This window comes from Lutra lutra, chromosome 15, assembly GCF_902655055.1.
Source record: "Lutra lutra chromosome 15, mLutLut1.2, whole genome shotgun sequence".
Lineage (NCBI taxonomy): Eukaryota > Metazoa > Chordata > Mammalia > Carnivora > Mustelidae > Lutra > Lutra lutra.
The window spans coordinates 24,436,016-24,550,028 of record NC_062292.1 but is presented as its reverse complement, the minus strand read 5'-3'; the positions used below and the strand labels follow the sequence as shown (position 1 = coordinate 24,550,028).

General features: G+C 45.8%; 2 protein-coding genes across 6 annotated transcripts; both read right to left on the bottom strand.

Moving 5' to 3' along the window:
* Positions 1–8,497: 8,497 nt before the first annotated feature.
* Positions 8,498–65,232, bottom strand: SEC16B (SEC16 homolog B, endoplasmic reticulum export factor). The gene is given in 30 exon segments (XM_047704045.1): positions 8,498–9,539; positions 9,542–9,578; positions 10,229–10,327; positions 11,414–11,493; positions 11,619–11,721; positions 12,035–12,130; positions 12,308–12,460; positions 15,882–15,949; positions 16,752–17,039; positions 18,352–18,424; positions 19,402–19,515; positions 20,670–20,810; positions 22,432–22,537; positions 24,028–24,139; positions 25,328–25,445; positions 30,506–30,587; positions 32,411–32,508; positions 38,013–38,038; positions 38,041–38,239; positions 38,688–38,829; positions 40,344–40,405; positions 40,736–40,887; positions 41,405–41,549; positions 43,037–43,118; positions 43,893–43,983; positions 45,588–45,700; positions 47,425–47,515; positions 47,518–47,595; positions 47,598–47,779; positions 65,128–65,232. Coding segments are annotated over 29 exon segments (3,264 nt in total). The 5' UTR covers positions 47,722–47,779; positions 65,128–65,232; the 3' UTR covers positions 8,498–9,348.
* A 20,143-nt stretch (positions 65,233–85,375) lies between these two features.
* On the bottom strand, positions 85,376–113,220 carry LOC125086117 (quinone oxidoreductase-like protein 2). Of its 5 annotated transcripts, none has more exons than XM_047705232.1 (10): positions 113,092–113,216; positions 112,904–113,012; positions 110,543–110,639; positions 109,158–109,216; positions 108,552–108,617; positions 107,774–107,883; positions 106,429–106,516; positions 102,610–102,791; positions 99,684–99,912; positions 85,376–85,556 (listed from the first exon to the last, which is right to left on the bottom strand). In XM_047705232.1, exons 1-10 carry the CDS (start codon positions 113,139–113,141, stop codon positions 85,488–85,490), a joined length of 1,059 nt encoding a protein of 352 aa, XP_047561188.1. In that variant the 5' UTR covers positions 113,142–113,216; the 3' UTR covers positions 85,376–85,487. The 5 variants fall into 5 exon arrangements, with proteins under 5 accessions (XP_047561188.1, XP_047561189.1, XP_047561190.1 ...); XM_047705233.1 differs by having other exon boundaries at positions 106,435–106,516; positions 113,092–113,215; XM_047705234.1 differs by lacking the exon at positions 108,552–108,617 and having other exon boundaries at positions 107,774–107,880; positions 109,155–109,216.
* Positions 113,221–114,013: the final 793 nt, after the last annotated feature.

Genomic DNA, 114,013 nt, shown 5'->3' with positions numbered 1-114,013 from the left:
TGCCCTATCATGTCTCCCCAACCACAGCTTCGGGACCCTTCTGATTTACACGGCTGTTAACTGCCTCTTTCTTAGAAAGAGCTGCCGTATCGACAGGCATCGTTGTTTTAAAATTCCAATTTATCAATAAAATGGAAGATTGACTAGCTTTCATGCATTGCACAATTTCTAATAACGGAGTTTCTCTTCGCCCCGAGAGCATTTGATTAAGGAATTAGGTGCAAGTTATATATAAATCAGCGTGAGCCCCGAGTCAACTGAGGCCACGAGAAGTGCATTTTGCAGGCGGGAAGAGTGAAATTTTATCCCAACCCAGGATCGGACCCGGAGTTGGCAAAGAGGCTTATCCGAAATGTTATGGCCAGAGCAGATTTTCATTTCTCACCACACTGCTCCCCAAGGTCAGGGCACAAGCCCCAATTTACCTTACCTTGGGGATGGCTCTGCTCCGTATTTTTCCAGCTACACTTCCCGCTGGAGTAAGAGTCCCAGGTGAAGCTCAATTCCAATTACCTCCTTTCTCCCCCCCCCACGTCTCCCCTTTCACATGACAGATTGATGGGCTCCTCGGGTGCCTCCTGACTACACCCGGAACTCGGGATAGCAAAACTGAGCTCGCTGAATTGATTTCCACCGTGCCCCTATTTAGACCGGCCCTGTGCAGGTGATTTTCATCACTGACCTCCCCCAGCCTCCCCCTTCCCACAAAGGAATTACAGCCTGTTGGGGGACCTTGTCTCCTGGATAAATATTAAACTTTCAACTAGCAGCTGCTCTTCTCCTTCTGGGTTGGGGATTATGTATTTGTGTGATTTTTATATTGTGTTTGTTTTCTTGGCAAATGGCTCACTTCTCATTAGTGGGTAGCATGGTGGGGAGAGGAAAGATGTAACTCTAGGGGCATGTTCTGCTTGGTTAAAGGCAGATAATAAAAAGGTGGCTTTTTTTTTTAATGCACGGAGTGCAAAAGTATATAATTTAAGCGCGAAAAGCCTTGGATCCTACAATTATCCAAGCAATATCCAAGCTGTGCTTGGAGCAGAGTAACTTAGAAATGGGATTTTCTTTTTTTTTTTTTTTTTTAAGATTTTATTTACTTGACAGAGAGAAATCACAAGTAAGCAGAGAGGCAGGCAGAGAGAGAGGAGGAAGCAGGCTCTCTGCCGAGCAGAGAGCCCGATGCGGGGCTCGAACCCAGGACCTGGGATCATGACCTGAGCCGAAGGCAGTGGCTTAACCCACTGAGCCACCCAGGCGCCCCTGGGATTTTCTTTTTAGAAGAATTTAGATGAGTCTCTCGGCACCTACGTCTTTCACCTAGCTCTCCGGGACCCTGTCCGCACCCCCCACCCCCTGGAAGAGTACAAAAGCAGGCTCTGGGTCGGCGTGTCCCATGTCTAGAAACTGTGAATATTTCCTGGCAATGCCAAGATTAGGGGACCTTAGAATTGCAGATGCAAGAGGATTAAGTTAAAGCCCCTGGTATAAAATCTGACCTAATTAAGACACTACCGGGGCAAAGCATTCCAACAGCAATTACACAGGTTGTAAAGGGGGTGAAGTACTTTTTAAAACCAAGAAATGCTTCTGCCAAAATTATGCACCCCTGAGGGTCAAATGAGGAGTTGTAAATGCAGGACATCTCTCGACCTCAAGCGGGGGTGGGGAGTTGTGGGGGGGGGGGTGGGTACCTCCCTTCCATCAGCTGCCATAAAGGCTTCCTGCCTGGGGGTCTGCACAAGGCGCTGGGATCATCTCTTCCATGGACAACTTCTCAGAAGCTGCAATGCAAAAACCTCTCATTTGTGCCTCTGGCCTCCCTTACAAAGCCATTCATTCATTCAGAGATTTTACTTTCTTTACATTTACTATATACCAGGACCTAGCTCAGCTTCTAAAGATGCAGAGATGGATCAAATTCTAACAATAAGGGGCGCCTGGGTGGCTCAGTGGGTTAAAGCCTCTGCCTTCAGCTCGGGTCATGATCCCAGGGTCCTGGGTTCGAGCCCCACATCGGGCTCTCTGCTCAGCGGGGAGCCTGCTTCCTCCTCTCTCTGACTGTCTCTCTGCCTGCTTGTGATCTCTGTCTGTCAAGTAAATAAAATAAAAATCTTTAAAAAAAAAAAAAAAAAAATTCTAACAATAAGACGCCTCCACATAGCAACCCCTAGGCCAGAGGTCATTTGGGGGTATTTTCTTACAAGCAGTTTTGAGGTTCTCATGATAGGAAATTATTCATTCAGCTCTATTTTGAATTTTGAGCCCTTATTAGGCCTAGGCATTACGCAAGGTACTGGAAATCGAAAGATGAGTAAGTTACATTGACTTGTCCCTGAGAAGTCACACGCCTAATGGAGAAAATAGACATGTGCATAAACACACAAGATAATGAGTAATGTCCCACAGCTGCAGATGGGAAACGGGGGAACTGAGATTCACCCTGGCTGAGACTGGGAACATGGTTCAGGTGGTCCCGCTGAGCTTTGCAAAACAGGCACAACCATCTTAAACTAAGGGAGCAAGAGGTAAGGGCCTTGCCTCCGGGACCAGATGGCATGGAGTCAAATCCCAGCTCCTGCAAGTACTATGTGATCTTGAGGAAGTTACTAAACTTTCTGTGCCTCTATCTCCTCTTCCGGGAAGGGAGGTTAATAAACCCATCTCTCTGAGTTGTTTTAAAGATTAAAGAAGAGACACCAAGTGTGATGCTTGCCCAGCCCCATCACTGGCTGTGCAATGTTACACAAGTTATTGGAACTCTGTGCTTCCTGTCTACAAAATACCCACTTTATTGTATATTGAGAATTTAAAGAAAAACACATGTAAACTTACACTCTTGTATCAATGCATAGCAAAAAATCCTATTATTATTGATGTTTTTATTACTACAAACACACCCCCAATGCAATAATTTTTTTAAAAAAGCTTTACCTTTTAAATTATATTTTCATATTGAAAGGAAAAGCTCATTAGCCTGGAAATCTGAACTTTAAAGGGATTTAGGAAAATTGATCAACCTCTTTGGGCCATGGTCTTTTCGTGGATTAAATTTCCTGTTCCAGAACCTTCCCTATCACCTCCTTCCTGGGAGGTAGAATCAGGGTGCAACACATCAACAACACGTGGGACAACAACTATTGTGGGATATCCTCGGGGACAACCTCCCAACTCATCTGTGCGCTCTGGGAGCTAGTACTTGACTTTCATTTATCCCCACCCTATAGGAGGTCCTAAATAAATGTTGGTTGAATGGCCGAATCGGAGGTTTTGACCAAGGAGTTTGGGGATATTGAGAAATTCAATTAACTTACTTCAAGTAGCCAGGTTTGCTGGTGGAATGTGAGCCTAGAACTGAAAGTCTTCTTACTCTTGCTACAATGCCTTCCCCGAGACTACTACGAAGTCAACCTCTACAGCATGTTAAATTGAGAGTGGGTGTTTCCTTTGCAAATAATTCTTTATTTTCGGGGGCTTAACATCAACTACCTTTAAGTTACAAACTACTCTAGTGTATTTAAACACTGACTTAGAAAATGTCAGCCTATCTGCAACTTGTAGGCAATATGCCCGTTACACAAAGCATGTCTGGCTGGATCCTAACTCAAGATATTAACAGATGTGTGTTACAGGAATGGCTAACACCACGTGTGGGCTGGAGGGTTGTTGCCGTCTGCAGAGAAGAAGCTGAAAAATTACATTTAAAAGTCGTGACTGGGAGGCCCTGCTTAGTTCTTTAATTCATGGGTATTTATTTAAATAGCCAAAGAAATGGCAATGAACTCTGGAAGCCCAAAAAACTCAAATTATTTCTCCTCCAGGACAATGAGGTCTCCTTGTGATCCTAAATCACGATTGTGGAACACAAGAACAGTGAAAAATGAAGTCAAAAAAACAGTCAGTGATCATCTTTTACATTCCCAAATGGGCTCTTGGAACTCAGAGACAAATTTTAAAAGTCAAGATGTTTGATTTCTAAGAACCCAGTTTTCAAGAATATAAGAAATGACCTAAAATGTTCTAGCCAAATGTCTGGATTTATTGACATGGGATCTGTTACCTCTTTTTCTAGTCAGTGGGACTCTGTGGGTATCTACATAGTATCTTCATGAAGCTTCTAAATGAATTTGCTCCCAATCTCTTGGGAGCAAACAGGAGTCCTGAAGAGGAAATCCAAGGCAGGGGTGTAGCCTAGGTGAGGAGATACATTTTTACATATTAGCCACCAAGTTATATAAATAGGTGAAACCCCTCTGTTATTAAGGGGTATAAGGTACTAAGTTCTTTGAACATGTTTTTAAATATAAAAGTTCTCGCATTAGGTAGCAATTTCTGTCTATAGGTCTGTCTCCTTCCGTAGCGTATGAGTAGTTTAAGTGTCAAAACTATCTCTTTGGGGGGCACCTGGGTGACTCAGTTGGTTAAGCATGTGCCTTCAGCTCAGGTGATGATCCCAGGATTCTGGGATGGAGGCCCCGCCCCAAGTCAAGCTCCCCACTCATCGGGGAGTCTGCTTCTCCTTCTCCCTCTGCCCTTTTCCCAGCTTGTTCTCTCTCTAATAAATAAATAAAAGTCTTTTTTAAAAATCTTGTTGGGAAAGAAGTACAGTGCCTAAAGTATCATTCAATTAATATTTGATGAATAACAGAACAAATAAATGTATGTATGTCCAGGACCAATGTGGCTAAAAGCCCAGATTCTGAATATTTTTTTAAGATTTTTTATGTATTTATTTGACAGAGAGAGATCACGAGCAGGCAGAGAGGCAGGCAGAGAGAGAGAGAGAGACAGAGAGAGAGAGAGGAGGATGCAGGCTCCCCTCTGAGCAGGGAGCCCGATTCGGGACTCGATCCCAGGACCCTGCGATCATGACCTGAGCCGAAGGCAGAGGCTTTAACTCACTGAGCCACCCAGGCATTGTCAGATTCTGAACATTTGATTCAGACTCCCTGGATTCTGACCCCAGCTCCCACCTTACCAGCTGTGTGCCTTCGGACAAACTGCTCAGTCTCCCTGGAGTTTCCAGAGTCCCCATGTCTAATATGTTACAATAATACCAGCCAGCTCCCGGAATGCATTGCACAGTACCTGACACAAAGTAAACAGTATTATTACTATTATTGAATTCAGGATGTCCGACTGCTGAAACTACCAGCAAATGCCAAGCATTTAGGTCATTTCATCCCTGATTCTAGTCAAGAAAGCCCCATTTCGTGAACCTTCATTTCATAAGCTGAGACAGGATTTAATGGCCTTCCAGAATGTGAGAGAGCTCTGGGCACAGGTGGTGGTAAGCAGCTGTTCCCCATCTCTGCTGAGGGCCAGCTGAGAGACTTAAAGAGCTACATGAGTGATTTGGGTATAAAGTATTAGGAATCACTTCCTAATGTTCGAGGGTGTGAAAGTCTGGGCTGCCTCAAGGGCAGCCGTGGAATCCCCCTCTTGAGATTCTTTAAAAATTGGATCCTTAATTGGCTCAAAGGTGGATAGAGACCAGGAATGCACCTCACGGTCAAGTAACAAGCAGTTTGTACCGGTCAGTCCGGTGATGCTGCTGTTGACCTAGTTCCGGTGAAGAGCTATTACCTGGAGATTCATACAGAAAGCAAGAAAGTATGGAAAGCAGATTCCTCTACTTAGTGAGATTGTAATAAAGCATCTTAATATGCTGTTAATTATCATTCAAAATAACTTCACATCTCATTAAGAAACCATTTCTGGAGGACCCTGAGAGGATGGTGCGTGGCTCAGGCACTCACGTGGGAGCCGGCAGCGCTGGGGGCCACGTTCAGGGGCAACCTCAGGTGAGCGCCCGCCTCCTATGGTGTGCAGATCACTATGTTTGCAATTTCCAGCTCAGGGTGGCAAACAGAAGAGGGGAAAAGTCCCTTCCATTCCACTCTCTAGGAGGGGTGGGGAGAGAGTCTCAGAGAACTCCTGTGCGTGCACAGACCCAAAATTACACACCTATTGTTCTTTGCAAGCAGAAGACTGTTTTGCATATTTCCTCTTGGGAAGAAAATATTCTGATTTTAGTGAAGAGGTGGATGCAGCCTCTTGCTCTTGTCTTGGTTGCCCAGGGGAAGAGAGCAAAGAGAGAAAAAAAAAGTAAAAAGATTTCAGGGGAGGGGGGTGGTGAGGAGGAAGAAAAGCTTGCAGAGGCTTTGATCCCCAGCAACCTAAAGCTTGAGTTAAGGCTGAAAGGGGAGGGCGCCCAGGTGACTGGGGAAGCCAGACGGGTTTGCAGTTTTACAGCCGTATAAGGGGATTAGACAGAAGCCTGGAATGGTGATGTGATAAAGACACACAAATGGAATTTAATGGTTTGTTCTCTTCCAAATTACTGAACATTAAGTGTAAATGTTGTCAAATAAATATTAAATCATATGTATACTGCAGGATCTCGTTTGCACATCACCACTCAGTTTAAGGAAAATGTAGCTTCTTTGTTCCCTGTAAGTTACTCTTCCTCCAAGCTCACGCCCCATTGAAGAGGGGAGAAAAGGAGCTTGCCCACTGATAGCATCTCAGGCTCTTCTCTTTCAAGCAGGGTCTCTCAGTAAAGCCTTCCCTTAGAGAATTCAGCTCAGTCTCACTTCCCAAAATGGCTCCTGGCGATGGGAAAGGAGGCGTACCTCGGATGAGGGGCAGTTGGCTGATCTGGCCCTGCCCTGCTGGCTGCCATGGGGGCCTTGAGGGACTCTGTGCCATCATTCCCATCAGGCGTCCACATACACCAGAGGGAAGGGAGCCAGCTGCTCCACCTCGGGCCATGGACAGCCCCAAGGCCAAGCTACTTGGGTTCTCAAGCTACAGCAGACAAGTGGCCAGGCCCGAGCCAGCTTCCCCGACAGGCTGGCAGCCATCCCCCAGCTACGGATGAGGATAGGGCCCCAAGCCCCTTGCTCTTAGACTCCCCATCCCAGCGGTTCTGCTCCCCAAAGCTTTCGCATCCTAAAGAAGGAAACCAACGCTTCCCCCGCACGCAGGGCTACACTTGCTTTCACAACTGCTTCGAACCAGCTGAAGCTGCAAAAGGATCAGGACCTTGAGCAAACTCCCCACCATCGCCCTAACTAAAAAAAGCTGATAACCAACTGAGAACTCGGAGTGACCCGGGTCATCAGACCCTGCCGGACCCAGCTGAGGGCTCTTTCCCGCCCAATAAACAGGGACTTGGTTGAAGCCATCACGTGCAGATTAATGGGTGCACTCTGACCTTGCAGAGCACCAGCTGTCCATCGTGAATTAGCATAAATAGCACGATCTCCTCCTTCTCTAGGGTGTAAAGCACTAGACTTACCCCAGAAATGTTCACTGCCGTGTAGCCCTCTGCCTAGGAGGTAACTCAGCTCAGCGCTGGCTCTGGGGACACTTCAGCCACCAGATTCTCCAGGAATTATCCCAATGGGAAGAGGAAGTGAGTACACAGGCATCTGATGTCTTTGCCTTCCTCTCTGGTACTCACTCTCCTCCTCTCAAGAGCTTCTTGGGCCTTCCCTTCTGCCAGTGTTCCCAGGAGCACTAAGCCACGTGACCTAGCACTGGTGGCAGAGAGGATGCAGGAAGAGAAACTAGCTTAGTAATAAAGACACCGATCGAGTAGTAGGGTCTGTTGTTTTTTTTTAAGACTTATTTATTTGAGAGAGCATTTGCATGCACACACAAGCAGGGGAAGGAGCAAAGGAAGAGAATCTCAGGCAGACTCCCCACTGATCATGGAGCCTGATGTAGGGCTCAACCTTGAGCTCATGACCTGAGCCGAAATCCACAGTCGGGTGCTCAACCTGACTGAGCCACCCGGGGGGCCCCAAGTAGTAGTTCTAAATTACTGTTCCGTTACCTGTATCATGAATGAAAGATCCAGAGTTTGATTTGGTAGGCAGTGGGACGTCTGGATTGTACTTATTAGATTGTCTGCTAATAATGTTTAAAAATATTTCATTTCCTTATTTGAGAGAGTGAGAGCACAGAGGAAAAGTGAGAAGGAGAAGCAGACTCCCCACTGAGCAGAGAGCCTGATGTGGGTGAACCGTGGATGTGCTGAGATCAAGTTGAAACTGGTTCCTCTGAAACTCACAGCTGCCACAGTACCACCACTGGGTGTCAGCGTACCAAACCAAAGGAGCAGGGTCTTTTAGGGGAAGTAAGGCAACAGCATTTACCAAGGGCCCTCTCAGTCCAAAAAACATTTATGCACACATTTCCTAATTTAATCTGGGAGATGAATAAACTTTTTAGGGAACAAAAAATGCAATATTCAGTTAATGGAGTGACTGATTTGAATCAGGCGCTTTTGTCCATATTTTCTAAATTGAAAAAATAACATTAGAGTAGACTCGGAAGTTAAGAGCATCAGTCCCCAGATTCTTTGTTAACAAAGGGCTCTTTCCAGCTATAGGCTCCTTATCACACAATGAAACCATTATTAGAAACACTTCCGGGGAAGAGTGTGCTCTGTGTGTTCTCTCCCTCTGCAAAAATCAGCCAGAGACAAGCATTTGCTATAAAATTATCTGGTTTAATCACTATCAACATCAGAACTGTGGTCCATTAGAGTACGAAACCTGTATGTACAATTACACATAGAAAAACCGGTCTCTGTGAGGAGCAATTTTTCAGCAAATCTGACAAACAGCAAGAGTCGTCCCTATTTTGGGTTTGGAAAGAGAACTGGACATTTCCAAGATGTCCCCCCTCCTCCCTCGGGCTCCAGTGACCCTCCCAACATCCATTTGCAAAGGACTGAGGTGGGAAGGGCGGTATTAACAGTACCAGGCACTCATTCTCCCCTCTTATGGAAGGGGTGGATGTTAGGAGACATTTCCCATCAGTTACGACACTGATGTTCCATCCGTCTGCATCATTAGGTTCGGTAGTTACCATGACAATATGATGCCTACAGCAATCTAACTTGATAGCCAGATGCCAGAATGTGAAAAAATAGGACCAGCTAAGAAAGTGAGAGAAATATAATTAATCTGAGGCACATAAAAATGTGCACAAAACTAGGACCAAGAGGGAAACTGCTGAAATGTCACGGAGGAGGGACTTCTGCCGGGAAGCAGTAATCAAGTTTCAGTATATAAACTTTGCTAACTAGAGCCATGAATTGGTCTATAACTAAGACTGAGGAATGCGTCAATGTTAGTCAGGAATATCGCTCTGGGTATCTCCCCCAAATAATTTCCTGCCACAGAGCCCGGTGGGTTCGTCTTGATTCCAGCCAAGGGGTACCTGGGCTTGACTCTGAAGATCTGAAGCCACCATCTGAGTGCTCCCGCCCTGGCACTCTGCTACCTCCGGGCTGCTGTTCTACCCAGCTTCTCCATCCGACGTGGTACTTCGCCATCATTCCAAAGCTAATGTGAAGAGACTGGACTGAGCTGTGTTCTGGAACGGCCTGTCCCAGTGGAGGCAATAGGACAGGACAAGCCTCCTGGGGGCCCCAATAGGGTAGAGGGGCTGGAAACCGAGGAAGGAGACCAGCCTGGGACAGGTGGCCATTCTCAACATGGTTGGGTTGGATAGCGGCGCTGAGCTAGGCGATTCGGTCGGTTCAGACTAGTAGTCGTAGAGAGCTGGGAAAGAACAAAGGTCGTACAAGATTAAAGCCCCAAGCAGGTCTCCATGCAGGGCTGGCTGGTTGGACTAAGCTAGGGCATCCTGAGTCTAGAACACTCAAGCTCCATGTGGCTTCCTGCGGTGATCTTCTAATTATCTACTTTCACCCAACACCTGCACCTCTTAAATACGACAAAAGAAATTCAGTTTTATTAAGAGTGAAGGCCAAATGGGTACATTAGCGCAATCGGTCTGGCCTCAAGTCACTGAAGATCAGGAAATTTAGTTTCTCTCAAAAGTTTGCAGTGATTCCCCCCAGCCCCAGGATGGAGTGATGGTATTTCCACACATGAGTACCAACACCCATGTATCTCTCAAAGTCTCAAGATCTGTGAAAGGTCAAGAGTGGTATTAATAATAGTGACACTTGACCGAGCCCTTTCCGTGTGTGAGGCCCTTCACACACATGCTCCCATTTAACCCTCACACCTACCCTGCGAGGTGGCTACTAGTAACCCCACTTTACAGATGCAGAAACTGAGTCTTACAGAGGGTAAGTCATTGTGCAAGAACACACACACAGTAAGTGGCAGACTAGGATTATAAACTTGGATTGCCTTCATCCAAAATCTGTGCTCCTAAGCCCTCTCCCTCAGGACTCCCTTACCTGAGGGACCTGAGATGGGTTGTAGAGAGGAACACTCCCTCTCAAGGGGGTTGGAGGAAGCAGAACACCAGGGTTGAAGTAAAGCTCAGAGGGAACAGCCTGTGATGGAAAATAACAGAAAATCCTATCAGTCACTGCTTCTGCTTCCAGAACATCAAGGGTTTCCCTTGAGTGTCCGCTTTGGTCAAGAGCTGCAGATGAAAAGGCTTTCTTGATAGACCTCAGGGAATTCAAGCAAACAAACATGATTCAAGTGGGCACGGCCAACCCCTGGGTCTGGGGTGACAAATGCAGAGGCTCGGGGGCAGTTATACCTGGAGCACGTGAGAAGAAAAAGCCACAGTCAATTATCTTGATAGCATCATAAAAAGGAATATCATATTCTCTGAAAGCCTAAAATACTACAAGAGTGCACTAACCCAACCACAAGAAAATAAAAATGTTTTCCCAGCAATCGGCATGAAAGCCATCCATACCGCGTAGACGATTCATCAAGAAGATTTTACAGCCCTTGCCAAAGTCACTGATGAACTCCGGGCCAGGGCAAGAGGCCGTGCTCTAGACTTCACCTAAGGAAGTCGTTATGGGCTACATCTTGTCCCCTTGAAACTTCCTGAGTGGAAATTCTAACCCCCAGTACTTCAGAATGCGTTTGGAGGGAGTGTCTTTCAAAAAGTGATTAAGCGGGTGCCTGGCTGGCTCAATCACTTGAGCATGTGACTCTCGATCTCAGGGTTGTAAGTTCAAGCCCCATGTTGGGTGTAAAGATTACTAAAAAAGAAAATCTTAAAAATTAAAAAAATAGATAATTAATGTAAGACGGAGGTCATTAGGGCGGGCCCTAAGTCAGTAAGACTGGTGTCCTTATAAGAAGGCGAAGTGTGGCCACAGATGCACACAGAGGAAGACCACGTGAAAACCATGGCCATCTACGAGCCAAGGAAAGAGGCCTCAGGAGAAACCAACACTGCCAACACCCTGCCTCAGACTTGCAGCCTCCAGAGCTGTGAGGAAATCACTTTGTGTGAGCTGTGGTCTGTGACATTTTGTCATGGTGGCCCTAGCAGACTACACCAGAAGCTTTCTGCCCTCACGGGATGGCACCTCCAGCCCACACTGAATGTTCAGTCCTCGCACACACAGGCGTCTGGTGGGGCCCGAAGCTTCAACCTGTGGGCTGCTCACCTCAGGCCCAGACAGGCCTCCAGTCCCAGTACCCTCGGTGGCTCCCCCACTGGACACCGATCCTTGGACTTTGCCCTCACCTAGAAAGCAATGAGTCGGAGCTGTTTCCCCTGCTCAGGGCTGAGGAGGCCCCCACCCAGAATGTACCCTCAAGGCCTGAGGAGCAGAGAGCCCACAGACCCAGAGGACAGGAGGTTGGCGGTACCTGTGGCTCCAGATAAGGTGCCCGGCAGGGACTGGGGCTCTGGGAGAGAGGTCAATGTGAAGCCAGGGCCAGCCTCAGGCGGAGAAGATGCTCTGGAGGTCTCCTGCATCGTGGAGAAAGACAGACAGTGCTGAGGGTACTGGTTGTTAACAAATTCATGCCAACAATAGCGGCCTCCACCTGTGACCTGCTGCTTACCCCAAAACTCCACTTGCCACCCCAAAACTCTGTGCCACTCCTCTGCTCTAGAATCAAACAACTATTGGCACCCTAAAGTGAATATTCTTCATCCTAATTTTTAAGACCCAGTTGGCCTTTGCCCATTACCAGCTGCCAACTACAGGCCTTAGAGGTTCTGAGGAAACTTCCTCCAACGGACCCATGGGAGAGGAAGGGCCTTAGGCCCTCACACTTACCTCAGAGTCGGGGCTGTCAGATGAGTCTTCCCCAGAGATGGATGCGTTGTTGGTGGGCTTCGAGCGAAACCAGCTGAACCACCCAAACCCTGAGCTCTGGAAGGGAAAGGGGGAGACATAGGACCTACAGGTGTGCTTCTCCCACTGACTAGGAGACAGGCCCACCCCAGTGTGCTGGTGGGGAGTTGGAGGCCCAGCCAAAGCCTGGGTTCTCAAGCCTGCCCCCCACACCATTTGGGAAGGTGATGGTGTCCACGGAACAAAACCCTCCACCTTCGTGTTCTCTTTCGTGTCTCGTGGCTTTTCTTTCTGTGCCGGGCTTTGGGAAGGTTTATCATCTGCCTCATCTGAGGACTCCTCCTCGTCCTCCTTGACTGAAACAGTGGAACTCACAGAATTATTTCGTGATCTGGGAATCGCTGGCACCTGGAATTAAAGAACATAAGAACGAACATTTTTATGGCACTTGACAGGTCATGAGGGCAAATCGCCTGTTCTCCCTCAGCAGCCCCACTCTGTAAATCTGTTGGACAGCCTACAGGCCCACAGGTTACTGATGAGGAAATCGAGAGGGCTTAGTTAGGAGAAATGATTTGCAGGAGACCACAGGACAAGGCCAGAGCCCAATCCCCGCCCTCCTGTTATCTCCTAATCCTCTCTGGGCTTCTGGCCGCTGTGCTCACCCCTCCCAACATCAGAGTTCCAGAACTAGGCCGAGGCCTGGAACAGAGCATGTGGAAGTGCACCGGTGGAGAGGAAGAGGGACAGGAACATACCCCACGGGTACCCACACACCCAGAAGGACAGAGACCGACCCTCACTCACTAGCAGAGTTGCTCAAGACCCGCTGTGAACAAATGCAGCAGAGGAAAGCATGTGCCCATGGGCCTGTGGGCCTTTATATTTGTGTGCATGGCATAAAATTCGCCAATTTAACCATTTTTAAGTGGTCAATTCAGTAGCATCAGTAACTTCACAATGTTGTATAACCACTGCTAATAATCCATTTCCAGAACATTTCATTAACCTTAACAGAGACTCTGTGCCCTGTAGACACTAATGCCCCATTTTCCCCTCCCCCCAAGCCCCTAGTCACCTCTAATTTTTTTGTTCATGAATTTGCCTCTTCTAGGTACCTCATATAAGCAGAATCACACAATATTTGTCCTTTTGTGTTATATTCACATTTTATATTCCAAAAAGCATAATTGGTAGACTTTTGGAAAATAGTTCGGCAAATCTAGAAAAATCTTCAATTCTTATTCTGGGTACAGGATTTACTAGGTAGTAAACACTAAGCACTTACATACAGTGATTTGTTTCATGCTGTAAAGTGTCCTGTGAGGTGGGCTATTATCATCCCATTTTACATATGAGGAAACAAGACACAGAAGGATTAGGCAACTTGTCTAAGGCCACACAGCTAGTAGTTGGCAGAGCAAGGATTCAAGCCCCAGCAGTCTGACTTTCCTTCTGGGCATTTCTCCCGGTTGAGTAATTCAAGAAATAGACAAGGCTTGCACATCTGTCACTAGAATGTCCACCACTGTATTTTATATGTGAGGGGAAAGGAAAGGAACTCAGAGAGAGGAGGAACGAGAGAAAAGGAAGAGAGACACTCATGAAATATTTAGCAATGTGCGAAACCTAGTGCTCCTTGCCGTGACCCCCAGATCCCTGTGTGATCCGGGCCCTATTGCTCTGGCCTCGATTCTCAGCCCACTGCTCCCCAGTTTCTACCCACAGTAGGTCCCTTGTTCTTTCTTCATGGCACCAAGTCAGCCAAGTTTCAGGGCCTGTGTTCTCGCTATTCCCTCCGCCTTGAACGCTGGTTCCCCAGATACTTAACTAACTCTTGTCAGCCCCTCTATTCTGACTTCTGCTCAAGACCTCCCCAGAGGCCCCCCCACCCCAGCCACCCCATCTAGAGTAAAAATCCCTCATGCACACAGTTGTTAAGTCACCTCCACTAAACGGAAACACAGGAGGGTAAGTTCCCTGTGTACCCCCAGCACAGTCACAGGGGAGCTTGGGATCTGTGAATGAATGAATGAGGGAATGAATGAATGAATGATTGCACAGATGATGGTGCTTTCACACAATAGACTTTATCATACCAATATTGAAAATCATTAATGGGGGTACCTGAGTGGCTCAGTCGGTGAGGCATCTGACTCTGGCTTCTGCTCAGGTGGTGATCTCACGGTGGTGAGACGGAGCCCCATGCGCAGCTCCACACTGAGCAGAGTCTGCTTAAGGTTCTCTTTGCCCCTCCCCCACCCTGCGCGCTCACTCATGTTCTCTCTCTCAAATAAACAAATCTTTAAAAGTAAAATAAAGGGACGCCTGGGTGGCTCAGTTGGTTAAGCAGCTACCTTCGGCTCAGGTCATGATCCCAGCGTCCTGGGATCGAGTCCCACATCGGGCTCCTTGCTCATCAGGGAGCCTGCTTCTCCCTCTGCCTCTGCCTGCCATTCTGTCTGCCCGTGCTTGCTCTCTCTCCCTCTCTCTCTCTGACAAATAAATAAATAAAATCTTTTTAAAAAAATAAATAAAAGTAAAATAAAATAATTAATTTAAAAAATTTTTTTAAAAATGAAATAGGGGCACCTGGGTGACTCGGTTGGTTAAGTGTCTGCCTCGGCTCGGGTTGTGATCCCAGAGTCCTGGGATTGAGTCCCACATTGGGCTCCCTGCTCCGCAGGGACTCTGCTTCTCCTTCTTCCTCTACTCCTCCCCTCCAACACTGAAGCTCGCACTCTCTCTCTCTCAAATAATAAAATAAATTTTAAAAATAAATGACAATAAAATAATAAAAATAAAAATCACTTATGAATGACATAGAAAACCTCATTTTATAGTATTAAATAACAAATGGGAAATAAAGTTTTATTTATTACACATTTAGAAACACAGGAGTGATATTTGGTTGATAATTTATGATACTTTTTCAAATTTTCTATAACAATAATGGACTACTTTTTCAGTCAGAAAAAAATTAGGAACATTCATAAAAGTTTTTTAAGTCCGGCAGCTCCATCACTACGTGAGACATTTATATGACGTAACCACTATTTATGTGATCAAATTTATACAGTGAAACCCTCCAGCCAGGCAAAGCTGAAGAACATCTCAAATACCCATTGTTGGAAGAGGGGTGCGTTCTTGGGACAGCCAGCTAGCACGGCCAGGGGGCGGGGCCACCTCCAAGACCTTCCAGCCTGAGGAGAAAGGACCCAGCTGCCATCGATTCTTCTTAGAAAAAATGTGAGGTAAAAAAAATTACAGGGACGCCTGGGTGGCTCAGTGGGTTAAAGCCTCTGCCTTCGGCGCAGGTCATGATCCCAGGGTTCTGGGATCAAGCCCCACATTGGGCTCTCTGCTCAACAGAGAGCCTGCTTCCTCCTCTCTCTCTCTCTCTCTCTCTCTCTGCCTGCCTCTCTACTTGTGATCTCTGTCAAATAAATAAATAAAAATCTTTAAAAAAAAATTGCAAAAAAGAAATAAGCATCAAGGGTCCCCCAGGACAGGGCAGGACGTGGGGAGCCTTTGGTGCAGCAGGTGAGGAGAGGGTGTGAGAGATCTCTGAGGCCAAAACGAAACTCAGCCCCGCCACCCCTCCCCCCATGGACACGGGTTGGTGGACTGAACATAAACAAGAACCTGGCCCTCCTCCCTACCACTAGGATTAGGGATAGAAAGAAACAAGAAGACACACTACAGTGTGGAAAGGAGAGAGGGTGCCAGGCAGGGGAAGGAGTTTGCACGTGACCGAGAAATCTGGGCCCCTGGAAAACACCGAAGCAATAGCGTAGACCTCAGCATCTGCCGTGCTGTACCCTCTCACCTGAGGCTCAGAAACAACATTTTGACCATCGGGATGCTGGAAACTTCCTTGAGACACGGTGCTCTCTCCTACGGCACAAAACACAAACACATACTGTGATTTGAACTTGCGCTTTTCCCATCTGACCTGAAGAAGGAATGGGACACGGTCTGCTTTCCTACCAGCTGCAGGTCCAAGCCCATGGCGCCAAGTGAGCCACTGTAAGTGTGAAATCCACATACAAAACCCTCTCAGTTCCAGCCACCCCAAGGAATGCTGTCACCTGACCTCTACTCTGAACCAAGCTGTTCCTTAGGAATCCCGGGAACCACGGCCACGTGGAGCAGGATCACAGGGATCCTCCTGAGCCTCCTGTCCAGGACAGGACAGTATCTTAGCAGGTCAAAGATCTAATCCTGCTGTTTGGTGGCCAGCTCTCCCCGGGTGTCACTCGGCACTGCTCAGCACACTCCCCCTCTGTCTCCCATCACTGCCACCCTTGGAAGCAGGACGGAAGAGTGGGTCTGTGCTAGCGAACCCCGACAGTAAGCTCTTGGGTGCAGGACGACAGAGCTCGAGGCACAGATAGCATTTCCCTCCTTCCTCCACTCCGCAGCCTCTCTCCTGGAACCTATGCATCCAAGCAGAGGGCAGGAGGAACTGGGGTCGGCCTTGTTATGCTTGCCCCAGCGGAGAGGCAGACTGCAAAGGAAGGAAGCAGAGTGCCCCACCCCCACCCGAGGTATCCAAAGTATCAGCTCCAGGGCTGCCCCATAGTAGTGGGTCCTCGGCCAGATGTACACCCACCATTCAGGGCTTTATGGGCTCTGACCCCACCTCCTCCTCCCTCTCCCGCTTCCTCCCCTTCAAAACTCCTCACCCAGGTCTTACCAAGGGGTGGGTGGATCTGCTGGGTTTCCTCCCAGGCTCCTCCTCCAGGAGTCCCTGTCACTGCCAGGCTGCCACCAGTCCCAGGAACTGAGTAAAGAGGCACTGGGCCCCCCATCTGCCCTACACTTCCTCCTGCTGGGTGGGAGCTGAGCTGGTACGGAAAGGCTGGCTGCTGAGGGCTGGGCTGGCCTGGGCCCATCTGCTCCAGGGTTGGCCACAAGACTGGGCGAGCACCAAGGTCTCCTGAGTTGCTCTGATGTCCCGAGAGATCATGGTAGAAAGTGCTTTCTAAGGACACATGGCAAAGAGGAAGAGCTGAGACCTGAAATACGGCATCAGAATGAACCGATCACACCAGGACCATTCCTGCCCACATCCTCCTTGGAAAGAAGTCACAGAGACAGGCCACTGGAGGTGGCTGCCGTTAACGTGATGACAGGCACAACCCAGCAGTGGTTGTAACACCTCTCACTGCTTATGACTTAGAGTCGACAAAATGATTTCCCTCATCACCAAGTATGATCCCCGAGCCTTAAACGAGTGCATTAGTTCACTGGGAGGATAGAAATTACCACTTTATTTCACGCCGTACTTTTTTACTTTTGGATAAACTCTCCCCTTTAATGATTTCCTCATGGACTTGGGTGTCTGAAATGTACGCAGTTGCCAGTTAAAACCCAAATCAGACCACAGACATGATGGCTCTGCTTTTAAAGAATCAGAGCATCGACCCTGGGAATGAGTGTGGTGGTCTTCCTTCCGGCTCTGCCATTTTGCCGATGAGATGGGCGGCCGTGTGGACGTGTGCTGTGATGGGCCCAAGGTCACGGTGCTGGTGGGGCTGCTGACCCCCATGCTCAATTGGATGAAAAGAGACACGGCTGCTTCCTGGCAGAGGCGGCATTCAGAAACACCCAGCCTGACTCCCCCCAAGTCCTTGACCTTCACAGGTCCCGTGACACAACAGCAAAGCCCGGACACAGCAACCAAAGCCGGCGCGCCTTGCCTTCCCCCTGCTTATCCATAAAGGGTGTGCTAAAGGGTGGAAAACGGCTAGAATCAGAGATGAAGCCCTGTCCTGACCCCACTATGGAGGAAAGGGCACAGAACAAACTAGGGGAAATACTTTCCACCCAACCCAGCGCCCAGAGGCAGCCTGAGGGGAAAGGAGGGATGTGTTGATGGAAGGTACGTCACATGTGTGTAGCCTTTGAATGCTCAAAACCCAAAACTGATAGCTCAAAAAGATCTCCCTATGTCCCCAACGCCCACAGGAAGTATGGACAACCCATCATCTCTGGCTTCCTCTCTGGAGAGAAGCTACAAAAAGCCGGTGAAACCCTGAGATCACAACACAGAATAATGAGTATTAAAACCTGAATGGAGGGCAGAAACTCTCACAACACGGGAACTGAGCAGTGTAGGGATGCCCGTGGCCGCCTGGAGCGGTGGGGAGAAGGTGCCTGGACCGATGCGTCAGGCTTACACCGGCAAGGAAGTGCTCCAGGAAGGACAAGACAAGCGTTTCCCAAGTTGTGCCTCTCGTATGATCAGGCGCTGAGTGTCAGCCCTCGCACACTCGGGCCATTGGCGTGGGTACCTGCTGTTCCTCTGGCTCCTGCGGTATCTGAGTGAGCAGAATGGAGATCCCCACTGTCTGCTGCTACCTTGTGCTAGTGAAAGAAAGTAAAAATCTTCTTAAGCCACACAAACAAAAGAAAGAACAGGGAACAACGGTTTAAAAATTGAGTCGGGGACGCCTGGGTGGCTCAGTGGGTTAAGCCTCTGCCTTCAGCCTGGGTCATGACATCAGGGTCCTAGGATCGAGCCACATGTCCCCTGCTCAGCGGGGAGCCAGCTTCTGCCCCTTGCCCCATTCTCTCTCTCTCTCAAATAAGTATATTAATTCTTTAAAAATAAATAAAAATTCTAAAAAATAGAAATTAAGTCAAAAAGAAATTTCAGAAGGAGTGGCAAGGTAGGGGAACCTCGCCTGAATGCTGAGGGCTGGCAGGAGAGGCACAAGACATCCACTGTCTCCCCGAGGAAGGGACTAACCATCGGGGCCAGGGTGCCTTGTGCGCAACACATGGAGGGAGTCAGGGCCGCGTGTACCTTGAAAAATCTACCCTGTCCTGTCTTCCAAAACAGTGGAAGAAAGAGAAGGGAGGCAGCCCCGTTCCAATTATGTTACAATTACTACCAGCAGCTTTTGCGCTTGTCAGAACAAAAAGGAAAGGCCTGGAAATCTTTTGAGCAATTGCCCTACATTACATGAAAGTGACACAGGTCCACTATGATCCGTTGTTCCTAACAGAGAGATGAAAGCTTTAATGGTCATAAAATGTATCTTCTAGGACTGCAGAGAAGGGTGGCAAGGGGGATCGGCAAGAGGGCCCCAGGTCTCACAGGCAGACACAGGAAAACATTTCCGCCAGAGAGAGAGAGAGAGAGAGAGAGAGGGAGAGGCAGCAGCTGGGAGGCTGAGCACCTCCCCTGCTTGGGTCAACCTGGGCCTCGTGGGAGCTGGGGGACTTTGTGGCCCTCCACGGGGTCGGGGATTTGCCAAGGTCAGTGCCTGCCTACTCGGTGCTAGGGGAGCAAAGGGAGAATAGGTATCAACGCCTGGCCCGGCCCCAGCCCCACTCACCACCAGCTCCTCATGCCGCCTGCGAAGGGGCACCAGCCAGGCTGGCTCCGGGTCCCTGTCTCCACGGCGTCTCTCTACAACCAAGGGATCGGACAGCTTCAGTCTCTCTGCTAGCTGTGCCAGGTTTCCAGCCGGGTGAGGGGTGGACATAAGAGACAGGAAAGGAGAAATAGAAACACAATGGGGAACAAGGCAATAAGGGAATAGGAGAAAGACCGCCTTCACTCCCTAGCAAATTAGATTACAAAGAATAATTGAGAGGTAGCAAATTCAGCAGGTACCTTTCCGAAATTGCAGCATAATAAACAATTAACCCATCTTGGTGTTAGATCCTCCGTAAGACAAAAGAAGAAAGTGTTATCCAGCTCTGTACCCGTGCAAGGCTGTCTGATCTAGCGAGGCTTCCCGAACTTCAAACTTTGGTGCTCTGGGCAATCGCCTGGACTGTTGCCAAAATGCTAATTCTGATTCCAGAATTCTGGGTGGGGCCTGAGATTCTGCATGTCTAACCAGCTTCCCAATAATGCTCATGCTGCTGGTCAAAGGACTACTATGTCTTGCAAGATTCTGAAGCCCCCAAACTTCCCACCTTCCCCACTCCTGGTCCCTGAGCTTGCCATAACCGCCGGCCTGTTGGCAGACACCAGGGGCAGGGAGCTCTGCACTTCAGGTGGGTCTTTTGCTATAGGATCCAACACTCGGGCTTCACATAAAGCAAAGCAAAAATTGACAGTGGGTTGCCGTACTCTCCAGCTAATGGATTTTTCTTCCGTTAATTGGAACAACTATTGGCCTGATTGTTTACTTCCCCAGGAACTAAAAGTTGATTTGTTTTTGTTTTCTTTTTTTAACATATCCCACATGTGATAAAATATTCCATGCATTTAAAAACATTTTAATAAGGATCATTTCCCATTTTAATCACTAAAATATATTTTCCAAGTCCTGCGTTTATAATTAGAATGGTTCATCGCAACGTGCAGTTTCACTGTCCCAGAAAAGCAGTTGCAAGACTAAGTTTCTGGCAGAGCACATGCCTGGCTTCCCACCTCCTGATCCCAGCACCCTCCGCTCCCTGCCTGTTTCTTTGTGGGGTGTCAGGACTTGGCTTATCGCGCCTGGGCATGCATACGTGGTCAAAGATAGCCCTGGGCTCCAATTTTCCGGCACGTTCAAAGGAGATGGGATGCAGAATCAAGGTTCTTCACAACAGCTTTCTCTGAACACCGAAGATAAAACACCTACAGAGAACCCTTTGAGAACCTCACCTTGATGAGTTCCCCTAATAGCACAGGGTGATTGCTGTCTTCCTGGCTAAGGAGGGCCGTGCCGATGGCTTCGCAGTAATGCAAGGCCTGGGACGCAAGACCGAAATCTGCCAGCCGGGAAGCATAAAGGAGCTTATACACCTGTGAAGAGGAACGGAGCCAGTGACCACGAGTCCATCCAGGCAGGCACAGAAGGAGGAGAATGTAGATAAGACTTCCTGGAAGGCAGCTGACTGCCAGCTGCCACTAACTCTGGCATCCAAGTCTCAAGGAGGGCCTCCTGCCATTTAGGGCATTCTATTTGGGTGTGGGCACAATTTCAAATCCAGCCTGCCGGTCCTGCGTCGTGGAGAGAGGGACGGGAGTCACCACCAGTTCAGTGTCCACAGACTGAGTCACCATCGAAAAGCACCAGACGACTTACTTCTTATCAGGAAACCCTCCCACCTGGAAAGCCTGGCATAGGTGGGGCAGAGGACCAGGCACCAGCCGGGACACAGAAAGGAAAAAGACTCTGACACAGAGCGGGCCGGTATTCACAGAAGCATGAGGGGCAGAGCAGGATGGAGCGTTAGGGTTTGGGAATCAGACAGATCCAAGGTCAAATTCCAGTTCCACACTGGGCGTGCCACCTTGGGCTGGTTACTCCACCCCCCTGTGCCTCAGTTTCCTCACCATAATATGGAGATAATAATACTATTCACCCCTTGGCTGTTTTAAAGATTAGATAATCCACACAAAGGTCTTAGAACAAACGGTACCCAAGGGATGGGAGCCAAGAGCACGTAAGTCCTCTGAGCGTCAGTTTCCTCTCTTGGGAAAGGGGGGTCATCATGCCCACCTCAGGGGATGAGACATAACACTCTGAGACACAAAGGCGCTGTGCCCGCACCTAGAGCACACGCACTAACACCAGCTAGTCCCCTTACGCTCAGCCCACAGGTGACTGCAAGGGGATGACCCAAGAAGGGAGAGAGATGAAAGGACTGTTCTCCAAGGAGCTGGTCCGGCACGGCTTTGCCAGGGAAGGAGGGTCTGGTAAAACTCCGAAAGAAGATACTAACGGGGTCACTTCCCTTCTCATAATGAATTCACTCGTTTTCAAGGTTTGGATTTGTGCTTTGTGTTGTGGTGTGTGTGTGTGTGTCCAGGTGCACTCTGGGGACAGGCACTGAAGGAGTCTTGTTGAATGTGAGGTGACAACAGGACATCCAGCAGAGAAGTTAAGAGAAGAGAGGCGAACCCACAGCGCGCACGCCACCTGCACAGCCAAAGCCCCAAGAGGAAGAAGGGCAGGTGAAGACTGGGGTTACAGCTGGGAGGAACTTTCCAAGCTCGAAGACAGAGGGGTCCAAAAGAGATGGCAGGAGCAGGTCAGATGGAGGGAGCAGACTGGGCGGTCCCTGGGCTGGGCCCCCATACTCCCACCCCTGGCAGGATGGCCAAGGGGCAGAGGAGAAGGGAGAGCTGTTTGAGGAGAGCACAACAGAAGTTTCTGCCAAGCAGGTATGTGAGGGGTGGGTGCCCTGGGACACCAGCTGATTTCCAGAGGGGCCGCTGCCATGTGTTGCTTTCGTATCTTAAAATGCAGACCTTAAGGAGACCTAGGAAGACATCCTAACTCTTCCCACACTCAACCTAGGGAGGAAAAGTGCTGTCGATGACTTAGACGGGGCTACACTATGCCAAACAGAAAAGCTGGAGATCCCGCTGCTGGCTGTCATCGGCCACTAAGACGGCGGCTGACCGTGTGCTGGGTTACCTGGAAAGAAGGGATGAAGGATTTGGGGCGGCCCAGCATCTGACAGTACTCGAAGATTTCCGTCCTCTGGATAGCCTCGGTCGTTGCAAATTTCAAAAACTCTTGACTAAAACCAGAGAATAATAATAAAAGAAATTGAGGCGGGAGGGGAAGGGAGGCTTTCCAATCCTAGCAGACAACACCATTCGTGGTGGAGCTTCTGCCCTGGGCGGATCCCCAGGACGGCTCCAAGACAGGAAAGATGTTCTGGGCCTCTGGAATGAAGGTTTGGCCTCCTCTCGTCCCGCCTTCTTGAGGCTGGGGATGGAACAGAACAGAGCCCTGCACCAGAGGTGCTGGGGAGCAAAGACTGCAGAAAAGGAGGGGTCCTCCACCTTCTTTGCTGGAGGGTCCCCTAAGGCAAGCTGCTCTCCATCCCCCTTCGGGGACGCTAGGTGCTCCTCTTAAACATGCTGGGAGCGAGTCCTGTGCCCTGAAGGTCTAGAACGCACACCTGTGCGAGGCCACTCCTGGCGTGAACAGAAGAGAAGAGGGAGTGATGTGGGGCCCCAAGAAAGGAAGGCATGGATGAGAATGGGGAGGACAGCTGAGCCAAAAATCAAATGACAGTCCCTATACTGGGTGTTCTTTCGGCCAAGGAGGAAGCGGGCTGAGCAAAGGAGATCCAAGGGGCTTCCAGACCCTTCCACGTGCCCCTACAGCTTGCTGTGGTATCTGAACTCATGGCCTCCCGGCTGTCGTCAGAAACCCCCTCGTGCGACACAAACACAGGAGGGAGACGAATGAACCCCTATGCACTTCTTGCCGCATTTGCCACAGACGGGATGTGACAAGCCAGTCAGAGGCCATCAGAGACCACGGCCAAAGAGAGCCGGCCACAGGACTGTACGTTTGCGCAGAGGTAGGCCGCCTGGCACAACAGTGGCCAGTCCGGGCTTTGCTCCGAGTCCAGCGCGACTCCACACCAGCTGTGTTAACCTTGGCTAAGTTATTTAACCTCTCTGTGCCTTGGTTTCCCTCCTCTATCAAGTGAAGATTAAAAATATACCTTATTTATAGGGGCAGTCGGTAATGATTAAAGGAAACGGAGCAAATAAAATGACTGTGTAAAATAAATAAAATATAGAAAATTAAAAAATAAAATAAGTAACGGGGGACTTTGAGTAGCTTGTGCACCAAGTCAGTGTAGGGATGTAAGGAGTAAGCATAAACTTCTTCCAGCTTCCAGTTCTGCCCAGGGCTGACTCTGAGCCAGGCCCAGGGCTGCCGAGCACAGAGCCCCAAGCCGCCCTCTCCCTGATGGCACTAACGACTCAGGAGAGGTGACCTCTGCTCATGAAACCAGGGTGCCACCCAGTGGTCAGAGGGGCACAATACACCCCAAAGGAACACAAGCACCGTTTCCGGGAGCAGGACTGATGCAGCACCCACTGGGCACCTCCCTGCCCAGCCCCATGCAGAAAAGACCCCTAGAGGAAGGGAGCGGCAATAGGTGAAATTCACACAGGAAAATGGAAAAGGGGGCCATGAAACCCAGCAAGGGCTCAATCCCTGGAAAATGTCCTTCCTGCTTCCGGCCCCCAGAACACCACGTACCTGTGGCTGCTGCCAAGCAAGGCCAGATGGTCAGTCCTCACGGTGTAGTGGCCGAAGGGCACGTGAGCCATGAGGTAGCAGAAGTGAGCGGCCTCCACCAGCCCCTTCCCTGCTGTAGGAGGAGGAGAGCAAGCCCCAGTCACAGAGCCCACCTGCTGGGCAGGATGGGAGAGAGATGATGGCGGGGGGTGGCTTGGGGCTCAGAGGGGAGCGTCCTCACAGGAGCAAAGGGGACAACAGCTCACATCAGGAGTCACACCCCAAACTACGCATTCTTGGCTTTGACATCATTCTGTTTCAGCTCTCTTTGGCCAAAAGAGGTCTCTAGCGCTTGTTCCCCTCCTGAATTTGTGATTAGGAATTTGCTAAGCATTTTAGTCCTTCCTGAAGGTGAAAAGGGAGCAGAGGTGTACACCTGAGCAAAGATACGGGCCGTGGGGAGCTGCTGTTCTTCGCTTAGACTTCTTGGGGCACTAATGCTCCTCCTGCTAAAGGCAAACAATAGGAAACTTTTTTCCCAGGGCTCATAAAATTCACGATAATTACCAGCTTGTTCCCACTTCCAGAATGTTCTCCCATACATCCTTCCCATTACCTCAAAACTGAATTAATTCAAGTAGTAAAGTACCCAGCACAGTGGCTGGCACCCAGAAATGACTAAACCAAACCTTGCCCTTCTGACTTGAGTGTGAACAGCCAGCCAACTGCTCCTCCCGGCTCTTTTCAGTTTAACAGAGTGTTATGCCACGAAGTTTACAAAGACTATCATGATTCCTAGATGTTCTGCCCCTTGACCAAATTTGAGAACCACTGAGCTGGAACATCCATTCGCCCCTGAGTGTTTATAAGGCCAGGTTCACTGAAAGACAATACAAGTGCAGACGACACGATTACCCAAGGTAGTTCAGGCAAAGATAGAGTTTGCTCTCTGGCTGAGCCGGGTCACTGTACGACTAACCGAAACAGGAGGCAAGGGTCCCCAGAGTTAACTCTGTCTCCAGGGAAGTCTGACCAGGGATAGAAAGCCAACTGCTGGGAGTTGCTTTCTCCAGCAGCACAGCCCCGAATTTCGGGGTCTGGACTGCACTGGCTTGCAGCGGAAATTCTGGGAAATGGAGCCAAGAACGAGACTGCTTACCCTGGAGGTTCTGTTCCCCAGACACTGTTCTCCTCTCTCAAAGGAGAGCCTGAGGCTCAGATTGGGCCCTGCACAGCACCTAAGAGCCTGCAGACAGATGTTTACAGAGGGCCTGGAGATGCCCTAATGGAGAAGAGGGCAGGAGGGCTGGCTTCATCTTACCCAGGGTGTCCCCCATGGTGATAATGGCTCGCTGAAGCAGCTCCGGGTCCCCGCCCTGATTCGACAGAATCACAGCCAAGTGAGGTCTCCAGTCTCCCCACTGCTTGTCCGCACAGCACTGAAAGGCAGCAGACAAAGTGGGAGATTTACTGACTCACGTAGCGCTAGCCAGAGTGTAGGAGAAGAAAGTTGTCCATCTCCTAGTTTGGAGTTCGGGGAATGTGGCTTATACCGGGCTGTTAGCACTGTCCTTCATTGATTTTGAGATCTCCTTTTAAAAAGCAAGACTCCTAGAAGGATGGGTAGCAGACAGACACGTGCACATACATACATACATGGGAATATGGGAGGTAGGTAAATAAAATGACACTATTGATCACTTCCTGATTTTCAGATTTCTTCCTGGTACCCCCACCCCCGCCCAATCCCAACAAGAAGTGACAACATCCAGAAAATAAAACAAAACAAAGCAAACCCTGATGTTTCAGTGGGAGAAGGAAGACCAAACATCCTTGACTCATGAAGAAGCTACATTAGCCGGTTAGAAGTCCGGGGGACCCTAGGCCCTTAATACCTGACCACATGGCTTGTGTTTTCTGGTTTTACAAAGGCCTTTCACACACATCACCTCAGTTAACCTTCACAACAACCCTAGAAGTTGAATTCCTATTGCCCCTCGAAGGACGAAGACAGCAGGCCACGTGTCCCAGCCCACCACCCAGTCTCCACTCATCTTGCTCCTGGCTGAGGGCTGTGGCCACTCCTTCCGGGGACAATGCAGGAGCAGCAGATCTCCACAAGGGGGCAGTAGGGTGCACACAGAGTGGGGAAAGGGAAAATACCCCACACAAAGGGTCGGGTGTGGGCCTCCCTTTTCCAGAATGAAGAGGGATTTCAGAACAGGAAACATCAATAAAGAAACAACATGATGTCACAGAAAAAATTTGGTTCCTGGATTCAGATGGAGTCCTGCCTCCTTTTTTTTTTTTTTTTTTTAAGATTTATTTATTTTAGAGGAGCACAGTGGGGTGGGCAGAGGGAAAAGGAGAGAGGGAGAGAGAGAGAATTCCAAGCAGACTCCCTGCTGACCGCAGAGCCCCACACAGAGCTCCATCTCACGATCCTGAGATCAGGACCTGATCCAAATCAACCGTCAACAGCTCAACTGTCTGAGCCACACAGGCTGCTTCCTACTCACTTTGTGACCTTGAGCAAGTTTCTCAAAACCTTTTTTCCTCATCTCTTGAGTGGAGATCATCATTTCTACCTAACCGGGTAGTGTTGATAAGAAAATAAGATAGCCAGGTCAAGCACATAGCATAATGCTTTGCCCTTAGTTTGCTCATTATAAATGACACATAGGTACAAACACACACACACACACACACACACACACACACACACACACAGAAGCCCAGCAAAAGGAAAGAGGTGATTTTCAGACCAGTCCATCTCCCAGTCTGTTACACAGAGCAGGCGGAGCGGAAGATGGACCCTAGTAACAGCTCAGATTTGGAGGTTGGAAATGGGTGATTTTCAGACCAGTCCATCTCCCAGTCTGTTACACAGAGCAGGCGGAGTGGAAGATGGACCCTACTAACAGCTCAGATCTGGAGCTTAGAAAAATTCATAATTATTTGGTCTTTGTAATTATCCCAAGGAACAAAAGATGCTTTATCCAAGTGCATTTTATGGTTACTCTTTGTTTATGGGGGGGATGTGGTGTGAATGAGGGAGATGATGACAAATCACAGGAGTAGCAGCCCTCACTCGCTGCGCCCTGCCTGTGAACCATACCCAGTGCTGAGCATTTCTCCCGTGAGCAATCACATGCATTGGGCCCTATTATTATCCCCACATCAGCCAGGCTTTTCTTGCTGGAATGAAAGGAACAAGCAAAAGAAAAATCCTTGCTGAAAAAAACAAACACTTAGAAGTCATTCTTCTGTCTCTTCCCCAGGTGATTAAAAAAAAAAAAAAAAAAAAAAACACCTCCCTGTAAAGCCGATCTGTGGAGAGAAAGAGCACTGAAGAGAGAGCGAACACCTAACTAACTTCAATGGGTCAAGCATGGCCATTGATATGGGTTCCGATATTCTCTATCCTGTAATTTTCACAATAACTCTATTGGTGAGGCATCAAAATGCCCACAAAGAGGACAGCCTGACATTCTGAGATTAGGTAAGAAGGCCAAGTTCACAGAGCAGGAAGGAGCAGACTCTGGTGAAGCCTGTGATAGAAGCCCTCATCTGGGTTTTCTGGTTGCCATGTTTTTCCCACTCATTCCAAGTAACTAAAGACTAGCCTTTTACTGGATGCCACGATGCAAAGAAACGCTCAAACACTGAGATCAAATACCACATTGGCACATCACCCCTGGTTTCTCAGTTTTCTCACCTAAAAGCAGGGAGCATTTAGCTAACTCTCCCATCACAGGGAGACCCAATGGACCGTACACTGATGACATCATCTCCTGCTTCACAACATGATGCAATTTCAAGGCAGCACACAGCCGTTCTGCAGACCCGTGAGCACTCCGTGTTCCCGTAAGCCCGTGGGCTTAACAATGGGGCAGGAAAGTCATCGTTTCTCTTTCCTTTTCCAAGACTTGTCCCCAAGCAATAAGAAGAACAAAAAAGGGGTGCCTGGGTGGCTCAGTGGGTTAAAGCCTCTGCCTTCAGCTCAGGGCATGATCCCAGGGTCCTGGGATCGAGCCCCGCATTGGGCTCTCTGCTCAGCTGTGAGCCTGCTTCCTCCCTGTCTCTCTCTCTCTCTCTCTCTCCGCCTGCCTCTCTGCCTACTTGTGATCTCTGTCAAATAAATAAATAAAATCTTAAAAAAAAAATTAGAAGAAGAAGAACAAAAAAGCAAAGTGTGAAGTCCGTTTCCATGAAAGCCTAGGTGTCAGCAAAAACTCACGCCTTGGAACACAAGAAGCTGCCAAAAGTAGTGGAGAGTGAACAGAGAAGAGTTCAGGAGGAAGCAGAAAGAGAACTCCAGAAGGGCAGGATCCCACACCCATCTCCGCTGGCTGGGGAGAAGCCAAGGCTGCACAGATACCCACAGGACACTCCAGCTCATGCAGGAAAGGCCAGTCGGCCTGCAGTGTGGCGCTGGCCCCGCCCCAGCACACAGCTATCTAAACAGTTGGCCCAGGGAAGACGTGACTCCTGTCAAGGATCAAACACGGAATCTGTAAAATTCACTATAAAGATAAAAGGAGGGAAGTAACATGAAAAAATAGATGGAAGGTAGAAAGAACGCTCACTGGAAAAATGTGACAATGAAACAAAGAGGTATCAGCAAATATTTCATCCTGAACTTAAATAAAATTTAAGTAAAATCTAAGTAAAATAATGAAACAATTTCTTATGAAGCAAGGACCTAAAGCTAAGTTATAAGAACTCGAGAAAGAGACAGCAGACAAGAGGAGGAGGTAAATATGACCTTCAGAGCTCAGGGAAGAACTAGAAGAAAAATCAAAGAAATCAAGACAAAAATGGCAAGAGCACAAAAATGAAGAGACAGTGATGAGAGCACAGTAAGGGACACACAGGATGGAAATGAGAGGAGGGAGGGACAGAGGAGGAGGAGGAAGAGAAGAAGAAGGGGAGGGAGAGGAGGGGGAAGAGAAAGAAGAAGGAGGGAAGGAGGGAAGGAAGGAGGGAGGGAGGAAGGAGGGAAGGAAGAAAACAAAAAGTGTTTTAATTAAAGAGAAAATGATATACATATAATCTGCATGTGTATATGTATATATTTATATATATACAAAATTATGCATACATGGAATTCCTGAAAGAAAACCAAAATAACGGAACAAAACTAATATTGAAGAATATAATTCAAGAAAACTTTCCTGAACTGCAAAATATAAACGCAGATATTGAGAGCATGCTGTGGAGGCACTGGGTGGCTCAGTCATTAAGCCTCTGCCTTCAGCTCAGGTCATGATCCCAGGGTCCTGGGATCGAGCCTTGCACTGGCTCCCTGCTCAGCAGAAAGCCTGCTTCTCCTTCTCCCACTCCCCCTGCTTGTATTTCCTTTCTTGCGTCTCCTTCTCTGTGCCAAGTAAATAAATAAAAATCTTAAAAAAAAAAAAAAAAAAAGCATGCTGTGTACCAAGAAAAGAAAAAAAAACTAACCCAGACAGTCAACATCAAGATAGATCCCAGTAAAGTTACTGACTTCAAGGATAAAGAAGGATACTCTGGGGCAAAAAGATCAAGTCCCTCTTAATGGGGAAAACATCAAGCTGGCCTCGGACTTCTCCTGAGTTCTATCCAACTCTAGACAATGTGTGAGATGGGATATAGCCAGCCTTGCAGGCTCAGTGTGCAGCAGAGGAAAAGAAGGGCAGCCTTGCGATGGGGAGCCTGGGAACAGTGTGCTCTCTCCCTATTCATGCACACAATGCAGGCGGCTGTGCTGTGGGAAAGGGGCAAGGTCTTTGGATCAGACAGATCTGAGCCAATCCTGGCTCCACTTCTCCAAGCTCTGTGATCTCAGGTCATTTTACATCTTCGCACCTCAGTTTCCACATCTACAAAACGGGGACAATAATTCCTGCCTCTGGAGCGCCTGGGTGGCTCCATGGGTTAAGCCCCTGCCTTCAGCTCGGGTCATGGTCTCAGGGTCCTGGGATCAAGCTCCGCATTGGGCTCTCTGCTCAGCAGGGAGCCTGCTTCCTCCTCTCTCTCTGCCTGCCTCTCTGCCTACTTGTAATCTCTGTCTGTCAAATAAATAAATAAAATCTTAAAAAATAATAATAATTCCTACCTCTGTGTATTAAGTGAGATAATATGAAGCCAAGTGCTCAGCACAGGGCCAAGCTCACGGTAGGTGATTAACACACAATTATTATTTATGTTTAGTCTTTGAAGTCAGCACCTCTTGGGGCACCCAGGTGGCTCAGTGGGTTGAGAGTCTGAATCTCGATTTGGGTCAAGTCGTGATCTCAGGGTTGTGGGATTGAGCCCCAAGTCAGGCTCTGTGCTCAGCGGGGAATCTGCCTGAGATTTTTCTCTCTCCCTCCCAGCCCCTTCCTCCCTCTCCCTCTGTCTCTCCCCCCAAAATTAAAAATAAAAATCATTAAAGTCATCACCTCAGTTCCCGAGCTGTCCCCACCCCCTAAACCCCTACGATGCTGGGGTACTGAAGGAGTCCCATCACAAGGAGTACCGTGGCTGCTTGTGGGATCCTCCCGGACATGAACTGGAAGAGGGTCTGTAGTGGGTCATTGGCGGCCAGCGTGCTGGTGAAGCTGCAGAGAGAGGCGACCGTTAGGGACAACCAAGCCAAGGGAGCCTCTTACCAGCGGGGCAACAGCTCCCCTATTTTTCTATTTGATTTCAGCAGCTTCTTTTGGAACATGAATTTCTCTTGGCCGCTCAGCTGTGCTTCTGCCACTCCCACTTTTGGGGGGCTTGGCAGGATCTTACTTCTGCCCCATGCCCCACACAGAACACCCTGTTGGGGGGTACGTCCTGCACTTTGGCCCGACCCCCTAACTCTTGAGTAACCATTTCTCTAGGTTTTCTTTGTCATGGAAAGGATGTCCCCCACATTTCACGGGTCCCTGGGGAGCCCCAGCAGTCAACCCAAACCTGCTCTCTCCAACCGGTCGGCCCCCTCGACTCCCTCTCCCTGGAAGCGGCCCCCTCATGCCCCGCCCCCAGCACTGCGGGCTGACTTCTTTACTGCACAAGCACTAAATAGCCATTTCCAGTAACCAAAGAGGCGTAGAACAGGGACCAGAAACGATCCTGCTGATGACAAACCGTGGGATATGCTTAACAAGGATATAATAAGCTCTATAGCCGATCTGAGATTTAAGCATAATCAGTAAGAGATATTCTTCACAATTCACTGGGTCCCATCAAAAATCAATGGCCCAAGGCAAAAATCTGTAGCAGAGATGTATGCTCTAACGTGGGGTTCTGGGATGTTCATTTCCAAAACCCAAAGGAGAATCATCCCTCAGAACATGAGCTCGGAGCACTTATTATAATAAAACTCCAGGGCTCCTTACCCGCCCTGAGCACAACCAAGTGCACAGAGGCGTTCCTAGTCCCTGCCAGGACGGAGAGTTAGGGCGGAAAAGACAATCCACCGATGGAGAAGGGTAGTGTGACAGCCGTGAAGGCAGGTGCGATCTTCTCAGCCAACGGCCTAACAGCCAATTTATGGCCAATTTAAACTTGACTTAAGCTGTGAGGTTCACAGTTTCACAGCTTCTACCAACACAGGAAGAGGAACATTTTGAGGGAACATCCTTCTCCCTGTCGGATCCAAGCCTGCCCCTTAGGGGAGGGGGCCCCCAGCCCTCCCCACCCCCGCCACACGTCTGTCCCTGCCCTCCCACGGATCTGGCTGCAGCCCGAGGGGCTTACTCAGAAACCCTTCCTTCTCCAGCACCCTGACACCCAGCTCCTTCACTTACTCCCACTTACTCCAAACTCCTGGCCATATAGTCAGCCTCCCATCCTGTCTTGTCCTGGTTTGGGCATTCTTCTTTGTCTCAGTGTGCCGGCATGAGCACTGACTAAACACAGCCCTTGGATCTTGTCATGTCCCCCTGCCCTAGACGAAGACTACAGCATCCAATCCCCAGTCGTATAAAGCCCGTTCCCACTGCTCCCCCATATCCCAACCTTCCTCTCGCGCCCACATTCCCCACTGCAAGACTAAGCAGTAGACAGTTCCTAACTCTTGGGTCTAAGCACCTGTCAGTTAGCCATAATTGGCCCCCTATTCCCTCATTGATGGAACTTTCTAGAATAGCTCCTCCCAAATAGAACTACCAGATTGTAGAAACCTACGTAATTCTTGGAACACACCCTGAGAAATATTGCTAAAGTGTTTATTTGTCAAGCAGGTAGAAAGAATGTGTCCAGGTCTAGGTTATAAGAATCTAGAGAAGCAAGATCCTACATCCGGGTCAGAGAAGAGAAATTAGAAAGATGCTTAGTGGGGGGGGGGGGGGGCTTCCCAGGGCGTGCTGCTTTTCTCCCATCCACCCCACCCATTGGTGGGGGGAGGTTCTCTCCTCCGTTGGTCTCCTTGGCCAGTGTCCAGCTCACTCACCCGCTCAGGACCCAGCTGTAGGTCCTCGGGTCCATCTTGCTGGAGAGGAACAAAGCGTGGCCCCACAGGTGGTTCTTCATGGCCCACTCCAAGGCTTCCTGAAGACAAACACACATTGCTTTCAACGTGGCCCTTCTTACCTTCCTCTACCGACAACACGGGATGGCGTTTGGGTACCTGAGCCACATCGATTGGGTTCCCGGGAAGGCTCAGAGCCTCGTCTGCAAGTGCAACAAAGGAGCTCTAACTGGCATGTATTTCTAAGATGTCCCTTCCCGAGCCTTCACTTTCTCAGGCCCCTCAGACACAGTTTCCAGTTAGCCTTAAGACATCACGCAATGCTTTTAGGAACCTAAGCACCTCACCCCAAGGACTGAGCCTCAAAATACAGGGAGCAAGCTGATATTCGTGAGGGCACGTTAGAGGAACCATTTGTTTTTTGCAGCTGTGGTGGAGACTGCTGGTTCCCCACCAAAACCCATGCTCCCCCTTCCTGCACTGAATTTCCAGCCTCCCTTGCACCTAGAAGTGGCTGAGTTCCAGGCTGCGAATGGGGGAATAGAAGTGATGTGTGCCGCTTCCACGCCTGCTCCTAGAAGTCCCTTGACCAAGCCTCCCTGCGCTTTCCCCATCAGGCTGCCTGGAAGAAAGATGCTCAGGCTGAGTCCTTGAACTGCTCCGTGGAGGAGGGATGCCCCAGTGTTCTGTTCACCTCCCGGGACTCCCATATGACTACAAAGAAGCTGCTACTGTGTTTAAGCCAGTATGCATAGCGGTTAACCCACGCCACCTAACATTATAACTGATTGCTTGTTACCGACCAACTGTTTGTTAACTATCAACTCCATATGCTAAATGAATGACACCAATAACTTGGGGAGATCGGTTAGAAGCTGTAAATTTTAACACACACAAAGACATGCTCGCACACATCTTTTCATTCAATTTTCAGAATTATTTAGTAAGAGCTTAATTTCTATTTGAGGTTTTGACCTGGTATTAATCATTTCCTTAGTACTCAAAAATAACATGATTTTTGGACAGGAAGTCACTAATGAGGTAACTCGAACTCCAGGCGCAAATTTCTTTGATCATCCCAACATCTCCCACACTATCTCCTTTGAAGAGAGAGAACAAATTTAAACCACCACCATTAGGAAATTCAGCCTCACATCTACTACAGGGAAAAATGACATTGAGTTACTCTTTTCATATGTTAAACTATTTCACAACAGTATTTTTTAAAGGGAATTACTAATAATTGGTTGGGAATCACCACTTTGCTCAAAAATTTGTATCAAAATATAACTTAAGAGTAAGTGAAGAAATTGAGAAAGTACACTGAGGATATTAATCTCACACAGTGCCAGAGAGGAGACACCAGTCAAATATTCATAAAGATACAAAAGATATCTGGGACTCTAGCTCCTCATGAGCCATTCTGACCTCCCAAATAATCCTCCTATTCCCTGCTCACCTTTGGGTCCAGGTATGAGGTGGTGTGGTGGATGGTTAGAAGTCCAAGGTCAGACATCAGGCTGCCTAGATCTAAACACTGGCTCTATGACTCAGTAACTTTCCTCATTTGCAAGTACATAAAACAAGAATAGAACCTAACCTACAGGGTTTCTATGAAGATAAATGAGGCAATGCATGTAACATGTTAAATAAGTGTTGGTACATAGAAAACATTTTTAAAATATTCACTTTTGTTATTGTTACTGTTACGGTCATTACTTAATCTTTCTTAAGGAAAGAGATTATTACAGATTTATCTCTGTATCCCCCACTGGGTTCAATGCCTTAGAAGTAGTGACTGCTTAATAAATGTTTACTGAATAAATATATCCCTGGTGAAATTGCTGGTCCCAACTATATAATGAACAGGGGATGGCAGGTATATGATCCCACTGATTTTCACTGAGTATCATGCCTTGTGCTCACTTAACATCATTGGGGCACCTGGGTGGTTCAGTGGGTTAAGTGCCTGAGTTCAACTCAAGCCATGATCTCAAGGTCCTGGGATCAAGCCCCACATCTGACTCTTCCCTCAGTGGGGAGTCTGCTTGTCCCTCTTCCTCTCTCTCTGCCCCTTCTCCCACTTGTGCTCTCTCTCTCAAATAAATAAATAAAATCTTTTAAAAATAAATAAAATATAGCCTCATACACAAATAGAGATTAAAAATTCAAATGTAAAGGTAAAGTCACAAAAGTACTTGAACTTTATTTTCATAACTTAATTTTGAAGTAGGAAAGCCTTTCTAAATATCACCCCAAAAAAGTAATTTTGTACAGAAAGTCCTAAAAAAATAAAGAGCTCCTACAAATCAATAAATAGAAATAAAAAATCCATCAGAAAAATGCAGAAAATCCATGACAAAAAATTCACAGACTTAAAGATATTAGACTTCACTTATGATAAGAGAAATGAAAATAACTACACTGAATTATATACATTTTTCACCTCTCAGATTGGTACATATTAAAAGCTTAGAAACACACTGAGTTGGTGAGAGTGGGGAAACGGGCACTTACGTATTGCTGTTACTTGGTACAACCTCTAAAAAGGCAATTTGTCACTATTTCTCAAAATTTCAAGCCATATACCCTTTGACTCAACACTACCATTTTTGGGAACTATTCTAGAAATCATATATATATCCTCCCACGTGGCAAAATGACTTTCGTTGTTACTGCAGCATTATTTGTAACAGCAAAAGACTGTTAAATCATCTACATGTCAATCTATCCGGGTTTAGTTAAATTAATTATAATTGATCTTTAGAAATATGTACAGCCATAAAAAATAATGAAGATGGTATTTGCATGTGAAAAGGAGCAGGAGTCAGGAAAATGTGGCATGGAGGCCAAATTCAGCCCACGGTCTATTTTGGTATAGCCCACAAACTAGGGATAACTTTCACATTTTTAAATGATTGGGGGAAAAAAATAAAAAAACTAATAATACTTCATTACACATGAAATTATATATAATTCCAATTCTTTTTTTTTTAAGATTTTATTTATTTATTTGAGAGTGAGACAGTGAGAGAGAGCATGAGCTCAAGAAGGTCAGAGAGAGAAGCAGACTCCCCGTGGAGCTGGGAGGCCGATGCGGGACTCGATCCCGGAACTCCAGGATCATGAGCTGAGCCGAAGGCAGTCGTCCAACCAACTGAGCCACCCAGGCATCCCTATAATTCCAATTTCTATGTCCATACATAAGACACGGCCACACTCATTCATTTACATATTGTCTGTGGCTGCTTTTACTTGACAATAGCAGAATTGAGCAGGTGCAACTAACCTGGAAAACCTCATACATTTATTGTCTGGGGCGCCTAGCTGGCTCAGTTCAAAGATGATCTGACTCTTGAACTCAGGATCGTGAGTTCGAGCACCACATTGGGTGTAGAGATTATTTAAATCAATAAAATTTTATACACACACACACACTCTGTCCTTTCACAGAATACTATTGCCAATCCCAATATAGAGTGTTTACCAAGATATTTTGTTAAATGGAAAAAGGGTGAAGAAATGGTAGATAGAGGGTGCCTGGCTATAGAGCTTTCAATTCTTGAACTTGGGGTTGTGAATTTGAACCCCATGTTAGGTGTAGAGATTACCTTAAAATCTTAAAAAGAAGAAGAAGAAGAAGAAGAAGAAGAAGAAGAAATGGTATACAGTAAGATATTAAAAATGGAGAAAATAATTATATATGCAAAAAATACCTGTGGATATTTCAAGACAGCATTTCTGTGGCCAAGAAAATGGGGGGATTATTTTTCTCCACTATATCCCTGTTATCTTTTGAGTTTTTGAATCTATTGGTTCAAGTTGATTTCAATCATACATTCCAGTATTTACATTTCCTTTAACACTTTTGTAAAATGTGAGGGACAGGTGGCTCAGTCGGTTTGTCTGCCTTCAGCTCAGGTCATGATCCCAGGGTCCTGGGATTGAGACTCGCATCAGACTCCTTGTTCAGCGGAAGCCTGCTTCTCCCTCTCCCACTCCCACTGCTTGTGTTCCCTCTCTCACCGTGTCTCTCTTTCTTTCTCTGACAAATAAATCTTTTTAAAAAAATATTTCTGTAAATGTGAGTTCAATTTCAAAATTAAATGAGACAAAAAAATAGGAAAGTAAATTAAAAAATAGGTAAATATGTGAGGTGACAAATATTATTAATTAACTCATGGGAAGGATCCTTTCACAATGTATTTGTGATATTTGTATATCAAACCATCACATACACTTTAAATATCCTACAATTTTGTCAAATTCCTCAATTAAAAATTTTTGAATAAATAATACAAAGATTAAAATTGTATAATTTACATATCAAAACATTACTTCATCTGTTTGAATTAAAGTATTCATTATTGGGGGGCACCTGGCTGGCTCAGATGGTTAAACCTCTGCCTTTGGCTTGGGTCATGATCCCAGGGTCCTGGGATCGAGTCCCACATCAGGCTCCCTACTCTGCAGGGAGCCTGCTTCTCCCTCTCCCTCTGCTGTTCTCCCTGCTGGTGCTCTCTCTCTCTCTGTCAAATAAATAAATAAAATCTTTAAAATAAATAAATGAATGAAAGAATAAATAAATAAATAAATAAATAATAAATAAAGTATTCAATATGGTAGGTAGACAGTAGCTATAACTAGTGGGGACATCATTTGTAAACTTTCTGGAAACTAATTTAGGGTAGATGTGAGGAACCTTGTAGAAGTGCAGAAAATAAAGAAAGAAAGAAAGAAAGAAAGACAAGAAAGAAGAAAGAAAAGAAAGAAAGAAGTGTATTATAGTTAACCCATAGTTCCATTCTAGGAATTATCCTTTAAAAAGTAAGAAGATGAGCCAAAAATTTATATAACAAGATGTTCAAATTGTGTAATTTATAATGGGCGACATTAGGTAGCTTATATTCAAACAGTGAATTAGATAAATAGACATTATATATTCATATAGTGGAACATTGTCCATTTTTTAAATGGTACATTTTAAAATGTACCATGGGAGTATTATACCATAAAAATGCCATGGGAGTATTACACCATATATTCTTAAGTGAAAAAATAGAAATAATTGTATATGTAATTTAATTTTATTTTTCATATGCATGCATATGAAAAATGCTAGAAGTAAATATATCAAGATGTTAACAGATGTTATCTTTTTTTTTTTTTTAAGCGGAGAGCCTGCTTCTCTTTCTCCCTCTGCTGCTCCCCGTGCTTGTGTGCTTTCTCTCTCTCTCAAATAATAAATAAATCTTTTTAAAAAAAAAGATTTTATTTATTTATTTGAGAGACAGGGAGAGCAGGAGTGGGAGGAAGGACAGAGGGACAAGCAGACTGTCTAGTGAGTGTGGAGCCCAATGAGGGACTTGACTCGTGGCTCGATCCCAGGACCCCGGGATCATGACCTGAGCTGAAGTCAGATGCTTAACCAACTGAGCCCCCAGGTGTCCCAACAGATACTTTCTCTTAGTAATAAGTCTATACAATTTTTTTCTTCGTGCCTTCTGAAGGTCTCAAGCGCTATAAATGAGTATCTATCACTCATATAACTGGGGTGGGTGCAGCATGGAGGGGCCACACTTGCCTTCTTCCTTCCATAGTAGAGCAGTTAGTGAATTTCTCTACGATCTGTGCAGGTGTCTCCACGCTGGGGGGAATCTCCCCGGTGAGCAAGTTTGGGGTCCCTGAGCTCAGCACCGGCCAGTCCTCGTCGGTCAGGCCGATGAGGTTGGCCACCGGCGGCTGCCTCTTGTACTTCGGCTTCTTGCAGTCTTGCATCAGCAGCTCCGCGATGTCGGACCCCACCATGGACTGCAAGGGCAAGAGGGTCATCCTGAGGGGAGAATCCTATTGTCCTCGTGTTTGCAGCCCAGGCACCAGAGCCCCTGCCTTCTCCGTGAGGAGGTGTCCAGCAAACACGAGACTCTCCCTTCTTGGATGGTTGTATTTCAAACTTCAGCTTCACATCTCATACACTCTCGGGTATTTTCTGCCTGGCGGGAGCCACAGACGCTACCAGAACTATGCACACTCTCACAGGTATAACCCAAGAACTGTATGATGACCCCGGCCCGTGGAGGAGGGCAGGGAAAAGATTATCGTAAGCCAACGGGGTGGACATCTGAGCAATTTTCCTCCCTTAGCCCCATTCGTCGCTTCTTTAATTATGTTTCGCAATCATGCCAAAGCCAAATCTCTATCCCAGAGAGATTTCCACTGCAATCCAGCCCGCACCTGCCCACCCCCAGGGCGATCAGACTTTACCCCGTTTCTGCCGGCAAAGGAGAACCAACAATTGCCACAGTAGAGCCGAGTCTCTGCTCCTCTGTGTCTCGGATTTTAGGCTCTGAGCTGCTTTCTGCTGGCAAAATGTCATGATATCCACCTTGTGTACATCTTCCCTATGGAGAGATTCAGGAGAGCGAAGAGTGAGGGGCAGACTCTGTCTCCGCCCAGGACCTCGAGCTTCCTGCTGCCTTGCGAGGGATGCCAGCAGAGCGGGGGCGCTGAGAGAGAAGCCCCATAACCCAGGGCTGGGGGGCCGCTCCGCAGAGATTCTCTCCATTTCACCGATGAACAAACTGAGGCCCAGGGACCGCACGGGACATCAGGCAAGAGAACCCACTCTGGAATCAGACAACCTGCATTTAAATCCAGCCTGCCACTTCTCAGCTTATACAAGGTTCTTATCCTGTCTGAAAATCTGCCTTTTCCCTGAAACTAGGGATAATGAGAAAAAACTACTTCCAGGTAAAGGAATTAGCAAATTTTGTATCGTATACTAAGTAATCAATAAATGGGGAATATGTTTGGTCAAGGTCATTCATAAAATCAATCACATGGGGACCAGCCCCCTAGGCCCCACAACCAGCTCAGTGCTCTAACCCCACATCCGTATACCTGTGCTCAAGAAGTAGATTCAACGCTCACTTGTACTTGAAGGACCTGTCAAAATACTATGTGCTTGGGGCACCCAAAAAGGCTCAACGGGTTAAGCGTCAGCCTCGTCTTAGGTCATGATCTCCAGGTCCTGGGCTCAAGCCCTGTCTCGGGCTCCCTGCTCAGTGGGGAGTCTGCTTCTCCCCTCTGCCTCTCGCCGGAACCCCAGCCCAGCTTGTGCTCTCTCCCTCCCTCTCTCCTCTCTCTCTCTCAAGTGAATAAACAAACTCTTGAAAAAAAAAAATAGTATGGGCTTTCTTGGTAGCAGAAACTTCAGGTTAAGAATAAGTTTATATGGTAGTGATGACATAGACAGGACTTCCTTACACTTAAAGCTGACACAGCGGTGTTCCGTCATTTCCCAAACAGCAAACTAAAACTCAGAGAGGACTAACGGACGTGTCTGCCATGGGACCTCTAGTAGTAGGATCCAGGGACCCAGGAACGGGGTCCTCCGACTCCAGCCAGGACTCTCTTCACAGCAGAGCGTCCTAAATATTTACCAGAAACCGGACTAGGAATTCAGAAGCAGTTCTAGCTCAATCCTGCAGAGGGCAGACTTGCACGCTGTCCGGAAACTCAACCCGCCCCATGCTATTTCTCCCTCCAGAAAAAAGGCAAGAAATTTTTTCCCACTCTGAACCACTCTTCTATGATTTCCCAGACTGTGCTCCACTTTTCTACCAGTACCTATTAAGGACTCAGAATGGTAAAACCTCCTACCGTATAGCTCCTCCCAAACAGAACTGTTTTCAGATTTTTAATACTAGTTTTTCTCTCTGCCCTTCAACTATCAAATTGCTTGTCAAAATGCTCAGGCACATTCGTCTCTATCTTGTGGCACAGAGTATTCTACTCCATGGGGGATAGACATTTTCTTTCAAGGAAGCCAAGAACAAATCCCCTAAATGCTGAGCTGGGCAGGCAGATTTTGTAGGTTCAAAGCCCTCCCCTGGCAGCTCTTAAGATAATTTACCTGATCAGGGGTCCTGAGAAAGTCCTCAGCTCTTCTTGTTCCTCAGAGTAATTAAGAATAACCTGGAACGAAAAATCAGATTTGGCGTTCGAGACTATGTCCACCCAAAGCCCTTGTCATCAAGTCCAATATCAGAACCCATGGCTACGGTCCTATGATGTGGCTTAGTGCCTTGTGGAGGACACAGGAGAACAAAAGGGAGTTCTCCAGTTGCTAAAAGGGGGCCAATACCATCTCAGGAGAAACGTAAATCTAGCATCACTTCTCTGAGAGAAGATCTCTACCCTTTCTTTCCCAAGACACTCCCCCATTCACCAGTGCATGGCCCCGTTCCCCCAAAAGCTCCCCATTCCCAGAGATGCCCAGGCTCTGGGACACAGAATGTCACTCACCTCCATGCTGTGCAGTTCCACAAGGGCCGTTTGTCCATCTCTGGGAGAACTGGGACCCACACACACCAGCTGGCCTCCTGGCCCAAAACTCACAGGCACATGGGGGATGTAGAACTTCATGGGATCCTTGGGACCAGGTGCCGAGACAGCCTCTGCCCAACAGACACAGGCATACCCCGTAGCATTCCTGAGACTACTTGTCTTGACTGTAGGACACGCGGCTGTGTTTCTATCTAGATCCCACCTGGGCCAAGATAAGACTCTGGACAGGTGGCATCATTAGAAGGAGTATGTGCTCCAAGTCAGAATTAAGCCTCTCAGAACATGTCAGAATACAAGGTGGGGATTCATTGGTTTGGTCCACATGGGAAAGCATGGGGCCCAGGCACCCCATAATGGTAAAAGGCTGGTATCTCCAGTGCCTCCTCTCCCTGCCTGACCCTGCTAGGAACAGTGTTCCCTTCCAAGAATCCACTCTGATGCAACCTCCAGTACAAGAGAAAAGGTGAGAAATGGAGCCAGAATGGCCTGTCTGCCCAGGAGACTGCCATGCATAGATGAGGCAGGGAGCCACTCTCAGAAGGACGGAGGGAGGGTGACTTCCCCTGAGGTTGCCACCCACCCTCTTCTCCCCAGACTTCACCAGCTCCTTCGATGGTCAGTACCCACCGGCCTGATCTGGACTCCAAGGTGCCGGCGCTCTGGGCTCGTACAGCTCTGGGGCATCACCCATGTACTGGCTGAGCTCATAGGCGCTGGAGCTGAGCCCGGACTCATACTGCTGCAGAAGGTTGGACTCGTCAGCCAGGGGTGGCTGGAAGTTACAGATAATCAAAACACATGGGAAGAATGAGAAGCACTTTCAGAGAGATGGCCCTCCCGTGTGTTCCTCCAAAGCAACAAATCGAAACTTTCAAAGGAATACCTCAAATGTGGATGTTTCGCAAGGAAAAGAAGTGCTCATTTAATTGAAGGTGTTTGTGAAAAAAATGAATGATGGCCTAGTGGAAAGGGTGTAGACCTTGAGGCCAGGGGACCTGAATTCAAATCCCAGGTCAGGTTGGGGCTCCGGCTGGCTCAGTCAGTAGATCATGCAATTCTCAATCTTGAGGTTGTGAGTTTGATCCTCACAGTGGGTGTAGACATGGCTTAAAAGTAAAATAAATAGATCTTCAAACCCCAGCTTTGTCAACACCAGCTGTGAACTTGGAAGAATGACTTGGGCTGTCTGAGCTCAGCACCCTCATCTGTAATATAATCACATCTGCTGTGTACATAGAGTTCAAGTACTTCTTCATGCATTCATTCACCAACTGTTGAATGAGCACCTGCTATGCTCTAGGTTCTGTGCTTTCGCTGGGGATACAGGTATACAAGAAATTCATGGAATTTTACCCTGGGAGGATAAACAATAGATAGGAAAGCTCTTTGCTCACTGTAAAAGGCTGTGCGTAAGCCTTTTTGTGTGTGTGGCTGCTGTTCTTGTAGGCATATACTGCATGGTGTGTGCCCTGCCCTGTTAAGTGTTAGGTATACAGAAGAAAATGTTCTCGAAACGCAGACAGATCTCAGGGCTCTTGGGTGGCTCAGTCAGTTAAGCATCTGCCTTTGGTGCAGGTCACAATCCCAGAGCTTCTCCCTCTCCCTCTGCTCCTCCCCCTGCTAGTGCTTTCTCTTCTCTCCTCTATTTCAAATAAATACATAAATCTTAAAAAAAAAAAAAGATTGCATCATGAAAACAAAATTAATATGACTGTCAAAAATCAAGATCCTGTCTCTGCAGTATCTTTGCCACTTTCCCATAAATCTAAAATTATTCTAAAATTAAACGTTTATTTTAAAAATTAAGAACTCCATTTTGTGGCCCTGCTGGTATACCCAGTAAGATTTCAGAAGAGGGAGTTGGAAGAGTCCAGAGAGGTTTCAAGCTCAACTTTTCAGACCAGAATTAAAAGATTCTAGCAATGTCCCACTTTCTGGGTGAACCAAAATGCCTGTCCCCTGGGGTTACTGGTGACAGCCTCTCCTCATGCCCCACACCTTGGAGAGACTTGGGTGACACTTCCTGATCCAATCAATTTGACAAAATGCAAAGGGCCAGATCGGGGCCCCAGACCCATAAGATTGAAACAGGGAGGCAGGAGACGGTGGAGGTCTGAGGGGAGGCTCTGCAGAGAGGAGAGAGAGGGACCCCCTCAGAGGGCTGGCCGCTAGACATCTCCTCCAAGGGCCCGCCCTGCCACTGCCTCAGTGTCGGTTGTGACTATCACAGCCCACAGCCCCCACGTCACTTCAGACTACCTTATTCTTCTGGGTTCCAGGTAGCAGACTCTCCGGAACTAGGTCCCCAGGCCACTCCTGTCCAGTGTTAGAAGCAGCGCTTCTTTATAAGTGTTCTGACCCTTGGATCTGCAGCAAATGACAGCAGCAGGTAAGGGGGGTCCTGGGTTAGCAGCAAAACTGAGCTGCTCTCACGGACGCTGCTGGGCTGCGAAGCGTGGGCAGCGTCAGGCTGGCCTGAGTGCCACTGGGAAAAAAGTGTTGCTCCCTTTGCTCCCTGCCCCCCCATCTATTAATATGAGAAAAAAGGAGCTCCTGGGTTCCACAGTTGCAGCTACTAGAAGCCACCCCAACCCCCGCGGAGGAGGGTTGGTCCCTATAGCCAGACATCCAGGACTGACTTAAATCAGAGCTGCTAGGTTGGCGAGTTGGCGGGCGAGGTAAAGGGACCAGGCCTCCTGGCATCCAGGCAGGTGCTTGTGCAAAAGGTTCTTTTCTGCTCACCAGAGCCCAGGGGACATCCCATTCTTGGGGCACTGGAGTGCACAGAAGAGAAACGCCCCAGCCTCAGCCTGGATCCAATTCTGGAAACCTCCACAAGACCACCTCTGCTCTGAGGCCAACACAGAATTAGGCCCTCCTGTAGGGTGGACCTCAAGTAACCTTACCAGGGCTCAGATGACCCCAAGTTTGGACGCTGTCTGTAAAAGTCAAGGCTCCACTGAAAGCTGGCCTGGGCTGCGGCACGTCCCAGCGGCCGGACCAGAAGCAGACAGGGTTCTGGAGATGGAGACGGGCACCGGAGACCGTAAGACCCGCCTAACCCAGTCTGAGGTCAGCCGCACCGGGCTGAGCCGGCCTTTCGTTTCATACTTACAGACTATTCCGGCTGTCCTGATGCTGCTCAGTTAGGTACTTCTGATCTCGGTGGTCTTCCTGCCAGATATAAGGACTCTCTTGCCTTGGCACTGCACCCTCAGAGAAAACAAAATGAAGACAGGTCACTTCCTGCTCCTAAAAGTTCAGGGAGACTGCAGGCCGTGGAGCTCCGTTATTGGAGCACTGCCAGTATGAAAATGTATTCGCCAAATTGGATACAATTGGGAAGTGAGAGCTGACGATGGAGGGCAAAGGCACGCCCCTCAGTCCGCCCTGAACTGATGAGCTGGGCTCGATACAGCTGTCAGAGCACAGGGATCATGTGTATCCGCGTTCTGTGTGCAAACAGGTTTCCCTGGGCTGGCAGGTCAGAAACTGCCAAGAGCACATCCCTAGAACCTTACTATCAGTGACGGGAAGAAATTCCTATGGTGCACATCGGCCACCCTCAAGGTCGGTGACAATGGGACTCATCACAGCGCAGCCGCACACTGGACAACTTCATCGTTAAGAACTGATTTCCCGGGGCACCTGGATGGCTCAGTGGGTTAAGCCTCTCTGCCTTCGGCTCAGGTCATGATCTCAGGGTCCTGGGATCGAGCCCCACATTGGGCTCTCTGCTTGGCAGGGAGCCTGCTTCTCCCTCTCACTCTGCCTTCCTCCCTGCCTACTTGTGATCTCTCTCTATCAAATTAAAAAAAAAAAAAAAAACTGATTTCCCTAGTTAAAAATAGAGCTACTGTCTGACCAGCAATTGCACTGCTGGGTATTTACCCCAAGATACAGATGTAGTGAAACAAAGGGGCACCTTCACCCAGTGTCAAAGCAGCAATGTCCACCACAGCCAAACTGTGGAAGAAGCCAAGATGTCCTTCAACAGATGAATGGATAAAGAAGATGTGGTTCATGTATACAATAGAATATTACTTAGGCATCAGAAAGGATGGAAACCCACCATTTACATCGATGTGGCTGGGACTGGAGGCGATTATGTTAAGTGAAATAAGTCAATCAGAGAAAGACAATCATCATATGGTTTTGCTCATATGTGGAACATAAGAAATAGAGCAGAGGACCATAGGGGAAGGAAGGGAAAACTGAATGTGATGAAATCAGAGAGGGAGACAAACCATGAGAGGCTCTTGACTCTGGGGGAAAAACTGAGGCTTTCAGAAGGGGAGGTGTGTGGGGAGATGAGGTAACTGGGTGATGGGCATTAAGGAGGGCATGTGATGTCATGAAGCACTGGGTGTTGTATGCAGCTGATGAATTACTGAACACTACATCTGAATCTAATGATGTACTATATTGGTTAATTGAATTTAAATTAAAAGGACAAGATAATTGACTTCACTATTACTTGGTCAGAGGACTATAAACTTGGCTATAAGGAGGAGTAGAAGAAAAAAATGTGGATGAAGTGGAAACTGGCTATAATCCATTACATGATGGTAGGTTCAGTACTATCACCAGCACGTACAAAGAAAAATGACTCCTTCTGTCTCTTCTCCTCAAGACATCCAGCAGGAGTATCTTTGCTGTGGACCTGCTGTGGCCTCTGCAACCAAGAAAGAAGTAGGTGAGGACAGGAATTCCACCTCAGCTGAGCAGGATGGCCAAGGTAGGCTCTGAGCGGACCCCATCTACCAGATCAGCTGAGCCACCCGTGGGCTCCTTGAAGATTACTGCATACCTCTTTCTTCCAGCAGCTGCTGCGGGTGTCCATGATAGTAATAATTTCCATAAACATATTCTTTCCTTAGGGCTGGAGAATGATAGCTCCAATACGGATCCTCGATGCCTGGCCTAAAAACACCACAAAGAAGGCCAGCTGGTCAAGGGCAAGTGTGGTAAATAGAGAAACCAGTGGAGGACTTGACAACTTCACAGGACAAAACTGTGACCTCAGTCTAGAACTGCTTTAAAACCCAGTTAATTCTAGAATCCTATAAACAGAAGATCCAGAATCAGAGCAGGGAGTAGGGCCTTTGTTTCAGAACAAGGCTGGGATTTTTATAGCAAACCATAGCCCAACATCTCATTTTCCTTCCCCATGACTCCTCCTTCTCCTCAAATACACCCAACGATGTTACGATGTTATCTTAGAAAACCCTGCCCTGATTTTTTTTTAAGATTTTATTTGTTTGTTTGTTTGTTTTGAAAGAGAGAGAGAGTGAGCAAGCAGGGGGAGGAGCGGAGGGAGAGGGACCAGAGGACCTCTACACTGAGCGTGGAGCCCAATGCAGGGCTTGATCTCACAGCTCCAAGATCATGACCTGAGCCAAATCAGGAGTCAGATGTTCAACCAACTGAGCCACCCAGGCGTCCCTACCCTGTCATGATATTATCTTAGAATACCCCTTCCTCAGATGACTGTGTAGGTGTCCAATATGCCACTGTAATTCCCATGCATATTACGTACAGATGAAAATGAGATAAAGAAGTCATGTTGGACTGTCTTAAATCTGATCGCCTTTATTGCCTCTGCCCTTAACATCCCTTCCTTTGAGAATTCAATACAAGAAGATTGGGGAAAGGAATGTCGTGTTGTTAGTCTCTTTATCAAGTAATAATTCTTTAGTATTTCACAGGAGCAAATGCTTTACAGTAACTGTCACAATTTCAACCTTAAATCTGTAGGCAGGTGAATATCGCCCCCACTTGGAAAGCCGAAGTGAAACATAGATGGCTTCCAATATTCCACAAAATATTAAATCCTCTGCTATCAATTAGAATTCAGGAACAGGGCTGGGTGGCTCAGTGGAGTGAGCCTCTGCCTTCAGCTCAGGTCATGATCTCAGGGTCCTGGGATCGAGCCCCGCATCAGGATCTCTGCTCAGCAGGGAGCCTGCTTCCTCCTCTCTCTCTGCCTGCCTCTCTGCCTACTTGTGATCTCTATCTGTCAAATAAATAAATAAATCTTAAAAAAAAAGTCAGGAACAGGAATTCCAGATTCTCCTACAATTACCTCACTGATACCTCTTCGTTCTGAACTTGGAGGCTGCAGCCTTAGACCTGCTTTCTCTGAGGTTGATTTCATTTTCTAAATGTTCCCATGTATTATCCAACACTATTGTTCCAGGGGTCTATCACACCCTACGTTCTGTTGTAGGCACTGCGTCTCTTCTGGTTGGCTGGTGGGTCAACACTCACAACGCTAAGAACTTTTTATAGAATTTCTAGGACAGACTTTTCCGAAATCTACAGATATTACCTTTGCAATCCAGAGCAAGAGGGAGTCATCTGCTGCCTGAATCCGCTGTTCTTTCTACCCCCTGCCCTGGCCACAACCCCAGTCACACTGCCATCGCTCTTTAAGAAGCCCCATGAAGGGACAACAAGGAGGGAAATACGGTTTACAGTCACCGAACTCCAACTTGGGAGAGGAACGTGTTTAGGGAAGTCGTGTAATAGGGTAGAGAAGGAACTAGGAGAAAAATGAGCAGAATAAAAGGAAAAGGAAGAAGGAAAGGAACAATCTATTCAGAAGCACTTAGGAGTTGGGTGAATTCCAAGCTCCAGAACCATACCTTGAATACAACTGACCGGGATAACCACCTTCATAATAGTCAGCCCCAGACACAGGCCAAGGCCTTTCCCCAGGCCTGGATGCATAACGGACTGCTGGTGGTCTGTCCTGGGGTCCTGCTGTGATGCGGGGCTCCCGTGGGTGTCTTGTCGCTGACTGGTACCTCTCTCCATTGTTGCCAAGAGTGAGGAACAGCCCGATGAATTCCCTCTCTCTGAAGCCCTCGGTCTGGATCCTTTGCTGGAGCTGTGGGCCTCCCCTGTGGCTGTGGTGGCCACTGGGGAGCCCAAAACTCCATCCCTGACCCTCAGAATTTCCCTCGTATTTTTAGTCAGTTGTATAGTTATTTCTTCTTCCTGCAGACCAAAACAAAACAAAACAATCACCATTTAGGCTTATATCCAAACATGATGACTGATTAGGTTTTGCAAAAAAAAAAAAAAAAAAGCACCTATGGTCCTCAAAATCTTTTTTTTTTCTTTTTTCTTTGGTTTTTTTTTTTTTTTTGGTTTTTTGTTTTTGGTTTTTTCAAAATCTTTTATCTAAAACAAAACACATAGACATGTCTGGGAAAAAAAGGTCAAGGAGATACACGAAATAAATAACAGCCTAGCTGCGCCTGGGTGGCTCAGTGGGTTAAAGCCTCTGCTTTCGGCTCAGGTCATGATCCCAGGGTCCTGGGATGGAGCACTGCATCGGGCTCTTGCTCAGCAGGGAGCCTGCTTACTCCTCTCTCTCTGCCTGCTTGTGATCTCTGTCTGTCAATAAATAAATTAAATCTTTAATAAATAAATAAATAAACATTTATTTATTTTAAATTTATTTTTTATTAAAATTAAAATATTTATTAAAATTAAAATTATTTTAATTTATTAAAAATTGCTAGACAATTATGTTGATGTTGCGTTAAAAACTAAAAAGTGTCTTTGGAAGCAAACAATTAGATGTGGGAGGCAGGAGAGGCAGAGAATAGGCAGAGATAAAGCTCCAAAACACTAGCAAAGTATTCCAATTAAATACATGTTGTCATTTTATCCCATCAGCAATGATTCCTTCAGCATTACTGTGGAAGCCCTCGGCTATCAGAGAAATAGGTGAGCTGAGAGCTAAGCCAGAGTTTAAACCCTAAGTCTGCCACTTATTCACAGTTAATTTTTTCAAGCCTCAATTTCCTTGAGAAATAGAATGGGTAGCTTTGCAGGAATATTGTCAGAGTCAGTGAACTTAGCAAAGTGCCAGCACACTGCCTGATACACAGTAATTGTTGGTTTTACAGTAGTTGGTGTTACCAGAGATAAAATAGGGCAGTATGAATGGATGAAGACATTTCCCAAACAAAAAAGAAGCTGCTTAAATTGACCTTAAGAACCTCTTTTCTAAAAAAAAAAAAAAAAAGAAAGAAACCTCTTTTCTGAATCCTTAACCTCTTAGAAGAACAAGGCTTTGTTATGTGGCATGGCTGCCTCTCTGCCAAGAGAGCAAGTTTGGGTTTGTTCTCAAGACCAACTAGACAGCCATGGTCTCCATCAAAAGTTCCCAGCTGGGAACTTTTTTTATTAAATTTTTTCTTTTTTATTAACATATAATGTATTATTAGCCCCAGGGGTATAGGTCTGTGAATTGCCAGGTTTACCACTTCACCCAGCTGGAAATTTTTAAATCTGGAAGTCTTCCAGCATCAAATTGATTTTCCCCACTTATTTTTCAAGATGAGAAATAGCTCTGAAGACGTTGTCTTCCAAGTTCCTCCGCCCCGAATCACAGAGGGGCACCTGCCTCCAGCTGTCTCAAAGAGAAAGCACGCATTAGCCCTTACTGGTGACTTGGGATTCTCCTACATCAGGAGAATATGTTAGCTCAGTCAGACCCCATGTTTTTTCTCTCTTGGGAACTGTTTAAGGCTGAAAGATTCCAATCAAATACAGTTAACTCGCTCCACTCCTGAAACTCCCAGCCTAACATAAAACAAATTGTATCAGAACATAAGGTCAAAGGGTATATGTTGAAATCAAGATAGCACTGGGCTTGAATGCTGTGAACCCAGGGTCCACAGCTATGAGCCAAGAGCTGTGAGCAGAAACATAGAGAAGAGAAGTGACCAGTTAGACCTCAAGACCAGTTAGAGCTCAGAAAAACTCATACCTTCCTTCCTGTGTCAGCCCCCTCCCTTGAAACTAGCCAGGTGCTATGCAAGCCTTTTCCAACAAATCCCAGCAAAAGCCAAATCCTCCAACACAGTGAAAGGGCACATGGGCCTTTCCATGGAATTTAATACCACTTGGACAAAAGTAAGCTCAACAAGAAGGAAGCCTTTTTCGCCTTGTCCCCAGATTTTTTCACTAGACAGCCCTTCTTCAGTCACAGAGGCCCAATACCCCATCTCATTGCAGAAATCACTGCGTGTCAATCGCTGACATATCAACTCCCATAGGTTAGACCTCAGGTTATCGTTAAGGACCCCAAATGAAAAGCACCCACGATTCTCAAAGTGGAGACCTCAAATCTACATTGACAAGCCACACTTTTGCATTCCTGTAAGCGACCCTCCCCTCCCCAGCAAGGGCGAAGTTGCCTTTCCTAATCCGACAGTACAGCACAGTCGAGACAAAGAGAGCAAGGGAGCTAGTGTCCCCACGCACCTGCTCGATGGCTTCCCCATTCCTCCAGTGCCGCTTCCTTCAGCACTCTCCAGGCCCAAGAGTGTCTCTCTCCTCTTGGGGAATGTCAAAGTCCAGGTGCCACATCTACCAAGACTCACCTGGCCTTCAGATCTCCAGCCCGTCAGGTGTCTGTTGCAACCGCCAGCCTGCATAGAGTTGATTCACGAGGACAAAGTCCAGCCCCACTACCTCGGTTGAGGGCTGCCCGGGTGCATTTGCTCAGAACCCGGTGGGAGGCTGGGGCTGAGCCCATGTCACTTGCATCCAAATCCCAGAGCAAACAAGGAACAGAGACAGCATGGAGAGGAAATGCAGAAAGCCTGAGGCAGCCTGGCCAGGAGAAGCGCACCACCTCTGGGGTGTGTGACTCAGGCTCTGCCGCTTCAGGCTCTAACGCTCATCCTCTGAGTCTGTTTCCTCCTCTCTCGCTGACGGATAAGGGGAAGGGGGCCCTGGGTGACTCAGTAGGTTAAACATCTGCCTTTGGCCCAGGTCTTGGTCTGAGGGTCCTGGGATCAAGCCCCGCATCAGGCTCACTGCTCAGCAGGAAGTCTGCTTCGCCCTCTGCCCCTCCCCACCATGACCTCCCTCTCACTCTCTCTTAAATAAATAAAATCTTTTAAGGAGGCTGGCAGAGCCCTCACTGGTGTGTAGTCATCACCTGGTATGTCTGGTTCAGGGTTTTCTCATTACTGTTTCTTTCTGTTGGGTTCTGGTTGTGGCAGCAGGTGGAAGGCAAATGAATGCCTGATATTGAACTAAAGCATTGAGAAGTTTCTATTACAAAAAGAAATCGTTGTTTGCATTTTAAAATGCATTTCTTCAGGCAAACATAGAGAAGCTTATGTCCGATTTTGAATCACTGTTTTAAAATTCAGCACATCGTCGTGTTAGATACCTTAAGCTTGCATAATGTTATATTTCAACTATCTCAATAAAGCTGGAGGGAAATAAATAGAATTCAGAATTTGCTCTAAAAAGGCCCAAGTCACTTATTCTTTCTTTCAGCAAACACTTACTGAGGGCTTATTATGTGCCAGGACTTGAGACACAGAACTATGAAAGGACAGAGTCCTTGACTTCAAAAAGCATGAGCAAGTTAACCTCTCATGTTACTACTAGTCCGGGGAAGACCACCTTGGTGGGTCTCATGGTCAGAGAAGGTAATGTACCTAAGCTATAAGATTTTGTCTCAGACCTTCAGCTGACTCCTAGCTTTGGCTGACTCCAGCTGACTGCCAGCCTGGCAGCTGGGTATAGTATCTCTGACCACAGGTAAGAAACCCCCCACTCGTAAGCCATTGGCTGTTCTGCCACTTTTAATCCTCCTGAGAAGGGGTACTAGAGAAGGACACACACATTAGCTCCAGGAATCAAAAGAGGACTGATTATGACATAGACCCATATATCCAATTATGTGTTCTAGTACATCACGGTAATATTCCGGAAAATCTGATGTAACTCTTTTGGCTAATGACACAACGCTAGTCCTGTCCTGAGTACCAGCTAGCAACATTACTGGAATGTTAACTCTGGAAGGGACCTTGAGATTATTCTAGTGACTTCACTTGGTTGATGATAAAACTAAGTTCCTGAGAAGTGAAGTGACTTACCCAAGACCACAAAGCTAACTGGAAGCTCGGTCAGGATGACAGTGGTAACCTGAAGTTACATTGCACCCAGCTTCCAAGAGCTGAATTAAGAACATTCAGGAATGTTCTTAGGAACATTCAGTAGTTAACCACTGGTAATCTGGAATCCATCATGGTGGGAGGATTTACACAGCAACTCCCAAATACTACAAAGAAAGGTGGTGGTTGTTGATTTCAGAGGGCAAGTTTAATAGCATACTAAGGATGACCCCAAAGTCCTCCTTCCTGATTCAGTGTTCTTTTAATGACATAATTATCATTCTGTTACTAGCTTCCATTGCACATCTCTGGTTTAAAGATCTAGCCCAGTTATTCCAAATGTTCCTTTTGTGACATCCCAAAGCATCTCTAATTATCTCAAGTGTTATTATGAAACTCTTCAAATACTCCCAACCAAAATTAATTTTAATAGGTTTAATTATTCTATATCAACTATGGCAGACAACAGTATATGGGTCGTGGAATTAAATAGATCGTGGTGGGATCTCACCGCTTCAAAGGTTTGGAATTTATCAACCTCTGCCTTTCCAGCCCCACGTACCTACAGTTACTAAATCTTTCAAAACTAGCAGCTCAATTCCTCCTGGTTTCTAAACAAATCTGTGCAGCTAGATAGTACAATAGCAGTTCGTCCCCACAAGAGGTGGGCTAAATTAGTCCTGTCACCCCAAATTCTGGTGGCATGCCCTTGCATGATCCCATAGGCTTCTGAATGCTAGAATAGCTACAGTCTTCACATTATTCCCTTCCCCAGGTATCCTGTCCTCAGCCCAATTCCTGCTCTCCATTCCAACTCTCCACTGGAATTGGAGCCCAGGCCTCTGGCTAATTGATGTGAATTTCCTTTCCCAGTCTCTCTTCCCCTTTCCAAATGCCAGGCCACTGACAAAATTCTTGCTTCACATAGGAGTAACTGTCCTGGTCTGACACCTGTCTAACAAGAGTATCATTGCTGCTAGTAATGTTGTTACTCTCTCCCCACAGGACTAGTGCTGATAGATGTGAACACCCACCTGGCTCCAGGTCAGGCTGGCTAGGAATACGTGAGCGCTATGATTTAGTGACTTCCTACTCTCACAAGGGACAGCCCAGTGGTGGAGACGCGCCCCATTCCTTTACTAAAGTAAAATTTAGAAAACAGACTGAGAGGCCTTATCCAACAGGTGTAACAGTAATTATTTGTCTGGATCATGGGATGGTGGAGGATTTTTCTCTTCTTCCTTATCCATCTTTCCTAACTCTTCTATAATAAACATGTATTTTTAAAGAAAAAAATCAACTAACATTATTTTTAATCAATACTTGATCCCAAATGTGTCATGATCATGTCAGCAACAATTATGCACTCATAGCAACAATTATGCTAAAGGGATAGGAACACCTCAGAGTGTCCAAGATGGTTAAATGCTCAGTCCACTCTTCTGGAAAGAAGATTCCAGAAGTCATTCATTCACTAAATAAATGTTATTAACACCCACTATATGCTCAGCATTGTCACAGGCATAGGAGATAAAAGATAAATAACATATAATCCCTCCCTGTAGAAGCTTTCAGTCCAGTGGGGCAGCAGACATTCAGACATGGATAAGAGGGGAGAATAATAAATATATAGACACAGACTATGTGTATATTTATTTTTTTTTAAAGATTTTATTTATTTATTTGACAGAGAGAAATCACAAGTAGGCAGAGAGGAGAGGAGGGAAGCAGGCTCCCCGCTGAGCAGAAAGCCCGATGTGGGGCTCGAACCCAGGACCTGGGATCATGACCTGAGCCGAAGGCAGCAGCTTAACCCACTGAGCCACCCAGGCGCCCCTATGTGTATATTTAAATAAAATACATACACACACACACATATATATGTATGTATTTTTGTTTATAAAACAGAATCAACATGAAATGATACTCTGTTAAATGTAGAAAATGAAAAAAGAGAAATGAAGGACAATTCCAAGTTTCCAGGCTGTTGAGAGGGGACCACGCTGCCTTTTGGGGGGATAATAATCTCGGGAGAGGAGCCAGTTTGGTGGGGGAAATGGCACCTTCTGTTGCACTTGCTAAGAGTGGTTAAGTGGTAAGAGTGGTTAAGAAGTAGCAGAAGCTGGGGCACCTGGGTGGCTCAGTGGGTTTAGGCCTCTGCCTTCAGCTCAGGTCATGGTCTCAGGGTCCTGGGATCGAGCCCCGCATCGGGCTCTCTGCTCAGTGGGGAGCCTGCTTCCTCCTCTCTCTCTCTCTCTCTGCCTGCCTCTCTGCCTACTTGTGATCTCTGTCTATCAAATAAAATTTAAAAAAAAAGAAGTAGCAGAAGCTGAGAGTCTAGAGCTCAAGACAGAGGTCTGAGGAGACAGGGTGATTGAAGCCACAGGCATGGGTAGTGTTGCCTGAACAGTGCTGGGAATTAGAAGACAGGTCCTAGAAAGGAGCTCTGAGGAACACTGATATGTAAGAGCTGGATACCGAAGGGGAGCCCATGAAGGAGAAGAGGGAGGGGCCAGGAAGGTAGGCAGAGAGCCGGGGGTGGATGGTGTTCCAGGAGCCAGGGCAGGCGATGGCTCCAAAACGGGAGAGTGGTCAACCATGCTGACCTTCAGGAAAATGTTGAGACGGGCAACCAGCGGGAAGTGTTCTCTACATCAGTGGATTTGACAACCAGGAGATTTGATGATCATAACCGGAACTATATCAATGGAACGATGGCCAAGGGAGTGAGGAATTCAGCACAGAAGTCACTTGTGCAGAGAATGGAAAGTAAGGAAAAGGAGACTGCCAGGAAAACCCCTCTGTCTAGAAGCCCGGATGTGAAGAACAGGACTATCGCTAGGTTTGCTACAGGACACTCAGCCTGGCAAACCAGGTTAGTGTGGACAAGATGAAAGGGATCCCATGTTGATTCCCATGGAGATACAGAATAGAAACACAGATGCTGAAGGAGTAAATCCCCAAAGAGGTTGGATAGATGGGATCTGTAGTATAGGAGCAAAAGGGAACCCAGCTAAGAGGAAGGAAACCTCTCCCTTTAGAAATGGAGAGGGAGGGGCGCCTGGGTGGCTCAGTGGGTTAAGCCGCTGCCTTCGGCTCAGGTCATGATCTCAGGGTCCTGGGATCGAGTCCCACATCGGGCTCTCTGCTCAGCGAGAAGCCTGCTTCCCTCTCTCTCTCTCTCTGCCTTCCTCTCCGTCTACTTGTGATCTCTCTCTGTCAAATGAATAAATAAAAATCTTTAAAAAAATAAAAAAATAAAAAAAATAAAAAAAAAAAAAGAAAGGGAGAGGGGTAGAGATGAGCACAGATGGGCACCAGCTATGGAGAATTCTCCATGGAATAGCCTGCCAAGTTCCACTGGCTGGAGATCGGGGAGCATTTGGTATGGGACTTGATTCTAAGGGTTTGCTTCTGCCTCCGTGGAAGGTGGGAGTGCAGTTACGCATGCTCAGAGGAACAAGCAGGTTGGAAACGCAGCTGTTACTGGACACCTAGATGAACTTGAAGCTCCTCGGGCACCCTGCCCAGCTGTGCTTCGTTCCACGCTATACCTGCCCGCGGTGCCCAGCACGGTGCCTGACACATGACACAGGCTCAGCAAAGTTTTTATTTATAAGTGAGTGGACACCTCGCACTGACAGCAGCAACAGTCTAACCGTCTGATTCTACCCAGTAGTTTTCATACCCTGAGCATAGGACTAAACTTTAAGGCTAAATAGTTTCTAGAGAAAGGAAAAGAGAATGTTGAGGCAGTAAGTTCAGGGGACTGACCAGAGAGCGGTTAAAGGATGGCATGTGGAGACGAGACATAAACAGATTCAAATTATCTGCACACCTTGTTCAACGGAGGTCCCTACGTATACTCAAGACACGCTCCATGGGCGCCTGGGTGGCTCAGTGGTTAAGCCTCTGCCTTCGGCTCAGGTCATGATCTCAGATCAGGCCCTTGCAATCAGGCCGCTGGGATCAGGCTCTCTGCTCAGCAGGGAGCCTGCTTCCCCCTCTCTCTCTGCCTGCCTGCCTTGTGATCTCTCTCTCTGTGAAGTTAATAAATAAAATCTTAAAAAATAAAAAAGGGACACGCTCCATGGGATGATGGGGGAAAAGGACATTAAATCACAATTTTAAAAAGAACAAAGCACTTCTTGTCACAGTGGGCACGAATGGATAATGTCCACACCGGCATTTCCAGCCACGTCTGAGACGTGAAGGCTCTTTTAGTCAGCAAGCATCTCCTACCTCTGACTCTAAGAATGAGTCAAGAGGTGAAGGTTTCAGGCAGAGCAGACTCTTTACTCCAGCCAAGCCCCCACTCAGAGCCAGCCTTGGAGACTGGGGACTCGTGGACTCAGCCGGTCATTGGCCGCCAATGGCTTTGCCCCTGTCCTCCAGGTATGCCGGGTGTCAGGCAAGGAGCCGAACCCATGTGCCAGACAGCAGTCCCAGTTATCAGGAAGAATGTGAGCCAGGAAAACACAGTCTGAGGGCCAGCGACGATTAGCCTGGCCCAGGCACCATCAGCCACCTGCCAATCCTGGGGCTGTGGCTCTTAGGAGTGGAGGTTTGGGCACAAAACAGATTTCCTCCAGGACCAAGGAGCACTGTGTAAACACACTCCTTGAAATGTCACCTACCTGACTGCCTGCAAAGCTGCCCTCCCCGTCCACCCCCATATCCCTCTCTGCTGTCAAGAGCCACGAAGTACATCACTCAAGAAAGAGAACGGCTCCAGTCTTCCCGAGCAGCCCTGGACTGGCAGACGTGGCCCACCTTGCCCTCACTTTACCAGCCCCCATTTTATCGATGCCCCCGAACCAGGATGAGTGGGTGGCAGACAGATGCCGCTGTGACTTCTGACCTCACCTCAAGGGCCAACGGGTGGTGGTGACTCACACAACCACTACACGACATAGAGTGCTGTCACCTCAGAGCGTTCTCCGAGCCAGCGAGGCTAATAGGACACAAATTCCCCAGAGGAGCAGGACACCTTATTCTGGTGGCCCCAGAATAAGCCTGTCTGGGAGTGAATCTCAGCTTCCCGTTTCACGATGCACTGGCTGGTGAATGTGGCAAGTCGTTCTGTGTCTCCTTGTCATCATCTGTAAGACGAGGACAATAACAGAAGTGACCTCACAGTGTTATTATAAGGGTCTGATAAGATTAACACTTCCCAAGTGTTTGGCATATAGTAAATGCTCAATAAATGTTAACTGTTAGTTCCACGGAAATGCTATAAAGTGCCTAGGAATGGTTCTACACAAGTCATCAGGAAGGGATTAGTCAAGGATCCATCACTGCTGGGAATCACACAGGTTCTTAGTCCAGTACTCCCCCTCCCCCCACGAAGCCAGGAAATCAAGGGAAATTATGTCAAATACTACCTAGGACGAAAAGAATGGATTAAGATAAGATCACCAGAATTAGAAACTTCAACAAAGCACAGCCAGTACTTCTCATGACAGAGCACCTGCAACCCCAGGAAGGATGTGTAGGACACCGCAGGATAGGCACCAGTTTTAATGTATAAGCAATTTTAAAATGTATTTTAATTTTAAACAAATACAAATATCATATTATTGAGTATTAAGGAATGCAATTCAAATCTGCATTAATTTTTACTATGAAGCATGAGACTTCAAAGAAATTTCACACCTGGAATGGGACAAATAGACACACACACACACACACACACACTTACACAGTCACATGCATGATCAGTGATCTGCACCCCCCAGATCACTCCTGCCATTTGCTGGAAATGTTTAAGAGACTCATTCTGAACAAGAGCAGACATTCAGACACCTAACCGATGAGCTGGAAAGAATCTCTAGAAAGCGTCTGCCCCTGCAGGTGAAGCAGGATCTAAGCCAAGGAGACTCAGGCCAAGTCCTCACTCACATTCAGCTTGTGGCATTTGCAGACCCCTAGTGTTCCAAGTTCTCCTGCTGGATTCAGATTCTCTGCTGCATAAGACACTATAGGGACCCAGGAGCCCAGTGACACTCTCTCGGTTTACCTGGGGCAGAAAGTGTTGGCTCTCCAGTGAAGGTGGGTCCTCAGGCTCCTTATGGAAACACACCCCAGTATTTTAGAGTCAAGATGCCCTTCCTGATGTCTAACACACACACGTGACTCAGAGTCTGGTTAGACCCTTTGAATAAGGGAAAGCAGCCATCATGGCCTTCAGCAGCCTTCTCCTCCCCATCCCATTGATATTTCCTTATAAAATGTCCTTCCCTCAATCATTTTGAGCAGCAAAGGCCCAGGGGAAAGAAAATAGGAGTTGACTTTTGGATTTCATTTTAATTATGCCATTTCCCAGCCATGTGTCTAGAGGGGTGGAGGGAGGAATGGGGGGTAGGGAGCGGAGATCACTCAATATCTAGGAGACCTTGTTTCCTCATCTTTAAAATGAAATCTAGAAAGTCCCCCCACAGGGCTGTAATGTGGGTGAACTGAAATGATATACAGACAAACATCAAGGTGCCTGTTAAATGGGGAAGTGGGTTTTCAAAAACTCTTTGCCTTTCCTCTTCTAGGTTCCTATATTCTGTTAAAGGTGTGTGCAAAGCTCATGAGTGTGGTGCAGAACAGCAGATACGAGCTCAGGCTTGGCGATCAAAGTTGGATTGGAGTCCCAGAAACTCCAGGACTAGCTGGGGGACTTCAAGCCAGTTACTTAAGCTCTCAGTTGCTAAGTGTCCTCATCTGCTAAATGATCTGAAAACAACAGTACAACAATCTTCACAAAGTTGTTGTAGGATAAATGAGATAATGTACTGCTCAAGGTATGTCATAGGTGCTCGATTAATAGTTGATGAATAAATGCATGCATGACCTAGGATAATCTCTTAGCACAGCACCTATGCACAGCAAGTGTTGGACAAATGCTTATTGTCAATGTTGCTATTTAAAAGAGCCCAGGAGTAGACTTAGCTTCTGGGCTGTTCAGTGTATCTCTTCTAACTGAGCATTCATCACTGCAATTCATATCTAGTTTTTATTCTAGCTGTTCCTTATTATTGGCTTAGAATCTAATCTGAGGTTATTGGTTTCCATTTTTATTCTGCCCTCTGTCTCATAATTATCCATTACATTCATAGCTTCTCTTCCCTATCTATGCCCATCCTTGGCCCATTGTTTTCATTACCCAGTAGCATCAGTAGAGAGTTTGTCGATTTGAGGACAATAAAAGCAAGACCAGAAAGGGTAAGAGATTTCACCAAACTCACACGGTGTCAGTATGTCATCAAGTGGAGGAAAAATCAGCCACAGGACTTCTAGTCAAAGCTTTGTTCAGAAAAGCATACCGATTAGAAATAGCCATGTGACACATTTAATGCAAAAAAAAAAAAAAAAAGAAGCAATTATTTAGAAAGTTATTCCATGAGAATACAATGATTACAATCTTCAAACTATCAGTCAGTGTAAATAGGTTCATTCAACCCAAGATACACATATAGATATAGATATAGATATATAATCATAAAAATGAGAACTCAAAGGTTAATTTCTGTATTTTCTCCTTGTCCCATTTGTTAGTCAATAAATGTGCATAACATTTTGCTGGTTCTCTTCCTCTGCCCACTGTTCCGTGGATAGAAAGAGCCTATGCCTGTACATAGGCGTCAGTACACACGTTATTTCAGCGGTACTCACATCCCTGCTCTCTCAGTTTGGATAAATGACTGCAGATACAGCAAAGAAGCCCAGGAGTGCTGTTCTAATGCTGAACTGAGCACATCAGGGCAACTTTCATAGGAGCCACTTACGATGCCAAGAAAGAAAGTTCAAACTTCAGTTTCTGGAGGACATCAAAGGTTATGTCAAGATGATGGAGAAGTTTCTTTTCTAAGCCTAGATGTCTGCAGGTATCACAAGGGAGATGGCCAAAGTTCATTATTTTCTGGGAGGATCCCATAAACGAATGTTAGAGTTTCCTGGCATGCTGAGTGACTACTTATTGCCTTTCCCGACATCGCTTCTGCGATGTTTCTGCACCAGCTTCCCAAGGATATTTCCTTTCTCACTGAAGGTGCAATACTTTGTATGACATGGACACTATGCCATCACGACCTGGTACTGGTCCAAATGTCATTTAGTGAATGAATGATGTCATTAAGTGAAACCAATGGGGGTATATGGCCTTACTCCTGGAGTGAAAAAAATGATTATTTCTATCATTCAACAAATAATATGTTAGACAAATATCAATTCATTATTTGTTGTAATAAAAATATTTTCTCCCACGGAAGCTGAAACTCTCCATACTTTCTCTGATAAAGCAAAAGGATCCCCAAAAAGTCCCTGCTTCTATTGAATAACCAAGAAATGGGAGAGAAACTGAGTACATTAGTCTAGAAAGAGGGGAAGGAGAGCAAGAGAGAATGTGTTCCCCCATCAAAAGCTGTCTAGGTTAAGGGCTCAGAGATAAGGAGAGCCCGTGTATTCAGCATATCATCAGTGAGATTTATGTGCAGTGTGGTTAAAGCCTAGGGTACAAAAAGAAGTTGCTGGAGACTGTGTCTGCGTCCCTCCACCGGTTTGTATGTTGAAATCGAATCCCCATGTGATGGTATTAGGAGATGGAGCCTTTGAGGTGATTAGGTCATGGGATAGAACTCTCTGGAATGGGATTAGTACTCTAGTAAAAGGAGCCCCAGTGCCCTCCGTCAACCCTTCTGCCAAGTGAGGACGTACTGCGCACAGAGACACAAGGATACAGGTTATCTGTGAATCAGGAAGCAGACCTCACCAGACTCCAAATCGGCCAGCACCTTGAACTTAGACTTCCCAGTCTCCAAAATCGTGAGGAGTAATTTTCCATTGTTAATAATCCAGCCAGCCTGTGGAATCTGTCATAGCAGCTCAAGCAGACTAAGACTGAGACTGAAATAAATCAAGCAGAGAGAGTCAGTTATCATGTGGCTTCACTTACTTATAGAGCATAAGGACATGGAGGACATTAGGAAAAGGAAAGGAAAAGTGAATTGGGGTAAATCAGAGGGCGAGACGAACCATGAGAGACTGTGGACTCTGAGAAACAAACTGAGGGTTTGGAGGGGAGGGAGGTGGGGGATTGGGTGAGCCTGGTGGTGGGTATTAAGGAGGGTACATATTGCTTGGAGCACTGGGTGTGGTGCATAAACAATGAATCTTGGAACACTGAAACAATAAAATTAAATGAAAAAAAGAAAAAGCTTAAACTGAAGAGATTGTCCCAGCTGCCTCAGCCAGCCACGTGGGGCAGCGTGTAGCCCCAGCTCTTCCCAATACCTACATTGTTTGCACACACGATGGCGAACATTGCTATGTCTGCCTCCCCAGCGTCCTATCCTCCGATCAGCTTCCCTGCCCTCTCTCAGTTTATACAGCACGTATAGGACTAACCCTCCCTCTCCCTAAGAATTGACACAAAATTCCTACCTGGACAGTAAAAGTCTCACAGCTCCCTGGCCACAGTGATTAATTCAGAAGTTAGCATGTGCCCAGGGACATGTCCAAGAAGCATCGTCTCTGAACTTACACTTGGACTACTGAGAAAGAAGTGTGTTCCCCCCAGCGAGTTGACTGAAATAACAGAATATCAACGTGGAGCTCCACGCAGCCATCTGTCCACAACTCATTCATTCAAGAGCCGTTATTGAATGCAATTACGTGCCTCATGCACTTGTAGGCATTAGGAATACAGAAATAAGACACAATTCTGTTTCTTAGCTCTTCACCACCAACTTGAAAGGCAAATAAAGTAAATTAATCACTTTAATAAAATGTGATAATTGTTACAAAAATTAATATATCATCTGGAAAGGACAGCTAACTCAGGAAAGGCTTCCTGAGGTAGAAAAACTCACGGAACCTTGTTGGATAATTAGCAGGAACCTGGGTGAATTGGAGCATAGGGATGGTTCCAGAAGAGGAATCAGTAAGTACAAATGCACGGAGAGGATGTTCAGCTGGGCAGGCTCTGGTGACCCACCATATTCAATCAGACTGGAGAGTAATGCCCATCCTGGGGAATGGGAGAAAGGAGTCCATATAGTGAAGCTGGGAATGAATCATGAAGATCTGGAATTTTTGCTAAATACCATGAAGAGCATTTTTAAAAATTATACAAGTCACCATGTAGAGAATGGTTTAGGGAGTGCCAGACTGAAGGCAGGGTGAGGCTTAAAAGGCAGTTGCCAACATCTCCCTTGTTAAAGTCAACGCAAGCCAAACTAACGTTCTGGCGGAAAGGCAAATGTGAGCAGGGGGTGGGCTCCAGATCCAAGAGAGAACAAGGAACCAGAATAAACGAGATTTAGAGGGTAATTGAATTTACACAGCCCTGGCCTGGTCATGTCCCTGAAAGTAAAAGACGGAACTGTCAACTTACTAAGTTGAGTTGCCTGTAGGACAATGCACCAGAGTTGTCTCGGGCAGTAAAGGAGTCGGGAGATCCTGAGAGAAGTCTGCCGGAACTCACATGTGTGGTGGGTGGCCTTTATTTGTTTATATGTTGCTTCTTTCCTGAAGATTCGTATGTGCTTTGATTTAGGTGTTTTCAGCACACAAGTCTTCATTAAAATCATGGATGTGGATGAGATTGTCAAGGAAGAGCACAGACTTCGAGATTAAAAAAAAAAAAAACTTAAGCTAAAAGGCAGAGAAAGACAAGTCCATGTGGACTGAGAAGGCCTAAGTTAGAACAGCATCAAGAAAGCCAAGGAAGGAGGAATTTAAGACACAAAACAGGTAATTTAATAGAAGGGAAGGAAAAATAAAATAAGATAAAACAGAGAGGGAGGGTGTCTGGGTGGCTCAGTGGGTTAAGCCTCTGCCTTTGGCTCAGGTCGTGATCCCAGGGTCCTGGGATCAAGTACCGCATTGGGCTCTCTGCTTCGGTGGGGAGCCTGCTTCTTCCTCTCTCTCTGCCTACTTGTGCTCTCTGTCTGTCAAATAAACAAATAAAATCTTTTAAAAAATTTTTTTAAAAAAACAGAGAGGGAGGCAAACTATAAGAGACTCAAAACTCTAGAGAACAAACTGAGGGTTGCTGGAGGGGAGGTGGGTTGGGGGACGGGCTAAATGGGTGATGGGCATTAAGCCCACGTTTTGTGATGAGTACTGGGTATTTTATGTAAGTGATGAATCACTAAATTCTACTCCTGAAACCCATACTACACTATACATTAACTAACTGAATTTAAATAAAGTCTCGGAAGAAAAAAAATAAAAAGAAAGTCAAGTAAGGAGAGTGTGTCAAGAAAGAGGAAGAGGTAAAGAGAAAAAATTTAGTAAGAGATCAAGTTCTACAAGAACTTGAAAGTATCCCCTGGATTCCATAGGGTTGGTGGGATGGTCTGAAAAGGGATAGGACAGCAAGGAGAAACCATGAGGGGTTTTCATTGGCTGACCGGTTGGTTGGTTGGCTGGTTGGTAGGTTTGTTGGTTGGTTGGTAGTTTTGTTGGTTGGTTGGTATAAAATGGGAGGCACTATGGTGGAAACCCAATTAGAGAAGAAAAATTAGAGAAAGCCAATTAGAGAAGAATGTCTGATGGATGTGGTCCCACCAGGAGGCCAATGGGTATGGAGTTTATAGTCCAAAAGAAGGGATTACTCAGGGGTCAGGAAGTACATTTATGCCACTGAGAAGGGAGAGGGCAGCAAGGGATGTATGACTGCCCATGTGGATAATTTTGCGAGGTAGGCTAAGCAAGGCTGATGGGAAAAAGAATTATGCATGCTAGTTATATTATAAGAATTGATTTGATCCATCATTCTATTAAAATATGTCAATGGAACTCCCACAGTGTTCAAAGCCAAAAATGACTGAGCTGATGGTGATAAGTTTCTGAACACTGATACTGTTCTGCTCAGTCACCAAGATGGGTATTTTTATTTTTTCTTTCTTCTTCTTTTTTTTTATGGTATTTTCTGTTCTATCTGAAACCACAGCCTGGCTTATTTTTTACTCAGTTTAATTCTTTCAAGCTGTAGCCTGTGAGTCACACCTATTTCAAGCAATTTTCATTTTCCCTGGTGTCAGACTTTTGTATCTTTTCCCCTCAAAAATCAGCAGCAGCTGGAAAGGTACTTGTTCCAATCAATAACCACTTGAAAATAGAAACTCAGATCTTTAAGATGCATCTGTATGCAACTGCTATCTTTAAGACTTCTTTCTTGGAAGCAACCTTCCCTCCTACCAATATGATATTGTCCTTCAAGTTTCTGTTACGAAAATTATGATCTGATGAAGTCTGGTTGGTGATACATGAGGTAGGCTTCATAAAGAAGGCCGCCCTCCCCTCCCTACCCCCGCCACCACTGTGCCCCCTTCCCAAATTGGATGTGGAGCAAATTCAAGGCTGTGTGAAAATCTGCTCAGCAAGGGAAAAAACTCACACTAGGTGAGGAATCAATTACTGAGGAGGCCATCCCTTCCAACCCATTTATTTTATAGCAATAAACTGAAGCCAGGAGCGCCGTCTGGTTCACTGGGATCAAGGCCAGGACCTGATTCCAGGTCTCCTGACTCTCCATCCACTGTTCATTCATCCTGTCATAACATCTCTTACTCCTGCTGGGCAGCAAACTCCACAGGGCCAGGAACCTCTTCCCTATTGTTCACTTAGATATCCCCAGCATAGAGGTGACAAGCAAAAATATCTGTTAGTTCACTACACTCAGGGCGGACCGCTACTGGTCACTCATGAAGTTTCACGCAGAGCTAAACATCAGAGTAAAAGGTCTCAACAGAAAGAAAGAGAAATCACCAACCCATAAACACATGGTTTATGACCTCGGAAAACACCAGAGCCTCTGCTCATGCCTTCCAGGGTGGAAGCCTCGGGAAGAGCGGCCCTAGAGCCCTCCCTTGCTAAAGGATCCACATCAAGGTTTCACTTGTCATTGGGTTGGCAGACACCACACCCCAAGTCACAGCCCGAGAACACAGAAGTTTCCGCGTTGCCTCCAGGTCAGCTTTCACCAACCTGAATCCTCCTTAAAATATTTAACAGGCTCTCTCCTCTCCCCCAGATGCTGTAACTGCGAGGCTCCTCCCATCTTCCCATAATCAAACCTGCCTAACATGTTTAGGTAAGTTGAAATCCCACTAATGTTCTTTTGGCACATTAGCAACACGTGCCATCCCACGGGGGAACAGCCCCTGTGGCAGCATGCAGGCACTTCGAGGGACTCGAAAGGGGCTTTAGCCACAGTTGAAGTTTGTTTTGTAAAACAAGACCCTGGGAGGTTCTTCATTTGGCTGAAAACCATGTGTCAGCCCGATGGCTTTCTACTCTGGTGGAGACCAAATGCTTCTCAAATGAATCTGTTAGAAGAGTCTCTGGTGGGAATTGGATTCCCTCTCCGCATTCTTCAGTTTGAGTTTGCTTTGCTTAATGGTGAAAATAAGTACTTACATCTCTGGCCCCTAGATCAGGAGCTCCTGCTGCTGCGGCTGCTGCTGCTCTATCCCATCGTGACAGCCTGCTGTTACAGCCGGCCGGCCGGCTCTCTGAACTGGGATGCCACGTCAGCCACCCAGAACCTTTCTGCTTGAGCAGCAGTTTCCCAACGGAATGATTCTCTGTGTGGGTCCTGAGGCTGGAAACGTGATCTGACCGCCATGCTGAGAAGGTCATAGTTAAAGAGGCCACTACCTGGGAAGAGAGACGGAAACTACACATACCTCTTGGTGTGACTAAATAGCGGGTTGACTTTCTAAACAACGATGACAGCAAGTTAACAACTGACCCAAAAAGTCAGGATTAGAAATTAGAAAGAGGGGACACCTGGGTGGCTCAGTTAGTTGGACGACTGCCTTCTGCTCAGGTCATGATCCTGGAGTCCTGGGATCGAGTCCCGCATCGGGCTCCCAGCTCCATGGGGAGTCTGCTTCTCCCTCTGACCTTCTCCTCGCTCATGCTCTCTCTCACTGTCTCTCTCTCAAATAAATAAATAAAAATCTTAAAAAAAAAAAGAAATTAGAAAGAGTAAAGTTTAGAGACTTTGAATCAGTATTACGGATTTTAGTTCATTAAAAAAGCATGAGCTTGGGGGTGCCCTGGGTGGCTCATTCCGTTAAGCCTCCACCTTCAGCTCAGGTCATGATCTCAGGGTCCTGGAATCAAGTCCTGAATTGTGCTCCCCGCTCAGTGGGGAGTCTGCTTCTCCCTCTCCTGCTCCCTCTGTGCTCTCTCCCCCTCTCTCTCTCAGATAAATACAATCTTTTAAAAAAAATTAAAAATCATGAGGTTGGAGTGAAATGAATTTCATTTTTCATTTCAAAAAAAATGAGAAAGTGAATGCTTATGAATAGTGAAATGGTTGAATAGATTATGAGATATTTATATCATGACATATTAGGATATCTAGTAACAAATAATAAATTAGAGTTGTAGCAGTTCACTTGGAGGAGTTTCTGTGGCATATATTCCAAGCCAAAAAATAAATAAATAAATAAATAAATAAAGGTATATAATATTATCTCATTTGGGGGTTGTTGTGAAATCTTTTGAGTGAAAAGGACTATATTATCCCATATGCATATATATATAATTATATAAGGATTCATGTATCTACATAGACAAAAGTATATAAAAGATACATCCCAGGCAGTTTAAATACTTCCTTTGTTTGAGGGAGATTAATGTGCAAGGGCAATGGGTAAGGGTACAAGTAACTTTGTTAAAGGCTTCACAATTAGCAGCATTTATCACATCACTCCTGTAAAATTATCTATATGAGAATGATGTGTGTGCTTAAAGAGAAGTACACGTTAAGTTTACAAAAGTGTTAATTAGAATGTTTTCAGGAGTTGGAATGCCATCTGACTGATTTTATTCTCTATCATTTTATATATCAATTTTTTAAAATATTTTATTTCTTTAAGAGAGAGAGATAGAAAGCATAAGCAAGGGGAGGGGCAGACGGAGAGGGAGAAACAGGCTCCCCGCTGAGCAGGGAGCCCCACCTGAGGCTCCATCCCAGGACCCTGAGATCACGACCTGAGCTGAAAACCGATATTTAACTGACTGAGCCACCCAGGCACCCAATACTTCAATTTTCTCAAGAAAAAAACTTTTATTTATATAATCAGAAGAAACAATAAAGCTATTTTTATTGTGTAAAAATTACAAGTGGTATCTTGCCTGAACTGTTACAGCACTGAACTATTCCTGTGTCCCCAAAACATTCAAAAATTCTAAAGATGTTCTCGTGCTTCCCTGGAGCAGACAAGCCATGCCAAAAAGAAATGTAAAACACTTTTAGCCCAGACCTCACACAGCTCTCCTCTCCTTGAGGGTGATGTCAGGGGTGGTCCCATCTTCCCCCCTTCATGATGTGGGTGCAGAGGGACGTGACCACAGCACACACACACGAGCAATGTCGCTGAGAGTGCTGTCCTCCATACTGTGATGATGCCTGCAGCGGTGGCCAGAAACCATTTAGGAGGGGCACCTGGGTGGCTCAGTGGGTTAAGCCTCTGCCTTCAGCTCAGGTCATGATCTCAGGGTCCTGGGATGAAGCCTTACATCGGGATCTCTGCTAAGCAGGGAGCCTGCTTCCCCCTCTCTCTCTGCCTGCCTCTCTGCCTACTTGTGATCACTCTCTCTGTGTGTCAAATAAATAAATAAAACCTTTAAAAAAAAAAAAAAAGAAACCATTTAGGAACATGCTGATTGAGAAAAAGAAAGAAGTTGGAATTCACCAACTGATCCCTACATCTCAGTAACAAAGCCAGAGATTGGGAGGAGCCTGGGTGACTCAGTCAGTCATTAGGCATCTGTCTTCAGCTCAGGTCATGATCCCAGAGTTCTGGGATCGGGCCCTGCATCAGGCTCCCTGCTCAGCGGGAAGCCTGCTTCTCCCTCTCCCACTCCCCCTGCTTGTGTTCCCTCTCTTGCTTTCTCTCTCTCTGTCAAATAAATAAATAAAAATCTAAAAAAAAAAAAAAAAAAAAAAAAAAACAGAGTCATAGATTGGGAAACAGATGTTTATTGATCAGTGACCATTAACCCATACATTTCACATAATTAAAACATGGATGAGGTCACTAGGTATTCACTGGCCCCATTTTCTGAATTAAAATGAAGCAAGATACATGAATTCACTTAGACATTAAATGATCTTAATTACGGTGCTTGGGTGGCTCAGTTGGTTAAGCAACTGCCTTTGGCTCAGGTCTCATGATCCCGGAGTCCCGGGATCGAGTCCCACATCAGGCTCCCAGCTCCGTGGGGAGTCTGCTTCTCCCTCTGACCTTCTCCCCTCTCATGCTCTCATACTGTCTCTCTCTCAAATAGATAAATAAAAATCTTTTTAAAAATTATCTTAGTTATGTAAACAACAACAAAGAGTTTTTCTTAACTGGGGCAATCATAGAAAATTCAAGATGTCCCATCAGTGTAAAGGCTGTGTAGCAAGTAGACGTGTATGAATCAGACGGCATATATTGGTGGTGTTTATTCATTACCCTGGAAATGGGGAAGCTCCTAATCATATTTTATTTTTTTTAAGATTTTATTTATTTATTTGACCAAGAGAGACACAAGAGAGGGAACACAAGCACGGGGAGGGGCAAGGGGGGAAGTAGGCTTCCAGCTGAGCAGTGAGCCCGATGCCACGCTTGATCCCAGGACCCTGGGATCATGACCTGAGCCGAAGGCAGGTGCTTAACAACTGAGCCACCCAAGCACCCCGAAGCTCCTGATTTTAAACTTAAATGAGGAAAAGGACTGATTTAGGTAAAATTTATGAATTATAGAACTGTCTTAAAAACAACTTTTTTAAAAAGAAATGTCCGGGGTGCCTGGGTGGTTCAGTGGGTTAAAGCCTCTGCCTTCAGTCGTCATGGTCTCAGGGTCCTGGGATCGAGCCCCACATCGGGCTGTCTGCTCAGCGGGGAGCCTGCTTCCCCATCTCTCTCTGCCTGCCTCTCTGCCTGCTTGTGATCTCTGTCTGTCAAATAAATAAATAAAATCTTTTAAAAATAAATAAATAAAAATTAAAAAATAATCCACAATAGTTAAATGTTTTTAATCCTAAAAGGATTTTTATTTCCACTCATCATTTTAGATAGAAATAGAGATTCAGAGAGGTTAAATAACCTGTCCAAGATCACACAAGTAGAACTTAGGGTTCTGGTTCTCCCAGACCATTTCACAACAATGTGCTGTAGATATTAAGCATAGATCTTGCCTAATGTGACTTGTCATAACTAGAGAAGACACTCCTAATTACCATATTCTTGCTTGGTACACAAAGAGCACCTCCTTAGATTTCTGCAAAGAATATTAAATATGAACTCCATTTGCCACCTTGTCTTACAATTAGTGTACTTTTATCTTGATAGTAATCATTCAACTATAAGAAATGAAGGCTACTTGGGGTGCCTGAGTGGCTCAGTGGGTTAAAGCCTCTGCCAATGGCTCAAGTCATGGTCTCAGGATCCTGGGATCGAGCCCCACATAGGGCTCTCTGCTCAGCGGGGGAGCCTGCTTCCCTTCCTCTCTCTCCGCCTGCCTCTCTGCCTACTTGTGATCTCTCTCTGTCAAATAAATAAATAAAATCTTTTTTAAAAAAGAAAAGAAAAGAAATGAAGGCTACATAGAGAGACCCATGAAAATCAGAACATAAATAAGTGCCAAATGGGGAATGTCAGTAGTAAATGTGAGAAGATATCAGGAGAGGGAGAGAAGCATAAGGTAATTTTGAAGGGGGTGAGAAAAGAAATCAATGCTGAGAGAGCTAGGAAAGAATATTCAAATTATGATCTCTCTTCCTTGAGAATACTTCTACTGTTCAGGCTGTTATTGATGATATTGGGCCTTAAGGGACACAGACTCGTGACCCTGATCTGAAGACAGTCTTGCAGTCTCATTTTCCTGACTTAAAAAAGATACAATTGGAAAATGTGCAAAAAGCATACATCTATCTATTCATAAACCTGTGTTTTCCTTGGCTCAGACATCTTGGGTAAATTGGGGGAGTTACAGACCAGTCTGTATGTAATTAAAACAACAGAATAAAAAGTGGAAGAATGCAACTACGGTTAGGTCCCAAATACCTACCTTTTGGGTCTTGTAGACACATTCTTTCAAATATCAGCAGCAGATTGGAAGTATTGACTTTGACTTTGCTAAAACCAAAATTCATGGCAGAAAACAAGTACAAATGTTTCTACTTGAAAGAACTCTAAGCTCCATCCCTTAAACTAAACTACTTATATACAGCAGCCCAAAAATCTCATGTTTGCCCACCACAAGACTGTCAAGTGATGGGAAAACATCTTAAACTCCCCAGGAGAGATTATGTCAAAAGATTTTGAGCAGAGACAGTATATAGCAACGGTTATGTGCACAGGCTCCAAAACCACACAACCAGGCTGGCATCCTGACTTTGCCACACTCTAGATCCACTGATGTCAGGTAAATCACTGAATCTCTCTTCCCTGGACTTCAGTTTCTGTATCTGTAAAATGGGCTTGATAGTAACTACTCCAGGGGTTGTTGTGAAGAGTACAGTTGATCCTTGAGGAACACAGGGGTTGGGATGTCCACTCCCCAGCCCCCTGTGCAGTCAAAAGTCCATGAATAACTTCTGACTCCCCAAAAACTCAACTACTGATAGCCTACCACCACCAGAAGCCTTAGCAACAATAGTCAATTAACACATATTTTGTACATTTTACGTGTTATGATACATATTCTTACAATTAATTCAGCTAGGAAAAGAAAATTATAAGGAAAATACATTTAGAGCACTGTACTGTATTTATCCAAAAAAATCCACATATAAGTGAACAGGCAGTTCAAACCCATGTTGTTCAAGAGTCAACTGCAATTGAATCATTACGGGTAAAGCACTTAGGAAAGTGCTACAGTCTCTGGTTTATAACTGTAGCTTAATAATATTAGTTATTATTATTATTATTATTATTCCATGCCCTCTCTCCACAGGCCAGTCTCCCTGTGTCTCCACATAGTCACCAACCGAGAAGATCCTCCCCTCTTTACAAATGAGAAAATGGAAACTCAGAGAGACTGAGTAATGCACTCTACGTCACCCCGCCCAGCTAGCCCAGGTTGAACCAGACTTTGGATTCAGGACATGTATTAATTACTGTCTTCACAGCCTCCCAAGTCAGCAGTTCAAAAATACACAACATAGACCCATTCCTGTGTCCATACATTCACTCCTTCATTCACTAAGAGCTTACTGTGTGCCAGGCACTGGACATGGTATCAGGGATCTAGATGTGAACTAGGCAGATGAGAAGGGAACTGCCTTCGGGGGCGTCTGGCTGGCTGAATTGGTAGAACATGTGACTCTTGATCTTGGGGTCATGAGTTCGAGTCCCATAACAAAGATTACTCAAAAATAAAATCTTTTTTTTTTAAGATTTTATTTATTTATTTGACAGAGAGAGATCACAAGTAGGCAGAGAGGCAGGCAGAGAGAGAGGAGGAAGTAGGCTCCCCACTGAGCAGAGAGCCCGATACGGGGCTCAATCCCAGGACCCTGGGATTATGACCTGAGCTGAAGGCAGAGGCTTTTAACCCACTGACCCAGCCACCCCTCAAAAATAAAATTTAAATAAAAAAGAAAAGAAAGAAAGAAAGGGAACTGGCTTCATAAAGCCTGTATGCTAATGAGGGAGACAGATAAGCAAACAAAAATAAATCCATCACATCATATCACATCATCACATCATATCAGGTGATGGTAAGTACTATAAAGAAAATAAGAACGAGTCAGAGGATGGAGTGTCAGGGTCAAGGGGGGAGGCTTATTTTAGGTAGAAGAGTCAGGGAATACTTCCCTGAGAAGGTGAGATAAATCGAGGGAGGGGTGTTCTATGGCAAGATCTGGGGGAAAGTGTGGGAGGTAGAGTGAACTATAACTGCAAATATCTTGGGACGTGAACAAGGTCAGCCTAACAGAGGAGTGAGAAGGTTGGATCCTGGAGGGAGCTGGTTTGGAGAGAGAAGGTGTAAAAGAGCCTCTTGAATAAGGGGGAAGCAAATGAATTGGGGAAATGAGACAGCGTTGCCAGGCAGCACTAAGAATCCACTTGAGCTCTGAGTTCATAAAACTAAGACCAGTAAGCCGGCTGTGTATTTTTATGCAGCCACATTTGGAGATTTGGTGCTTGGATGCAGACATGAGTAGGTGAGTAGAGTGTTATGAGGTCTGGGGAGGGGGTTGCCAGATAAAGGCAGCAGAGGAGAGAGAGGCAAGGGAGTTGAGCCTGCTGCATGGCCTCAGGCAGGTGAGGTGGAAAGCGGGGCCTGAGGGCCATGATAGACGGGACAAGTATAGGGATGATGGCTGGTGGACAAGTGAGACCAAACAATGGCTGGAGCGGGGTTCCAGAGGGAGTGAGCTGGAAGTGAGAAGGTAGTGGCCAGAGATGGGGGCCAGAAATCCATAAGTATTCGTACTAATACAAGTCCTACTAGCAAGGAACACAGAGTATTACCGTAAGACTAGTTGGCTGCGAAGGCATAGTGATTACCCACACCCGTTGTCCTAAACCTGGCCACAGACTGGAATGACCTCGGGAGCTCCTAAAACACCCAGGCCTCCGATCTTCTAATTCTGGCTCAACTGGTTCAGATGTGGGGGTGGGAGTGCCTGAGGTTTTTTAGAAGTTTCCCAAATAATTTTAAAGGGCAGCCAGGGCTGGGGCTGACTGGTCTAAGCAGGCCAACCAGCAGGAGGGAGGAGAGGAGTGGTGAAGAGCATGGATGTGACTCGACGGGACTCTGTGCTGCATGAGAGGAGTGACCGCAGTTTGGTGGCTGGTCCAGCATGGGAGGTTTATGGGGGTTGGATGGCCAATCCCTCAGAGCTGGTTAGGAAGGGTCAGGGAGGAACGATGGCCCGGGAGTGGCCATGAAAAGCAAAGCCGACCCCTGCCCCACCATCAGGCCCCAATGAGGGGTATCTCCATGTCCTAAGGAGTGAGTCGGGTATCAGTCCAAGCACAAAGGTGAGAGGGACACTCAGAGAAGAGGCTGCGGACACAGTGGGAGGGGGTGGGGTGTCAGGGGGTGGGGTGTCAGAGGGTGGGAGGTAAAGTCAAATAAGGATATGTACAGAGCTGTGTGGGGAAGGAGACCCAGGAGTGTTGGACTAAGGGAATCACAAGGGTAATCACAGGCATGATGGCTTTAGTAGCAAAGCCTTTAGGGGAAGATGAGTAATTGATTTTAATTAAAGCCTCCATTTTGTATTGTATTTAGACTCTTGGGCAGTGTATTAGTTTCCTAAGGCTGCTGTAACAAATGATCATAAACTTGGTGGCTTAAAAGAATAGGAATTTATTTTCTTATAGGTCTGAAGGCTAAAGTCTGAAATCAAAGTGTTGGTAGAGCCATGCTCACTCTGAAGACTCCAGGGGAGGCAGGGGAGGCTCCTTCCTGGCCATTGCCTAGGTTCTAGTAGCTTCCGTCAGCCCCTGGCATCCTTTGACTCATGGCTGCATCACTCCAGTTTCTGTGCCTGTCCTCACGGGACTGTCCTGCTCTGTGTCCAAGCCTCTCTCTACCCATAAGGGTAACAGTCACTGGATTAGGGTCATGCTAATCCGGTGTGACCTCCTCTTAACTTGATTATGATTACGAAGAACCTAGCTCCAAATAAGGTCACAGTCATGGGAACTGAGGGCTAGAATTTCAACATATGTTTTTTGCTAGGGGGACACAATTGAACTCACAGCCATTCATTGGGCCATTCGTGGAGGTGATATGACAGCTGGGCCACTGTTCTTACCCAAAGAATACAGGCTCTTGGGGCTGGTATTAAATCCACTGAGAGGGTGCCGGGGTGGCTCAGTCGGTTAAGCAGCTGACTCTTGATTTCGGCTCAGGTCCTGGGATGGAGTCGAAGCCAGGCTCCATGCCCAGCAGGGAGTCTGCTTGAGGAGTCTCTCTCTCTCTCCCTCTGCCCCTTCCCTGCTTGCTTGAGCTCTCTCTCTCTCAAATAAAAAAATAAATCTCTAATTCCCCTGAGAGCCTGTCACCACAGAAGACGGCGAGTGTAGACCTGCTTTAGAAACCCCAGTTCCAGGGCAGGAAAAGCTGGAGGTCTCACGGGGAACACATGTGGCTTGGTGGGCTGTCCTCAGCCCTGCCTAAGTGAAAAAACAAAGCCAATCGAGTGGAAAACCCATCCTTGTAGTGGATAAGCAATTCAAACAAACTACATGTTCATGGCAGGTCAGCAGTATCCTGAACAGATGAATAGCACATATTTGATGAGAAGCTAAAATTGACAAGATAATGAAAGCCTAACAGATTTCCTACGATCTCACCATTAGCATCAGGCAGCGAAATTAGAGAGATAAAGACAGAGAAAAGAACCTCTGTTGTGCTACAGAACCCAAATTTAGTAAGATGGGTGATGTACTCTCTCAGTCAATTATCAAGGATTAAGTGCCTTTTTTTGCAACATTGACACGAGAAAAATAAAATGCGTGGCACCATCCTGCAAAGGAAGCTATCCACCATTTGAGCATGTGGAAACACTACAGCCACAGATGAAAGACTAGGTCTAGTTAACTGTTAAACTGTAAGGTGTAGCTAGACTCAGGAATACAGAAATCCCCAAAGAGGAGAGATTAACGATCTCTCAGCATTACTCAAATCGGGCTTTCTGGAGTTTGTAAGTATTTCCTTGGAACCTGTTTTGTGGATGCCAGGCACTGGACTAGACCTGAAGCCTTCAACCTCCACTCTGTGAGACAGTTAGCACCTCAGTTTTCCAGAAGAAACCAAGGTCCGCACACATAAAATGACTTGCCCAAGGTCAGACAGCTTGCAGGTTTCCAAGTTAGGGACGGAACCCAAGCCTTTTACCCTCGTCTATGGCTTTTTGTACAATGCATTGAAAGGAGGGTAGGGTTTAGATTGGCAAGTGAAAAACAAGGAGAGTGTTTTATGTGTGGGAAATAGGATTAATATTTGATTATTACATTTAGCTAATTGGCTCCTGAAAGCCAGCCTATACTCCCAGATGAGGAGCTGCTGTCAGGCCTCCAGCACTTAAAATATCTGGGTCAGTGAGAAGAGGATCACAAGATCTCCTTATGGTTATTTTTAACTTAAAAATAACCTTTAAAGAAAAGGAGAGGATAAAAATGAAAAAAATATATAATATATCAGATATTTTACAAGCTCAAATCAAAAGGGAGCTGTTCAATGGGAACAGCTAGGTGATTGACCCTGACTTGCAAGCTGCAGGGAGGGGTCCCTGGTGGGTCACAGTGGCTCCCAGCTCCATCAGAACCGAGAAAGGTGGCCTGGAATTCACATAAGAAAGTAAACCTGAGACAGGAGCAGAAACCAAAGGCAGGAGACACACAGATGCTGCTACCGCATCTCCAGACCTGCCTTCAAAAAGACCTTGGCCTTAATTCTTTCCTCAGAAAAGTGATGGACAAAGAGAGTGAGGTGGGCCTCATCCAGCTTCCACCACTGGTTTTTTTGCATATTTCAGAACAAAAGGAAAGGAAGAGGAATCTTTTAAGCAAGTGCCCTGGGTCATGTGAGAGTGGCAACAGCTGACCTGAGAATGAGGCTCTTATGAGAAAAAATTATTCTGAGTATTGCTTCTGAGTATTGCTTTACATCTTTGGAGACAAGCCGCAAAACAAACCCCCTGCACGGCTTTCCCATCAACTCAAAGATACCCAGGAATGAAGATGACATTAGTGCCAGAACATGTGTCTCCCAGGACCTCAAAGGGAGAGGTTCCTACAAAGCATCCCCTCGTGTTGTGTGTCCAAAGCAGCACATAAGAACAGCAAGATGGGCACTTTGCTACGCTGGGTCCCATGCAGGGGGGAAAGTATCAGAAAACAGGTCCTGAAACTAAGGAACTTACTCTCTGGTTGCATCTGTAACCCAAGGCCCAGATTGTAGCCAACGTTCACTAAATGCTGAACGTCATTGAAGGTTAAGACTAACATATATGATGCAAAGGGACAATTATGCAAATCCATGGCTAAGGGCTGAACTGCGTGCTATGGGAGAGAAAGATCAGTATGAGCTGGTTTCCCGGAGGAAACCTGAATCCGACTCTGAATGGATAGAACTTGCACATAAAGGGAATGAGAGGGGCTCAGTGCAGAGAAATTCATTTCTTCAGGCGCTGTGTACATATGCCACAGACACACAGTGAGCAAAGCCCATCCTGGACCCCACACTCCCAGAGCTCATTATGTAGCCATCCATCTCCTTAGAGTAGAGGGTACTGATGGGTCATGACAAAGGCCGGTATTTATTTAGGGCCTATGATGTGACAGGCACTATGCTAAGTGCTTCATAAATATAACCTCATCTGACCTCACTGCAACTCAAGGGTAAGGGGTTCCTTACCATTTTACGGACTGGAAGCTGAGCCCACACAGCTAATTAGCACTGAGACCAAAATTCAAATTGAGGGCTGTCTGGGCTCAGGGCCCATTCTCCTCCCACTATACCCCATGGGAAATGAGGTCAGGGGAGGTGGTACAGTGCATGCAGTGCTTGGAAGCCAGGCAAAGCTTCCATACTTACTATGGAGGAAGTAAGAAGTTTTTTGTTGTCAGTTCTCTCTTCCTGATCTTCCTGGATCTCCTCTGCCAGAGTCGGATTCCTCAGGGATACACAGGAGACTCAGAGGACCGTCCAGGCAGGACACGGCCTCTCCCTCCAGATCTCCATCAGCTTTCCGGCATAGCGACCTGCAGTGTGGCCATCTTGACAGGAAATTTCAGAATCATTATTTTTCTCTTTCCCTTAAATTCTGAACCTATAGATTAAGGAACCAGTCCCCATGGTTTTTCTCATCCAGCCCTGTACTCGCATTTTTTAGCTTTCCTAAGATCTGCAAGAACCCTCAAAGTCACCCAGAAACTGGAACACCTGGGGGGTTTTGTTTGTTTTTTAAGGTTTCATTGTCCGGGGCGGTGTCTGAGTGGCTCAGTCGGTTAAGCACCTGCCTTCAGCTCAGGTCATAATATTGAGGTCCTGGGATCGAGCCCTGTATCAGGCTCTCTGCTCAATGGAGAGCCTCCTTCTCCTTCTGCGCTCCACCTGCTTGTGCGCTCTTTCTCTCTCTCTCTCTCTCCTTCTCTCTCTGTGTCTCTTTCTGTCAAATAGGTGAATTCTTTAAAAAAAAACATTCATTTTTTTTAATTTTTTTTTTTAATTTATTTGACAGAGAAAGATCACAAGTAGGCAGAGAGGCAGGCAGAGAGAGAGAGAGGAGGAAGCAGGCTCTCCGCTGAGCAGAGAGCCCGACGCGGGACTCGATCCCAGGACCCTGAGATCACGACCTGAGCCGAAGGCAGTGGCTTAACCCACTGGGCCACCCAGGCGCCCCCCAAAATTCATTTCTTTAAAGAAATCTCTACACCCAACATGAGGCTCAAACTTACAACCCCAAGATCAAGAGTTGCATGTTCAACAAACTGAGCCAGCCAGGAACACCCCACTTTTTAGGTGACATCTTACTACCCAAAACAACCAAAGAGAAAGAGAGATGCTTAAAGTTCTCCTTATCTTTATTTCTCCACCTTCACAGGAAGGGCAAGGGGTGAAAGAAAGAGATCTACATTCTCTCCACCTCCCTTGAGGACGAGGATTGTCCCTGCCCCGATGTTCTCCTTCATTCCTGTGCTGGGAAACACTGCTCCCTAATGAGGCCACGACCAGGATGGACAAGGTGAAGGTCAACCCACCTGAAGGAAATAGAATTGGAAATGCTACAATAAAAGTGGAAATTCTCACGCTCATACGGATATGTTTATCAACTACAAAACACTTCCACAGACATCCCTTCAGTGGACTCTCTCACAGTAATTAGATAGCATTTAAGGCTGATATGACCTTTTTTTTTTCTTTTTGAAGATTAGGAAATTGAGGTTAAAAAAAAAAAAAAGTGACTCCCTAGGGTCAGAGAGGTAACACTAGCAGCCAGGCCCACTGAGCTCTAATCCTGTGCTGTCTTCTCTGGCATATCCGCTCAGGAATCTTGATCTGGTCAAGGATGCCGGATGGGAACAGGAAAGCTTCATGGTCACTCTCTATGGTGCCATCCTCCAAGATCAGGGAGATTTACCAAATTGGGTTTTTGTTCAGCTTTTATTTATTTTTTGAGAGAGAGAGAGAGCAAGATGGGGCTGGGAAAGGGGCAGCGGGAGAGGGAGAAGCAGGCTCCCCACTGAGCAGGGAGACCAGTTCAGGACTTGATCCCAGGACCCAAGGATCATGACCTGAGCCAAAGGCAGATGCTTAACCAATTGAGCCACCCAGGCGCCCCCCAAATTGTTTTAATTTCATTTTATAATCTCCTATGAAACGATCCTCCAGAAGTACACACCTTTCTCTTATAATATTTGGTTTTGGTCCTCGCAGTCTTTGAGATTAGTAAGTTCCATATGTGGACTGTTCCTATGTAAAGATGTGCTATTTTTACTTTGCCCTAAAACTATTTCTTTAAAGTGATAAAGTTGTCCCTAGCTCTGGGATTTAATAAGTTCATATTTTTATCCTATGATTTTCATTATTTTATAAATTTCAATCATATTCCCTTCTCGGCCTGTGTCTTTCCAGAATGAAGAGCCCTAATTCTTTTATCATTTCTCACAAAGAACCCTCTCTACTCTCTGTCCTTCTCTAGACCTTGTCTGGTTCTGTATGTCTTTGAGGTACATCAGATCATCGGGCACCCATTTCGTCCATTTCTCTGTGTAAAGGAGCACAATGACTTCAGCTAAAATAGTGTAGACATATTTGAGAGACACTTTTAAAAATCAAACCATTCCTTTGCTCCATGTCAGCCCAACATATGCTGAAAAAAGATACATTTTGCTTCAACTCTGAATTGAATTTGAACACATTGATAGTAGACAGCCTCATAACCTATCATGAAAATGACAATTTATTTTCACATATATGATCTCATTTGACCATCACATGAACGACGCAAGGTAGAAAACACATATTATGACCTTCATGAGTAAATTGAAAAGATGAGTCTAGCCCAAGGTCAAACAGCTGGAAGTAGAGCCTGAGTTGCTGGTCCTCCATTGAGAGAATGGTGCCTTTTTCATTGTGCAATACAATACAGGCTTCCTGATAACCTCTTGCGATTTCTGTTGAAGCACCAAACCATCCCTCTCCAAGTCTCTTTCAGTGGTCCACAGTACAGTCACAAAATACAGTCCTATTGAAAGGAAGGATGTTTATGGTTGGTCTAGACCCTCTTGCCCTGTCTCTCCATGCTGTCTCTACAATCTTATCATAGCACCAATAGTACTCTCCATTCACACCCAGAATTTTCATCTCTAGGCCACACCTCTCTTCCGAACTCTGGACAAGTACGTAAAACTGCATAGTTGACCTCTGGATGTCTCAATATGTACAAAAACTCATCTTCTGACCCCATCATATCCCCTGCCACTGCCAAAATCCAATTCTCTTCTGATGTTCCTCCTCTCAAATACTCTCCAGGTAGCTAGGAATCATCTTGACGTTTACCTCCCTCTCCCCTCCACCAACCTTGTTTGTATGCAGAGCTCCTGCAGAGCTCTCTGTTGTGTCCATTTCACTCCTTCCCCATCATCAGCTCCTTATTCCCAGATACCCTCCTCTCCCATTTAACTTTCATGCATTCCTAACTGGTCTATTCCTCTCCAATACTCTCTTGTCACCACAGCTAGGAGGGTTCTTCCAAAATGCCATGTTGGTCATGCTACCCCCACCCCACCCCTGCTTAAAGCACGTCATGACATCACATTCTTTCAAGGTAAGGGCACAAACCCATAACTGGCCCACAGGTTCCTGCCTCATCCGGGCCTGCCTGCAGCCTCGTCTCACGACACCTGCTTCCATTGTACCCACTCCAGCCACCCTCCTCTTCTTCTAGCCCTTCTCACATATGCGTTCATTTGCCACAGGGCCCTAGAACATTCTTCCCTTTCTTTCTGCCTCCTTAAATTCCTAGAATTAAATGTTTCAGAAGCCTCCACCTTCAGAGTTTGAAGGGTCTTTCCTCAGGGAAACCTCTCTTGACTTCCCTGAGTTACCTTCCCCCATTATATTTTGCAGGGCACTCATTTGACATGGTTTTGTGATTTTAATTAATGTCTGTCTCCCCTAGATTTGTAAACTTCTGCTATCCACTGTATATTTCCTGCACAGCGCTGAGCTTGGCACACAGAGGCACAGCCCTGTTTATTATATCAAGGTGAATAAATTAATAAGCCCACCAATAAGGAAGTGGTTGCATATGATACACATCCTCATTATGGAACCCTAATAAGCAGCTGTTAACAAGAATGAGACATCTATATTTACTAATATGGAATGATGTTCATGACATAGTATTGATTAAAAGCTGTACATCACACAACAGTATGCAAACTATGATTAGTTATTTTTTACATCCTATCTTTTTTTTTTTAAAGATTTTTATTTATTTATTTGACAGAGAGAGATATCACAAGTAGGCAGAGAGGCAGGCAGAGAGAGGAGGAAGCAGGCTCCCTGCTGAGCAGAGAGCCTGATGTGGGGCTTGATCCCAGGACCCTGGGATCATGACCCAAGCCGAAGGCAGAGGCTTTAACCCACTGAGCCACCCAGGCGCCCCTACATCCTATCTTTATCACAAAAAAAAAAAAAAAACCTCTGGGGGTGCCTGGGTGGTACAGTTGATTAAGCATCCAACTTTTGGGGCACCTGGGTGGCTGAGTCATTAGCGTTTGCCTTTAGCTCAGGTCATGATCCCAGGGTCCTGGGATCGAGCCCCACATCAGTGTCCCTACTCCCTACTCCCTCTCCCACTCCCCGTTGCTTGTGTTCCCTCTCTTGCTGTGTCTCTCTCTGTCAAATAAATAAATAAAATCTTTAAAAAAAAAAAAGCATCCAACCCTTGGTTTCAGCTCAGGTCGTGATCTCAGGGTCATGAGATTGAGTCCCATGTCAGGCTCCACACTCAGCGTGGAGTCTGCTTCGGATTCCCTCTCCTTCTCCTTCTGCCCCGCCACACCCATATGCTCGCTCTCTCTCTAATAAATAAATAAATCTTAAAACAAACAAAAAAACCCTCTGTGTGCATTTATATGTGTGTATGTGTTTAAAGGGCCTACAACACCAGCAACCAACTGCTTACCCTGGTTTCGCTGGAGAATGGGAGTAAGACAGGTTAGAGAAAAATAGGAGAACAATTTCTACTCATAAATCTCTTGCTGCTTTGACTTTTTTCAATGGCCATGTGGTATTATTGTAATGATTTTAACAATACCATTTTTAAAAATAATGAGGCAATTCCCTGAAGTTTAGGAAATGGTTTCTAAGCACAGCAAAAAATAAAAATAATAACAATCACTTTGTACGGGGTTCCTCAACAATAGCACAGTTCCAGAAGCCAGCACACCCGTAGCTCGGAACTTTAGTCTAGCATAGCCTGTGACAAAGATGCCAAAGGAAGAGAATAATTAGACATGCCAGCATTCGTTTGCTTAATTTGGGTCTTCCCTTCACATGACTTTTATAAACAATAAACATTTTGAAAAATCACTGCTCTTCGATTCACTTAAATGATCTGAGAAAGAAAATAAGTGAAAGAAATTATAGCGTCAATGTTTCTAAGGTTCATTTTTTTTGTTGAATACAAGTGCTTATGCAAAGACACCTTTATTTCTCTTCGCTTGCTGAATAATAGATAAATCTTCCATGGTCTTTACCACAGCGCCAAGAGACAAGCTAGCTTCCTAAAGTCACACAGATTGTGGAAGGAGCAGGGACAGATATACACTGGCGATGTGTGGACAAGATGACCCCACAGCTAATAGCACAAAACCTCCCTTGGGTTGCTGGGAGAAGTGTGCAGGTGGACAGACCCACGGTTAGTGACAAGGAAGAGGAAGGTGCGTAGGCGTGATTTCTCCAGCAGCCAGCCTGTGAGGAAGAGCTGGGGAAGGTCTGTGAATATGGAATAAATGCTGTCTCTTGGAGCTGCACTGATTCTTTTTCCAGACTAATGGCTCAGATGGTGGAACAACCAAACGGTGACTAAAATAGGAGTCGTGGGGCACCTGGGTGGCTCAGTGGGTTAAGCCGCTGCCTTTGGCTCAGCTCATGATCTCAGAGTCCTGGGATCGAGCCCCGCATCGGGCTCTCTGCTCGGCAGGGAGCCTGCTTCCTCCTCTCTCTCTGCCTGCCTCTCTGCCTACTTGTGATCTCTCTGTCAAATAAATAAATAAAGTCTTAAAAAAATAAAATAAAATAGGAGTCGAATGCTTTTCAAATCAAATCATTCCAATGAAGCAGGGACACGGCAAGCAGAGGGCAGGTCATTAGGGGTTCTAACCAATACTTGTTAAACACGAAGAAATTCGCTCTCCTTAATGACTGCCTCTTTCAGTCTAAGTCATTTTGACATTAGTGAGCTGAGGACAATTGATCATTATGGCCAGGGACACCTAGTGATCAGCTCTGAACAGAGGGAAAGGTAGCTCCCAGCTGGGCCTGTGTACCTTTCCCGACCCTGATTCCTCTCTCTTCTCTCCTGGGATCTGTCCAGCTCATCTTCAATTATCCCACAGGGTGTCAGGAAATTTTTAAATTAGACTCAGAGTTGGTGTCTTGATATTTTTGAAAATGAACTTTCATTTAAATATAAAATAGTTCATTTTAAGAAGAAATAAGGTTGGGGGGAAGCAGGTAAGGAGAGGCATACCATTAAATGGAAACTCAGGGCAGGCAGCTCCCAGAAAGCACGTAAGAGGTGCAACATGGGCCTGCGCCTCACAGAAGCACGACGTGGGCCCACAACAGATGCAAGGGTGGTTTCCCCTCCCCCTCCTTCTGCTACTTTCTTGCTTTCAAATCCTTTCCCCAAATGATCACTTCCTATTTTACAATTCCGTTTTTTCCCAAAGCTTTTTTGGTGAGGAGATCCTGAGAAGAGAGTTGTTTCTAAACGGCCTGAGGTGCTTATCAGCAAACAAAGCCTCTTCCCACCTTCACTGGAAGAAGACCTCATCGAGAATAAAAAAGTACACCCAGCTCTGTGGTGTCCGCTGTCCATTTCCACACCACCCCACCACTCTCCTTTGGGGGAATTATCACTCATGGAGTGGGAGGAGGATAGAAGAGAGTTTAGCACCGAGAAACTTCACCTCACAGAGCACAGACTGTGGGCAGAGACTGGAGCTACTTCAACCTGAGCAGGGCACTCTACTCACACTCTCTGTTCTCTCCTCTGAACGGATTCACTTAGATGTGAGGGTAATACGTTGTGTTTTTTAAAACATTTTTTTATTGTGATAAAGTATATGTAACATAGAAAATTACCATTTTAGGACCACCTGGGTGGCTCAGTCAGTTGAGCATCTGCCTCTGGCTCAGGTCATGATCTCAGGGTCCTGGGATCGAGCCCTGCGTTGGGCTCCCTGCTCAGCGGGGGTCCACTTCTCCCTCTTTCTTGCTCCTCTCCCCAGCTTATACTCAATCTTTCAAATGAATAAAATCTTTTTTAAAAAATGACGATTTGGGGGCGCCTGGGTGGCTCAGTGGGATGAGCTTCTGCCTTCAACTCAAGTCATGATCTCAGGGTCCTAGGATTGAGCCCCGCATCTGGCTTTCTGCTCAGTGGGGAGCCTCCTTCCCCATCTCTCTCTGCCTGCCTCTCTGCCTATGATCTTTCTCTGTCAAATAAATAAATAAAATCTTTTTTTAAAAACAATGATTTTAACCATTTTTAAATGGACAGTTCAGTGACATTAAGCATATCCGTACTCACGCAACCATCACCACCATCCATCTCAAAAATGTTTTCATCTTCCCAAACTGAACCTCTGTTCTCACTAAACAATAACTCCCCATTGTGTCCTCCCCTAGTCCCTGGCAACTACCATTCTACTTTCTATCTCTATGAATCGTCTCAGTATCTCCTATGAGTGGAATCATACACCTTTATCCTTTTGTGACTGGCTTATGTCACTTAGCATAGTGTCTTCAAGGTTCATCTCTGTTGTAGCGTGTGTCAGAACATCCTTTCTTTTTCAGACCAGATAACAATCTATTGTTTGGGTGTTACCATATTCTGTGTACCCACTTACCTGCTGATGGACATTTGGGTGGTTACCAAGGTGATGTATTCTTACTTACTTACTCCCACAATTTAGACTTGCAGATAATTTTAAATCAATTCCATTTATTGAGTATTTAATAAGGGTCACTCATGGTGCTAGGAATTGTGAGAGTACAAAGGTGATTCAGGCATGGTACCTGCTCTCGAGGAACATTGGGAAAGGAGGAAAGAAAGAAGTAAAGGAGATAGCATCCGCTAATAGCTCACCTCGCACCAGGAACTTTGCCCAATCACTGCACGTATTGCTCACGGCAACATTATGGGGTAGATATTGTAACATCTACTTTACAGTGAGAAAAGGAAGTCTTGCGAACCTTCAGTAACAACCTCCAAAGTGGCGAGACTGGGATTCAAACCCACATCTTAGATGCGGAATGCTGTGTTCATTCTACTAGACCAGCTGTTCCCTTGGGTGCAAGACAGAATGTGACAAATCCTGGGGGAAAAGCTACAGGAAGGTGGAAAAGAAGAAATGACCACCCTCCTGAGGTGACAGCCTCGTTCGTGGCAGAGGTCAGTCCTGGAGGTCAGGAGGGCTTATGTTTTTGTTTTGTTTTGTTTTTTGTTTTTTAATTTAAATTTCTATTTATTTTTTTTAAACATATATTTTTATCCCCAGGGGTACAGGTCTGTGAATCGCCAGGTTTACACATTTCACAGCACTCACCATAGCACATACCCTCCCCAATGTCCATAACCCCACCCCCCTTTCCCGACCCCCCCTCCCCCCATCAACCCTCAGTTTGTTTTGTGAGATTAAGAGTCACTTATGGTTTGTCTCCCTCCCAATCCCATCTTGTTTCATTTACTCTTCTCCTACCCCCTTAACCCCCCATGTTGCATCTCCTCTCCCTCATATCAGGGAGATCATATGATAGTTGTCTTTCTCCGATTGACTTATTTTGCTAAGCATGATACAGAAGGGCTTATGTTTGACGGAGATAAGGGAGTAGAGGAAACTGTTGCAGCAGAGCAAAGGAGGGTTGGCAGGAAATGTAAGTGCAGACGGAGGGGCCAGAGGGATGTAACATAAAGTAGAGTGGGGCAAAATCAAGGACATTAAAGAATGCTAGCTCGAAGAGTCTGAACTCTGCCAGGTAGACAATGGGAAGCCATTGCAGGTTTTGAGTAAAAACAAAGACACAGCTGTACTTTGGAAAGGTCACATGGGAACAGTGTATCACAAGGATGGAGGCGTGGTGGTAGTTTAAAGGTGGGAAAGCCAGTAAGGAAGTTACTGAAATTAGCAGATGAGACATAATTAGGCAGAATGGAAAGAGGATACAGAGGTCAGAGCGATCTTAGAGGTGGGGACAACAGAACCAGGGCACTGATGCTTTCTGAACAGGATGACCAGACATCCCACTTTGCTTGGCACATCTGCCTTCCTGGTTTAACTACTAATAGCATCCTTTCACTCCCAAAGACATCCATGTTAGGGCAATAAAGCATATGTCACACTAATTAAGAGGAATAAGAAAACAGAATCAAAGGCAACCCTCAAAGATTTTGAACGCAGATTAATAAGGAAAGTGGTAACACCTTTAGAAGCACAGGAAGGAAATGAGGTTTTTTGGAGAGATGATGAGTTTGGATTTGGATGCTCTGAGTTGACTGCTGAGGTGAGGATTTATTTAAGGGAGATAAGCACCTTGCCCGTGGATTTGCGCTGTATCACATGAAGGAAGGCATCATTGACCTAAAAAATTAAAAAAAAAAAAATGTGGTCACACTTGCATATTTCAACAAATAGTGGCTGGTAGTTTGAGTCTTAAAATAGCTCAAATATTAAGACTGTCTCCAATGAACTATATATAGCTGACTATGCAATACTAACTAAATAATTAATCACCACAAACTGAAGGGGAAAAAATAATATTTAAGAATAACCCAACCTTGGAATTTTTCTGTCTCAAGTATGGTTTTCAATGTTGTCAGATAAATGATACCAGGTAAAAAGTCCTCAGGGCTGTCCATACTCTATGGTAATACTTCTATGTGTTCTAGTTTTTGAAAGAATACAGCCCCTGCCAGAAGAATCAATAGTTTAATATTATGCAATTTTTATCTTTTTATTAAAATTGTCCTGTTTCCAGTGCAACCAAAATTGCAATCTATCTCAAATCCTATTTTTCTAGAAGTACAAGGTTATAAAACATAAATAAAGAAGCAGCCACAGTCATCAAGACAGTGTGATACTGGTGAAAGAACAGATAAACAGATCAATAGAACAGATTAGAGCCCAAAAACAGACCCAACAAATACAGGCAACTGATCCTTAACAAAAGAGCAAAGGGAATTCAATGGAGAAAGGACAGCCTTTTCAAGAAATGGTGCTAGAACTTACTAAACATCCATACGCACAAGAAATCAATCAAGACGCTCTCCCTACATCTTTCACAAAAATTAACTTAAAATGAATCTTACACCTATATGTAAAAGGCAAAACTATAAAAGTTTCAGAAGAAAACAGGAAAAAAAAATCCACATCACCTTGGATCTGGCAGTGAGAACCAAAGCACGATCCATAAAAGAAAAAAACTGGTAAGTTGGACATCATAAAATTATAAACTCTGCTCTGCAAAGAACCCTCGGGAGAATGAGAAGACAAGCCACAGTCTGGGGAAAAATCTTTGTAAAATGCATGCCTCATAAAGAACTTGTATCTAAAATATACAAAGAAGTCTTAAAACTCAACAATAAGGGGGGCGCCTGGGTGGCTCAGTCAGTTAAGCCTCTGCCTTCAGCTCAGGTCATGATCCCAGGGTCCTGGGATTGAGTCCCACATCGGGCTCCCTGATCAGTGGGGAGCCTGCTTCTCTCTCTCTCTCTCTCTGTGTCTGTTGCTCTGCCTACTTGTGCTCTCTCTCTGTCAAATAAGTAAACAAAATCTTAAAAAAACAAACAAACAAAACTTAATAAGATGGGGTGCCTGGCTGACTCAGTCAGTGGAGTGTGTAATTCTTGATCTTGGGTTTGTCCTAAGTTCAAGCCCCACCTTGGGTGTGGAGATGACTTAAAAATAAAATCTTGATTTTTGAAAAACTCAATAATAAGAAAACAAACAACTCAATTAAAAAGCAGCAAAAAATCTGAACAGACACCTCATCCATAAAGACAGACAGATGGCCAAAAAGCACATGAAAAGATGTTCAATGTCATCTGTCATTAGAACAATGCATTCAGAAATGAGATACCCCCACACACCTATCAGAACAGCTAAAATCCAGAGCCCTGACAACAGCAGATGCTGGCAAGGATCTAGAACAACAGGAACTTTTGATTCATTGCTGATGGGAATACAAAATGGTACAACCACTTTGGAGGACAATTTGGTAGTTTCTCACAAGGCTAAACATATTCTTACCATGTGATTCAGCAATCACATTCCTAGGAAATAAACTGAAAACTTAGGTCCACACAAACGTTTATAGCACCTTTATCCACAATGGTCAATGCTCGGAAGCAACCAAGATGTCCTTCAGTACGTGAATGAGTAAACAAACTGTGGTACATCCGAGCAAAGGAATATTATTCTGTGATAAGAAGAAATGAACGATCAAGCCATGAAAAAACATGGGACAATCTTAAGTGCAGTGTTAAGTAAAAAAGACAGTCGGAAAAGGATGCATACTATATGATTCCAACTATATGACATTCTAGAAAGGCCGCAACTCTACAGACAGTAGGAAGATCAGTGGCTGTCAGGGGTTGGGATGAGGAGCAGGGGTGAATATGTGGAGCCCTGGGGATTCTTTAGAGCAGTAAATCTATTCTGTATGATACTGTAATGATGGACACATGGCATTACACATTTGTTTTGGCAAAACCTACAGAACTGTACAGCACAAAGAGTGAGCTCTAATGTAAACGATGGACTTCAGTTAATAATAATGTATCAATATTGGTTTATCAATTGTAGCAAATGTACCACAAATGCAAGATGTCAACACCAGTGGAGGGGCACCTGGGTGGCTCAATTGGCTAAGCATCTGCCTTTGGCTCAGGTCATGATCTCAGGATCCTGGGATGGAGACCCGCATCAGGCTCCCTGCTCAGTGGGGAGCTTCTTCTCCCTCTCACTCTCCCTCTGCGCTCTCTCTCTGCCTCTCTGTCCCTCTCTCAAATAAATAAATAAATAAAATCTTAAAAAAAAAAAAAAGATGTTAACTAGGGAAACTGGATGGTGGGAGAAGGAATATATGAGAATGTTCTACATTTTCTGTTGAATTTTTCTATAAACCTAGAAGTGCTGAAAAAGCACAGTCTCTTAATATTTAAAAAATAATAAATGCAAAAAATTAAAATGGAAAAATGCAAAGAATGGAGGGAAATATAAGTGTCATTATTTACATATAATAATCTACATAGAAAAACCAACCAAAGCAATGGACAAGCAAATAAGAGAGATCAGCAAGATTGTAAGGGAAGAGATCGGCTAACAAAAATTACTGACATCTCTCTGTATCAAAATAATCAACTAGGAAATATAACAGAAATAAAATAAAAATAAAAATAAAATTGTCTTCTCAAAGGCAACAGAAACAGTAAAGTACTATAATTAACATAACTAAGAATGATCCACAAGACTTTATGGAGAAAAACTTTAAAATCTACTTAAAAACATGAAGGATCTGAATAAATGGTAATATAACCCTGTTTATGAAATAAGACAACTTAACATTATAAAAATATCAATACCTCCCCAAATTAATCTAAAAAGCCAATGCAGGGGCGTCTGGGTGGCTCAGTGGGTTAAGCGTCTACCTTTGGCTCAGGTCATGATCCCAGGGTCCTGGGATGGAGCCCCACACTGGGCTCCCTGCTTGGCAGGGAGCCTGCTTCTTCCTCTCCCCTCCCCATCCCCTGCTTGTGTGCTCTCTCTCTCACGCTATTTCTCTTTCTCTCAAATAAATAAATTTTTTTAAAAAAACCACAAAATTTACCTAAAAGGACAAAGATTCACAAAAAACTAAATCAAATTTTAAAAACTAAGGTGGAAGAGTGATATTTCCAGATATTAAAACATACTTCAAAGCTATAAAGATAAAAAACAGTATGATATTATTATAGGAACAGAAATCTGAACCGAAGAAATAGAAAAGAAAGCAGAGTGTATCTGGGAACTTGAAGGTAGCACCACAAATCAATGGAGAAACAATGAACTATTTGGTCCAGGATAACTAGATCACTACAAGGGGAAAAATAAACTTGGTTACCTAATTTATATCTAATACAGAGGTAACTTAAGATGAATTAAATCCTTAAGTGTAAAATACAAGTATAATGGTAGTGGAGAGGAGCACCTGGGTGACTCATTCAGTTAAGCAGCCAACTCTTGATTTCAGCTCAGGTCATGAACAGGGTCCTGGGATCGAGCCCCGCATCGGGGTCCACGCTCAGTTGAGAGTCTGCTTGAGATTTTCTCTTTCCCTCTCCCTCTGCCCCTCCCCCTGCTCATGAGTGCTCTCTCTCTCTCTCTTTCAAATAAATAATCTTTAAAAATAGAAAAAAAGTTAGTAGAGAAAAATAGAGAAGATCACTGTGGCCCAGATATGAAAAAGAACTTTTTAAACACGTCCCAAAGTGCACTAACCCACAAGGCAAAATATCAATGTGTTTGATTACATTAAATTGAGACACGGGTGATAGAGAAATGACAAATTCGGAAGGACAGACTTTTCCAAAGTCTCAAACTAATGTCCAGAACCTTGCTACTCACAAGGTGGTTCAAGGACCATAGGCTTCTGCATTATCTGGGAGCTTATTAGAAATCCACAATCTGGGGCACCTGGGTGGCTCAGTGGGTTAAAGCCTCTGTCTTTGGCTCAGGATATGATCCCAGGGTCCTGGGATCGAGCCCCGAGTCGGGCTCTCTGCTCAGCAGGGAACCTGCTTCCTCCTCTCTCTCTCTCTCTCTCTGCCTGTCTCTCTGCCTACTTGTGATCTCTGTCTGTCAAATAAATAAAATCTTAAAAAAAAAAAAAAAAAAGCCTCTGCCTTCAGCTCAGGTCATGATCTCAGGGTCCTGGGATCGAGCCCCGCATTGGGCTCTCTGCTCAGCGGGAAGCCTGCTTCCTTTCCTCTCTCTCTGCCTGCCTCTCTGCCTACTGTGATCTCTGTCTGTCAAATAAATAAATAAAATCTTAAAAAAAAGAAAGAAAGAAAGAAAGAAAGAAAGAAATCCACAATCTTGGGGCACCTGGGTGGCTCAGTGGGTTAAGCCTCTGCCTTCAGCTCAGGTCATGATCTCAGGGCCCTGGAATCGAGCCCCCGCACTGGGCTCTCTGCTTGGTGGGGACCTTGCTTCCCCCTGTCTCTCTGCCTGCCTCTCTGCCTACTTGTGATCTTTCTGTGTCAAATAAATAAATAAAATCTTTAACCAAACAAAACCAAAAAAAAAAAGGAATGCACAATCCTGAACCCCCTTCCACCTTCAATGAATCATAATCTGCATCTTAACAAGATCCCCAGGTCTCCATACACACATTAAAATCTGCAAACGACAGATTACACAAGGAACTTTTGCAAATTAGTAAGAAAGAGGCAGGAAGCCCCGTAGAAAACTGCATGAAGACTTTAAATTGCTAAACTCGAATGTTTACCAAATCTATAACGAGATGCTTACATTGATTAGAAATCAGGGAAATGCAAATTAAAATAGTAACATGCCACTTAATGCCTATTGGTTTGGCAAAAATCAGAAAGTAGGACAATGCTATGTAGCAACAGGATGGTGAAAAAAGAATTGGCACGTACCCTGGCACTGCTGGCAGGGGGCATAAACTGATCAAGTCATCCTGGAGAGCACTTTGCTGTCAAATTAAGTATGCATGCATCCTGTGACCCAACTTCCCTACCCCCGGGAAAATACTCCCAAAGCAACTTTGCACAAGTCCCAACTGTGAGACTGCGGACGCTAGTGCCGATTACGGTGGCAGGGAATCAGGTCAACCCCAGCGTGCATCACTGGGAAGCAGAAGTGTAAACCACGGCAGGGGCACACCACGGCCCCCCTGGCAGCAGTGGGAAGCAATGAACTGGAAACAGCACCAGCAACAGAGGTGAGTCTCAAAAAGACAGCACTGAGTGAGAAATGAAGAAATAGAATAAGGTCTACAGCACAACCCTCTGCTGTTATTTATTTGTGTAACTTGAAAATAAACGACCATTGGGGATGCCTGGGTGGCTCAGTCCGTTGAGCGGCTGCCTTTGGCTCAGGTCATGATCTCAGGGTCCTGGGATCGAGTCCCACATCGGGCTCCTTGCTCCGCAGGGAGCCTGCTTCTCCCTCTGCCTCTACCTGCCACTCTGCCTGCCTGTACTCTCTCTATCTCTCTGACAAATAAATAAATAAAATCTTTAAAAAAAAAAAGAATATATTAAAAAAAATAAAATAAAAATTAAAAAAATAAACGGGCATACAAAAAATGATATGTTTTACAAGGACATATAAATCCAAGGACATGTACCAACACACTACAGAGAGTGAGTCTGAGGAGAGGAGAAAGAGGGGAGGATGGTAGTGGGCAGCGAGGATAAAGGGAATAAGGAAATACCGACATCCAGAAATACACTAACGAAGAAACAAAAGATGGTCCAACAATGCACATGTGCGCTGAAATAAGAAATTTGAATAACCAGCCCTTCCCCCGTGAAATCCTTCCCCCAAAGCATAGAAAAAAGTAATTAAATAAAAATAAGCAGAGAAACCCATCAATCAGTCAAACAAATCAATTCTCTGCAGCACAAAATCCGTTTTCAAAAACATCTGCCTTGCGGGTCTTTGTGCCTTACAGAGACCTTTCCAGTCCATGCAAATTTAGACCTACTCAAAGGAGGGGGAAGAGGTCTAAGACGCGCGTTTTGAAATACGCATCCCTGCCCTGTCGATCACCATCACTCCCCTCACTCGGAGGCACAGCTCAGGTGACTCACAGCCGCATCTCTTCCTGTCAGTTCGAAGCCCCTTGTTTCCAGAGATCTGTCACAGCCCTACGACAGAAAATACTCGGGAAAGCAAGCATGATTCGAGAGAGTGATACTTCTTGTATCTGGCATCCCAGAGAAATGAGGAATCTCCTAACAAGTAAATCTTGACATAAAAAGAAAGTTGTCCCTTTCAATGCTAGAGCTTCTTTTTAATCATTTTGCATATAAATATTTATAAAAATGCAGCACACATTTACCTCACTTCTCTGAAAGATAACGTTGGGGGAAAGCATAAGTTTTTTTGCCTGGGTGGCTCCGTGGGTTAAAGCCTCTGCCTTTGGCTCAGGTCATGATCCCAGGGTCCTGGGATCGAGCCCCGCACCGCATCGGGCTCTCTGCTCGGCAGGGGGCCTGCTTTTCCCCTCTCTGCCTGCTGTCAAATGAATGGATGAAATCTTTGGGGGGGAAAAAAAAAAGAACTGAATGTTTAGTACGTGTGATAAGGCTCTGAGTGAGAAACTAAAAAGGGAAGTGCAGGGCCTGAGACCAGAGTTTTTGACAGCTAATTCAGATGCCTGGGGACATTTTCCTCCTTCTGCATTCTCCCGGGAGAGGGAGGCTGGCTGCTCCATGCCCATCCCCAGAGAGACCCACAGGCTGTTCCCAGAACCCTCCCCACCGTGGGTGAAGCCATAATTAAATTTGTCTCTGGGGATATGCAACCCGGAATCTGGGGGCAGGGTGAGGATATTGCTTTTGTTTTGGGTTCCGCTGCTGGAATTTTTAATTAGCTTATCAAGCAGGACTAATCAGAGTAAGCTATAGCTCCCGAAATACATGATGCTGACTCATGGCTCCTTAGAAACCACCCCTTCCCCCCATCATAACCCTGTCCTGAGAGCTTCCCGACAAAACAAATTCCTTAAGTCTTAGTTTTTATTGACTGGCATACAGAATGTACCCCATGAAAGCTGATGAATAAAATGAACTCATGAATGAATGAATATACCCAGACTCAGTGGGCTTGTTTTTAAAGGGAAAAATGTTTAGTTAGTGATACACAGTCCCAGTTGAATTATATTTATCATGTCATTGCTCTGATTACAAGTTGATATGAATATTCTTTGAGAAGTCAGTCAATGCATTTTACCAAAAAAGAGACACAGCTGACAAATAAGCATATGAAAAGATACTCAAGATCATTATTCAAGAGAGAAATGCAAATTAAACCCACAATCCGATACCACCAGATACCTCCTGGAAGGGCTAAAATGAAGGAAAACGACCTGACAGTATGAAATTCTGGCCAACAATACTGTTGGTGGGGATGAAAAATAAAACCACCACCCTGAAACTCACTTGGTAGTTCATTAAACGTTAAATATAGCAAAACGTTAAATAGTAGCAAATCATTACAAACAAAATCCCCAGCGTACAAAAAGATAATGCATGCTGGAGCACCAGTGTCTCACCCAGAATATGCCAAGAAATAGAAAACCCAGCTGCTACATGTGGGCTTTGGTAGGAATGCAGTAACAGTGGCCCTGTCTTCAAAACCTGGGTGGTAGAGATGGCATCGGAAACACTCGTAGCAAGGCAAGAAGAGAGAGCAGCGGACACAGTCAAGGGTGCCTCTTCCTGAGAAGCATCGATAACTGGCATTTGTATGATTATGCATAGATCTCCTTTAAACTGACGTTCTTGGGGCTCCTGGGTGGCTCAGTGGTCATGATCTCAGGGTCCTGCATCAGGCTCTCTGCTCAGCAGGGAGCCTGCCTCCCCGGCCCCCTCTGCCTGCCTCTCTGCCTACTTGTGATCTCTGTCTGTCAAATAAATAAAGAAAATCTTTTAAAAATAAAATAAAATAAAATAAACTGACATTCTTATCTAATGATGTTAACTAGGGGCCATTGGAGACTGGGGGGAATAAAACCTGCTCGGTAAATAAAGCCAACTATATGTCTATGCAAATTTATTAGAAGTTAAGCATATGGTTAGCACATGATGCAGAAATCCCAGTCCTAAAATTAAAAAAAAAAAAAGTCTGCAGAGCACTTGAATGTGAATGTTTATACAAGGTTTGTATGTAATCACCAAAAACCAAAAATAATCAAATTATTAATTGATAAATGGGCGCCTGGGTGGCTCAGTGGGTTGGGCCGCTGCCTTCGGCTCAGGTCATGATCTCAGGGTCCTGGGATCGAGTCCCACATCGGGCTCTCTGCTCAGCAGGGAGCCTGCTTCCCTCTCTCTCTCTGCCTGCCTCTCTGTCTACCTGTGATCTCTGTCTGTCAAATAAATAAATAAAATCTTTAAAAAAAAAATTATTAATTGATAAATGAAAAAACAAGTTGTGGAACACCCACACAATGAAACACTCTTCAGCAGTTAAAAAAAAAAAAAAAAGAACAAATTACTGACATATGCAAAACCATGGGTGGGGCGCCTGGGTGGCTCGGTCGGTGAGGTGTCTGCCTTCAGCTCAGGTCATGATCCTGGGGTCCTCAAATCGAGCCCCATGTTGGGCTCCCTGCTCAGCGAGTCTGTTTCTCCCTCGCCCTCTCCTCCCCTCATGCTTGCTCTCTTTCTTTCTCTCTCTAATAAATAAAAATTTTAAGATTCTATTTATTTATTTGACAGAGAAAAACAAGAGAGAGAAGGGAACGAGAGAGAGAACAAAAGCAGGAGGAGGAGAGGGAGAAGCAGAATTCCCACCAAGCAGGGAGCCCAATGGGGGCTCAATCCCAGGACCCTGGAATCATGACCTGAGCAGAAGGCAGATGCTTAAAGACTGAGCTATCCAGGAGCCTCTCTAATAAATAAAATATTGGGGGGGGGGGAAACATGGGTAAGCCTCCAAAGAATTACGCAAGGTTTGAAAGAAGCTAGACCGAAAAGACCACCTCGTGTATGAGTCCATTTATATGACAGTCTGGAAAAGGTGAAACTTTTTCAAAGGGGCTGTGGGCTAGGAAACAGGGATTGGTGACAAGGGGCACAAGGGCCCCTTTCAGAGTGATGGAAATGTTCTATATCTTGATTGCAGTGGGGTGGTTACATGACTTTATGTGTTTGTCAAAGCTTGGAGTGAATTTTACTAAATGTAGATGACAGCTCAATAAACCTAACTTTTAAAAAAAAGTCAAGTCACATGTTATAAAACCCAAATATAAAGATATCTTCAAAACTAAGTGTCAGCCTGGGTTCCTTAGAAAATAAAGCCTAGTCAAAGTATACACCGTAGAGGCACCTGGGTGGCTCAGTATGTTAAGCATTCGACTCTTAATTTCAGCTCAAGTCATATCAGGGTTGTGGGATCAAGCCCCAGGTCGGGCTCTGTGCTTAGCAGGGACTCTCCTTGGGATTCTCTCTCTCCCTTTCTCTTTCTTTCTCAAACAAATAAATCTTCGGGGGGGAAAAAAAAAAGTACGCCTTAAGGCTTCACTGCAATCCAAGGGAGGCAAGGGTGAGGGAAAAGGTGAAGAGAATCAAGGAAGGAGGTATGTGTTACTGATCCAGAACCAGACACGGCTCCGGGGGACGTGTCCAGAGAGGCCATATAGAGCCCGCTGCGTGTCGACATACTCCATCAGGAGGAGCAAAGACAGCAATTTGTCTTGTCTTTCATTTGTCAAATCCTTCTTCCTTGGGGTAAACTCCCCACCAACTTCCTGGTCGCATTACCCAGACCCCCGCATCCAATTTCTGGGGAAGCCAGCGAGTGCTTCAACAGGTCCTTGGGCTCAGAACTGTTCACCAGGGCCACAGCAGCTCCCACCAGGAAGAGCACGGTGGAGGCCCTGCCGAGAATCAGCCCTCCCACCAGGGAGAGCGTGCGACCACAAGTATTAGGAGATGGGACTTAGGGACAGGGTCTGACTGTATGACGGCAGGGAACAGTGGTGTGAGCCATCACTAGAGAAAGGTGACAAGGGGCCAGGACCAGGGGCGTATGTCACTGGCAGATATGGAGAGCCCCATGAACTCGATCTGGAGGAGTGAACACAAATTAGTACATTCTCTAAACTTAGACAGTAATTTTTTTAAGATTATTTATTCATTCATTTATTTATTGGACAGAGAGAGATCACAAGTAGGCAGAGCAGCAGGCAGAGAGAAAGGGGGAAGCAGGCTCCCTGCTGAGCAGAGAGCCCCATGCAGGGCTCAATCCCAGGTCCCTGGGATCATGACCTGAGCCAAAGGCAGAGGCTTAACCCACTGAGCCACCCAGGTGCCCCAGACAGTAATTTAATTTTTAAGAATATTCCACAGATATACCCAGGAAACTTTAAGTAAACAATTTCTCTCTATCAAATTTATTCATGTGGTGACCTCACCTGACTTTTATATGACAATCAAGTTCAGATCTCTGAGGTGTAAGTCCTATGTCTGGATGAGACGGGTGCGAGCATCTCTCTACAGAAAGCAGACTTGGCGCCTCTGCATAAGGCCATACCCTGGACAGATCAGGGGGCTCGTGCATGGCCCGTCCATCAGGGCACAGATACAACACTTCAGAAAAATAATAAATTCGAATTAAAATTCAAAATCTAAAGACTGTCTCTCTAATCCTGCCCATGAAATGTCCACGCAAATGTGTTATGGTTCACGGGACCCGAAAAAGCTCAACTCTGTATATTTATAACAGCCCGGTATGTTCCTTTACACAATATAGTAAGTGTCTGCTATGTGCCTTTACATGTGTTATTTAATCTTCACAACGACCTTAGTAGGCAGAGTACATAACCGCCCCCACTACAGATGAGGAAACTCAAGCATACAGACGTGAGTAATTTGCCCATAGCCAGGTAAGTGGTAGGGCCAGGATCTGCACGCAGGAGGTCTGAACTGAGAGCCTTCTACTCTCAGTCAGTCATTCGACACACACACAAGTACCTGCCGGGAGCTGGAGACAAGGAGATGCATGGCCCCTGCCCACATGAAGTTTATGGTCTATGGGAATGACAGGCACTGAACTATCACAGGCAGACAAAGAAAACGCACAGAGTGCTTCGGGAGCTCATATCTCGTGCCTATCAGACAGGCTAGGGAACAAAGTATGTAGTCATTAACATCAACTATCAAGGTCAAATCTATAAGCCCATATGTTCAGGAGAAAAGAAAGCTAGGAAGCACTGGTATCCGTGGTTATTGTATGTATATATTTGTGTATATATATGCACAGTCATTTTCAGAGTCTAGGCAGGTTCCGATAAATAATTTTTTCTCATAGTTAACAGATTTACATGAAAAATATTAACCGGGTTGAGTGAAATTAACTATATACATTCACTTAATCAGCTTCACTTAAAATATATATATATATATATATATATATATAAAATCAGGTTGTGCCTGGGAAAGTTCAAGACTCCTGGCAGTTTGAACTGTAAGACAGCTCTTTCATATAGATGATTCTCTGATGGATGGACAAACTTCATACTCAAGAAGAAGGTTTCTAAGAAGCAACTTCCTGGCTTATTTGAGGGGAGAGTCCAACATAGAGGTAAGGAGCTCAATTCTGGTGTTAGAACAATCTGGACTGGATTCCAGCTCTGCCACTTACTACATAATACCAGGTAGTCTTGATTTCTTCTTCTGTAAAATGTGATAAAAAACGGTTCAGGGGCGCCTGGGTGGCTCAGTGGGTTAAAGCCTCTGCCTTCGGCTCAAGTCATGATCCCAGGGTCCTAGGATCAAGCCCTACATCGGGCTCTCTGCTCAGCAGGGAACCTGCTTCCCTTCCTCTCTCTCTCTGCCTGCCTCTCTGCCTACTTGTGATCTCTGTCAAATAAATAAATAAAAATCTTAAAAAAAAAAAACAAAAAACGGTTCATAGCTCAAGGGACCATTATGAAGATGAAAAGAGAAAATGCATGTCAAGTTCCTAGCACCATTCTTGACCTACAGCACGCACCTAAGGCATGAGAACTGCCACTTCTATTCCTAGTCCTTTAAATAGTTGACATACGGGAAAAAGAGAGAGAGAGAAGAAATCGTAAATGGAGGGGGTGTGAATGAGATGAAATGGTTAGAGAGAATGGCCCCATCAGAGGGCCCAGGGATAGCAGGAAGGTCAGCAGAATGGGAAGAATCAGATTAACCCCGTCTGCAGAGCCCGCATTGGAAAGGAGCAGAACAAATGGAAGCTGACAGGAGGTTAGTAATTAGATAGTTCATTCGTGTTTAAGAGAAGAGAGAACTTTAGTGTGAGTGATTAAAGCAATAATTCAGGGATGCCTGGGGGGCTCAGTCAGTTAAGCGTCTGCCTTCAGCTCAGGTCATAATCCCAGAGTCCTGGGACCGAGTCCCGCATCAGGCTCCCTGCTCAGTGGGGAGCCTGCTACTCCCTCTGCTTGTGCTCTCTCTCTCTCTCTCTCTCTGACAAATAAATAAATAAAATCTTTTTAAAAATAAATAAAAATTTTAAAAATAAATAAAACAATAATCCCAATCTGGCTTTCTCTCCTGCCTGAGCAGCACCTGGGACAGGTCAGTGGGGAGAAGAGGCAGTTCAGACTAGCCAGCGTTGCATGCCTGTCCTAATTGTCCTCATCCTCTATCAACAGGTATACGTGAGCCGTGGGTAACGCAAATCGCAGCTCACAAGACACATGATAAAAGCCACAAGACAGAATGGGACTCAGAAATTCTTGAAACTGGTGGTCTTTAAGTTTTTAAGCCACAAAACCTCTTCACAAAAGAAAAAGATGAATGCAAAGGTAAAAATGTGCAGCTACTCAGACCCCCCGCTGTGAAGGGGGTCCCAGAGCCCAGGCTGCTCAGGTCTCCCCCCACCTGCCCACATCCTGGCTGGGGCCTCCCTGTAGGGAAACATGGAGATGGCAGGTCGGAAAAGATGGGAGACTTTCACCGGGCTGCAACGGGAGAAGGCAGAGCAGGAAGTAGTCAGAAGTATCCGACCAGTTTTCTGAAGGCCAGACAGGTTCTCTTTTTACCACCCGATGCAACCCTCTGGACTGACATATGAAAAAGAAGAGGAAGACAGTAAACCAAGTTTGAGAAGAATATCCCCCATTGTGGGGAAAAACATCAAAATGGAAGGCTGGTGGGCAACAAAGTCTGGCTTTGATGGGGCAGAGGCGGGGGGCGGGGGGCGGGTGGGGGCAGTAATCTGCAAATGAACAAAATGTGCCCCCATCGATGCTGATGGGAGTCACCAAAACAAGTTTTTAAACATTAACACAAATTAAACCAAAAAAAGAAAAAGAAAAGGACTTCACAGTGAATGCCTAACAGGTTGACATTTACAACTATATTGCATATGCATGCACACAATTACACTTTGGAGGAAGTTTAAGCCGCATTGATGGGACTGAGGGGGAATGAAAAAAAGGAGTGAATAGCCCACAAAATTAACCACAGTGACTAACGGATGAATTACAGTCCTAGGATGCAAGGCGTAATTGCAAGGCGTAATTTAGTGTTTTGTTCACAGAACTTCAGCTTAGATCATCTGGTTGGACTTGAAAGTGTCTGTTTTCTAAAATCAAAGGTCAAGTTAAATGCTTCCTTCTTAGACTGTGTGTTACAGAGTTCACAGTTCATATAAACGCAGGTAAATGATTTTCTAAAGTACCATCACTTCCCTCTGCTTAAGAAACAAGTGACGCAGAGAGAGCTCCTCCCTGGCCTGGGCAAATTCAGCCTCCCAGGTGGCTCCCTAGGCCTGAGGCGACCCCCATGCGACCCAGAAGACCTGGTGAAATCCCGTCCCCTGGCGGCCTGTGAGACCCCATTATTCTGCACTGCCTTTGTACCTTTTCATTCCATAAAAGGAGGATTTATGGAAGCCAGAGAGAACCTATCCAGTCGTTTGACACCAATTATGTCCTGGCGTTTGGCCACATCACCTCCTTCAAGAGCATCTCACCTCCTCCAGCTTAAAAACTGCTCCGATGTGTGGCTGGATGCGCCCTTGCTGGCAATACTGAAGAGCCGAGGACAGGGTTCTGGAGAAGACGGGAAAGCTCTGCTCTTTGTATCGGCCCCAGTACAGCCCCATGGCTGAGATATTCTTCAAGAGCAGGAGGTTGGCTGGCACAGAAGCAATGTTTCCTCCAGCAAAACCCACCACCACGATCCTGCCCTCCCACGCCAGGCTGGGGGAAGAAAGGACAAGGAAAAGAAATTATTTAAAAAAAAAAAAAAAAAAAAAAAAAAAAAGCAACACAGAAATATTCACGCTCACTGGAATGGCTACTATAAAAAACAACCACCACAATAGAACATAACAAGTGTTAGTGAGGATATGGAGAAACTGGAACCCTCATGTACTCTTCATGGGACTGTATAATGGTGCAACTAGAAAACAGTATGGAGGTTTCTTAGAAAATTAAAACTAGAACTATCGTATAATCCGGCAATGCCACTCTGGGTCTATAGCCAAAATCCCTGAAAACAGGGTCTTGGAGAGAGAGCGGCACTCCTACGTTCACAGAAGCCCTATCTACTGTAGCCAAGAACGAGAAGGAACCCAAATGGCTGTCAACCGACAGACGGATAAACAAAACGTGTTCTCTACGTACAAAAGAATATTGTTCATTACACAGGAAGGAAGTGCTGTCACATGCTATGACGTGGATGAACCTTGAGGACATTACGCTAAATGAAATAAGTGAGTCATAAAAAGACAAACACTGTATGATTCTACCTACATGAAATATCTAATGTAGTCAGATTCATAGAAACAGAAAGTAAAATGGCGCTTACCAGGGGTTGGGTGAAGGGAGAAACAGGAATTGATGTTTAATGGGTTTAATGGGTTTAATTTTAGATTTGCCAGGTGAAAAAGTGATGGACATCTATACCACAGCAATGTAAATATACTTTATGCTTCGGAACTACATACTTAAAGATGGTTAATGTAAAAAGTGGTTAATATTGCAAATTTGACATTATGTATTTTTTCAACCACAATAAAATGTGTAGAATGAGAAAAACCAACCTACATTAACTCACAGAGATAAAAAGCAGGTGTTAGGGGAGGTGGGAGAGGAGAGGGCCAGTTACTATTTAACAGGTAATAGAGTCTTTGCTGGGGACAGGGACACAACATTGTGAGCGTACTTAATGCCCCTGAATTTTATACTTACAAATGTTTAAAATGGTAAGTATTGGGGCGCCTGGGTGGCTCAGTGGGTTAAAGCCTCTGCCTTTGGCTCAGGTCATGATCTCAGAGTCCTGGGATCGAGCCCCACATCAGGCTCTCTGCTCTGCAGGGAGCCTGCTTCCCTTCCTCTCTCTCTCTGCCTGCCTCTCTGCCTACTTGTGATCTCTGTCTGTCAAATAAATAAATAAAATCTTAAAAAATTTTTAAATGGTAAGTATTAAGTTACATATATTTTTACCATAACTTTTTTAATCTTTTTTTTTAAAGATTTCATTTATTTATTTGATAGAGAGATCACAAGTAGGCAGAGAAACAGGAAGAGAGAGAGAGGGAAGCAGGCTCCCTGCCAAGCAGAGAGCCAAATTTTGGGGTTTGATGCCAGGACCCTGAGATCATGACCTGAGCTGAAGGCAGACACTTAACCCACTGAGCCACCCAGGCGCCCTTTATCATAACTTAAAAAAAAAAAAAAGCAACATGCATTAACCCCCCAGCTGAGAATTCCTCTTGACCTGACAAACAGGCAGGGGTGAAACATCCTGTAGCACTTCGGATTCTTCAGTAGGAAAACATAAAAACAAGCTATAAGCGGGGCAGTGGGGGTGGGAGGGTGGGGGTCAGTAAGTTAAGAATTTGCCTTTGGCTCAGGTCATAATCCCAGGGTCCTAGGATCCAGCCCCGCATCAGGCTCCCTGCTCAGTGGGGAGTCTGCTTCTCCCTCTCCCTCTGCCTGCTGCTCCCCCTGACTGTGCTCTAGCAAATAAATAAATAAATAAAAATCTTTTTTAAAAATTTGTAAACATCTTTATATAGAATATGTGTATCTCTGTTTGGCTTTTGTTTTTTGCTTTTCTTCTTTAGAGGGAAATGAGAAGCACTTGTGATAACACTTGTGATAATTGGTTACCCATTACCCAAAAGGCAAGAGGGGCATGAGAGTTAGCAGCTCTCTGTCCTGGCTCTCCGTGGAGTCAACATCCTCCTTCCTTGGCTTCCCTGAGCATAGTACCACCCAGCACAGTGCAGGTATGCTCAGGGGCCAAAGAAGCAACTGGGACCCTTGGGTGGGTATGCTGTTCTGTCCGCTTCTGTTTCTTCAGCTTTAAACTGAGATAAACCAAAAAATTGCACTTGCCAGGATGACAGGAGAAATAAAACCAGTATTAATGGAACACTCCAGAGTCCCTGGTTAAAAACAGAGTGAGAACCAGTGTGAATACAACATTCCCACTAAAACTCGCTGGCTGCTTCTGAAACCAGTAAGATCAAAAGAGTCTGTGCTTTGGTGCCTGGTGAACTAGGGACCTGCCACCCCAGGTCATTCTAACATCTGAATGATGATCCAAAGAATTACCCACACTACATATATAAAGTAATTAATCGGGGCCAGCATAGCTGAATTTAACACATGCATAATTTCTAAAGCATTCAATATTGCCAACTAAAGAGTCTGCAGTCATTTTCTGGATATTTTCCAGTTGGATATCTTGTTTTTCTATATTTAAGCATTTCCTGATTTTCCCTCTGCTTCTATTCCTTTTCACACTCCCACTCAGCTGTTCTCGTTGATGCCGAAACCTACAGGAAAAGTGAGCAGCAAAAATGTAAGGCCAGAAGGAAGACAGGTCTGGAAAGGTTTCAGCAGATCCCCAGGTCGAGCCCCCTTCTAGAAAGACCACACACGCACCTGCGGAGCGCCTCCAGGAAGACATCTCCTCCCACAGTGTCGATGGCCACATTCACCCCCGCACTGCCCACCAGCTTCCTCACTGCCTCCTTCAGGCTGCCCTGACTATAGTTCACAGTGGACTGTGCGCCCTTCTGCATTGCCAGTTTGCACTTCTCGTCACTTCCAGCTGCAGCTATCACCTGCACAGAGAACGCAAAGTTTCTGATGATCCAGAATATGTATAAGAGGGGCTCACCCTACCCACCCAGCATCCCATCAAAGGGTACCAACCAAGGAAACCAATGTGACCTTGCCGCCCTCACATCAGCCTCAACCCCACACATCAGGGCCGACACTCAGCACCAGCACCCTAGCCCCCCACACCGGCTGGCCATGGGATCCACATTTCCAGGAATCCTGGATCTCCAATGAGTCTAGCTAGAAGATGACTCAGGAGACACTCAGAAAGTCTTCTCCAAATAGGGCTGAAACTGTCATTTCCTGAGCACTTACTGTGAGTGAAGTCGTGAAGATACCCAAGCTTAGAGTCAAGATAGCAAAGTACAGCAGTGTGAATGTGGGGGGGTATGAGGGTTGCAGAAGTGCAAACGAGAGGTAGCCAGTCTAGATCATGATCTCGAAAAGCTTCTCGGAGGGTAAAACATGATTCAGTAGGAAGATGCTGACGTTGGAAGGACCTGAGTTCAAATCATGACTCTGCTACTAACGAGCAGTGTTGCCTAAGACAAATGACTTAGTAAGAACTAATACTTACATATTACTATGTGACAGCTTCTCTTCTAAATGCTTTACATATATTCATAACTCACTTAATCCTCCTAATAGCCCAATGAGACACACACTGTGAGTATCCCCACTTTAGACATGAAAAAACTGAAGCAAAAGAAGTTAAGTAACTTGCTCAAGGTCACAAAGCTAATGGGAGGCAGAAGTGGGATCAAGCCCAGGTTGTCCATCTCCAGAGTTCATGCTTTTAACCTCTACGATGCCCACCAGCTTTCCTAAGCTTCAGTTATCTCATCCATAAAAGAAAATTGTTTTAAAAGTCAAATGGAATACTGTGCATAGGGCCCTTGGAAAACAAAACATTAGATACATTGAATCTATTGTTACACATACACCATCATTTATTCTATTTAAACCTCGTAAGAACATTACGGGGGAAGTATAATGACACCCATTCTATAGATGGAGACACAGACCTAGAGGTTAAGTAATTAACTCAGTCTTAGCATGGTAGCGGATGGTACAACCATTCAAACCCCGGCCTGCTGCTTGACTCCAAAGCCCATGCATTTCCACTCCATCAGCCTGGAAGAAAACCATCTTACCGCCTGGCAAAGATGGCCATGGGCCATACTGTGAGGAAGTCTGGGGTTTGGGTCTCCAGAAATGCTTCCAACTTGTAAGCACTGCCTACAGGTGCCCTACCCCTGAATAGCACTCACTAACCAGGGCAGTTTGGCCCCAAGTGACATTCAGAATTTGCATCCAAACACACAAGATCATCAGTGCCCTTAGAAGACTTCAAACTCACCCATAACTATTTGAACCTGAGAGCTACCCTCAAGTACCTTCACACAGCACCACAGAGGGGCAGACACCAGTCTAGGGTCAGGGAGTAGACGCCGATCTCTAGTCTCACAAGGGTGCCAGCGAGACCAGCCACAAGCCCCTGTCTCCCCTGGTGCCTCACTTTCTTCATCTGTGAAGTAGGGATAATAAACACTTTACCCCCCTCCAGCGGTTTGTTAGCAGCAGGGGTAAGATGATTGGTGTGGAGTCACTTTGAAAGCAATATGAAATGCTGTAAATGAAGGTTGTTCTCAAAATAACCTGTTCCAAGTAGGTGGCATGATGACATTTTAAAGTTGTTTTTATTATTTTGTTGTTGTTTGCTTTTGCCGAGAACCATTATGGCTACTGAAGAATATAGAGCTTGAAATAACTTTAGTATCTGAGTTGAAGTGAATTTTTCTCTCTACTTAACCTATCACTAATCAAAACAAATAGTGCAATTTTATCTTCCTAGAAATGGTAAATAATCAGTGGTTCTAGACAAGGAGGCTCATTTTGGTCTCCCCACTGAGAGGTGCTAAGAGCCTGACTTTGACATGAAACGTGTTCATATTCCATGGAGAGCCTCCTGGTAGCTAAGACTGCTTTCAGAACTCACATGTCCTTCCCAAAGAGAAGTGATGAGAGCAAGGAGAGACGCCACCTGAAGAAATTCCAGAATAATCCAATTATCTCCAAACCTGGGTATCTCGGTGCCTTCTGGATATCCCAACTGCACGCACCCCAGAAACCTCACCCTTAATGCCTCCAAAACTGAGCTCACCATTTCCTCCTGTCTTCTCAACTGTAATAAGTGGCAAATCCACAAGTTGACCTAGTTTGCTCCTTCCCACTCAATGTCTAATAATAACAGGTTCCCTTTTTAAGAGATTCTTACCAACATGCCATGCCCTCTAGCAGGCGTACTGCACGTGTAATTTCAATATTCCCACAACGACTCCATATGAGGAAAACTTTATTTTACCCGTGAGGAAACTGAAGCAACTAAGCTGGGGGCAGTGTTGGAATCTGAACCTAGGTCAGAGTCATTTCAAAGTCCTTGTTCCTTCAACTGGATGAGGACCAAACTCTATTTTCTTCTACTCTAGTCTCTCTTGATTCATCATTTCCGGTGCCTTGGTTCAACTATCACCACCGCCGGCTTGGATGGCTCCAAGAGGCTGCTCTACTTCCTCCAGACTGTCCCTGACTTTGCCCCATCTCGCATCCCCACTGCTACCAGAATGAACTTGGCAAAATGTAAATATGATCACGGTTCTTCCCAGTTTAAAGTTCTTAGTGGCTCCTGAGAGCTTCCAACAAGGATTCAAATTCTTCAGTGCCTCATGATCGTGTCTCTGCCTACCTCCCTAAAGTTATCTTCCACCACTCCCCCCCCACCAAATCCTTTGCTCCACAGATGCTACTTGCCAACTCCCTGAATGCATCCTGGGATGCCCCATGTCTCTATCTTCTGACATGTCCTCCCTGCACTAAAATGGCCTTCACCTCCCTTCTTCCTCTATTCAACTGCGACCAGTCTTTCCAAAGTCACCTTAAATGCCTACGGTCTCCAAGAAACCCTCCTTATCTGACACCCACAGTCTCAGAGTGAGGCCCCTGCAGAGATGTGGGTCTTTCTTTCCTTTATTCTTTCATTTAGGAAATAGTTATTGAGTGCTTACTATGGTCTAGGCACCATGCCAGCTGCTGGGACTACAGTAACGAGCCAAACAGACACTGTCGCGGCCTTCAGGGGGATTCCAGTCAAGCAGGAGGGAGACAGTAATCCATCCCATCATGACCCAAGGAAAGGATTAACCACACACTGAGGTGTGTACCATGAAAGAGAAGTACAGGATGTGAGGACACCGTCTACAAACAGCTGGGGGAGAGGGGTGGGAGGAGAGATTAACATCTCTGAGGGACAAAGAATACTTCCCTAAAGAAGTGACATCTGTGTTTAGACCTGAAGTGCAGAGGGAGACAGTTCAGAAGAGCATTATAGGTAGAAGGAACAGAATCTGCAGAGGCCAAGAGGCAAGTCAGCTCTTGCCAGGTTCCAGTAACAGGACAGACAAGGGAGCTACTCCCATGTCCCCTCACCAGTCTGCAGGCAAATAGAAGGCCAGACCCTCCTCTGGGTGACTTTATATCCCCAGGGCCTTGCCCATGACATTAATGAGCGAACAAATGAACACATTCTATGTCTGAAAACTGGAGCTATGATTTTTTTTTTAAACAGAGACCCCACCATGCAAACACCTGAGCCTGAAGAACGTTGGTTGCCACATCTATCACCGCCAGGCCTGTGGCTCCAGCTGCTGCCGTCACTAAAACAGTTTCTCTGCAGAGAAAGATGAACATTACTTCAGAAACCTTCCAAAATCATCCAATCATATGATTTCATGAACATTTAAAAGCAAGAAGAGAGAGGCTCCTGGGTGGCTCAGTGGGTTAAAGCTTCTGCCTTCAGCTCAGGTCATGATCCCGGGGTCCTGGGATCCAGCCCCGCATCGGGCTCTCTGCTCAGCAGGGAGCCTGCTTCCCTTCCTCTCTCTCTGCCTGCCTCTCTGCCTACTTGTGATCTCTCTCTGTCAAATAAATAAATAAATAATCTTAAAAAAAAAAAAAGAAAAGAAAAGAAATTCTGTCCTAAGATCACTGTCATACTAAACGCTGCTGAATTTTAGAAGGTGGTGATAGGGAATGGCCCCCGCTCACCTAAAGTCTCCTCTCTGGAGCAATTCTGAGTCTCCCTGAAAAGGGCAAGAGGCATATATTTCAAGTAAAGTGGGGAAACTCCTGCATCTTTGAGTTTGAAATATCCCAGTTAGGCACACCCAACCACGCCTCACAGAAACAAATACCACAGGACTCAATTAAAACCAGACTGAAACAAGTTTACATAAACCAGCTCTCTAAAGTGTAAGGTTTGGTGCTTCTGGGTGGCTCAGTTGGTTAAGCGTCTGCTTTTGGCTCAGGTCCTGATCCTGGAGTCCCAGGATCCAGTCATAGGGCTCAGCAGGGAGTCAGTTTCTCCCTCTGACCCTCCCTCCTCTCATGCTTTCTCTCTCTCTCACTCTCTCTCTCTCTCAAAGGAATAGATAAAATCTTTTTTTTTTTAAAGTGAGGTTTTCAGGGTGCCTGGATGGCTCAGTTGATTAAGCATCTGCGTTAAAGTTTCTGGGATTGAGCCCCATGCCGGGCTCCCTGCTCATCGGGGAGCCTGCTTCTCCCTCTCCCTCTGCCTGTCTCTCCCCCTGTTCAGGTTCATTCTTTCTCAGATAAATTAAATAAAGTATTTTTAAAAAACAACAATAACAAAAAAAAGAAAATGTAAGGTTTTCTAGGAGGTGATCTCCAGAGTGGCCAGATTTGAAACAGCTATTTCGCCAAATTCATATTGGCCAAGTTCACAGTCTATCATTCCATCTAAGACACTGGACCCCCATCTCAGGTCACTACCTTCCTTTGGCCTTTCCTCACACCAAATGAACAAGAGCCAAAGGTTAGGGAAGGGAGAGGAAGGGGCAAGGTCTTACTGGGCACTTCTGATCTCAGAAAGAGACACTAGCCCTGGGTTGTCTATAGAGCCTCTCACCCTGGTCGAGTGCGTGCCCGATGCTCCAAGGCCAAAACAGCAGTGCCATAAGATACAGGCAGAGCAGCAGCTTCTCGGAGGGGGACCCTTTCTGGAATCTGCCACAGTGCCTGTGAAAAGAGGTAACAGTCACTTAGGGATTAAGCACATGTACCTGCCCATAAAGGCTGCTCAGTAAACATTATGATTTGGTTGAGTGATTGATCTGTGAAGGAACCAATCCTGTCAGGAGCTAAAACCCAAGAGAAGTCAAAACCAAGCAAGCTGTGATGGAATTCAAATCGAAGAATTGGATGGTTCTCTGTCTGTTTTACCTCCATGAAGTTGTGGGTGGGGGGGAAATGTGTACTCTTCACCACTAGGGGCCGCCATTCACGTCCTGTACACGCCTACCTCACCACCCGGGCTGGCCCCGTTCCCAGGACCACCTCTTTCACAAGCTTGATGTCGGGGAGAAACCTATTATATCTAGCTCATTGCCCCGGACCGGTTTTTCTACCAAAACTACCCATAGTCCAATCAGACAGCCAGCCAGTTGTTCCAGGGGGAAAAAAGTGCCCTTCTTCATCTCGGTGTTCACACAAAGCTCTGTGCAAGGGTTGTCACTTAGATACAGAAAAGGGCTTTAGCATTTGAAAGAAAGAAGTACTTGGCTCAGAAACAAATACAAAGAAGGGGGGGAAAGAAGGGTAACAAGGAATGAGAGCTAGGTGGAGGTTAAAGGAAAGAAAAGAGGAAAAAAAGATCTCCAAGCAGACATATTGAGAGCTAGGGATACCTTTTGGTCAATGACGCATTCTTCAGCCATACCATTAAAGCCACTCACACCAATAACTCGATCTCCCTAAAGAGAAAATACCATTAAGGTCTTGTTCAAATACATCGCCTTGCCATTTACCACTTTCCAAATTAATCAAAGAAAGAAAGAAAATCTTTCTTTCTGACCCCGTAAGTCGCAGGTTGGCCTTAATATCTATTCAGAGTTAATGTTTAGTAAATAATTCAACCATCTTCTCAATACCCCCACGAGGGTGCCAAGACAATATGAGCACATTTTGGACAGGACGGATTGAGGAAAAAGTTGAAATAAATTAGAATCCCAGAATTTTTCTCACAAGAGGCTGAAACTTGAGAATATTCTATCCTCTCGGTAACTAAAGACTGAGGTGCCATCTTCTTTAGTAATAAAAGGTTTTATGAAGCCAGGAACTTCCACTGGCTTCCTTCCTCCAATTCAGAATTAGTTTCTTCTGCCTTCATCTCGGTTTCCCTCTGGTGTCCGCTGGCAAAGGCCAAGAGAAGCAAGACCCTTTGGCTACAAACAAGGTTAGCACATTTCTCATGGCTACACACACATCAATTCCCTAGATTTTACCTCACTCACCTCTTTCACTATGCTGACATCGGTGCCTGTCTCCAGTACAGTCCCGGAAAACTCCATTCCTAAAACAAATTGTTTAAACACTAGGTTATCTATAAAGCCCAGCACCACAGAGATGAGAAAAGCCTGACCAACAGGCCATCCTATCCACCTTCTAGAGCTGAGAGGGCCTAAGTGCCCCCCCCACCCCTCCACCATACCCCAACCTACCCCTCCCCACTCGGGGAAGAACATTGCTCCCAAAGCACAGGAAAGTGAACTTAAGATTTCATGATCAGAACCTGAAAAGTGACAGCAGTCCCATTCTTACCAATTGACAAATGAAAATTTCAAGAATGGGAAAAAACACTGAGCATCACACAGGTACACGAGTACTTCTGATCCTGCTTCACTGGGCCCTTGGGGTCCTTACAGCACTCCAATTACAATATTCACCATATGCAATGATCTGTTTCTGTGTCTCCTCTTGTGGACTAGGAGGCCCTCAAGGACATGAACTATATTTATTCATACAGTACTTGGCTCAATTTGGATAAACTGATGTTGTCTGCTCTTTCCTCTTCCACCTCCAAAATTTCTGAATTTAATGATCATACATTTGCCACTTGAGCTGCCAGAGGAGTAACTCAATTGATTCTGACATCCCCCGCCCCATCCAGCATGTCAGCAAATAATACAAACAGAGGGAAATGATTCCAAATGCTGAGACACAACCAAACACCCCAAGGCCAAAACAGAGCAACCATTTTGCAATCACTGTATCCTTAATAGTACATGTCTGTATAAAATATACACGCACTATATACACAATAAGCTACACTTCCTTCTCCTTAACTAAATTTCAACAACAAAAAGCAGTCATTTGTCCACATTTTCAGGATCAAAATGTAATCAGATTGGGCATAATTATAATCAGACAGTGACTGCTAGAAATGTATAAACTCTTTTTCTTTTTTCTGATCCTCTGATATTAGGTTTCTTTGGGAATGTGTTTGTGAGAACTGAGAGTTCTAGCTGCAAACAGATGTCTATGCTCCTTCAGTGAAAAATCAATATTGAGGCACTCACAAGGAATAAAGGGGAATGACGAGGGCCGATGAGGACTCCATGATATGTAAAAATTCATTTGTTCCTTTATGCATTGTTAATGTCTTTATTGAGCATCTACTACCAACCAGGTGCAATGTTAAGATGGGGGATAAAACTAGGGGCCACAAAGTCAAGGGGCTCCCAATCTTGTGCTTCTCATCAGGGGTGAGGCTGACTGACATATATGAAGCATCACAGCAGGGAGGCAAGCAGCGCCTAGCGTTACACCTGAGTAGCACACGGTTCAGAAAACTCTGTTGCTTCTTTCCCGAGCAGTCACTTGGCCCCTCCATACTCACCAGGTGTGAAGGGAAGTTGGGGCTTTTCCTGATACTGACCACGGCAGACCAAAATGTCAGCAAAATTAACTCCACAGAAATGGACATCAACTCTGACCTGCAAAGGAAACATAGCGGCAGGAGGTGTCTGGGTGGCTCAGTCGGTTAGGCATCTGCCTTCAGCTCAGGTCATGGTCCTGGGGTCATTGGATGAAGCCCCGTGTTGGGCTCCCTGTTCAGCCGGATCTTTGGGGAAAAAAGGCAGGTGGTGGGGGGTGGAGGGGATAGCAGCAAAGCAGAGTGGTGCATGGCTATGGAGACAAAGATCATTCAGTTGCATCAAAATATTTCCTGAATGTCTGCTATAAGCCATGTACTGAATTAAGTGCCCGTGTGCAATCATGAGGCAAAATGCACAAGGTTCTTGCCTTTACAGAGCTAAAACTATGATAGATATCTGATATCTGTCTACAGCCATCCCACCTGAATGTACTCCATCTAGTCTGATCTCAAAAGCTAAGCACAGTTGGGCCTGGTTAGTACTTGGATGGGAGAAGACAGACATCAGCCAAGTAATTGTGATAATTTATGTGTTAAATTACAACTCCTACACAAAATGTTAAAGAGAGAACTATTGTGCTGTGAAAATGCATAATAGGGTGATTTAACCTTTTGTTGAAGTCAGGAAAAACATCTGTGAGAAAGGAACACTTGAACTAAGAACAGCTAACATGACCAAACATGATGGCATGTGCAAAGGTCCTGTGATGGGAACAAAAGAAAAACCAGTGAGTGCAGAGCACAAAGAGGAGAAAGAGATGGGGCTACAGAGCAGGGACCACACTATCCAAGGATGTGTAGTCTTTACTGAGGCTCTGGGTCTTCACAGTAGGAACAGTGGGAAGCTATTAAAGGATTTTAAGCAGAAGGGTAACATGACCAGCTGTTCTGAGGATCAACAATCACCATGAAGGCCAATTCTAGATCCCCAGCTTCTATGCTTCACGCCCATGCTAGAGCAGAGGCAGGCCTGCATCAGTGTAACCAGCACTTTTTCACTCCGTAGGCCAGTGGTTCTCAAAATCTGGTTCCCAAACCACCAGCTTCAGTGTCACCTGGGAACTTACTGAAACATTCAAATTCTTGGGCCTCACCCCGACCTAGGGAATCAGACACTCCAGGGACAGAGCCCAGCAATCTGTTTCAGCAAGCCCCAGGTGATGCTGACAGGCTGAGAACAGGACCGAGAAACAGGAGAAAATGAAGGCTGAGAAAATCGCTGACATTTCTCATTTGGGACAGAGGAAGCCATGTTGGTGAGAAGACATTTCTAGGGACAAAATGCATCCATTCAACGATGTTTTGAGTGTCTGCCATGTGCCAGGCCCCATTCTAGAGTATGAGGAGTTGATGGCGAATAAACTCACAGAGACCCAACTCCCATGAGCTAATTCCTTAGGAGGCAGAGTCTGGGTGAAGAACAGAACAAAGGAGCCCGCCTTCAGGCTGCACACACCGCGTGTATGATGCAGCAGTGGTTGACATGTATGGCACACGTAGGGCCTCAAGCCTCTCCACCTTAGATTCAAGGATGATTCAAGAATAAACGTCTTTCAGCACATGAATCCCAGGAAGCAGACTGGATGCCATCACACGCTCATTCAAATAATCCACTTCGCAGCGGGGACCCCCTGCTAGTGAAGTTGACACGTCAGGACTGCAGCCACGAGCTTTCTCTCACCAGGGGTCCCCAACGCTGAGGCTCACTGCATGCTTCACCTTGTCAGAGGTTCTCATTCTCCATTCGAGATGACATTGTGTCACCAGGGAGGTCACCGGGCAGGGCCAGAGTGACTTCCACATTTCACTGGAAATGCCCACAATCCTAAACTAATCTCACCCCAAATCAGGGCACTGCACCAGAGGAGGGCACAAGGCCCGTACTCAGAACTATAGGACAGATGTTACCGGACTGGTCTGGGGGAGGAGGGAGGACAGATCATTAAATGCTGACACTGAAGAGGAAGCCATGGACGGGGTCCATTTCTGTGTATTAAACCAAGAACCAGCAAGGGGTTATGCAAAATAGTGTGCAAAGCAGAATTGTCGGTTTCTAAGGCAACAGCTCTGGGGCCTTCTGCAAAAGGACTACATCTGAGTTTGGGGGAGCAATCTTCCCTCAGCTCTGGTGGCCTTTTTGTGAACCCCGAAAGGGCCCTTCCGGCCCCACAGGGAGTTGCGCTCCAGGCTCCCGGTCGCCCCCTAGTTGAGCACTTGGGAACTCCATGCAGGACCGAAGCCCGAGGCGGGTGTGCGGCGGCCGAGGGGAGAGTGAAAGGGGGCGTCGGGGGGTTCCCGGGAATAGGCCCGTCACCACCCTACCTCGTGAGGCCTGACAGGGCGGGAGGCGACCTCCTTGATGGCCAAGGGCTGCTTCAGCTCGGCGCAGAGCGCGGCGCGGTAGTGGCGGCCGCAACCCGGCCCCGCCCTCCTGTAACACAGAGCAAGCGGCGGGTTACGGGGGGACCCCCGGCTACATTTTGGGGCTCAGGGGAGAGTCGGGCCCCCACCTGCAGAGCCACGCCCGAGGCAGCCACCGGCCTCGAGCCACCGCCGCCATGGCCGGGAGTAGAGTGGCGCGCCCGAGGGGGCAGGAAGCGCGGAACGCGGCGCCGGCCCCGCCCCGGCCCCCGGGACCGCGGAAGAGTGTCCAGGGGTGGGGGCGACGCCCGGGGCCGCGACCGGACGCGGGCAGGAGGCGGCCTGGGTCACCCCACGCAGGGCGCCGTGCTGCCCTGGGGTCTGAGCCCCTTGGGCCCGGCCTCCGGGTGCTGGAGCTCTATGGAGAGAAAAGAAAACAAAAGGAGGGGCCCCTGGGTGGCTCAGTGGGTTAAGCCACTGCCTTCGGCTCAGGTCATGATCCCAGGGTTCTGGAATCGAGTCCCGCATCGGGCTCTCTGCTCAGCGGGGAGCCTGCTTCCTTTCCCCTCTTTCTGCCTGCCTCTCTGCCTACTTGTGATCTTTGTCTGTCAAATAAATAAACAAAATCTTTAAAAAAAAAAATTAAAAAATTTAAAAAAAGAAAACAAAAGGAATAGTTTGGCCGAGATTAAACTCCGTTGGTATTTTACTAGCAAATTTGGGAAACTTAAAAACCACACTTGATGACATGTAAATGGCGGTTCTTGGGTTCTCCGCACTGAGAAATCCTAAATGCACAGGTAAAGGCCTCAATGTCCGCATCAACACCTTGCTGGAGTTCAATTCTTGTTACTAATTTTCTCACATTTGCGGGACTATTTACGCTAAAATTATACAGTTACTAGTAATCCACCGTTGAATGATTTTAGTATTCAGATCCAAAGAATACTTTCAGTTAAAGGCAGGCCCAAAGCTGGTGGTTTTTATATTCTTGATGCCTCTATTATGCCTGGCACATATTAAACACTCAATAATTGACTCAATGACTACTTAATTCCTTGGTGAACAGGT

Coding starts and splice junctions, on each gene's coding strand:
- LOC125086117 (XM_047705232.1), bottom strand. CDS start 113,141: ATGGCGGCGGTGGCTCGAGGCCGGTGGCTGCCTCGGGCGTGGCTCTGC. Junction 113,013..113,091: donor CCTCGGGCGTGGCTCTGCAG/GTGGGGGCCCGA, acceptor TCTGTGTTACAG/GAGGGCGGGGCCGGGTTGCG. Junction 108,618..109,157: donor ATGTCAGCATAGTGAAAGAG/GTGAGTGAGGTA, acceptor TTTTCTCTTTAG/GGAGATCGAGTTATTGGTGT.